Genomic DNA, 144,179 nt, shown 5'->3' on the forward strand with positions numbered 1-144,179 from the left:
CGAGATTATATTTTAAGGTTTGTTGTCAAAATACATGATGCTAGTTTGGCTAACTAGCTTCATTTTACGGGCAGATCCTGCGTGCTACACTTATTGCAGGTAAGCGGTTATATGTGTCTTCTGTTTTTGTCTTATATGGTCAGCAGTAAGAGACCATAAAGAGTTTGAGTCAGCCACAGAGCAAGTGTGATTTATGCTTCCTGTGGCTGGAGAAGTTACATTATAATTTGTTATTTTTAACTGTTAGCTACGATTATCCCGATTAGGGGATACTCGCAACAGAAATGTTGTTTGTATACTGTCACAAATCCTGCGTGCTGAGACGAAATAAAAATTTAATGATTGTGGTCGCTACACTTATTGCAGCTGTTACACAACGCAGAGAACTGAGAACACAGCAGGGATCCCTGACGTCGAACATCCGTCACATATATATATATATATATATATATATATATATATATATATATGGGCTCTCAAGTCTCACGCATTGAGCGTGTGACACACGCATTTGACCGTCTTCACACGCCACACTTCCGATTTCACACGGCGAGAAAAAAAAATCTAGTTTATTTACCTCTGATCCATATCTACGTCGCCCTCCACTGGCGATCGATCGCGATATACAAACCCCCCCAACCCCACCCCGCTCAACAACTTACGTTCGCCACCCCCCCCCCCCCCCCCCCCTCCGCTCAACAATTAACGTTCGCCACCCCCCGTCAACAACTCTCACACTCTGACATGAATCCAAAACTTGAGTGCCCTGTATATATATATATAGGACAGGGGTGGCCAACCCGTCATAGACCAAGAGCCACTTTTCTTACTGTGTTACGGCAAAGAGCCACATCGTACATGGGCGAGTGTAATCTGTTGAGCGGGGGGGGGGGGGGGGGGGGTGGCGAGTGTAAATTATTAGCTGTGAAGACAGTCAAATGCGTGTTTTCCACTACGCCGGTTTTAAAAGTATTAGCGGATCGCTAGGCTTGTAAACTAACCGCGCACCACGAAAATGGAAAATGTAGCAGTGTGTCGCCCCGTTTGTGCAGGTGAGCCCGTGGACCGGCTGGGGAGCCGCATGAAACCAGGCAAAGAGCCGCATGCGGCTCGCGAGCCGCGGGTTGGCCACCCCTGATATAGGATATAGATACATCTCTCTGTCCACTCCACCGCTGTCCGTCCTTGCAACATATTCTCTTACACATATCAAGATCTCATACAAAAGCATTGTATTCTTAGTTCCCATAAAAGTTTTATAATGGATTTGGACATTACTCCATACACACATAAAAAAAACATAAGGAAAATATTAGGGGTGTATTCAACTAAGGATTTTCATAGTAAAATCTGATTCGTCAACTTTTCCCTTTAGTCGACTAATAGTCGAATCGGGTTTATTTATTTTTTATTTAGAGCATCTTAAACGGGATCCCGTTCTCATTCAGGGATTCCGTTCTCATTCTCATTTTTTCCTCTTCAAAGTAAAAACCTAAAACACTCAGATAAATGAATAAATACGGTAGGTTCGCTTTATTCAGCTTTTATTTATTTACTTACTTATTTTTTATGAAACGTTAGAGAACATTAACCGTCAGTGCGCATTGCGCATATCGAACTGTCAGACAGGCACTGTGCAAAATGTCAAAAATATTTTAAATAAAATATGCCTGCCTGAAAATATTTAAAAAATTGACACACAACAGCAAAAAAATATAAGGAAAGGTTCAAGTAACGGGGTTTAAAAGCAAACAACAAAAAATGTTTATAGGCTGTTGAGGGCTTTAAACTTCTACCTACCACCTTAGCCCAGCGTGTTCGCTTGATGGGAAGGAGATAGCAGGAACCACCATACCAAAATTATAGCAATAACAAAAAGGCCTTTATTGAAACAGAGATATATCTCGGGAGAATCTCAGAGACACCAACACTACCTGTGCATCAGAGAATTCTCAAAGAGTATGATTAGACGCAGTGGTTATATACTGTTTTCTCCACCCCTCTGTTCACTCTTCTATACCTTACATGGTAATGTCATCCACACGTACCACACTTCTTCTTTCTGCACCCCCAACACTTTTCCCTAATAGACTTATGGTCCCTGCCGATGGACTGATAGGCCGGAAAGAGGCCACCATCCATGAAGATGCTGTAAATTCATATTTCCTCAACGTCGGCACAATCAGGCCTACGCCTTCTGCTTTTTAGGTCTCACTCTACAGTGTGGTTTGCTCAACATCCTCTCCCTAGGGTTCACAGCTCGGACACATCTTAGACAGTGGATACATTTCACTTCTATATTAAACAGTGGTTACATTTTACTTCTGTATTATGTTAAAAGAATACTGTATTATATTATAAGAATACTGTATTATGTTAAAAGAATAAACAAAGCATGTGTTAATTGCTAAGCAAAAAACCCAAAATCACAACAAGGCTTACTTGCCGAGACGCACCGCGACGATATGAGATGACACGACCGAAACGACAAACGGCTGAACTGGTTTTTTTTTCGCCTTACGCGTTTTAAATGGTATGCCATGTTGGTTGTTGTCGTGCAAAATGAAAGACGTTGATGACATAACTTGCACTTTACTCATCTTTACCTTTTTCAAAATACTTTTGAAGTTTTTTAGTTGCCATTATAATCTCGGTAGATGCTGCGTATTCTGCATGTTCAGCTCCGCTCGGTTGGATTGTGCAACTGCAGGGTGTGATTTATTAATGTGTAGTAAGGAAGATGCCTATTGTTAATGCGCAAAAACACCATTTTTAAATATTTATTAACAGAAATTAGGATGATTTTATTTGACAAAAGGCTATATATAACGAAAACAAAGACATTTCATGTAACAACTAATGCTTAGCTGCATCCTTGGGCACCTCCATGCAGTTAGAATGGTACATTCGACTATGACGTTCATAGTCGACTAGAGGGTATAGTCGACTATAGTCGAATCAGCGACTATTGCGAGAAGGGTAAATGTTGGAAAAAAGAAAATTAAAGGCTAATAACTTGATGTGTCAATTTAGTGTTTTTCAGGAAGACTGTGGGAAAGCAGGAGTAAGGAGGCCTCAGTGGCCTTGAGGAGAACAGAAGGGGCCTATTCAGTGCAGGATGTGTAGCAAGCAGTTTTTAGATAACCAGACACACAGGCTGGGAGAAGAGGAGCAGGTGAATTTCCATGGAGAGCAGCCAGGATTGGGGAGTTATCGAAACTTAACAAATCGAAACTTATGGACAGAGAGTATGAAAGAAAGGACATCGCCCAGCACGAGAGGCTTTTCGTTTGGACACTGCTGAGATCCACTTGGGTTAGGTACAGTAGGTTCCTAGGCAACTAGCACCAGTGCACTGAAGAGTTTGTACCACGTATACTTCTATTATATTGCATTCATTAATATTCTATATAAATCATTTTAAAAGAACTTTTGTTGTCAAGACTTTGCTTGGACCACTCAGTCAAAAACCAGTCGGTTCATCGGGGCGGTGTTGGGGCCCGTCTGGGTCGGAGAAGAAAATTCCCAACATAATGCTGCAGGCCGGAGCCCCAGTGGGCGTGGTTAAAGTGCGGAGCATGTGTCAATCATTTTCAACTGCAGCCAATCAGATACTAGACTTTCGTTGTCAATCAATTTTTATTAAGCCAATTATCAGCCAGAGTTAGCTGTCAATAATTTTTTACTGCAGCCAATCATCTTAATAGATCTGCCAAAAGAAGGCGGAAACTGCACGGAGAAGCTCTTTAAACAGAAGTATATGCCATTCTTACACAAAAGTAGCAGAATAAAAACATTAGAAGAGCCATGACTTTAGACATTTTTTAATCAAAGTTTAAAATACTTCTCACTTGTTATTCTGGAACGGCACTTTAATGTTTTTTTTTTCCTTTATTGCACGTATTGCATCATTTACATCATATATATATATATATATATATATATATATATATATATATATATATATATATATATATATATATATATATATACATACATGTGGCGAGTGTAAATTGTTTGCGAAGGGGAGGTGTGAATGGACACAAATTAAGTATTATATCGCGATCGATTGCCAAGTATAAACACCTCCACCAAGCAGAGCGTTGAGGAGCGATTTCGATTGGAGGATCGTGCTCTGTTTTTTATTATTAATTTTTCTGCTGATGCTGCTCCAGCGTGTCGTGTGCCAGTGATTATGCCTCGGCGTGCCAACGGTGGCCCGCGTGCCATAGGTTGCCGACCCCTGCTGTAGAGCCTTTGAATATTAAATCTATTACCGCGGTCAAGCTATCCGCGCTTTTGCGATTCATCCATGCTTTAAATTTGATTGCGCCTATATGCTTGATTTTACGGTATTTTGCTGCTCACCGCATACTAAGGCTGTCTAAGCGCCGAGAAACTCTTTGCTATTATTTAAAGAGCTTTCTCTACATTCATAAATACTTTACTTGATTTAACTAATTTACTTGCAACATTAAACACAATTAGAAATGTATTTCAATTGCTTAATAAACACTGAACAAAATAGTTTTAATGTTTATATTTAGTCTATTGTAGGGCTCGACTACCAGCAATAATGGAGTATTGCAATGCTGCAAATGTTCAGGGCAGGGGGTTACTCCATGACTATACATGTTTTTAATAAATCTAGTCCTTATTATTGTAATGATGTTTAAATGTTTGTTTAATTCTGAGACTGTGGTTTCCTATTTGTCTGAATTTTCCCATAATGCCAAAAAATCCTACTACCACCCAAGAGTGGGTAGCAAATATAGACAGATTCTGCTGTACCATTTTTCAAAAATCCACATTGAAGTCTTAAATGTTGTTAGGGCTTGGAGATAAACTTAAATGACATGATTTAAAGCACTCATGTCAAATAGGCTCAATTTCTCAGAAATATCCCATAAGATCTGCATAAGAGTATACACCCTTATCTATCATCACAGTAAGTATGAACAGGTTTCACTGTACCATTTCTTCATAAATCCATTTTAGGTTCATAATGCATTTAGGCGAATTAAAGCACTCATGTAAAATATAGCTGAATTAGGACATCAATTTCTCAGAAATCTGCCATAATGCCAAAACAATTCCACTGCTGCATGAGAGTATACACCCTTATCTATCATCACAGTAAGTATGAACAAGTTTCACTGTACCATTTCTTTATAAATCCATTTTATATTCATACCACATTTAGGCGAATTTAAGCACTCATGTCAAATAGGTGGAATTAGGACATCGATTTCCCATAATGCCAAAACAATTCCACTGCTGCATGAGAGTATGAACCCTTTACTATGACCACAGTAAGTATGAACAGGTTTCACTGTACCATTTCTTCATAAATCCATTTTATCTTCATACCACATTTAGGCGAATTTAAGCACTCATGTCAAATAGGCTGAATTAGGACATCAATTTCTCAGAAATCTCCCATAATGCCAAAACAATTCTAGTACTGTCACGGTCACAGCTCCGGACCCTTCCCTGTGGGCGTGCCGTTACGTTGTCTGCGTGTCGTTATGTCCATGTTTGTACTTCCGTGGGCGTGGGTTGTTTGTGAGCGTGTTCGTTTGTTACACCTGTGCCTTGTCTCGAGGTCACGTGGGTCTGTGTTATTCACCTATTTAATGTGCGTTAGTGCGGTGTCTTGTGCTCGTCTTTGTCTACAGTTCATGCCATTGTAAGCAGCAGCGTCAAGCGTGCTTGCACCATCTGTGCTGGACTTTGTATTTACGTTAATAAACGTTGTGTGTTGCACCTTGAGACGCTCGTCGTGCCTCCTTTCTGCGAGCGTCACAAGTACTGCATGAGAGTATGCATCCTTAACTATCACCACAATAAGTTTGAACAGGTTTCACTGTACCATATCCTCATAAATCCACTGCATTTAGGCTAATTAAAGCACTCATGTCAAATAGGCTGATCAATTTCTCAGACTTTTCCCATAATGCCAAAACAATTCCACTGCTGCATGAGAGTATGAATCCTTAACTATCATCACAGTAAGTATGAACAGATTTCACTGTACCATTTCTTCATAAATCCATTTTAGGTTCATAATGCATTTAGGCGAATTAAAGCACTCGTGTCAAATAGGCTGAATTGGGGCATGAATTTCTCAGACATTTCCCATAATGCCAAAAGAATTCCACTGCTCCATAAGAGTATACACCCTTACCTATCATCACAGTATGAAGTATGAACAGGTTTCACTGTACCATTTCCTCATAAATTCATTTTTTGTTCATAATGCATTTAGGCTAATTAAAGCATTTGTGTCAAATAGGCTGAATTAGGACATCAATTTCTCAGAAATCTGCCATAATGCCAAAACAATTCCACTGCTGTATGAGAGTATGAACCCTTACCTGTCATCACAGTAAGTATGAATGGGTTTCACTGTACCATTTCTTGATAAATCCATTTTATCTTCATACCACATTTAGGCGAATTAAAGCACTCATGTCAAATAGGCTGAATTAGGACATCAATTTCTCAGAAATCTTCCATAATGCCAACACAATTCCACTGCTGCATGATAGTATGAATCTTTACCTATCATCACAGTAAGTATGGACAGATTTCACTGTACCATTACCTCATAAATCCATTTTAGGTTCATTTTGCATTTAGGCGAATTAAAGCACTCATGTCAGATAGGCTGAATTAGGAAATCAGTTTCTCAAAAATCTCCCATAATGCCAAAACAATTCCACTGGGGTGGAATGGTCAGGGGTAATTTCTTGACTTCTTGTAATTTTAACTTTTTCTTCTTCTTCTTCGTCTTTCGGCCATTCCTGTTTAGGGGTCGCCACAGCGGGTCAAACTCCTCCATCTGGCCCTGTCCTGAGTGTCCTCCACTGACACACCAGCCACTCTCATATCCTTTACCACTGCATCCATAAACCTCCTCTTAGTTCTACCTCTCCTCCTCTTGCCTGGAAGTTCCATCCTCACAGTGTTAATTTCGTTGACGAATAATTTTCGTCATAGTTTTCGTCAACGAACCTTTTTTCATGACGAAAACGAGACGATAACTAAATAAAAAAAACTGCGAAGGGATAAAAACTATGACGAAATTAATGGACATTTTCGTCAACGAGTAAAAACGAGACGAAAATATTGGCCAGCGACGACATCTAATCAGACCTGATTTAGTTTAGTGAAAGGTAGGGATAAGTTAAGAAGAGATCCAACCGTAACTACTTTAGCGTACACGGATAGGCGGGACAAACCGGGTAACCGTCCAATCAGAACTAACGTCTTCACGTCGCACAGAACCTGGTAAGAACACACCAGCCTGTGAACTGTGGCCACTCATGAAATTCAACTCGATGTTAACTCGACAATGTCAGCAGGGAGAAAGATGAGCGGCGATATATGGACACATTTCTCCTTTGACTTTGAGAAAAAAAATACGGTGTGTAAACCATGTGGGACGATGATGTCGGGAAAATACGACAAATGAAACGACATCAGCGGTCTATGGCATTGTTGTTTTTACGGCACCCAGTTTTATATACAATGTAATATGCATTGTTCATAAACTACATATGCTTCTACATATGCTTTTCAGGTAGATCGGACCTACTGGTCATCAATGGTTTATTATTGTTATGCTCAATAACTATAAGTTCAGGTCAAAAAAGTTGTTTGGAAATTTGTTTTTGTATATATTGCAAATACAAACAATAATATTCTGTAACTGGTTAATAAATGTTTCATTTTGTGCAAGAGTATATAATGACTATTACACCATATATATTTTAGTCAACTAAATTCTTTGAATAATTAGTCAACTAAATTCTAATGATAATTAGTCGACTAAAACTAGACTAAGACTAAAACAAATCCAAAGACTAAATTATGACTAAAACTAAATGACATTTTAGTCAAAAGACTAAGACTAAAACTAAATCAAAAATTGCTGTCAAAATTAACACTGCATCCTCAAGACCCTCCTACCAATATACCTCTCCTCCCTCCTCTGTACATGTCCAAACCATCTCAATCTCGCTTCTCTAACTTTATCTTCAAAACATGCTACATGTGCTGATCCTCTAATAAAATCATATCTGATCCTATCCTTCCTCGTCACTCCAAATGAGAATCTCAACATCTTCATCTCAGACACCTTCATCTCCCTCACCTGTCTCTTTGTCAGTGCCACTGTCTCCAGTCCATACAACATAGGAGGTCTCACTACTGTCCTATAGATCTTTCCTTTCATTCTAGCCGACACCCTTCTATCACAGATCACCCCAGACACTCTACACTACCCTGCCTGCACTCTCTTCTTTACCTCTCTTTCACTTCCTCCATTACTCTGTACCCTCGACCCTAAATAGGTAAACTCGTCAACCTTCACCAAATCAACTCCTTGTAACTGGACCTGTCCACCGTCTGCCCTCTCATTCACACACATGTACTCTGTTTACTCCTGCTCACTTTCATTCCCCTGCTCTCCAAAGCATATCTCCATCTTTCCAAGCTCACCTCCACCTGCTCCCTACTCTCACTACAGATCACAATGTCATCAGCAAACATCATAGTCAAAGGGGACTCCTGCCTAACCTCGTCCGTCAGTCTGTCCATGACAATTGCGAACAGAAAGGGACTCAGGGCTGATCTCTGATGTAGTCCTACCCCCACTTTAAACCCGTCTGTCATTCCTACCGCACATCTCACTGCTGTCACACTGTTCTCATACATATCCTGCACTACCCTCACATACTTTTCTTCTACTCCTGACTTCCTCATACAATACCACAGTTCCTGTCTCGGTACTCTATCATAAGCTTTCTCTAAGTCAACAAACACACAATGTAACTCCTTCTGTCCTTCCCTATACTTCTCCATTAACACTCTCAAAACAAACATAGCATCTGTGGTGCACTTAGCTGACATGAAACCATACTGCTGCTCACAGATCTCTACCTCTCCTCTAAGCCTAGCTTCCAATACTCTTTCCCACTGTTGACTGATCAACTTTATTCCCCTGCAATTACTAGAGCTCTGAACGTCGCCCTTATTCTTGAAAATCTGCACCATTATGCTTCGTCTCCACTCCTCAGGCATCTTCTGAACTTCCAAGATTCTGTTAAATAACCCAGTCAAAAACTCCACTGCTGTCTCTCCCAAACATTTCCATACCTCCACTGGAATATCATCCGGTCCAACTGCCTTACCACACTTCATTCTCCGAATTGCAGCCCTTACTTCCTCCTTGCTCACCTGTGGCACTTCCTAATTCACAACCTCTACCTCTTCTAACCTTCTTTCCCTTTCATTCTTTTGATTCATCAGTTCCTCAAAATACTCCTTCCACCTTCTCAAGACACTCTCCTCACCACACAACACATTTCCACCTTTATCCTTTATCATCATAACCTGCTGCACATCCTGCCCATCACGGTTTCTCTGTCTGGCCAATCTGTACAGACCCTTTGCCCCTTCCTTAGTGTCCAACTTCTCATACAGCTTGCTATATGCCTTCTCTTTAGCTTCTGCCACTGCTCTCTTTGCCTTACGACACATCACCTTGTACCTCTGTGTACTTTCTTCATCTCGCTGAAAATCCCAATTCTTTTTAGCCAACCGCTTTCCTCTCAAACTTTCCTGAACTTCCTCATTCCACCACCACGACTCCTTGTCTATCTTCCTCTGTCCTGAGGTCACACCAAGTACCTTCCTAGCCACATCCCTCACTGCATTTGAAGTCTCATCCCAGGTATCCAGAACACCACCACCATTACCCAGTACCTGCCTCACCTCATCCCTGAATTTTACACCACAGTCCTCATCCTTTAATTTCCACCACCTGATCTTAGGTTCCGCTCTCACTCTCTTCCTCTTCTTCACCTCCAAAACCATCCTACATATCACCATCCTATGCTGTTTAGCTACACTCTCCCCTGGTAACACCTTGCAATCACTAATCTCTTTCAGGTTTCGTCTCCTACAGAGTATATAGTCGACCTGTGTGCATCTTCCCCCACACTTATACATTACAATGTGCTCTTCCTTTTTCTTAAAGTAAGTGTTAACTACAGCCATCTTTATCCTTTTAGCTAAATCTACCACCATTTGTCCTTCTGTATTCCTTTCATTAACACCATATCTACCCAACACCTCCTCATCACCACTGTTCCCTCCACCAATATGTCCATTTAAAACTGCTCCAATAACCACTCTCTCTTCTTTAGGAACCTGCAAAACAACTTCATCTAACTCTCTCCAGAATTCCTCTTTCTCCTCCAAATCACAACCTACCTGAGGAGCATAAGCACTAATGACATTCATCATCACCCCATCAATCTCTAACTTTACACAGATCACCCTGTCACTTACTCTCTTTACCTCCACTACACTCTTACTAAACTCATCCTTCAGGATTACCCCTACTCCATTTCTCTTCCTGTCTACACCATGATAGAAGAGTTTGAAGCCACCACCAATGCTCCTGGCCTTGCTCCCCTTCCACTTGGTCTCCTGTACACACAGTATATCTATCTTCCTCCTCTTCATCGCATCAGCTAGCTCTCTCCCTTTACCTGTCATAGAGCCCACATTCAACGTACCAATTCTAACCTCCACCTTCCTGCTCTGCCTCCTCTCCTTCATCTTCAGAACCCTCTTTCCCCCTCTCCTCCTCCTCCTTGTCCCAACAGTAGTCCAATTTCCACTAATGCCCTGTTGGACAACAGCACCAGTGACAGTCGTTGTTACAGTTTTTCTCAGTCGGTTTGGTTCATTTCTCACATCATGGTTTACATTGGCATTACAACTAGTGCATTTCTCAAAACATTTAGTGCAAACAGTAAAACTCAATGAAATACCTGCAAAAGCAGATACTTCACTCAAAATTCTTTGTTTTTGCCCCAAAAGCAAATATTTAGGTCAGTCAATTTGTCAGTGTCATCAGAGTATCTAGTCTGTGTGCCATTGCCTATGAACAAGGCAGTCAAAATACTTAGTCATGTTGTCAGTGCAACTATAAGTCACAGTCAGTGCAGACTGTATATTCTGATGGAAACTAGCTAAGCTTTTGATTTCAAGAACACTGCACATACTATCAAATACATGTTACACACATACAAACTTACATGGAACAAAGTTACACATCACTGTATGTGGGAGACTGATAGCAAGAAATTGGACTGGAATCAATTTTGTACAGCAATATTGTTTGACTGTATTGTTCGCACTGCAATTTGTTGACAAAAACAAATCTGACTGAAATTCAGAAAAGACAGACAGCTGACTGGAATAACTGTAAAATTAGAAACTTACTCTACACACTCAAAACAACCTGAGCACATACAGCCTCCTCTTGCTGTGTGAAAATGGAACCTCTGCCCCCCTATGAGCTAGTCTTGATATCCTATCCTATAAGAGTGCAAAAATCCAAAAAAAAAAAAAAAAATTGAATAACATGTCAGAATGTATGTCAATGTGCAGCATTACAAAGAGCACAGGCGGTAAGGATGGGCAGCATCACATCCTCCTCTTTGACCCTCAACATCGGAGCCCCCCAGGGTTGTGTGCTCAGCCCACTGCTGAACTCTCTGTACACCCATGACTGCATTGGTTGACACAGCTCCAACGTCATCAACGTTGCTGACGACACAACGGTTGTGGGTCTGATCTCCAATAATGATGAATCGGCCTACAGGGAGGAGGTAAAAATCCTGGAAGTCTGGTGTCAGGAGAATAACCTCTCTCTAAATGTCAGCAAGACAAAGGAGCTCATCGTGGAGGTGGCAGAGAGTACACCCAGAGATCCACATCAATGGGACTGCAGTAGAGAGGGTCAGCAGTTTTAAGTTTCTGGGTGTTAACATCAGTGAGGACCTGACATGGGCAGTGCACACCACACAGGTACTGAAGAAGGCCCACCAGCGCCTCTAGTCCTCAGAAGGCTGAGGAGGTTTGGTCTGAACCCCAGCATCCTCAAGACCTTCTACACCTGCACTGTGGAAAGCATCCTGACTGGCAGCATTACCACCTGGTACGGGAACTGCACTGATCTTGAGAGGAGATCTCTGCAGAGAGTAGTGCATACAGCACAGTCCATCACCGGGGTTCAGCTCCCTAACCTGCTGGACTTATACACCAGCCGCTGCCTGAGGAAGACCAGAAGGATCGTGAAGGACCCCTCCCATCCTAGCCACTGTCTGTTCTCTCAGGTGCCGAGTGGTAGGAGACTCAGAAGCTTCAAAACCAGAACCAGTCGGCTCAGAGACAGCTTCTTCCCCCATGCGACCAGGCTACTGAACAGCCAGTAATCTCTGCTCTGACCAACCCACACCCCCATTACATGCATGAACACCACAGTACATCTGCACTTTATTGCACTTTATTTCACACTGCACCCCTGCACTGCTGGACCATGGGACTTAAAAATACCAACCAGAGACAATACTATACCCCTGCGCTATTATATACTTACTCCATACCTGCTCTGTCATTACTACAGTACCCTGACACAACCCTCCCTATTTATCCGGGCTTTGGACCGGCACTAAAATACACTGGTGTGTGCACCCTAGTGGCTAGGTTGGTGTGTCTAATGTCATGTGGAAGACTATTCCAGAGTTTTGGTGCAGCAACAGAAAAAGTATGATCCCCTCTCTGCTTGTGGCGAGCTCGTGGTACCATAAAAAGTGACTGTGATACAGACCGTAACGATCTCGAGGGTGTATACATACAAAGCATGTTCTTGATATAGACAGGGGCATATCCATTCAAAGCTTTAAAAACCATCAGCGCTACTTTATACTGGACTCTGTAATGCACTGGGAGCCAGTGCAAGGATGCCAAGATAGGAGTAATGTGATCCCTTTTCTTTGCTCCAGTTAATAATCTGGCTGCACCATTTTGAACTAACTGTAAGTATTTAAGGGATGCTTCATGCATCCCAATATACAGTGCATTACAATAGTCCAGTCTAGAAGTAATATAAGCATGGATGACTTTTTCCATATGTAAAACATTAAGAAATTACTTCAATTTGGCAATTGGTCTAAGCTGGAAGAAACTGGCCTTGACCGTTGCATTTATCTGTTTATCAAATTTTAATTGAGTCAAAAATTACTCCAAGATTTTTAACTTATGTTTTTAAAAAAGGGACTAAAGAACCCAGATTTGTTTTAAAATTTTTGGTTAACGTAGAGCAGTGGTTCTAAAACTTTTTCTATCATTCCCCACCTCAGAGGAAGCGGAAATTCCACGCCCCACAAATGGATGGCGAACGTGATTTGTTGGGGGGGGTTAACGTAATTTGTGGAAGGGGGGGGGGGTGGAGAATGTGATTTGTTGACAGGGGGTGGCAGCGGCGGCGAACGTTTTAAACATCCAGGGCTTATGAAAACAGAACAGGCATTAACACGACAGGCTTAAGCCTGGTTTATACTTGACGCGTCGCGAGCGAAAATTATGTAATCGCTGTGGCTCTGCCCGTGCGCGAGGGCCTCGCGCGCTGTCGATTCGCGAGGTCGTGCACCTCTCGAATTTTGTAACCTCGCACGCGCCGCGCCTCAGCGCAATGAACTAAGTCATGTTTGCAGGCTTCATATCCCTTTACAAGGTGGAATTAAAGCACTTGTACGTCATTTTCAAGGTCCATTTCAATATTTCCCAGCACGTTAAATTTAAATTAGTTAAATATTTATACATATTCTCGAAATGATTCAAAATAATTCGCTTTTTTATCACATTATTTAATGGTTGTTTATTTTCAAAACTTCCAATCTTAATGTCTTCACGTTCTCTCATGTTTCCTCCTGGAATTACAAGAGGCTCGTTGTAACACAGCTCGCGCTGCGGAGCGAGGGGACGGACGCAAATGCTGAGAAGAGCGAGATTTATTACAGGGCATACCATCATCGTCGTCAGAGAAACAGTCCGGGGCCATAACGGGAGGGCAGTCAGAGTAACACAGGTACACGGGCATACTAAACACGACGGGGGAAACACAGAGCAAACTTACGAGCAAGATGAACAGTGAACAGCCAAGCAAAACCAACAGCATGAACAAAGAGAACAAAATAACCGATCCAAACATGGGAGACACAGGGACTAATATACATAAACTAAACTAGGAACAGGTGACGGCAATGACACGGGGCGTGGTAACAAACGAGGAATCACGGAGACAAACGAGCAGGGCGGGATAAACAGGCAAGGAACACAGACACGAGGGAACCTGGAGTGACAGCTAGGAGAGGGGGCGTAGCCCCACGTGACAGAACCCTCCCTCAAAGCGTGCCACCCCGGGGCACGCAAGGGCAGACAGGACAGGGAACCACGGAACATGGCGAGGGACAGGGACAGCGGACACTGGACAGACTGGAGGAACAGACCAGGGGAAAGCAGGGCACGGAGACTGGGGCATACCAGGGACAGAGAAACCAGAGACTGGCCAGGAGCTGGGCTGGGAAGGGGCATCACAGGCAGGGACAGGGCCAGGCATGGGAGCAGGACTGGACATGACAGGACTGGGAGTAGACACAGGAGTGGGGCCAGGGAACAGGGCAGAGGCAAAGACGGCTTGGACGATCGAGACCGGGACAGGAACAAAATGAGTCACGACTTGGGGCACTGAGACAGGAACAGGGACGGAGACACCACCACAGGACACAGACACAGGAACTGGAACACGGACCCGAACGGACACAACCACAGGGACAGCCTGGAAGAACACACAGACACAGAAGCCTCTCGGTTGCTCTCTCTGCGACGGCTCCGCCTCCCTCGAGGCGTCGGGAGCTCGCAGTGGTCATGGAGAGCAAACCGAGGGTTAAGCCAAAGCTCGTCTGTGCGCTCATTCCGTTGGCCCGCGACTTGCACTACAGGTTGCTCCTGCCTGTAGTGTTCGCCAAGCCGGGCAGACACAGAACGCTCGATAGGAGTCTCGTCGCGAAAGCCAGCCGATACTGAAAGCGGCTGCGCTTTCTTAGGTCTGCGACGAGACCTCCTTGTTCCCACAGCGCCAGGGTTATTCCTGTCTCTGGTTCGTTCGTACTGTTATACAGGAGAGTCGAACCAAATTTAACCAGCCAACATCTCATTACAGCGATCGAACTTACCAGAGTCCCGCTCTCTCGCTGTGTCCTTGGTAGATCGGTTATTATGTAACCCCACGTGACACTCGTATTTGTTAACATAATACAAGAGAACTGTTCAGTCAGACAGGTATTTGTTGTGAAACAAAGTATTTTCAAGTACTTTAGCCTAAATTTCAGCACTTTCAAACCTGAAACACAAAGCAACATTAAAATTCATCAGGTAAATGTTCATTCCCCTGTTTTTGAGGGATGTTTCTTTATACTACCACATATCGTTTCGGAGAACACTGCACGCGGAAAGTAAACGCTTCCACCGTTCGCACAGGGTTGCGCAAGGTGAGCGGAGTCACGCGCTACGGTCACTCGCGAAAGTATAAACCAGGCTTTAGAAAGGTTTATTTTGCTCATTTTTTTTTCTGGGTGTTTTTCTGGGTTTTTTTTTTTTTTTTTTGGTCATTGGAAAAATATCCACCATTTTCTTTTGAGTTGGTATATTAAAAGTTAAACGATAGGCTGCAGCTCCCACTCACATGTCCATCTCTGCCAATCAACAATGCGGGAATCCGATCACCAGCAAGACTCGCAAAACAGTGGAGCCAAGCTGAAACTTTTGCACAAGCGATAGCTTGTTGAAAATAAAGCGAAAAATATGATTTTTTCACAGTCTACATCTCTGTCAGAGCATAAGAGGACACACTCCTTTATAACTGTACATAAGAGGGTTTTCCATCCACTGAGTTTTTGCGCATTTTGAAAATGCGCATGAAAAAAGCTGAATGGAAAAAGTCCAAAATTCGAGTCCCAAATATTGCAAAAAGATTTTTACACTAGGAGGAGGTGGAAAAGTTAGACTATCGCATTGCCAAAATTTGGAAAAACTGGATGGAAAAGGGTTTTTCGCATAAACGATGACGTATCATGCCTCAAGTCATGTGGTTCTGTACCATGTGATCAGATCTAAAACATGGCGGGACAGGATTGTCCGTCGCGTTATGTGTGGACGGACGAGGAGATTACAGCTTTCCTTGATTTAATTGACGAAAGCCCAGGTATATGGCGGATGTCACTGTGGTCACACTGAGATTTCCGCCCTTAATAAATGTTCTTGCGCTCGTCCTGCCCGGCATCGAAGAGCAAACATGATCGCGATGTAAAGATGGCAAATGCATACAAAAACAGTTCTGAAGAGAGCAAAAATTGAATTTAACTTCTCCATGTATAGAAAAAATGCGTAACTGCCAGATGGATGTAAAAACCATTATTGTTTGGCGCCCTCTCACGTGATCTAAAGTTTATTCGCATAACTGTAATGAATGGAAACAAGGCTTAATTCGCATTTTTTTCTGCCGAAACTTGGAAATTGCGCATTATTTTTTTGAAAGGTTTGGATGGAACCCCGGCTATAGTTTTAAGTTAATTTTAATTGGATCAAAAGTCCCTCATATGCATACTAGGAAACTTGGTAAAGTTCGTTTCACGTTTGCATATTCGGAATTCTTTATTCAATAACTTTAATTTAAAAGTGCCAAAACATACAAATTCTCATTTCTGGCAACCAAGACAAACATCTACAACTTTGTTTACATCAGGAATAAATGTATTTTAATGGTGACTCCTGTCACCACTGCAACGTCTAAGGCAACGTCTACAAATGACCTTAACACGGACGCAAGTAAACACCCCAGAGCACTGCGCAATCATTTCAATAGCTTATAAACGGTCCATCTAATACCACCAAAGAAGTTGTATTGCCGTATTTTCCGGACCATAAGGCGCACCGTATTATAAGGCGCAGCCTGAATTATGGACTCTATTTCTGTACGGTACTTATTCTGTACGGCACCATATTATAAGGCACATGCTAAAACATACGGTCTACAAGAAAAGGACGCGAAACAGTGATTTTTAATTGAAGTTTACTCAACTACTTGACAAAACACATTATTTTTAATCACTCTTCTCCCACAAATCCATCAAAGTCCTCATCTTCTGTGTCTGAATTAAAAAGCTGCGCAATTTCACTATCGAGCACTCCGCGAAAGCTCGGACAACAGTTACAGCAGAAATCTTAGCCCAGGCATCCACAATCCATTCACTGACGGTGGCGTAACTTGCCCACCGCTACCTCCCAGTTTTAGTAAATGTGTGTTCGCTGTCTATCATCCATCGCTCCCAAGTCACTCGCAAATTTAAACGCCCTGTTTATGCCAATGTCCGGCGGTTGGAGTTCTTTATTTAATCCTCCCGGAATGATGGCAAGCTCCAAATTAATTTTGTCTGTGAGATGAGAGTGCATGGAGTCACAGATCAGCAGGGACGGTGATGTGTGGAAAAAACCACCCGGTCTCTTTACATTGGTTTATGTGCTGTACGTATTATGTAATGTTCTCTGATTGGTTTGCGTGCTGTACGTTCTGTACGTATTACGTTCCTGCGTCAGCCGGAAATGACCGACAGTCAGTGAAGCGAAGCGCTTACCAAAGTCGCACAACAATACTTTTATAGATTTCGGAACTCAGTACACATATAAGGTGCACAGGATTATAAGGCGCACGTCCGATTTCAGGGAAAATTTTAGGCTTTTAGGTGCGCCTTATAGTCTGGAAAATACGGTACATTAAATGCATCCTAAATAACAACCTACAACTAAAAGATGGGTTTTTATACCTTGCACCAATTTGTGATGGTCAGTTTTTTTCAGATTTTTCAATAACTTTTCAAAGGTCCATCATAAGTCCACAAAACACGGTTGTTGATTAGAATGCACTTAATGTTCTATAACTTGTTTTATGCTCTTATGATGGACATTTTTAAAAGCTATTTGAATATTTGACAAAATATGCACTTAATATGTATACAACTTGTTTTTATGTTATGAAGGATCATTTAAAATCGATTTAAATTTTTGCAGAAAAACTGTGTGCAGTGCTCTGGGGCCTTTACGACCACCACTTTCGTCCATATAGGTAATTTATAGACGGTGACAGTAGTACATTTAAAATAACATGTTGAATTCCGAATATGCGAACATGAAACCAACTTAACCAGTTACAAGGAAGAGAAAGACATCATGTTGGACGGCAGAGATCTTAAATAACAGCTGATCTGATGTGAGTGTTGCAATGCTTATTAGTTTGTATATTATTATGGTGCCTAGAAAAAGTGATTGGTGCCTGATTTTTTCCTTTTAGGACCTACTAGCTCCTTGAGTATGTTTTTACTTGGAGCCCAACCATCTTTTTGCCATGGTAACCACCAATTGTTTACCCTTTGAATTTGTTTTAACATTTGTATTGTATAAAATTGGGTCGTGACTTCATAACAATGAGAAAATGTGGGTTTTCCCGGGCTGAGACCAGTTAAGAACCCCTGGTATAGACTAAGTCTACTGCCATCTGGTGAAATATAAAATAGCTTTGAGTCTACTGACATCTTCTGGTGAAATATAAAATGCTGTGATCAAAAAATGCTGTGGGGTGGTGAAAATTTGAATGCGGGCCGCATTTGGCAAGAGAGTCATAGGGACTCAGAGCCAGTGAAAATCTAGGCTGCACTTTAAACACAATGTTATGTTTCCACCTAGTGGTTAAACTAGTACATTTCAAACATGCACGGTTCATGTCAAACAAACTTGTAGGCCTGGGTAATTTGTTTTCAAAAGTATTTTCAAAAGAAGGGACTAATATTTTGAAACTTCAGGCAGGTAGATTTGCTGTTTGCAGACTGAATACATTTATCTGCTTATCTTAAGATTTTGTATATTAGCTTTTTGTAACCTCAATGTCATTCAATCATGCATTTATGAGAAACATTGCAGATAGAGTTGTCACAAACAAAAAGAGCAAATTACAGCTCATTATTATATAAAATGTTTATTTGCCCTAATAGTAAAAACTGAAATGCATCAAGTTTTACATGCATTATGGACACTGTCATTTGGTGAAATATAAAAAAGCAATCCTCCAGGAACTGGTGCACACTGTCCAGTGCTCAATTTCAAATAACAAATATACATCTCGTAACCCTTCAGAATCTGATATAAATTAAAAAATATTTTTTTAAATATTGTTGACACAAACATCTATGTATTTATTGCTATGTAACAGCATGGTTTAACAGTGCTAATATTGAACACAAAAAGCTTCTAATTTGGCTGACCTAAATACAAAGGGGAAAATTCTGTATATAAGTTAATATTGCAACTTTAAAGTATTATTTAATGTTTAGTGACATGAACATGTTTCAGTTAATCACTGAAGACACATGGTTCTGGTCTGATTGGAGTGGTTCTGACATTTTCCTCGACAACACAAAGCTGGAACATTAAATCCTTCTTTGGAAATGACTATTTGCATATGCAAAACATTCAGACAAGTGATTCCTTCCCAGAGAATCTCTGAAGTTCTTGCTGATGTTCTTCAATGTAAATCTAGGTTTAATTAGCCTGTGGAATTAAGGCTTAGAGCATTAAAACCATGCATAATGATTTCACAATAGTCCACTGAATTTTGTATTGTATTTTAGAATTTGTTAATAGGGTCAAGAACAGTTCAAACCCATGTAGTCCCATTATTTGGTTTAATTTTGTGCTCCAAGTTCAACTGATTCACATTTGCAAACATTCAAGATGGATGTCATCATTCAAATAACCTGTTGGTCATGATTACCAATACACACACATGTATACACATATAGGATTCATTTGGGCAAATTAGGTTAATCTAAGAAGGCAACACACAAAATCAAGAGCAATCACACAGACTACTCCAAGGCACACATTGCAGGTCCTGTATATTATGAAACAGGGAATTTCTAGTGTTGCGCTATTATCAGTAATAACTAATTTTTCAAAATTCAAGTTAAATACTTAGTCCTAGTAATATCTATAGCTATTTACCAATGAAAAAATCAAACAAAAACAGAAATGGACACTTGACTGTGGGGCTGGAAGTAATAGACCAGTCTAAGTAAGCAAAGGGAAATATGTTTGTTATTTGTTACATATGTGTACGTTATACAAACATTCTTGTGTATGTGTTTCAGTAAGAGCAATACTCTTAAAGAAATAATATTAACAACAATAAAAATATGTTTAAGAATCTACATTATCAAAAGGCAAATAGTAAACATATTGCAACACTGTCCACAACACCTCTATATGCTGCTCCTGTATTCACTTTACACCTTATCTGTGTCCCTAACAGTCTGATTGGCAAATTAATAGCTTGGTCAGTGGCAGGCTACAATGGCTTTTTAGAAAGTATAAAATAAGTATCCCTAGAACATGAAGAGCTCTTAACAGAGAGAACAAAGCATTGTACAAAGGGGACAATTACCATTGCATTATGTAGAATTTTTGTATCTTTCAGAATTTTCAGTATTACATTGGAAAAGAACAGGACAGTTCAGTCTTTTGCTTCCAGTATCAGTTATTATAATAGCTCAACCTAAGGACTCATTCTGCAGTAGTCACTATCACACATATATAACCAGGGCCGGAGTGGGCCACTTTTTCAGCCCAGGAGTTTCATGCCCAAATTCGGCCCAAAATTATTTTTCCATCCCAATCGGCCCAAACTAGAGATTGACATGATCCGGCCCATCGGGAATCCTCCCGAATCTCCCGATTAGCCACTCCGGCTCTGTATATAACACACAAGATATAATTCTTTCTCAAACAAGTCAGAGGTGGAACACTGATTTAATACCTAATCGGGTTTAACTAAGACATGGCAAGTAATGTCATCCAGACTAAACTATAATTTTGTTAAAATATGAGTGACTTCTGAAGCTCAAATCACAATTTTATATATATATATATATTTGAGCTTCAGAAGTCACTCATATTTTAACAAAATTATAGTTTAGTCTGGATGACATTACTTGCCATGTCTTAGTTAAACCCGATTAGGTATTAAATCAGTGTTCCACCTCTGACTATCTTTTTTTGTATAGGTAAATACAATTGAAAGGGCAGATCACTGGGCTTTGATCAGACATAAAAGCCCATATTTCTCCCCATATCAGTCCCCTCCTGTAATTCCAGTGTTTTTACAAAAGTCCTTCTACAATTCACACCTGAGGAATCAGGTGCATAACTGTTTATTATTAATGGAGTTTAATTCATCCATGCTTTAAAAGATTAATAACATTTTAGATTTTTTGATTTGTTCCATGAAGTGCAAGTGTTTGGTAAGTCTTGCTCTTTTAGGTCTCTATAAAAGAAGACTGGAGATAAGTGCTAAAGGGTTTACACAGGGAGTTACACACATGCACACAAATACCTTTCAAGCTTTCGCTCATACTATTTTCAAGCCTTGGCTTGTAATTTAAAAATAGTGCAATTTTTAGACATTTATATAAATAACTGTTTGTTGTTCATATACATGTGTTGTATATTTTCAGTACACACATGCATGCACATACACGCACATGCACAGAAAACATCTACACATCTAGTACTGTATATGCATAGCACAATATTAAATACACTGTATTGGCAACCCAGGTGATTATGCTCTTAACTATTAAACTTTAGGTGGTAAACCATTTTTCTTAGTTGTCACTTCTGTTAGAAAAATACCTTCACTCTTCCATTGCATTGCAAAATGTGCTCCCTTATAACAAAAAAACAAAAAGCTCGTCTAAGATCGATAAGTTATGGAGCAAATATTTCACACTTTCATCTTTTTGGAAATCATTTCCATGATTTTTGGTTACCTCTCAGTTGTCAAAATATGAATTTGTAATGATTGACCATGTAATATAAAGGCTTGCAGGAGTGGTAAGACAAACTTGAAACTTGTCAATTGATAAAAGAAGTTACATAAACAAAGAACCAAATAAAAATTAAATTCTCCCTCATCTTACACAATTTTTTTAAAAGGAGAAAAGAAGGCAATTGCAGCGAATGCTTAATACATTAATGCTTAAGCTACTCCATACTGGTAAATGGTAAAACCTGATTGGCTGTCTGCTTTTCCTTGCTGGGAGTGATTTGGCTCTCTGTGCTGCTGATATGGGGTAACATTGTTTGCAGATTACCCTGTATCAAAGGAAAAGGTGAGGCCACACCTGCTCCAGCTGGAGTCTCTGATTGGTGGAGCAGTGACGCATGGCTATAGTAGTGTCCGATGATCTTGCTGTATGCTGGTGGATCACACTCTAGACTGGCAGCACTAATCCCAGCATTGACACTTGGTGGGCAGAGTGACACATCAATAAAGGGACTATCAAAGACAGTGCGGTTTGGAGGTGCTCGGACTGACTCCCTGTTTAGCTCCAGCTGCTGCTCTGGGTCTCGGAGCTGAATGGTGCATAAACCCTGGTAAGGTGGTGGCTCCTCCCCATCTGATAGGGAGATATTGGGGGGAAGGTCAATGACCGCATGTGGAAAATAAGGGTAGGTGGATTGGAACCGACACAGATGCTCCCGCTGCAGATAAGGAGGGACTTGGGCTGGTGGACGAGGAACATATACCTGCTGAAAATAGATGTGGTTAGCCTAGATGCAGGATTTACATGCATGACAACTATAAGGTCATTCTGATATGTTTATTAATCCATCTTACCTCACTCATTCCACTAGATGACCCTGAAACCTCTGATGACCACAAACCCCCATCCTACAATGCAAGTGGGAGAGAGACAGAAAATGAGAGCGAGCAAAAAAAAGAGAACTAGATGTTTTTTATATTCACACATTTTTTAAAATCATTTTTGAGAGTCTCTTCCATCAGATTGTTCTTTAGATAAATCTATATTACTAAGTTAAGTAAGTAATCTTTTCAGCAGTTACATGAGACTGTCACAACAGAGCTTGAATGTTTCATTGTTAGATGTGTGTCCGTGTGCATGTGTTTAATACTCACAGAGGTGAGTGAAATGTGGCGCTGGCGAGCCTGCCCATGTCGTGAAATGAAAGATTGTGCTGAAAGTCTGTAGTGGTTCAACAGGCAAGTGATCACCACCACCATCATCATCATTACCACCACAATCACCAGTATCTGTACAAATTCCAGCTGGGCTACAGAGAAAAGAGGGGGGGGGGTTGTTACCTCTGGAGTATGACTTGAGATTAGTGTCTCTGCTGAAAACATCTGGTGTTTTTAACATCTGGTGTTTAGTCTTTAATTTCCACCTAACCCTAGTATATAACTATAATTCACACAAGCAGTAATGTATTATTTGAAATCTATGAAGTAGGCAATCATTAACTGAAATAGACACTGTATCCTTAAAAACTGTGATAGCAATTGTGGTCCTATAGATTTTTCTATCCAAGAAATATCTAAATATATCAAATATATTCTGTTGTTCTAAAATTTAAAACACTTTTAGGACAATGGTGGTGCAGATTTCAAGCTACAAATGACTTGATTTAACTCGTTGATGAACAGTTTACATTTCAAATTGGCAGATAATTTTTTCCAAGAGAAAATTTTGTTTTATCCTCACAAACAAACAAAATCTTTGAAAATGTTTGAATTTTATTGCTGCATTTTCCAGACTTAAAAAAAAGTTATTCAATTTATTGAATTCAAGGGTGACTAGTGGTCACCCTTGACACTGAAGCTTCGAAGCATGTAAAAAAAAACGATGAACCACTGAGTTGGAGCTTGATTAGTTCTGAAGCAATCACGTGACTATGGTGTCTGAAGCTTCATTTCAGCTCACACTCACGTGACTGTTTCAGAGGCTGGTTGAAAAGGAGCAAATCTTCACTCACTTCAGCTTCACTTCACACAACTTGATGGTTGTGTGAGGAGGATTAAGAGAGTCAAAGCAAGATGCTCAGGAACTCTTAAGATTTTTGTGATTTTTAAGTTTCCATTCTAATGAGAGGTAAAAGTTAATATGCTTTACAAAACCCCTTAACCTGTTCTTTGACCATCGTGTGTGTATTTTTCAGGTGAGGGTCTATGGGATTTACTGTTGAGGTTCAAAGATACCTGACTGACCCAATTGTTCCATGGTCAAAGGATCCATTAAGGTCCTGGTCATTACATAACACTGTTTATCCCCACCTCTATCAGCTTGCAGAATCAGTATTCTTATGTACACCAGCCTCCTCAGTGCCATGTGAGCGTGTGTTTTCAAAGTCTGGAGAAATTGTGAATAAAAAAAAAAAGAAATCAACTAAGCCCCAGCACAGTGGAACAAATCCTCTTTTTGAATAAAAAATTAAAACAAAGATGCTAATGTTCACAATCACTAATATCACTAATAAATGAAACTTGTTTTTCCACAAGCATTTTTGTTATTTTTACATCCATACACATTCACGATATACGTATACATATACGTATGGATATTCATACAGAAAGCCGATATGAGATTTGCCAATGACAAACAGGCAATGGACTACGACTGTCACACCTGGCTCCGCCCTCTCCATGTCTGTCCAGCCCGTCTCCTCCTCCCCAGGTCTTCTGTTTAGTTCCGCCTCTCGTTTTGTCTCATTGGTTTAAGCTGTCGCTTGTTTGTGTTCGTTTGGGTTTCTATATATTCTTTGTTTTCCAGGTTTTCAGTGTGGGTCAATGTTTCATTTCATATGTTGATGTCGAAAGTCTTTGCTTCTGTTCATGTTGAAAGCTAGGTTGTTCTTGTTCTACAGTTTGGTTATCTTTCTCTAGGTTAGTTGTCTGTAAGGTTTGTTTCTAGTTTGTCATGTTCCCTTGGTTGTGTTCAGTTTACCTGGTGTTGTATATGGTTAGTTTTGGTTGAGTCACATTTCCTTATATTGTATTCTAGCTGTGTGTTGTCCTGAGAGTTTGTGTTTAGTTTAGTAACCTATGTGTTCAGTGTTTCCTAGTTCGGAGTGCATTGTATGTATTGTGTGTATTATGGTCTTCGTCTGTTTGTTCTGGTTTTGTTTCATGTTTGGTTTCACGGTGTCTTGTATTGCCTTTCATCTAGTGTTTTGGTTTGTTGAGTACGTTCATGGTTGGTATGTGCTTCCTGTAAATAGAGTTGTTGGAGTTTACTTGGTTGTGTCTTATTCTTGTTTGATCTGTGAGTAGTCTGTGTGTTGGTGCTAGTGTTAGCATGCCACGTAAGAGCAAAGCGCTCCGTGTAAGTACAACACAGTTAGCCAGTATGGCTTACTCCAGAAGCCTTGAGCCACGCTCTCCAGCGCCAGTGCGTCCGCCCCCTGGTTACACCACCACCCCAGCGTTACAACGACTCTGAAAAATGTCAAATTCTCATCAACGTAATTTTGGGAAGATAATGCATAATTTATAAAAAATGTGATGAATAAAAAAAAGTGTAAAAATAAGAACCTACCTATCTAGCTAGATATATAAGAAAAAACAAATCACAACAAACCAAACAGATTTCATTTATTTATTTACTTATTGACAAAACATGAAACACTTTAATAAAATGTATTAGAGTTAAATGCTAAAAATTAATTAATTAAAGACGCTACTTTCTCTGTCCACCAGATGGCGCTAGGGTTAATGTCCACTGGTTCATGAGGCTTCATGAAGCGAACCTTTTTTCGGTACAATTGGATGGAAAGCTTAAGTGCTTCAGAAAGCTTCGAATATCCATCACTCATTTCGTTTCTTCCCTATTCTGATACTCTGTTTGAACTTCAGCAAATTGTCTTGCCCATGTTTACATGCCTAAATGCATTGATTTGCTGCCATGTGTTTGGCTGATTCGACATTTACGTTAATGAGCAGTTGGACAGGTGTACCTAATAAAGTGGCCGGTGAGTTTATATTAAGTCTACAAGTGAAAAAATTTACTTTTATCTGCACTACAGCCAAGTTTACCTCTTACAGACTGCAATTTTGCAACTGTGTTTTGATAGCGAAGGTCACTGGTGAGTACTTACAAATATACCTTCACAGGTTGTATTGCATAACTGAATGACTGTTCTAAATTATTTCTCATAAAAAGTCACCAAGACGTTTTTAACCATCAGTGAGAAAGAAGGCAAAAAATTGAGAAAAAAACCAAATCGACCAGACATCACTACCCTTCTAGAAAAACTAAAACACTAGTCCACTGTGCTTGATGCTCCTGATTTAAAAAGTCTGCACTTGTCAACAAATTCACAACTTCAAAGTGGTTTGAAAAATATAATAAGTTTTTAACTTCAACTGCTTAACTGCTTCAACTTAAATTTGAACTTCAAAACAATGTCAACTTTTTTTACCCCAAACGTCACTAATATAAAGGAGGACAAGATATGAATAGATTTAACAGCTAATAGTCAAACTACAGAAACTAAAATAAAAAATGCATCATGCCTAAGAGCAACAGTCTAGAGAATTAAAATGTCAGCAGACACCAACATCAGTATTTCCTTTCAAGTACAAACTCCAAAATAACATGGCTTACCATTATATGGTTGTATGCCGTCATGATGCCTTTTTTGCATGCGGCTGCATAGTGTTATCTTACAGAAATCAACCCAACGTGTATAAAAAAGCCCAAAGCATGAGAATGCTCAGAAATGCTCACAGAGTATGACAATCAAAACACTTGACAGAAACCATGTTTTCACTTCACGCATACACTCAAACATATATACTGACTACCCGTACTATCCCTCCCGTCTACCATATCTGCTCACAACAGGGCCCACAGCCTGTAAGAACATGTGGTGGACAGAAAGAGAAAGAACAGATTGTTTCATTATGAATTACTGTGGCTGCAAAAAAAAACAAAACAAAACAGAAGACAGATGGGGTGGGGGGAGAGACAGAGAGAAAAACAGACATGGGAGTAGGAGGGTGGGAGAAAGAGAGAGAGAGAGAGGGAGAGAGATATCACTTCCACATGGGGCCCCAAGTAATGGTCTAGACAGAATTGTCTTAACTGAATCAGTTTGCATAAAAGAACAACAACAAAAAAAACACATCTGAGACAGCTGAAGTTATGGAGATGAGGTCCTCCAACATTAGAATGTCAGACTACATCTGCATGTCTGATGGCCCTGGCATTCATTTGAAACACTGGAGGAAAAAGATACCAATGAAAAAAGTCACCATATTTCAAGAGAGCAATGAGTCATGATCACTGTTCTAATGTAAGAAAATAAAAGTATTCATAAGCAAACTTCATCAACTGAAAGAAAGACAAAATATGTCATGTTTGTGTCATTTTTCACCATTTTCATCCTGAATGTTTTAGTGTAGAATAGCAAAACATGTTAAACTTTAACTGAGAATTGCAGTCACTCTCAGTCACAGCTAAACCAGAAGTCAGCTGGCACCATACACACTCTAATCATGTGTCTATATTTTCTGCATTTAACTCATTCATTTCTGAAGGTTTCTCTCTTCTTGACTTAACCTCATTCATTGCAGTTCTGTTTGTTTTCTCCTCAGCAGGTCAGCTCGCCAGGCAAAAAAAACATTGTGGAAGCATGAAATTAGACTGGAAATTCTGGGGTTATTTAGAATGCTGTTTTAGTATCAATTAGACATTTAGGGGCTCCATTGGAAGGCCAGTTCATTAAAAGCACTTCTACTCCTTTATGCACCACTGTAAACAAGGGATTGCTCCTCTGCTGTATTAATGTAGTTATGTAACATCAGAATCTGGATTAAGCTTCATATAACTGATCCAGTGTTTACAGTGGTTTATATTATAACACATAAACTACAACTGGCACAAAATTACATTCTTGTGTATAGTATAGCTTGGTAGTGCTCTACCTTATTTGGTTTAGTATGCAGTGATGGCTAAGTTACCTTGAGAAAGTAATCCGATTACTGATTACTGATTACTCCTTTTAAAAGTAACTTAGTTACGTTACATATTACTTGATTTTAAAAGTAACTACGTTAGATTACACGTTACTTTAGTAGTTACATTCAGCAGCAAAATAAATTTTTCCAATACTCACTTTATTGGAAGTGCATTTTTAACAGTAACAATGTATTGAAGCAGGTTCGGTAACCGAGGCAGAAACTGCTTAATCCAAAAATCCCGAGGAGGGAAACTTTATTGATAACGCAACCCTGGCGCGCGCAGGCTCCGCCCCCCAGTGTCACTTAAAGGGCAAGACTCGCCGTGAGGAGTAGGAGTCGCTACAGTATCTCCTGACATTACGTTTGTGTAGCTGCGCGGTATTATTTGTAAATTTATTTGTAAACGTAATACAAGCGAACTGGGGTGGGTTTCCCGAAACGTTCGTAGCGCCAAGTACTTCGTAACCTCGTATGAAACGTACGAGGTTAAGAAGTACTTAGCGCTACGAACGTTTCGGGAAACCCACCCCAGTTCAGTCAGACAGCTTGTGAAACGAAATACCATTACAATTTCAAGCATTTTAAAGTAGGCGACGTTAGTCAAAATTCCAGCACTTTTCAAACGTGGAACACAGTGCAACATTAAAATTCTTCAGGTAAATGTTCCTTCCCCTGTTTTTGAGGGGTGTTTCTTTACACTACCACATATCGTTACGGAAGGACACTGCACAGAATGACTTGTAAAACGTGCTCGCGCTCTCACATGGTCGCGCGCAGCGTGCGGAGTCGAGCGCTACGGTCAGACGCAAAAGTAGAACTGAGCCAAGAAGAAAGCAAAAATATATATTTTACTAGGGAAAATATAAATAGTAACGCACAGTTATTTGGATAAGTAACTTTAATCTGATTACTGGACTGGAAATAGTAGCGCGTTATATTACTCGTTACCGAAAAAAGTGGTAAAATTAGAGTAACGCGTTACTAAGTAACGCGTTACTGACATCACTGTTAGTATGTGTGTGTGCATGATTTTGTGTGAAACTGATCATGAAACCAGGGTTACGACGAGTCAAAGGCCGTCACGGTTTGCATGTCAATTTCCATGAGAATGATGTGAGAGCCAGAATGATGCATCTTCTCAGACTTTTGTGTGGTTTGAGAAAGCAGGAATGGGAACATTTAGGGTGTCAGCTGGCATTAGATGGTGGGAAAAAAGGTTTTACAGTCTGTAAATTACAAAGTGAATGGTGTATCACTCCTGTAATCCTGGACCCTGCTGTTGTAAGCAGTAGATACGCCTGACTGTATGTTGCAGTCACTTATATTTCTCAGGTTGCTAAGACAACATTACATGCCACGGCTGTGGAGACGAGAATAATGATCACAGGTTTGGACACGTTTGCTGGAGTTCATGCCTTTAAAAAAATAATTCTAAATTCTCAAACAGCAAAGTTCCAGCACTATTCATTTACTATCTCCATTTTATTTCTTTATTAAAACAAATTTGTAGCATATAGCATCATCTCTCCAGTTGCACTGTTATCTGATAATCAGATTGTATTCAGTTGTTTTAGAGGCTAGTACAATATTGTTTGTAATTCCTTGCAACAATATAAAATTTTTGCAAAGTAAAAAACTAATTTTTTAACTAATTCTAATTAGTTAGAATTTAACTAACTAATTTTTTTTTAACTAATTCAAGCAGAGTGATGCCCTGATGCAAAGTAGCATTCTGAAATTTATATTAGCAACACTGCAAAGTTGTGGGTGAGAGTGAGAGTAAGCAGGATTTGCACAATGGCCCTGAGATTTAGAACTCTGAGGATTCATCTAAATAATCAAAATCTTGCTCAGACCTTATCAAGTGGGTCAAGAGTTATGCACAATGTATGTCAATCATAATACAACCGTCAGTGCAGATGGACGATAGCCTGTCATTCATCCACTACTTTTTAATGTCATGCGATCTACCCACACTTCCTTTGCGGTCGACGTAATGGGCACCCCTGCTCTAAATTGTACTATAGCAATCTCAATTTTACCATGCAGGCACATAGAATGGAAAGAAATATGTTTTGAGTAATACAGTATATGCTCATAATAAATGTTCATAAAAAGTCCTCAGTTAATTTAGGATACAAATACATAATTAGCTGTGTTATTGCCTACTTTTCCCTCTATGATCCTGTGACACTCGCAAAAGCTCACATTGTTCTCTTTGAAAACCATTGCTATTGTGAACTACACATATTTCAGAAAAGCATTAATAATAAAAAGCTGGTATTTTTCTCATAAATAGTTTACTATTTTCTTTGAAGTCCATGCAGTTATAACTAATATAATATAATATGTGTGTTATAACTAGTCCAAAGACATGGAGGTTAGGTAAATTGGCAGTCCCTGATTCCCTGACAAATTATCCCTGAGTGTGTCTGTGTGTCTTCATGTTCAAAAAAAGCAGTTGTCTGAGTGTGTGTGCTTGTATGCCCAGTGGTGGATGGTGCTCTGTCACTAGGGTCTTTCCTCTCTCCCCTTCCTGCACCCCATTCAGTCCCCCAGGGGGCTGTGGATCCCGGTAGAGAGTACGCTGTGCGCAAAAATTGGCTTCCGCTTCTCGCCGGAGTGTGATTGGTTGTGTAAGAGTTGTACCTGTATTAAAATTGTAAAGCAACCTTGGGTATCTAAAAAGGCACTATATAAGTTGAACATTCATTCATTCATTCATTCATTCATTCATAACTACATAAACGATAGTCCAAGTCAAATAAAAGAAGTTGGTAACTTTGTTAGGTGTTTTATTTGCTGTCTCAGTCTTTCCGCTGCATTAATACTGAGACAGTTAATGCAGAGAAAAGACTGGGTTTATGTGTGTTTACTGGGTTTACGTGTGTTTACAGGGTTTGATTGTGTGGATGTGATTGTGTCTGCAGAAATGCCAGACAAGCACATAACTTGTGAATGTTACATAATGTGTAAATTGATTTTGCCACATTTACCTAAATATTAATGATTGCGTATGTCCTTAAAACCAGCAGACATGGAGCTGGCAACAAAGCACAAGACTTGAAGTTATTCTGTAAAATTACAGTTACAAGTCAGTGCATGATAATCTAGTTTAAAAGTATTACCGTTTCATGTCAAAACATTTTACCAAAAAAAGTTTCTTTGTACATTCTTTTTAAGATGGGTACTGATGGGCCAAACAGTATTTCAACAAAGTAACCAACCTCTTTAATTTGACTTGGACTATCATTTATGTTGTTGTAACATTTTACTGCATGGACTGTAAAATGCAAGTAAGATAGTCAGTAATGAGACTACTTATGAGACAAATTCCACTGCATTAACTGTCTCAGTCTTTTCTCAATCTTTCAGGTTGCAGTTGCTCTATGTCTCTTTCTGAGAAGTGGTTATACCTGTTATAGTTAGCAGCAGACACAACAATGTTCAACCCATCCCTGCCTCTCTCCTTCTTTTTGTTTCTACAGACACAACACTGTCTGTGGGTCACATGGCCACTGCCCAACCGGCTCAGCAGCAAAAAGTCTGGCCCATATTGGTTGTTGGACGTCAGACAAAACAAGCCAACAACAAATGAAAACAACCCACATCAAATAATTTCTTGTAGAATATTATGTGACTTGTTTTTTCACAGCAGCAAGCAGTCCTGAGGACATGAAATGGAGCAAAGGCACATGAATAAAAGGTGTCAAATCAATACCTGAAATGTAGACTGCTGATTAAAACAACTGAGAGGTATTTCTTAGAGTAAATAAGAGACACCAAGGTTTCATTTACAGTCATGAATGCGAACTCTGCACTTGATAGTACCCTGGTGGTGTAGCAGCTCTTTCATTTTGATAAAAAACTTGGTATTATTTTATGATCTTGCTTTTCGTTAGCTCTTTGCACTGCAGTATGAAGGAGTGAGTTTTTCCTTGTCACTGTCGCCCTTGGCTTGCTCACTGGGGGCTAGGACTCAGACACTTGTAAAGCTGCTTTGTGACAACAACTGTTGTAAAAAGCGCTATATAAATAAATTTTGATTGATGGCAATACACCATGCAACAAGGATTTCTGTTTGTTTGAGAATGTTAAGGATAGTACTACCTCATTTTACACAAAACAGATAAATTCCATCTGGATTTCATGTCTAGTACCAGAGAGAATGTTTAATGTCAAGTCACTTATTACTAAAGCTCTAGATTTGATCTACCACAGGGAACATGACTGAAATCAGGGCAACACAGTGATCCTACATCAGTGCTAAAAGCTCCCCTTCATGAAGAATTTTCAGCTACGTAAACATGAATTAGTCATTACAAGTGTTCATGATATGCTTATCATCAAAAAAAAAACATACAAGAATGCAATTATCAAATTAGTCTATGATATTACCAATCACACTGGTTAACTAATAATACATTTACACAACAGCATGCATAAACAAGTAAATCAGTATGGAGCCTTGCTTCTTATAAAGAGTAAAATACAAGAATAAAATTCTTGACAACCTTTGCACACAAACTCGACAAACATGAATTTCATGGCAGGGCACATCCAAGAGAACCAAATGACAATAGAAATGTTTGTTTAATATAAACAGATAAAGTAATTCTGAGCACTCAAAGTGAATCCCTAAAGACACTGAGAGAAATAGACAGACTAAAAGACATTACAGCAATGCATTTAGCCAGCCAAAATCAATAGTTCACCTCATCATTTTCAGTTTCAATGTCTGACACTAAACAGTCAAAACAAAAATATAGTGAAAGCAAGAAGAACTGGCAAGGAGGAAGTCCTTAGTGACATCTTTAATGTAGGCAATTATTTTCTAAAGTCATTTAAAACTGTGAATGAATATAATAAGATAATATCAGCTGAACATTTTAAGTTAGAGAGAATGTTGAAAAATACTACCCCTGTAGAGCAAACCCTCAAGAAATTATTTACCCGTGTTGTTTTTGGGATGACAATTGCAACCCTCACACTATTAAATGTGCACAACATGTGCCTCTACTACGACTGACAATGAACCTTTCAGCTGGAGAGGCAACTCCACCCTGGCCATGCACTGCTGACCTCTGTACTCTGACCTTGGTGACACAGACATGGTAACTGTGGAGAGACAATCATATTCAACTCTCACACAGACAATTTTTCAAATGCAAAATGTGAATTTACATAAACCTGAATTAAGTTGCACTATTACACTTCAAATGTAGATTGATAAGTGCTAGATGGTGTATGTAATTAGCCTGGATTGCAATATCACTTTATAGCTTGTATAAAACAATTTAAAAAGGAAAACTAATTAATAAACAAAGAAACATTTTTAAACCAAATAAATGTTATTTTATATATCTGGACCATATATAATGTTTTAATACAAATACATTGGATGTGCTACAAATTTTGGCACACATGCACAGACATACACAGACACTGTGTGTCCTATGTGTCTGTCACCTGTCTTGTGCATTTAGTTGTGTATTTTCCTTTACATCAATAGGGTAAAAATGCTAGCGCATGACCAAGAACGTGTTCACATATGGGAATGGCATGTTGTTTACAAGAGCTAAAAGTCTAAAAAGGCACATCTGAGCATAAGACTTGGTGTGATTGTGAACAAAAAGTTGGAAGAAGTAGAGAGACCATATCTACCCCTCCCCATCCCTGTCCAACACGTGACATGTCCATTGCCTAATGAAATGTCTAACTGTGTGTGTGTGTGTGTGTGTGTGTGTGTGTGTGTGTGTGTGTGTGTGTGTGTGTGTGTGTGTGTGTGTGTGTGTGTGTGTGTGTGTGTGTGACTGAGGGAATGTGTAAAGGGTGGGTAGAAGGTGGGGGTAGTTGGGGTCAGGACTCCCGGGAGTACTCCCATAAACCACTGCCCCTCCCCCTCTGAACGGCACCATGTCAGAAAACCATAGGAAAGTCAAAGTGAAAACAAAAGACTGACTGACTGGAATTACAAAGTCAGTCAGTGCCTTCTGCTCATATCTCACCATCTTAACATGAACAGTTTCTACAGAACTGATTTAAACCCACTGGCAACTTAGCCATAACTTAACTAACTTAACTTAGATAACAGACTGTAAGGTGCAAAGAACTTTGCAAAGAACCTGCAAGTACTTCTTGGCATTGTTAATGTTATAGTGTATATTATAAGAAACTGCACACATTTGAACTACATGGAAGGTGCCAAAAAGAAGAAAAAAACAACAGCAAGGTTAAATGTTTGCTAATTAACATCAAGACAAGTGTTATGACATTCAGAATAAAGAGCTATGGACGGATGATTCAAAGTTGTTTGGCCACAGTACCAGAAGTCATGTTTGATTACAACCAAAGGTAGCATTTGATCAGAAGGACTTCAAGTCAATTATAAAACAATGTTATGGTGTTGGGCAGCTTTGCTGTCTAAAAATCTGGCCAACTTGCACTCATAAAATTGACTATGAACTACATCTAATGATGCAAAACTTACAAGAAAATCCACTATAGAATAGATCAAAAGGTAGAAATGAAGTATTATAGAATTGCCTAGTCAAAGCCCTGACCTGAATCTTAGGGAAATAGTGGTTGAACCAGGTTTGAACACCCCTCGAACATTGCACAGTGTAAAGAATTCTGCTTAGAGGAATGGGCAAAACCTTCTCCCAATAGATGTCAAGGGATTAGTAGACACTAATATCAAATGGGTCAAGGGTAATATATAAAAATATAGTTGAATAGCCCTGCTATAGACCAACACACAGGTAGAGAAAAAAAGAGCATACATGTATACAATTATTCAGTTTAACTGAAATCAGTGGAAAAATAAAGGATCATTCTAATTTTATTATTGTATATTAGTTATATGAACAATCTCTTTGACTCCTATTTCTTACATTTTTATCTGCACCTTTTTCCTGTTCAAAAATGCCCTGTTTACCTAAAGATAGCAAGACTCAGATTGTGGAACAATACAATAATCATAATTATTATAATAATTATGTATTAACTATTGTATTATAATAATTATAGTAATAATTATATTATAATAACATTTTACTAATTATTATATTATTATAAGAATATCCTTAGTAGACTGGAGTTCACTTTCCAGTCTGGCTACATGCTTATCTGAAATCAAGATTAAGCTACCATACAGGTCAAGACAGGAATGAGGATGTCTTTTCAATACTAGTCGAGACAGTTTAAAGTTGACACATATCCTGACCCTATAACCCCCTGAGAAGGAATGTGAGACCATTTTGAATGAAATATGAGTGTAAGACAAGTGAACTGAAAAGTACTGGCTTAGGGTTTAATGAAATAGTCAGTAGCTTGTTGGTGCATGATTTATGTAGACATTGCCCAGTGCTGTGATGTATCACCACAAATGTCTGCTTCACCTGATTACAAACAGGAAGTTCTGTCCCAGTGACCCCAAGATGGAAATGGGAAATAGAAAGATGAGAATAAGTATTTGTAACCACTGTTACAAAGTTACTTATATGTGTGGTGCCCCACATTTCTTACTTTTTATTCAAAAAGAAAAGAAAGAAGAACAGTGTGAGCTCTCCAAAACCCTGGCAGGGAGACAAAGCTTGAAAAGTCATGGCAGACACACTTGGGGTTCATCTTCTGCATCTAGCATTATCTCAGTTTGAAATTTCTGTGCAGTGTTTTTAAACATCTGGGGCTATATCACCCTTTGCTATTATTCCTTCCTATTGGAAGGAATGCAAAACTGAATGTCTGGAAAACCACTAGTTGTAATTAAGTGACACAGTCAGCAGGCATGTAGTTTGTGAGGTGTGTGTGTGTGTGTGCGTGTGTGTGTGTGTGTGTGTGTGTGTGTGTGTGTGTGTGTGTGTGTGTGTGTGTGTGTGTGTGTGTGTAAGAGAGTGTGTGTGTGTGTGTGTGTAAGAGAGTGCGTGTGTGTGTGTGTGTGTGTGTGTAAGAGAGTGCGTGTGTGTGTGTGTGTGTGTGTGTGTGTGTAAGAGAGTGTGTGTGTGTGTGTGTGTGTGTATATACATATGCCTAATAATAATAAAATACTTTTTGGATATTTTTTACCCTTTCATTTAACACTGCCCCCCTTCCTCTCTTAACTGTTATTGTTTCTCTCTTCCATAAAGCATACAATCAAGCAAAACTCACTGTTTATGTGAATGAAAATGAACCATGGAATGAAAAATGTAAAAATTACTGAGTGAGCATGTTGAATACAATGATACAGTATTCAGATATTTGTACAATAATGTTCTCAATACACACAACAGAATAAGTGAGTTAGCAACTATATAATCTAACAAAAGAAGAAAATACTGAGAAGCCAAATTATAAACAGTCACAGCTAGTGTGTGCAGCTCAAACCACTGATACCAAGTTCAATCACTCCAATCTACAATAAAACATCATTTTTTGTGTAATTCAATGAGATTGGGAGATGTCAGGAAGCTACTGTCTGAGCAAGAAATTAGTCACAGCAAATTAGGTAAAACATAATGCTCAGTCAAATCCCAGCCAAGGATTTTAGAGCAGTGAACACATCACACACAGTCAGCTGATATTGAACTTCTGACTGTCACATCCGGACAGTTAAAAAAATTAGAAAATGTCTACATTCTTCTCACAAACAAATGATTAAGTAAAACAGCATAATTATTTCATTTTCTAAAATGGTGCAAAAAATCCTAAACATATTTTTCAATTCAGAAAGATAAGCAGTACGCTACACCAAACAGAAAATCAGCTGCAGTGTTGTTTAAAACTTCAATAACAGTTTGTACAAATAAGAGAATGCACTGGTTACAGACGTGCTCGTTAGGTACCTAAAAAGAAACGAAACTTGTATTCAACTTGTATGCAAAGACTTATTCGTTTGTACTTGATGTAGACCGTACACTGATTTGCTTGCTAATTATTCAATGTATTTATAAACAGTATAACTATAACAAGTGGCCTAATTTGAGCCGAACACTGTTGAATGACTAACATAAGTCAACTTTTTTGTGACATCAAGGAAAAAAAAACAAAATGCACACAAAATGGTTTAGTCAAACATTACCAAGATCTTCTGACAAATAAAAGTAATTTTGTCGTGATCAAAATAAACTAATCTTAAATACATAACAGTGTTTGCGCATCTATCGTAGCTGAGCGATTAACCCCAAATAGGAAGCCTACCAGTCAACTTGAACCGAGACAATTGACAAATTACGAACTACTTAAATAAGACAGCTGTGATATTAAATGGCCAGATATGAAATGGGAAGATAAACGTATTAAGAAACTTTTTCAGTAGCTTAGCGTTACTGTAAACATAATATTAAAAATTAGATTGACATACTTACTGATCGCCATACTTTGGTACGAAGTAGAGCGTTTGCAATTACATGTACAGGATACATTGGTCTGGATGTCCTCTGTATCGTTTATTAGATCCATAAATATCAACATTTAAAATATGGAGACGTGTTTGGTATGTAGAATGCCGCTTTTATTCGTCCCAGTAGCTTTCTTTTCAACTCTTGTTGAGAGCTCGCTATCGTCAAAACTCATAATGTAATGAAGTGTTACTCGTCTTACTAAAAAAAGCGAATACCTTTCCTGTGAAAAATAGGGGTCTGTTGCAGCTTGTGTCTATGTCTTCCTCACCCATCCCCGGGATGCGATCGAGACTTTGTATTCCAATAATTTCTAATATTATATTCTAATATTATTATATATTACTAGACAGTTTGTGCTACTTTCTACTCGTCTCGCTGGGGGACTTCTGCGCTCACCTTATTCAAGTCCAAGTAGGCTGAGCTTTGAGATGGGAGGGATCTTCAGGCAGAAAGGATTACGTCAATACCAGACTTTCAGGGCTGTGGTTTCGTGGCTGCGTCAGGGCGTTATGGCCTATGGAGCTAAATATGTACGTGCATTTTTAAACCAATACATGCCCATTAAACCAAGATGGCGCCGTTGTACGTGGCTTGCCGTCTCTCTCGTTTGTTGTTAGTTTTGTTACTTAGTGTAATACTTTTTAAGTCAGTTTTACCACTACATGTGTATGATCGTCAAGCCCTTTTAAACATTTTACACGATGTAAACGGAAACTTGAATTTCCAGATACCTTTTCAGTTTTCCATCCCTCCTTACCTGTGGCGCTCTTCCACTGTTTTGCTTCCTGCTGTTCGCCGCCGTAGAAGACGGGGTAAGAGAAGCGGACGGCTGGTGAAGCTTCGAGCCCATCTGGCACTGTTTGCGGGCGACTCTTCGGCTTCTTTTTTTCCTAGGAGTCCTCGACCATTTGGTTATTATGATGTGCGTCGGCCTATGAAGTACTGTTATCGTTGGCTTCAACCGGTGAACTTCGACCTTGGCCAAACGTATCCCTGCCGTCGACATGTGAAGATCTGCAGACGGAGCCGTATTAATGATAATCTTCGCCCTCTTGGCCGTGCAGATCGGGAAACGGACCAGGGCTCCATTCGTATGGCCGTGTTGAACACCAGATCCTTGGCCAACAAAACGTTCATTTTAAACGACTTTTTTCGCTCCCATTCTTTGGACTTTCTTTTGCTGACAGAGACGTGGACGCAGCCAGGTGATAATAGCGCCTTCTCTGAGCTCCTCCCCCCTGGATGTTCTTTTTTTAGTTCACCACGACTGTTAGGTCGTGGCGGAGGTATTGCTACAATCTATAGAGAGAAATTCAAATGTAGACTATTACCTCCTATGACTTACTCTTCTTTTGAGTTGCAGCTGTTTGTTGCTGAATTTGCTCACCCAGTACTATGTGCCGTTGTCTATCGTCCTCCTAAATATAATAAGGACTTTTTACAACAGTTCTCTGAGTTTTTGGCAGACATTACTCTTAATTATGATTATTTTTTAATCTGTGGGGATTTTAATATCCATATCTGTTGTTCCTCTGACCATCTTGCATCTGAATTTTTAAGTGTTTTGGCATCTTTTAATTTGACTCAGATGGTCAATGGTCCCACACATCACCTTGGACATACCCTGGATCTTGTTATTTCTTGTGGATTGTCCATTTCTAGCTGTGAAATATTTGAGACCGCTATCTCAGATCATTTCCCTATTTTTATTGTCTTTGATGTTCCTTCTTTTAAAAGTAGACCACTGATGGCAGGATGTTATCGTCGTTTTTTACCACCCTCAGCAGCTGAGCAGTTTGCCACTGCATTTACTGATTCTCATGTAAATACATTAAGTACCTCAACCTGTCCTGACAGCTTGCTTGATTCTTTTCATGAAGTGTGTAACACAATTTTAGACTCTGTTGCCCCTATTAAATTTAAACCGGCTAGTTACAAAGCTGAGCCTTGGTTAAATGATACCACCCGTGCATTTAGGAGACAGTGCCGTAAAGCCGAACGAAAATGGAGGAAAGATAAATTATTAGTATCATTGGCAAATCTTAGAGACAACCTCATGCAGTACCAGAGGTCAGTTAAGGAAGCAAAGTGTCAATTCCTGTCTAATCTTATTTCAACTAGTAATCACTCATCCAGGGTGCTATTTCACGCAATTGACTCTGTTCTAAATCCTCCAACTTCTGTTTTGCTTGAGACATCAGTTTTAACGTGCAATAACTTCCTTTCACATTTTATTGACAAGGTGGCATCTGTGAGACATTCTACTGTTATGTCTGAAATTCTTAATTTCCAAGTTGGTCCTATCTCAGCCGCATTTGAGCAATTTGAACTGGTGTCTTGTTCTTCTTTAAAGAACTTAGTTAGTCAGATGAGACCCACAAACTGTCCTCTTGATTGTCTTCCTTTTAAGTTAATGAAGGAAGTGTTTGATACTGTTGGTCCTGTTCTTGTAACTGTTATGAACTCCTGTCTTAGTTTAGGGATTATGCCCAGTATCTTTAAACATGCTATTGTTAAACCTTCTCTTAAAAAACCGCACTTAGATCCCTCAGTTTTATCCAATTTTAGACCAATTTCTCATTTATCTTATCTTTCAAAACTCTTAGAGAAAATAGTTCATATACAGGTGCAGGCCTTTTTACAATCAAATGACATTTTTGAAAAATTCCAATCAGGTTTTAAATCAAGGCATAGTACTGAGACTGCTCTGCTGAAAATCCACAATGATATCGCTATGTCTGTAGACAGTAGATGTCCTGTGATCTTGGTTTTGCTGGATCTAACAGCTGCGTTTGATACGGTGGACCATTCTATTCTTTTATCTCGCTTGGAGCACGTCGTCGGTATTCGTGGCACTGCTTTGAAGTGGTTCACATCTTACTTGAACGATAGAACGTTCTCAGTTATGATAAATGACGCCTCTTCTTCGTGTGCACCTCTTTCATGTGGAGTCCCCCAAGGTTCTATCCTTGGTCCCCTCCTGTTTTCCCTATATATGTTGCCACTTGGGGAGGTTATATCTGCACATAATGTTTCTTTTCATTGTTACGCAGATGACTTACAGATCTACCTGGCTCTAAAACCACACGTGATAAATCCGATGCTATCTTTTATCAATTGTGTAATTGATGTTAAACAGTGGCTAAATCATAATTTTCTGTTCCTGAACCAACAGAAAACTGAATGTATTTTATTCGGTGATGCTACTGCCATGGACCTCAGTGGTTTACCTTTTAAGCTAAATACTACTGTCAGAAATCTTGGGGTATTATTCGATCAGGAACTCAACTTCGATAAACAAATTAATTCTGTAGTTAAATCCAGTTTTTATCATTTGCGTCTGCTGGCCAAAGTCAAATCTTTTGTAGATCATACTGATTTAGAGAAGGCAATCCATGCTTTCATTAGCTCCAGACTTGACTATTGTAACGGCCTATATACTGGTGTTCGTCAATCTTCTCTGAGACAACTTCAGCTCGTCCAGAACGCAGCTGCTCGTCTCTTAACTAACACCTCCAGACGCGAACATATTACACCTGTTTTGTTTAATTTGCACTGGCTTCCTGTTCAATATAGAATTAATTTTAAAATCTTGATGTTTGTTTTTAAAGCATTGAACGGATTGGCACCATTGTACTTAACTGATCTCTTAAGTTTTCCCGCACACGAGAGATCCTTGAGGTCATCGAATCGTCTTTTATTAGACGTTCCGAGAACTAGATCTAAGCGTTGGGGTGATCGGGCTTTCTCTGTAGCTGCACCCCGACTTTGGAATAATCTTCCCTTAGATCTTCGGTTAATTTCTGATCTGAAACCTTTTAAATCTAAGCTTAAGACTTTTCTGTTTGAACAGGCTTTTAATACCATGTAGTGGACTGATTTTGAGAAGTATTCTGACAATACTTCCGATGTATGCATTCCTGATGTTTTTACTGTATATTAATGTAATTTCATTTTATTGTAAAGTGCTTTGGTCACCTTAGTTGGTTGTTGTAAAGCGCTATATAAATAAATAAATCAATCAATCAATCAATCAATCATTTTTTATTTGAGAACTTGTAAACTAAAAGTTGCATTTCTATTTTTGATGCGAGAACTTGTAGAATAAAAATCTGAGTGTGAATGTTAAAAAAATCACTGTCAGGAAATGTGCACGAATTCAGCACAACTACAGATCTGCCCACCTCGACTTTTGCAACGCATATGTAGTGGGCGGAGAATTGGGGGATGGGACAAAAATCGTAACTCAACTTACTTTTCATAGCAAAAAAAAAGGAATTGGAGGCAAAACAATTGCGGATGGCACTTTGACTACCCGATCTGTTGTACACCCTGCCCGATCCGTAGGCTACCGAGCATGCGCGAGAAAATGTGCGCATGCACGTTGCGATTGGCCCAGGCACATATCGGGCAGACATTTTGCGCATGCGTTAACACTTTACGACACCTTTGTAAACAGTTAAAAATAATAATAGTAGTAATAATAACAATTAAATAATAATAGTAATAGAAATAATAATAAATTATATTTATTATAATTGTAACTGCGGATATATACATACACATACATTATAATATATATATGAGAGATAGATTTATACATTGGTTACATTAGGGAGAACATTGGTTTGGGGTGCAAGAAGTGTTGTTATAAAATAATGAAGGATTTCAGATTTTATGGCGAGTTAAAGGAATATATCTCCCACGGTTTATTCAAACTGTGTATCTGAAAACTTTATAGTTAAAGGTAAGTTAAATTCAAACCATGTTCCTAAGAACAGTTGATCCTGTCGTGGAATATAAAGTTAATAACTATGGTGGAACGTTTTCTTTTTATGTTTAGATATGTTTAGTATGTTTTCTTTATAGGTCTAGATATGTTTAGACCGGCAATAACCCTGTCTCTAGTGCCTCGTACACCATGATGGTAACACCACTGCCAGGGTTATTATGACACTCGATCAGAGCAGACCTATTTTCCTCTTCAGTCAACATAACCAAACGCATATAATTTTTGTTTGGTCCGATGTAAAACATTCGGTAATCTAAAAATAAAAAGAAAACGTTCCACCATTGTTATTTATAAACATATTTATAAGAACTTTATATTCCACGACAGGGCCGACTGTTAACTTAGGAACATGGTTTGAATTTAACTTACCTTCAACTATAAAGTTTTCAGATACACAACGAATTTCACGTCGCATATTTTTGTCACAAGTCGATTTGAATAAACCGTGGGAGATATACTCCTTTAACTCGCCATAAAATCTGAAATCCTTGGCTGTGTTCGAAATAGTCCTACGAAATAGTACTACATACTACTGGCATACTGATCGAGCACCAAATCAGTATGTCGTATGCAGTATGTGACCAAAATGAAAATTTCCAGTAGGCAAAACATACCCGGATGACCTACTACTTCCGCAAAATATTCCAGTACGCGAACAGAGCTATCTTCGTGGTGTACTGCATCCCATCATGCAACGCCACGTTCACGTGACTCCGTAGTGTGCTTTGCTTTTGTCGCATACTGGAAACTGTACTGCATACTACTATGAGGACCAGTATGCAGTATATACTGAGTCCGGTATGCAGTATCCAGTATGTAGTAGTCTATTTCAAACACAGCCCTTCATTTTTTATTACAACGCTTCTCGTACGATCACATACTCCGTTCACTACTTCGCATCTAGTAGTGTCGTAAAGTGTTAACGCATGCGCAAAATATCTGCCCGATACGTGCCTGGGCCAATCGCAACGCGCATGCGCACATTTTCTCGCGCATGCTCGGTACGGATCGGGCAGGGTGTACAGATCAGGTAGTCACAGGCACAAAGCAGGGGCGGATCTACAGGTGGGCCTGGGTGGGCAGCTGGGCCCGCCTAATCACAAGCTCAGAATACAGTTTTCCATATGAAAATAAACTATAATTGATTTTTATGTATATATTTAAACATTTGTTCAGTTTCACAACAATCGCTAAACGATTGTTTAGTCCCCTCGCCCGCTCAACAATCGCGGTGCCGATTTAAATGGACATGTTGGTGGAGGGAACAGTGGTGTTGAGGAGGTGTTGGGTAGATATGGTGTTAATGAAAGGAATACGGAAGGACAAATGGTGGTAGATTTTGCTAAAAGGATAAAGATGGCTGTAGTTAACACTAAGAAAAAGGAAGAGGACAGGGTAACATATAATAGTGGGGGAAGATGCACACAGGTCAACTATATCCTCTGTAGATTGCAAGGTGTTACCAGGGGAGAGTATAGCTAAACAGCATAGGATGGTGATATGTAGGATGGATTTGGAGGTGAAGAAGAGGAAGAGAGTGAGAGTGGAACCTAAGATCAGGTGGTGGAAGTTAAAGGATGAAGACTGTGTGTAAAATTCAGGGATGAGGTGAGGCAGGTACTGGGTAATGGTGGTGGTGTTCTGGATACCTGAGATGAGACTTCAAATGCAGTGAGGGATGTGGCTAGGAAGGTACTTGGTGTGACCTCAGGACAGAGGAAGATAGACAAGGAGTCGTGGTGGTGGAATGAGGAAGTTCAGGAAAGTTTGAGAGGAAAGCGGTTGGCTAAAAAGAATTTGGATTTTTAGCGAGATGAAGAAAGTAGACAGAGGTACAAGGAGATGTGTCACAAGGCAAAGAGAGCAGTGGCAGAAGCTAAAGAGAAGGCATATAGTTGGACACTAAGGAAGGGGAAAAGGATCTGTAGGCTACATATTGGCCAGACAGAGAAACCATGATGGGCAGGATGTGCAGCAGGTTATGATGATAAAGGATAAAGATGGAAATGTGTTGTCTGATGAGGAGAGTGTCTTGGGAAGGTGGAAGGAGTATTTTGAGGAACTGATGAATCAAGAGAATGAAAGGTAAAGAAGGTTAGAAGAGGTAGAGGTTGTGAATCAGGAAGTACAAGTCAAGACTAAGAATCGACCGCGATATAATACTTAATTTGTCTCCATTCGACACCCCCCCCCCGTCAACAATTTACAATCGGTAAATTACACTGTCATGCTTGCCATGGTGGCCCTTCAAGCAGCTTTACCTTTATTTGTGGCCCGGCTCCTCCTTACAGTTGTGCATCCCTGCTTTAAACAGCTTCAAAAACATGTATTATGCAAATTAGGTGATTGCGTAATTTGGCGACTTTTAGGACAACCAATAGCGACTCTCCTTACTGAGGCGTCGGCAACGCTGCATTCTTCACTCGCGGGGACGAGGCTGCTCGACGCCGGTGTAGAAGTGTTCGGTACAGGCGACCAACGCTGCTCAAAGTGTGGAACAGGAACACTTGCCGGTCAAGTCTTCATTTATAAGTAAACCATGAAGATTTGGACGTCTGAGCACGTTTTTAAGTGAGTGTTTCTTGATCTGCGGTGTGACGCGGTAATGCCACAGATAAGAGCGGCTAGTCAGAGCTAGCTTACAGCTAGTTAACAGATGTAGCTGTTCCGCTATAGACAACTGTTTGCTTTAAGACTTCATCTTATTCTAATTTCATTCTCCCACAAAAACAACTACAGAAATAAGTAGGGAGTAATTTAGCTAGCTATCAAGCAATAATTGACTGGAACCTAAAAACAACTTTTCGACCTTGGCTGCGGTTAGCTGGAGTTAGCTAGGCGGAGCTGCTGGGGAGGACACTGGTGAAGTCATAACTGGTGTGTTGAGGTTGTTGGTCGGTAACGGAGAGCAGGTGGTCGGTACACCGTGGTTAGCAGCCACAACCTCGCAGTATTTAGGCGGTTTAATATATTAACTAGAATTATTGTAACATGCGGGTCGAGCTCCCTAACTCCGGCCATGTAGTCGCTGGTGTATCGGTAGTTGGCTCGCTAGTTGCACATGTTAAATTAAAACTCAACGACAATGCAAGGATTTGTGTTTTTTGCCGTAAAGGGGTAGCTAGCTAACATTTGATGGCTTATATGTTGAAAGTGATTATATTTTTTGGAATTGTCTAATTCAGTAAAACTGCCTTTTTTCCAAGGGTGAATGTCAAATGTTAGCTCAACTACCATTTCCGCAACCCATTTGAACGTATATAGGTAGCATAGCTCAGTAGCCAACATTAGCTAGCTAAGTTAACCAGGTAAACTAACTTGTGGCTTCTATCGACAGTTGTTACGTATGATTGTAGTTGAACGTTAGACTCGACGCGCGTGCACACCGTCACGAGACCGGCGTCCAGTAGTTTGCGTATTGCTCAACTGTCTCGTGAGTATGTAACTTTTCCCCGCCTGCGTGAAGCACGTGCTCTTGAATTCCGCATCCTTTCAAATGAATGAAATGTCAAAGTGCCTTTTGTGCAGCGCACATTTTGTGCTAATTTCTTCTTGTGTACCTGAATTTAGTGGTTTTATTGTGCTCAAACTAAGCTGTATCAATGTTGTTCAAATTACGATTTGAATGAGTACTGTTATAGAAGAGCACAATATACAGGGTGGGCCATTTATATGGAGACCTAAAATAAAACGGGAATTGTTTGTGATATTAACTTCCTGTTTGTGGCACATTAGTATACGGGAGGGGGAAATCTCGAAGATGGGTGGTGACCATGGAGGCCATTTTGAAGTCGACAGTTTTGGAACCAACGTTAGTTTTTTCAACGGGAAGAGGGTCATGTGACACATCAAACTTATTGAGAATTGGGTTTTAACTCTTCACAGACTGTTAGCAACACCACAGAAGAAATGCTTGCACAGGCTTTCAGTATCTGTAGTTTCAGGTGCTGCACACCCCACATCTTCACAGCATAGACAATTGCCTTCAGATGACCCCAAAGATAAAGGTCTAAGGGGGTCAGATCGGGAGACCATGGGGGGCCATTGAACTGGCCCCGGACAAGCAATCCACTTTCCAGTAAACTGGTCGCCCATTATGGGTGTCTGGTCAGTGTGTGATGAGTGGGAGAAGAGGGTTGCATTGACAATCTAACACAATGGGCAACACTTTGAACACAGTCAGAAGTCAGAAACGTGTAAATAACTCATGAAAGAATAGTTACGTTAAAGCCAAGCACACCATTGTTTTTCTTGTGAAATTCTCAATAGGTTTGATGTCGCAAGACCCTTTTCCCATTGAAAAAACTAAAGTTGGATCCAATATGTTCGACTTCAAAATGGCCAACATGGTCACCAAACATTCCCTTTTTATTTAGTTGTATCCATATAAAAGGTCCACACTAGATGAGGCTGTTTTACTTTACCCGACCTACAAAGTTGTTAGACAATTATCTTTTTAAGTTGTTGACAATTAACAATCTAAAAAATCTTCACAGTAATTGTTTCTATTCAGTTCAAACTTATTTTCTTGACATTTGTTGACATTAAACTCCTCATTTTGTATTCCAAACTCATGGCAAAGGTGAGTTGTAAAATGGATCAAATATCCTTACAAGGCATTTAGAATCAGTAGATATGTCCTAAAACATGTGGCTGGACATGGCTGAGCCTTGTGTGTGTTTGAAATTTTCACTGCCGTAGTTCATGAAAGCTGTAAATACAAAAATGTTGGCTTTGTGATTTCATGTATTTCACCTTGCCAAACACAAACAGGCATTTGCTTTTCTTCATAGTCACCCATGGGAAACGGTGACTAAAGCAGCGATGCAGAAGTACCCAAACCCCATGAACCCTAGTGTTTTTGGTGTTGATGTGCTAAACCGTACTGTGGATCAGCAAGGTCGGCTTCACAGCAAACGTCTGCTTAGCACAGAATGGGGCCTCCCTTCTATTGTCAGATCGGTAAGAGCCTCTTGTTTTTTTGTCTTTTCTCTTTGTTGCTAAGTTATACCTGTAGTTTACATATAGAAAGCATGACTAAATGTCAAGATTTAATCTTGTGTATTAATGGCTAAATTAGAGACCATGTTAGCCTTATCTTTCATTAGACCACATATGTCAAAGTCAAGGCCCGCGGGCCGGATTATCTATTGATTTGATTATCTATGGCCCCCTGGATGATATTTAATTACTATTAGAACTGGCCCGCAGGCCACAGCCGCCCGCTGGTGTTTTTTGCACGCACAAACACTACATTCCCCACAATGCAACGGTAGCCCACAGTCACTGCAGCGCACCGCGTCGCGTGGCGAAAATGACGTAATCGCAGTGGCTCCGCCCGTGCACGAGTGTCGATTCGCGAGGTCATGCACCTCTCGAATTTTGTAATTTAAGCACTTGTACGTCACTTTAAAGGTCCATTTCAATATTACCCAGCACGTTAAACTTAATTAAGTTAAATATTTATACATGTACTCGAAATAATTCGCCTTTTATCATATTATTTAATGGTTGTTTATTTACAAAATGCCCAATCTTAACGTCTTCGCGTTCTCTCATGTTTCGTCCAGGGAATACAAGAGGCTCGTATTTGTTAACGTAATACAAGAGAACTGTTCAGTCAGATAGCTATTTGTTGTGAAACGAAGTCGTTACAATTTCAAGCATTTTCAAGTACTTTAGTCTAAATTCCAGCACTTTTCAAACCTGCAATACAAAGCAACATTAAAATTCGGAGTCACTTGCGAAAGTATAAACCTAAATCAGCAGTCAGAGCAGATATCAACGTTCAGCTATCCCCCTCCTCAAAAACTAAACGTAAGGTGGACACTGAGAACAGGGGGTTTCAAACCAGGTGGGAGGCAGAGTACATGTTCACGGAGGTAAAAGGTAAACCTGTGTGTCTTCTGTGTGGAGAAAGTTTGGCAGTAATGAAAGAATATAATCTAAGAAGGCACTATCAAACGTCTCAGAAACACACAAAGACAAGAAGTTACTGACAGAGCCATAACAAAATATTGCTTTATTCATTTAATGTACAGGACATGTGATTTTTCTTTGAAGGAAGTTTGCTTTTATCTGTTTGCCTGTTGAAAAATGTTTGATGACAAAAATTACAGATCCATAAGAAAATATTCCTTTATTCATTTAAGCATTAAATAATATACACTGTGTTAGGTCTTGGTTCAATAGGCTATGTGCAATCATTTCAATATGTTTTAATAAACATTGAACCAGTCCGGCCCTCGGCTTGTAGCAAATTTGGTTTTTTGGCCCTCTGTGTATTTGACTTTGACATCCCTGCATTAGACATTTATATTACTACTTTGTAACCCATTGTTACGCATTTTATGAACAAAAATAAAATTTGAGAGTCTGAGATAAATGCACTTTTACTTTTTTAAGTTACTAAAGTTGATTTGGTTCAATTAAAGATATTTTGGCTAGGTGACGCACCCAGTCCCATGTGTGTTAATAAATTGTACAAATAGGGTGACCTGCAATAGTCGCTGATTCCACTATAGTCAACTATACCCCTAGTCGACTATGAACGTCATAGTCGAATGTACCATTCTGTTACATGAAATGACTTTGATTTCGTTATATATAGCCTTTTGTCAAATAATCATCCTAATTTCTGTTAGTAAATATTTTTAAATGATGTGTGCGCATTAACAATAGGCATCTTCCTTACCACACATTAATAAATCACACCCTGCAGTTGTACAATCCAAATGAGCAGAGCTGAACACGCTACAAGATAGTCAGCATCAGCCGAGATTATAATGGCTACTAAAAACGTCAAAAGTGTGGGAGTATTTTGAAAAAGATGAGTCAAACAAAGTAAAGTGCAAGTTATGTCATCAACGTCTTTCATTTCACACGACAACCAACATGGCATACCATTTAAAACGCCTAAGGCGAAAAAAAAAAACAGTTTAGCCGTTTGTCGTTTCAGTCGGGTCGTCTCGTCGCGGTGCGTCTCGGCAAGTAGGCCTATAAACATTTTGTTTGCATTTAAACCCTGTTACTTGAACCTTTACTTATAAATTTTTGCTGTTGTGTAGCAATTTTTTAAAATATATTTTCAGGCAGGCACATTTTATTTAAAATATTTTTGACATTTTGCACAGTGCCTGTCTGACAGTTCGATATGCGCACTGACGGTGACTTTTTTTTGTTAATGTTCTCTAACGTTTCATAAAATAAAAGCTGAATAAAGCCATTTATTTAAGCCGTTTATTAATTTATCTGAGTGTTTTAGGTGGAAAAAAGTCCTGAATGAGAATGGGATTCCGTTTAAGGTGCTCTAGATAAATAAATTAAAAAACCAGATTCGACTATTAGTCGACTAAAGGGAAAATCTGACTAATCAGATTCGACTATGAAAATCCTTAGTTGAAGACAACTCTATTCTCAAACTTTATACGTTTTTTATTTTTAGTAGTACCAAGTAGTGCTGGGTGATGTTTTATGATAATTTTTTCCTTGATGACCATGATGATGCCCATGATAGAATTCAATAAACATGTGTTTCCATTTCCCGCCTTAAGTAGCACCGCCAATGGAAAGCAATCGGATGACATAGCATGCTATCAGGCTGCAGGCTGAATTGCTACAGTTGGTACAATAGCAAAACGCGCTGAAAATACTCAAAGCAAATTCATCAAAATGACATGTGCACTACATTTTAAGAAACATGCTGCAAATTCAGAAACACTGCAAAATCTGTCACAACGGAAGTATTTCTGGACAAATTATTTTACGTAGGGACACTGTTTTTAGCCATAAACAGTTATATAGTTGCTCATTACATTGATTGGAACTTAAGTAATAAAAGCTGCTACAATTAGAGATTTACTACTTACGTCACCTAGCTAGCTATTTTGATAGAAACTATGTTGTGTTAAATGGGCTTTTTATCAGCGTTTTTAAGCCTTAGTTTCTGTCTATATAACTAGCTAGCTACATTTAATAGAACATTTAGCTTACCTGTAGTAAAAAGTGAAGAGCGAGCTAAATGATACAATATGTCTCAAAACGATTCCACAAAATAGACTAAATATAACCTGGTAAGACGAAGGGAATAACACGAGGTTTTAAACTAGAAACGAGTTGTTCTACAGTATCTCATTACGCAGAACAGGACTGAATTAGTAAAGCTCTTTAAATGTAGATAGCTAGGTAATTGTCTGAACACAATATCAAAAACTTTGCACTGTATCACTACTCTGCAGGTTTTTATTTAGCCAGAAACCAGAGTTTAGCCAGAGTTGTTATAGTTGTGTTCACTTCTCACTTAAAGTATAAAGAAAATAGTGATGTGATTTATATCGATATAGACTGATATGGAAAAATATCAAGATTTTTGCCCATATCGCCCAGCCCTTGTACCAAACAATAAAAACGTGCTGTTCCACTCATTTGGCATCTAGCTGGCATTTGGTTTCAAATATTGACTGACTGCCATCATGTTCTCTGCTGTGTTGTAAATGATGCCAGAGGGTTTCGTAAAAGGCCTGATTCATCATGCTCATATGTTTAACGCTTGGTCTATGGTTTGTACATGCCAACCTACCACTTAGTCATGCCTCAATGAAATGATAATATACCTGTTTTGATATTCTGCTCAACGTCAATGGCAAGATATGTGACTTAAGATGATTTCAGTATGTGTTTTTATTCCACAGATAATTGGTAATGCAAGAACATGTACATATGTTCAAGAACACTCTGTTGTGGATCCCAAAGAGAAAACCTTAGAACTCCAGTCTACAAATGTAAGAACCACATTTGTTGTACCTACCAGAGAAAATAAACTATTTCATCAATTGTATCATCTATTGTTGCTACAAATATGTATAAAATAAACTTGGTTTAAAACAAATCACAACAAACGTACACCTTTGGCCCAAAAAAAAGCCAATGCTGCTTCTCAATATTGCTAATTTTGTATGTTTGGCCACTGACAAAAAAATTAACAATCTATAATTTTAATTGTAGGTTTATTTTAACAGAAAATATTGAAAAAAAAGTCCTGAAAATCACACTAGAAAATACATACATTGATTTGCATTTCATTAAGTGAAAAAGTATTTGAAGTCTTGTTTTGACCTAGCAAAGCAAGATTTGGTACTCTGTGGCAAAACCCTTTTTGGCAAGCATAGAGGTCAAGACGTTTGTTGTAGTTTACCAGGTTTGTTCACATCAGGAGGAATTTTGGTCCTCTTTGCAGAACATCTCTAAATCCTTAAGGTTTCGAGTATGTAGCTTGCCAACTCAAAGCTTCAGCTCCCTCCACAAGTTTTCTATGGGATTAAGATCTGGAGATCAATGTGCTTCTTCTTGAGCCACTCTTTTGTTGCCATGGCTGTATGTTTTGGGTCATTCTCATGCTGGAAGACGCATCCACGGCCCATTATCATTGTCCTTGAAGAGGGAAGGTGGTGTTAACTCAGGATTTTATGGTACATGTTTTGTCCATCCTCCTGTTGATGAGATGAAGGTGTCCTGTGTCCTTAGTAGAGAAACACACCCAAAGCAAGATTCCACTTCCATATTTGAAGGTGAAGATTATGTTCTTGGTCTTTGTCAGCATTTCCCTTCTTCAAAACAGTTGGTTCAGTTGGTGACAAAGCTAGATATTGGTCTAATCAGACCACTTGAATCATTCAGGTGTTCATTGGCAAATTTCAGACAGTCCTGCCATACATTAACAACCTTCTGTCATGTAGTTGTAGGTTGATTTTTCATCTTTGTCATGATCATTGATACCCCACAAGGTGAGGATCTTGCGTGGAGCCCCAAAATGAGGTCAGCTGATGGTCATTTTGTGTTTCTTCCATTTTCAACCAATTGCACCAACACTTGTCTCCTTCTCACCTGGCTTATTGTTTATGGTTTTGTAGACCATTCCAGCCTTGTCCAGGTCTACAATCTTGTCCTTGACATTAGACTGTTCTTTTGGTCTTGCCCATGGTGAAGAGGCTTGAGTTTGATCAATTCTGTGGCCAGGTGTCTTTAATGCAGGTGACGAGTTGAAATTATGAGAACCTAACCAGTCTGTGGCAGTCAGAACTCTAATTGGTTGGTAGGGGATCCATTTCATTATTTCACTCAATGAAATGCAAACCAATTTATGTATTTTCTGTACTTTCTTTTTGACATATCTCTCATTGTTAAAATAAACCATCGATAAATGTTGTAGAATGTTAATTTCTTTGTCGGGGGACAAACTTACAAAAAAAACGTACTTGGTCAAACTAAATTTCTTCCACTGTTTTTATTTTATGTAGATAAAAGTAGATGTGTGTGGGTGTTTCAAATTCACTGGTAGTGTACAAGTGGTTAATTTCAACAATTTTTATTAAAATAGAACTAATTGCCAAAAAAAACTGCAAAAGCTGTGAGCTGCAAAAGGCAGATTCCTTTTAAGAAGAACTAAAACAGTACAGTGTGGCTGTAGTTCACTTACTGACAGTATGTGATGTGGACATGATGGGTATATCATGCAATTATCAGTTGTTTTATACCAGATATTTCAAATCATGACACACACAACTTTAGTAGTTGTGGTGTTTAACAGTTCAGTGCTGTGTTAAAAGTTGTTAGGTAAAATTATAGTAAATAAAAGTAAATAAGTAAAATTGGATATTCACACTACTATTGTTTATTTAAAGTGTGAATGTAGAGTATTACGTTAAAACCGAGCCATAACGTCCTGTTTTGTATTATATATCATTTTGGGTATACCCATATGAAAAAACTTTACTCATATCGTGCTAAATATGTTTTATGTGCCATGTTCACAGATAACATTTACCAACATGGTGTCTGTGGATGAAAGACTTATCTACAGACCACATCCTGAAGACCCAGAAAGGTAAGCCCTGTATCGTATGTAGCCCTGTATCTATTGGCGCATTTCCACACGGGCCTGCTTGGCGCGGTACGTTTCGATTCGCGACGGTTTGTGAGTGTTTCCATTAGTACCAGATACAAGTTTGCCGATACCTTCAGGTACTTTTTTCGTACCTACTCGCTCGAGGTTCTAACTGTTCCAAAGCAGAAAACTTCTGTGACGTGGAAGAACCGCATGACACTGATTGGCCAGGGAGTGTCGTCACAAGAGAGCGACTCCTCCGCTATGTGGCTTTTAGTCCGGTGTGGCTTGTACAACATTTTCTGTAAAAAAGAAGACCTCCACTCCAGTCCCCAGGAGAATCCGTGTGGACACTGAACTCACGAGGTATTTGCAGGAGGAAGCCCTCGAGTCGCATTCGGATCCACTTACCTGGTGGCGTGAAAATCAAAATCGATTCCCTCTTCTGTCAAACATTGCCAGAAAATATATGACCGTTTGCGCATCGAAGCGTGTATTCAGCACGGCAGGCAACATTGCCACTTCGTTTAGATCGTCCTTTAAACCGGACAAAGTGAACATGTTGGTTTGTCTTGCAAGGAACATAAAGATGGAAAAATAAGATGATATTGATGGCATATCGACACTGCAGTGTTTCCATATCGATGCAAAATAATGATCCCGAAATTATTCCAAGAAAAAAAAATCAATACAGATGTAAGGGTGTTTCAAGAAAGATGGGAAAGCGAATACATATTTGTGCTTCAAGGAGTAAAACTGGTATGTCTTTTGTTATGAAGCGGTGGAGGTTGTCAAAAAGTACAATCTACGTCGTCCTTTTGAGACCACACACAAAGCTAAGTATGCCAAAATTAGGTATTAAGAAAAACGACTAATTGCCAAAGAATTAAAAGGCAAACTGCGATCGCAACAGATTGTAATCACGACCACAAACAATGCGGCAGTAAAAGCAGCTTTGTTGTGGCTGAATAAATCGCTGAATAAGTATTTTTCAGAGGGAGCGTTTTTGAAGCACAATTTCAACTTTCAGTTATTTGATATTTAAAGTTTTGAACAAAGTAAATGTCATGCATGAAAATCTGTTACCTTTCGGCGAAATTCGCCGTTTTGAAGTTGAAAAGGGTGACCTACACGAATCGTGTAGATCCCAGGACTTTTTATGTTGGGGGGGAGGGGTATTATATAATATCATATAGACTTAATAAGCAAACAGAGCACTTCCGAAATCGGCAATTTCAATGACACAGTGGCCAGCAATGTCCGCCCAGATCCAATCATAGAGGCCAAATTGCGTTTCAATCATACGAACGTTCTTCATTCATGTTGTGAAGCAGGACCGAGTGCTATCTACACCGGGGACAAGGCAGAAGAGCGTACATTTACCACTACATTTACCAGATCGTACATTTAAATATATATGTAATATTTGTAACCTGAATAAGCAATAAATTCAGAGTTATTTAACATTAAGAAGTAGTTACATTCGTGGGCAACAATTATGCTGACGTGGCCCATGGTGAAAGTTTGACACCCCTGTTGTATACAAATCTCCAAAAATTCTAGACCACATATGTCAAAGTCAAGGCCCACCAGCCAGACCCGGCCTGCGAATTGATTATCTATGGCCCCCTGGATGATGTTTAATTACTATTAGAACCGGCCCGCAGGCCACAACCGCCCGCTAGTGTTTTTTGCACACACAAACACTACATTCCCCACAATGCAACGGTAGCCCACAGTCACTGCAGCGCGACGCGTCGTGAGGGTCCGTGCGGCGAAAATGACGTAATCGCAGTGGCTCCGCCCGTGCACGAGGGTCGATTTGCGAGGTCGTGCACCTCTTGAATTTTGTAACTTCGCGCGCGCCGCGCCTCATGTTTGCAAGGTTCATTCAAGCACTTGTACGTCACTTTAAAGGTCCTTTTCAATATTTCCCAGCACATTAAACTTAATTAAGTTAAATATTTATACATGTACTCGAAATAATTCGCTTTTTATCACATTATTTAATGGGTGTTTATTTACAAAACGCCCAAACTTAATGTCTTCGTGTTCTCTCATGTTTCGTCCTGGAATTACAAGAGGCTCGTATTTGTTAACGTAATAAAAGAGAACTGTTCAGTCAGATAGCTATTTGTTGTGAAACGAAGTAGTTACAATTTCAAGCATTTTCAAATACTTTAGCCTAAATTCCAGCACTTTTCAAACCTGCAACACAAAGCAACATTAAAATTCGGAGTCGCGCACCATGGTCACTCGCGAAAGTATAAACCTAAATCAGCAGTCAGAGCAGATATCAACGTTCAGCTATCCCCCTCCTCAAAAATGGCCAAACGTAAGGTGGACACTGAGAACAGGGGGTTTCAAGCCAGGTGGGAGGCAGAGTACATGTTCATGGAGGTAAAAGGTAAACCTATGTCTTAGGTCTTAGGTCTTGGTTCAATAGGCGATGTGCAATCATTTCAATATGTTTTAATAAACATTGAACCAGTCCAGCCCTTGGCTTGTAGCAAATTTGGTTTTTTGGCCCTCTGTGTATTTGATTTTGACATCCCTGTTCTAGACTAACTGCAGGTGGTTGAAGTCTAAAATGGTCACAAGCTTTAGAGTATCTTGTAATAAGTTCACCAATGGACTGTAACAAATATATCTTCTCAGATCAGCAAAAACTCTAGGGACTTGAAGGGTAAGTGAGGCACTTGAAATAGTTTTGATACTTTCCATGATTTACTGAAAGCATCAATGTGATGTAGAGTTGAATCTGACCAGTAACCAAGTTATAAATAAATAGGGCTAAGATGACAACCCACTTTTTCATAAAGTGTACAAGAATGCTGCAGCAGTAGAATATCTGGGTTATCTACAGATTACTCCCGATTTATCGAGTCATCAGATAAGAAATACTTTTGAGAGGAATAGTAAGAACATAAGAGAACAAAAAAAATGAGGGGTTTCTTAAAATGAACTAATTGGAAATATTTTTATAAAAATGTATTTATTGTTTGTTGCATACAATATATAAGACTAAACTGATTTTATGGCATTCATGTGCCTTATTGTTTTCTGGGTAAAAAAAATAATTCTGGAATGTACAAACATGGAAATAGAAAGGTGTTTGTGTGTGTAGCATGGATCTTTATTATATATCCATTCATTATATATAACAGTATTACTGTTATATAAAAGTACTAAACAATCTGATTTAACGATGCTAAATGCTTGTCGAACATAAAAGTAGGTGTTATATGAATGAAAAACACACAATTGTTTGGTTTACACAAATGAAAAATATAATTCAGGAAAAACGAAGTAATCTGCCACTTGATACTTTTCCTGATCTGTACTCACTCAGTGGGCCTCAACATTTTGTGTGAAAGCAGAACGCTTTTGAAGATGGAGATATCTCAGAACATAGAACTTGGAGCAATGTATTACTTTAGTCATTAATTTATTCAGTGTATCTTTAAAATAGAACTGTATGTAACTTATTCCAGCCCATTTATCCCAATGCCTACTGCTTAAATCCACATTTGTTTGGTGTATCCGTCAGTAAACATGATCAGAAATCGCTCACACAATTAAACTCCTTAGTTGTGCTTTGTATGTATGTACGTATATGTAGTACTTGGGCTGCTTTTGTTTTGCATTGTAATTCCATTTGGGTTTCATGTTGTGCTTTAAACATTACTGATTGTGTTTTGGTTGATGTCACAGGACTGTGCTGACCCAGGAGGCAATCATCTCTGTGAAGGGAGTCAGTTTGAGTAGCTACTTAGAAGGATTAATGGCAAGCAGTATCTCGACCAATGCAGGAAAGGTGGGACACTTGAAATGCAAGCTCTAGTCTTAGTTAAGTTGTATGCTAATGTGTATTAAAAATTTTCTTTACCCAAGACAAGTTATAGAAATTAGAGATGAACTTAATTTGAAATAGATGTGCATTGTTTTTCTCACCTGAAATGACCCAACTGAAATCTAAATAATTGGTCAAAAGTTAAATGTGTGAGTTTGTTTGCAAATGAGTATCACTTATTAATGATTAAAGATCAGCAGAAAAGACAGGAACATATATGCATGACCATTAAATGTCTTATTCATACACAAGTGTCAGTCATTCCACAATTCCCCAGTTTTTAGTAGTTATTTAAGCTTGGTTGCCATCATTTCTAATACAAACTGCTTATTGTTTGTCTACATGACTATAGGGCCGTGAAGCAATGGAGTGGGTTATTAGGCGCCTGAATGCTGAGATTGAAGAACTGGCGATTTCAGCAAGGGGCACTATACGGACACCAATGGCTGCAGCAGTTACAGAAAAATAACTTCCATGTATCTGCATTCCTTGTTGTTTCATTGGGGATTTCTTTAATGTATTTATTTCTTGCTTTGTCTCTCTCTTGCCATGCCTTTCAGCACCAGCATACAGTCTCCTTCTCTGTGACTGTGTTTTTCCATCTTTGAGGAAAAAGTATTCTCCCCCCCCCCCCCCCCTCATGTTGTAGCATCTATATTAGAAGCTCAGAGGGAACCTAAATCAAAGCAAGGGAGACTCTGGAGGCACTTGCTCTCAAACTTTCTACTTGTTTTAAAGCACTATCAGAGCATCAGACTTACTGTTTCTTACTCAACTTTACTGTATTACTTCTGAGGTATTGGGTGTGAAATCTCATCAAAGAGCTGAGAATTTTCATTCTTTTTATGAGCAGGAAAAAATATAACTTGGATTAAAACTTCATTTGAAAGCCACGAGCAACAAAGATTTACAATTATACAAGTTATTAATTGAATTTTTATACTTGCGCAGTACAGTGACTTGCATCAGTGAGTTGGATCCGTTTTCATATAATGCACTCCCTGGGTTGCAGGTCAGACATGTACTGTTAACATGGGTTGTGCTGTTTAGTGTAGCCTCACCAGCATAGTCACACTTGAATAATGTACTAGGGTTATCATAATATAGAACTGCGACATTATATAAATTCAGTGAAGAACAAACTAATTTTGTTTTACAATGCTATAATGTCTCATGCAAAGTTTTTTGAGGAATGCATTTGTACACTTGCAGTATTCAAGCCCTTATTATGTACAATACAATTTCATTTCATGATTGTTTGAAGGTGGGAGGCTGCATAATGCCATATTTTAGTAAAATGTACTATATACAATTTTTTAAAAAAGGAGGATGTGTTTATATCTATGAACATGGAGTTGGAAATATTTTGTTAATCTTTGAGATTCTGTTGTATAATTCTTGTTGGCATGGGAGAACGCACGATTTCTTCAGAACAAGAAAAGTGGCTTCTAACCATAGTCGTTTATTTCTCTATAAGGCCAAACAGATAGAGGTGACAGGAGGTATTAAGGAACATTGAATGGATGCTTGCTCATTGGTTAATCCAAAATGCCATCTATTTATTTATTTATTTATGGAGCGATAGCATTTGCTGTTTAGAACAATCATTTATTCAGGTTAGGTTGTTACACTAGGAGTGTGGGTGGTTTCTTAAAATGTAAAATCAAGTTTACAGTTTGTTCGAATCTGAATTTACCTCTTGGGTGAGAGACATTGCACTTGATGCTGACCTAATATATCGTATTTACTAATCACCAAGTATTTATGGTAATTAGCCATTTTATATGGAAAAATGGGTTGTCTTGGGGTTTTCATTGTAACAGTTTGAAGTCAATGTTGAGCTGTAATACTACCCAATGTATAATGAAGGTCTTGGATTTATGCAGTAAGTCTAGCTTGTGATGCATGTAGACCAGTCTATGTTGCCTCAAAGGACATTTTCACAACACAAGGATAATCATAGAATGGAAGAGTGAGCATAACACCGAACTTGTGCTCTTATAAAGAGCACTTTCTCATATAAAGTGATCTTAACGCTGCCATACTTTTGGGAAACAGGGACTTGGTCCTTTTGTTTCAGCTCTGGAAAACATGTATTTGTTGCTGTTTGTAGACATCCGTGAAATAAAATGTCAATATTGGAACTATACTGACATTTGTATCTTCTCTCAATAAATTGGTACATCACTAGTACAATTAGTGTTCAAACTATTGTCTTACTAGGAAGCATGCTCAAATTTAATCCCTTGATGCTGCTACACTGTGTCCTGTGCATCATACCCTAAAGACTTTTCACTAATTTATCACAGTCTGAGGACAAACATGGCATACAGATATACAATATGACACAAGTGCAATCAATAATTACAGTATGTAAATACCTAGAATAACCATCTACTCCACCAAGTATGATTTTATGATTTAAGATTTAACCATTTAAATGATTTAAGATGTCCACTTAAGATGATTCTCGCAAAGAAACAGCTTTTATGGCAAAAACAAAAGTAAAAAAAATTACTAACTACTTTATTTATCTCACATTAAAGTGTAACATACAGGTAAAACCAACCTAATAAGTTTATAGTTATTGTTCACATGGATTAATGGGTCACTGGCTAAGACTCCAACAATCCAGTCTGAGTATTTGTACATACAAGCATAGAATCAAATCACACACAAATCCAGGAGTCTTCACATCGGAACAAGGAGAAAGAGGAGCTTGTGTTTTCACCAGATTTTTTTACTTGTTTTTTTGAAATACCACTCCCTGTCAGCTGGGTATCCAATTTTCTTGGCATCAGTCAGAGCAGTAGTGATGGGATTTTCGGCTCTATTTTGAGATGCGGCTCTAACGGCTCTTCTTACTGTGGAGAGCCGGCTCTTTCGGCTCCCAAATGGCTCCCCATATATATTTTTTACATTATTAATTAATTAATAGCTTAAACCTAATTTTATAACATTTTGTTTCATTATTGACATTGTTAAGCACTTGTGATGAGTAAAAATGCTGCATAACAATGCTTTTTAAATAAAATTTTTATTATAACCAATTATTAAATTATCACAAAATAGCACCAAAAAGGAACGCAATACAGCTTGGCCAATTGTCTGCCTGTTTCCACAAAAAAAGTGGAGATAACATGTTTTTTTCAGTGTTTTCCCACCACGTTATTAACTGAAAGCTGCGTGTGATTGGTCAGATGTGTGGAGCACACGCTTGACATGCGGGCAGTGGAGACATTCTTTGCAGTGTTGTCCGAAATGATATGTGGTAGTATAAAGAAACACCCCTCAAAAACGGGAAGGAATTTACCTGACGAAAATTAATGTTGCATTGTGTTCCAGGTTTGAAAAGTGCTAAAGTAGTACTTGTACTTGAAAATGTAACTGTATTTTGTTTCACAACAAATAGCTGTCTGACTGAATCGATGTGATAAAAAAGCGAATAATTTCGAATAATTTCGAGTATATGTATAAATATTTAACTTAAGTTTAAGGTGCTGGGAAATATTGAAAATGGACCTTGAAAGTGACGTACAAGTGCTTGAATTCCACCTTGTAAAGGTGTATGAACCCGGCATACATAACTTTGTTCATTGCGCTGAAGAGGTGCACGACCTCGCTTCTCACGGGGGTCCTCACGCAGGGGCGGAGCCACCACGATTGCGTCATTTTCGGCGCCAAGGACTGACTGAAGAAATAAACTCTCCGCTCTCTACCACTGGCAGAAACAGAGTAATACGCGCAAGGAGAGGGAGAGATAGCGAGGCACCGAAGGACAAATAAACACGATGTTGGAAAAAACTGTGGCACTGTGGCACTTACAGAGCACAAGCGCAATACTGAAGGAAAAAGCGGCTCCCAAATAGGATCCTAAAACGGCTCCCATTGTGGAGCCGGTTCCAATCGTTCACTTCAAAGAGCCGGCTCTTAGACCCGGATCGTTCGCGAACGACCCATCACTACAGAGCAGTCTTTAGGAGAATGAAAGAAAATGGCATTTCAGTCAGGACACTGTAAGTATACTGTATATGTCAAGTCAAATTTATTTATATAGCGCTTTTCACAACACAGGTTGTCACAAAGCAGCTTTACAATTGTATGGGTCCAGATCCCTAATGAGCAAGACAAAAGTGACAGTGGCAAGGAAAAACTCCCTATGATGGTGGGGATTAGGAAGAAACCTCGGGAGGACCAAGACTCAAAAGGGAACCCATCCTCCAATGGGCGGCCCGCTGATAAGACACGGGAGAACATGGAAGTTGCACCTGGTTGGCAACATGAGCCCAATCCTGTAAAGGAATCATGCTAACTACCCTAGCAGTGTAGGCTACTGTTAGTGTGTTTAGATTGTTGGATTGTTGTGATAACGGTTCTGTGTAGAATGTGTGACTGCATTTGGACTATATGTGATAGATAAAAATTTAAGAATGTTTGGAAAAATGTCCTGTGTGGATGAAATGGAGCCATGTGATTCAGAAATTAATTGTCACAGTACAGCTCCTGACCCCTCCCTCTGGGCGTGTCTACATGTGTTACAGTACAGCTCCTGACCCCTCCCTCTGGGCGTGTCTACATGTGTTACAGTACAGCTCCTGACCTCCCTCTGGGCGTGTCTACATGTGTTAAAGTACAGCTCCTGACCCCTCCCTCTGGGCGTGTCTACATGTGTTACAGTACAGCTCCTGACCCCTCCCTCTGGGCATGTCTACATGTGTTACAGTACAGCTCCTGACCCCTCCCTCTGGGCGTGTCTACATGTGTTACAGTACAGCTCCTGACCCCTCCCTCTGGGCGTGTTACGTGCATCTATATTTGGTCCATGTCTGTGTCTTGTGGTGTGTTTATCTGTGTCACTCATGTTGTTTTCGCACCTGTCTCTTGTATCGTTATCATTATATGCAGCACTTATGTCTTGTTGTTAGTGTATTGTGCATTTTGTCGCCATTCTTTGTCAGTTTGTGTTGATTGTTTAACGATGCTTTCTACTCTGTATCCTTCTTCCTCACGCAAGTTACATAAATAAAGTATAAAGATCACTTTACAGGATATATCTGTTTTTTACCTTGAACTGTTTTATCCACAAAGTTGTCAAAATAGAAGTAGTGTGAAAAAAATAGTCCGTGTAGACAAACAGAAAGATAGACAGAGATATGGAAAGTAATGTTTTAACTAAGCTACCTCCATACTAATCACATAAGATAGGTAAGATTATTTATTATAATTATTATTTATTAATATTATTATTATAGTAGTCTTAGTAGTAGTAATAGTAGTATTAGTGGTAGTAAGAAGAAGTAAAAGAAGAAGGAGGGTAATGATGTAGATAATAAAGTAAAAAATGGCTTTATCACTCCACAATGTATCACTCTAAAATGTTGCTAAATCTATTTAGGTTCTTCATAAATTTGTGACAAACAAAATCCAGTCTGCAATCAAAGTTAAGTAAAATTTTAATCTTCCTGACTAGACTTGAAGGTTAAAAAAAAATGGGGTGGGGGGGACCTGAGGGATATTTCAAGAAGCGGGTTACCCAGACAGCACAGATACGTCGGCAAGACGTTTATGCGACGTTCACAGTTACGTCGTTAAAGCATCTGCGGTCGGTCGTTTGCTCACTGGCACGACGTCGCATAGACGTCGTTACCTGACGTTCAAACGACGTCCATCTGATCTCCGAACGACGTTCATCATCTGATGCTTTTAAGCTGTATTTACGATGTTTATGCGACGCTTACAGCTTCATCGTTAAAGCGTCTATACATCGTCTTACCAACGTCGTTTTTGGATCAAGCCATGCGAGTCCGTTATTCCGTCGAGCGTTTTCATGTTTTGTTCTTTTAAAGATCTTCACGCGAGCAGCAGTAGCCTATTTATTCTTGTTCTGCATATAATCCCAGGTAGACAACTAGCTAGATAACGAAATAGTTGTTTGTGGAGTTTAATTCCTATTTCCTGTTATTCAGATTTTGCCTTTAAAAGATGTAAAGAGACAGCCAGTTTAAAATATGTAAAGAGACAGCCAGTTTACAATTTTGAAAAGTTGTATTAACTAATTCACATGCACAAACAAAAACTTAACAAATTCTAAAGTGTACATAAAATATTATTTTGAAAAGTTGTATTTTAGAACCAATTCACATGCATAAACAATTACTAAAAAATGATAAAATGTAAATCACATTATTATTATTCAAAATAATCATCTTTCGGCAATTGCGTGTCAGTCTGTCCATGACAATTGCAAACAGTCCTCATCCTTTAACTTCCACCACCTGATCTTAGGTGGCGCTCTCACTCTCCTCTTCTTCACCTCTAAAACCATCCTACATATCACCATCCTATGCTGTTTAGCTACACTCTCCCCTGGTAACACCTTGCAATCACTAACCTCTCTCAGGTTTTGTCTCCTAGAGGATATAGTCGACCTGTGTGCATCTTCCCCCACTCTTATATGTTACCCTGTGCTCTTCCTTTTTCTTAAAGTAAGTGTTAACTACAGCCATCTTTATCTTTATCCTCTTAGCAAAATCTACCACCATTTGTCCTTCCGTATTCCTTTCTTTAACAGCATATAATAAAAGTGTTGTCATTGTTTAACTATGATATTGTAAATCATTTTCTCAGTGCTGTAACAAAAACGGAACTGTCCATGTATGAACACGAAGGGCTTAAATCGACTTGATCACGTTGATTCAGCGTGGTCTTCCGCGATGAAGTCTGTCAGGCGCCAGACGAAGCCAGTCTTTCATCGACTTTTCTGCATCAGCTTCACATGGGTGGGACAGCTGAGGATTTCTCATCGCAGATGCTGTAAGTACAACATTGCTTAATTAGAAAATTACTTGTATGTTTTAGTTTCTAAGATAATTTTGGGCCTAAGGATGAGCCTGTTGCTAATAAGCCATTTAGGCACTATTGCTAAGAAGTGCTAATGAAAAGCTGTGTACATGAAGTTTAGTGGCTGTTCAGATACAGAAACTCTATGGCTTGTGGGTGTGGAAAAATGAATGGGATGGAAAGAGGGATGAAAACACAACAGATGAGTGCAGGTACTAATTAGTATGCCTGTGGTTTAGAGCAATACGGCACTATGGATATTATACTTTGAATAGATTTTTCCAATGACTGCTTTTCAATTTGGCACTAATTTCTCTTCATATTAGAAGGCAAGCATTTCTAATTAAATGTATGTGCGTCTTAAGATTTAAGAGTGACACTGAATTGTTTCATGTAATATGCATTGCAAATCATTTCTGAGATATGCCATCTTAAAATTTCTTAAAAAGTCAGTTATTTTACTCAGTGGTGTCCAGTTCTATCCAGAAAGGGGCACTTTGGCTGCAGAAGCACGCATGATAATTTTTTAAAAACTGATACCAACGTGAAGCCTTTGTGGATAAGATTATTCACCCCTGTTGTGACTATACACATCAAAACTAAGGATCACCAACCAAGACGGTAAATGTCAATTATAAAACAAAGCTATTGGTGATTTGTTTTTATGGTACTATATTTGTCATGTTTGGTATACTATATGGTCTTATTTTGATACTTACATACTACAAGTTCCTTGATGCGAGTGTGCCCAATTCCTTTTATTCTCCTCTGCCACACCAGTTCCCTAACCACCAGGCCCTGACTGCCCCCATCTAATGACAGCTTTGACATCTGTAGACAGACAGACAGATAAATAAAAACCAGGGACCGAATTCATAAAAGGTTTTTAAAATTTACAAAGGTATGAGTACAAACATTAAGGAGTTCATAATAATGTTCCTTAAATCAACCCTCAGGATGGATGGATATATCGTTCTTAATTTTGTACTCGAAAGAAAAGATAATTACTTTGTTCCTAAATAAATGTTTATCTTTTACAAGATGTTTACAAAATGTGTACTCTGTGCGAGTTTGTTAAAATGGTATATTTCAGTACTGACCTTTTTTTTTTGTGTCACTATTGGTCAAATCATGTTCTAGACGCACGAAATCCTCTGCACACTGGAGGGGGAGTATGTTTTCTTCCAGATCTTCTTCCAGTGGTGTTGGAAGATTTCTGCTCCTCTCTCCTGCCATTGCCTGAACAACTGCAGTTAAATGCTGCAGTTGCAGCTGCACCTTACCAGTAGCCTCAAGGATGCATCAATCAGTGGCTGTGACATATATAACATACACAACAATAACATTTAAATGAATATTCAAAAAGGTTTGCATTCACATTATTATATACATGGATATATTTAATTTGAGCAAGGATGTTTAGTGAAATTGAGTTTGTTTGGAATTAAATTTTTGAAAACATACGAGTGCACTGGGAGGGTATTAAACGTCCTGAGGCGCGAGCTCTTGATGCTAAAAAAGTAGTAAAAACATGCAGTAATTAGAGTCAATGCAATGGACAAAAATAAGGATAAAATAAGGACATTGTCTTAAACTGCTGTGCCCAACAACAAATATTTAATATGAAGACCCAGTGTATGTGTAATATTGCACTGCTTAGAGTAAACATTTTAAACTTTCAGTATGTGTCCTACCATGAGGTGGAGATGTGAGACCAATCGGAGGACTCCTATTGTGGCTGTGGCGCTGTGGAAAGAATATGTCTTTGGTAAGTACATGTGTGTTCATATGTGTTTGTAATTTCTTTATAAAGGTACACTGCAGATACTGTCTGCATTTTAGGGAACAAGCTAAGTTTACATGGAGTATCTGTTTTACTGTACCCTATAACCTTACTTTGATAGGAGGACATTGTTCTAAAATCCACATTCTGACTGTGTAGTGGCGGGTTTGATGCTGGGGGGGAAACATTGACACAATAGGTTTAATCAGACTTAATTGATCAGATTTTAATGACAGTTTAGATCAGCAGTGCTTTCTTACTTTGAAAAGTATCCATTAGAATATGACCACTGAGTGGTGTCAGCAGAGCAAAGTGTAATGTTCACAATAAGTGTGTTTTTAGCATCATGAATACTATTATAACAATGCTGCAATACGTGACTCCCTCTGGGATTAATAAAGTAATCTATTTATGTTTCTAAATGGGTTGAAATGTGGTGTTGTATTAATTTAGTAGGTATAATGTGGAAGTATGCAGGTTTTCTTTGTTTTACACTTTTCCCCCTCATTTTCAGAAGTGTCGACTGGATTCCTGGCCCCTATTCTGTGTGCGAGTAGTTCTGCTAGGAGATTTATTGAATGTTAACATTGCTGATATATTTCTTTTAGCGTTGTTTAGTGAAATCCCTGAAGTTAACCTCCATCCAATGCTGCCTTACTCTGGGTAGACTTAGGGCTGTGAATACATAAATGGCATATGAATATAAATACATTTAAGTCATTCTTTTTTGTATTTCAATGCAGGTATGATCAGGTACCTACAAGTGTTTGGAGGGTTTACTGGTTTCCCCTTGGCTGTAAGCTGTGGTTTTGATATTGGAGCTAAGAAGAGGTAAGGACATTAGTCCTATACTATCGTCATTACATTAGCTGCCTGTTAGATTCCGTATTAACTATAAAATACTTTTATTAACATATAAAACACTGCATGGCTTAGCTCCAGAGTATCTTAGTGAACTTATTGATCATTACAACACAGCACGTTCACTTCGTTCACAGGACGCAGGGTTATTAACTGTTCCTAGGATCAAAAAGATCACAGCAGGTGGAAGAGCCTTTTCTTTTAAAGCTCCACAACTGTGGAATAATCTTCCTGCCTTTATGCGGGACTCAGACACAGTCTCAATGTTTAAAACTCGACTAAAGACTTATCTGTTTAGTTTGGCCTTTGAATAATCTGTTACATATTTACCACATCATTTATCTTTCTTCTCCGAGGTTCACCTGGGGAGTAACACTGCAGTCGGAGACTACAATACCATTATCATCACTCCGACACGGAATGAAAACCTGGCGTTCATCACAAGACATTTACATTGACAATATCAACACCCAGAACTTTTATTCTAGTTACCTTATACTTAGCCTGATTATGTGATTTGTTTGTGACTTGTGTATTCGTCTGTATAATTTGTTTTTGTGTAATTTGTGTGTTAACGGGCCGCCCAATGGAGGATGGGTTCCCTTTTGAGTCTTGGTCTTCCCAAGGTTTCTTCCTATTCCCCACCATCTAGGGAGTTTTTCCTTGCCACTGTCGCCTTTGGCTTGCTCATTAGGGATTTGGACCCATAGTATTGTTAACCTTGTAAATCCTGTAAAGCGCTTTGTGACAACTTGTGTTGTGAAAAGTGCTATACAAATATATTTGATTTGATTTAGTAAGGGACAGTGCATTTTAATTATGTATGTATATATTATTTGGAGTTTAATATATTTGTAGAGAACATTCTGTACATCAGGGTTTCTCAATCCTGCTCCTACACAATATTTGGGTGTTTTTGTGCTTACTGTGTACTTGTGGTGGTGGTGGCCGAGGTAATTTGCTCTTGGGCCTCTTTGCTTTGGTTGAGACTCTTCATCTGACCACCAACATGGTCTCTTTTTTGATCTGCAAGTAAGTTATAGTTGAAGTCATCTAAATCACAATATATACTTATGTCTAGATTACCTCAGTGGAAGATGAATGTACCTTGATTTAGGTCCGTTTTCTCCATCGGAAATAAGGTCGGATGTGTCACATGATGTCTTCCATTTCCTGTTGACATTGTCTAGTGCAGGGGTACTCAACTAAATTTGTCCGCGGTCCAATTTTGGCAGATAGCTGTCACCTGAGGTCCGGGGGGTGGCGAACGCAAGTTGTTGAGCTGGGGTGGTGAACGTAACACTCGTGACGGAGTGTTTTTTTCAATAGCCCTGAAATAAATACTCCGGTTTAAAATTAATTCTCCCGTCAAAATGAATAAATATGGTTTTTTTGGGTCCGTATCCAGTTAATCAGGAATGAGATTGGGTCCGGACAGGACTGCGTTCGGGTCCGGATACGGACCGCGGTCCGCCAGTAGTGTAGTGTATCTAAAAAGTAAGGAAATAAGTTAGCCAACACTAGCGATTACACTCCCTTTCCCTTTTTTGTCATACTGATTTGTCTTTTAGTTACAAAGAAGCTAAGCTAAGGCGAACTAGCTAGCTAACCTAGGCTACAGCTAACGGACAAGCTGGTTTGAACTCGCGGTGTTGTCTCGCGCGATTGCCGTCAGGGCCGTTGTAGTAAAATGATGGTTAGCTTAGATGCTAACACTTTAACCGTAGGCCGTTGTAGTAAAATGGTTAGCTAAGATTTAACTTTCAGAGATAGTTAGATTCTTGGAAACAACCAGTTATTAAACATTACTTCATTATTTATTTTACCTCAGTAGAGTTATAACTACATAACCTACCTGTGTTTCCCTGAAGAAGTCCGTCTGTTGCTCACCCACAGGTACAGGACTGCTGGACGCTCATTGGTCCTTTCCATTATACGTCAACATTCTAGAACGTCATGGCGAGTGTATTGATCCCCAGTAATTTGCCAGGACAAATGTATTAGAGAAGGATGATTATACATTGCTTAACTGTATTGTCCTATATTAATGAAACTCAATCAACATGAAATGGTCTCAGCTGTGTAATTCTAAAGTGAATTTGACCTACCATCAACAGAGACTGAGTTACAAGGGGGTGCATTTTACGGCAGGTGCTTGGAAGCAACAAGGTAAATATACAGTGGTATTATAAATCACAATAAATCATACACATACTAGAAATCATCCCAAATGCATTTTTGAGAATAAGAGTGTGTATTGTCATAATTACACTAAAGGGCGTTCCTGCGAAAGACAGGCTGTAACGTGCAGCACTCTCCGTCATGCACGTCAGCAGGATCGTGGTGGTGTCTTGGCTTTGAACGTGAGTGTACAGTAGACTACAGCAGTTGTTGTAACATTATAATTTTAATTTAAAAGTTCACAAGAACTTTATCCGTTTTTACACTTGAACCCAAATTATGATGATGAAGGTCAAGTGGCATTTGTCAAGATCTTTTAGTTACTTGTATTAAAGATTTTGTTGTCCAACAGTCAACCTTATTATTTAGCAATGCAGGCTTATCATTTTGATCGATCTAAACTGTCCTTAGTTTGCGGAGTGCATATTAAAGGAAATGGCTGTCAACACCCAAACCACTCAAGAGGCAGTCAATGAGCTGAGGCTGGGCATTGCCATGACTCTCCTCCAGGAATCTGGCGTGTTGTCTTTGTGGTTGGTCACTGTAAATGGCATAAAATTTATGTCCTCTGAAATGCATGTTCTTTATTAAAATAATATACGTTTTATGCTAGTTAATTAGTACCACATCCTGTATGGACATATGTTTGACATGTAAAAATGAGGAAATGTATTAATACTTTCATCTCAGACAATCTGAGCAACCTGTGCCATTACTGTGGAATGGAGGATCATGATCAAACAAACTGGGTAAGCGCAGCAACACATCTAAATACATTGATCTGCATGTACTATTGTTGAGATATTAGTACTACAAATATGAGATATTAGGCTATTAGTCGTACATAATGTCATAATATAGCATTTTCTCAGGGATCCTTTAAATCCTACAAACTACGAATTATACTCATTTATAATTATGCTCAGTTATACTGTGAATTAGACCCATTTTCTCAAATTTCTGTCAGAGACCTTGGAACAGGCTGTCTTTTCTCAGTTTTATTAGTATCTTGAGAGGAACAAATTTCTTTAAGTCAACCATCTGTGGTACAGACCAGGGTATTCACCAGATATTGCTGTATTGTCAATAACAAAACCTCCCCACAAAGCCAGGAAAAGGTTGTCTTCTGTTCACATCCTACTAGATTGGTCTACTGTTTTTGATACTGTGAACTACTACATGTGAATTTCATCACTTTCTTGTGATGCTTGGTTCTCATCCTATCTTCAGGGTTTATCTGGTCATGTAGCCTGGGATGGCTCACACACAACCTCACCTTCAGGTGTCATTGCTGGAGCTCCTCATGAGTTTGATCTTTTCTCTTGAAATGCTAAATCAATACGAGCAACATCAGTAAGCTCTAGTCATCTTTACACTTGACTACTGTAACTCACATTTTGCTGGCTTCTAGAAAGCATTCAAAATACTGCAGCTCATATTGTTTGTCAACATGTGATTCTTGTTGAAAACACCATGCTGGCTTCCTGTTCAAGTAAGGAAGGTCTAATTCTCACATTTTCATTTTCAAAAGGCTCATCCTTTCACTGCTTTGCATCCAGGTTTCTACCTCTGGGCCCTTGTAATACACACTCTTATTCCTGATTGCCCTCCCGTTATGACCCGTGCCCGTGACTACGACTCTGTTTATGGAATCCCCTTGAATAAATCTCGCTCTTCTCAGCGTTTGTGTCCGCCTCCCTGCTCTGCGTCAAGCAGAATGTTACACTCACCTTTTAGGCAGTTTAATATGCTAACTCTGACATGCAAATGAGTGCAGTAAATTCTCAATCATTTATTTTGTAACATCTTTGCACTTAACTTATCAATAGAGCACTGCATCAAATCTTTGGACTAAAAATGTAAAGCATGATAGTAATTTCTACATTTTAGATGGGCACCATTCAGTTAGACCTGCTTTTCATTTGTTCCAGATATGCTGTGACAACTGTGAGAGATGGTACCACCATGACTGCGTCCAGAAGCCTCCAGTTGATAAAGATTATACATGTCCAGCTTGCAAATAAAATGCATTAATGGCTGGTTATTATTATGTATTATTATTGGTGATGTTTATTGTTTGTGATTTTAAATTATTGTTTTTGTTAAATTACTGTTGTTGCTGTTATTATTGTTGTAAATACTTGGCCTAACCTTGCACTGTTGGTGTTTTTTTTTTCTTTTGTAAACTTCTTGCTTTAGGTTCTGCTGTTATTTATTTAACTGTAAAATAAAAAATATTACCAATTATTTCTATTATTTCTATAAATGTGCAGTAGCTCTCACTTTTTGTTTGAATGTTGTTGATTCTAGCTCAAAATCATTGTAGCCATATAGACACAACCAACCATCTTTACAGATGCAACACCATAACTTTAAATTAAAATGTGCATGTCAGTTAGAATATACAGAAAAAATGTTATAATTATATATCAGTATTAAATATAACAGGATGCACTGCTGTCAGGCCTCATCAGTACATGATTTTTCTAACAGACTGAAACAAACACAGCACTCACATACAACACAGTATGTGTCGAACACAGGACATAACTATCCATGCCTTCATTGCAGCTGTTGTTGATGCTATCAATCAATCAAAACATTACTTAGCAAACTCTTTAATATGCCAACGTTTTGTAAAATCAAGGGCAAATAGTAACTGCCCACCCGTGGTAGATAGATCAGCACAGTAATTCCAATGACGCGCCCACCGAACTGCGACGAAACAGCAGGGCATGTTAGTTCTCAGCGCACCGCACTCACCGATAATCAGACGCCAAAAGAAGCGCCATACCCCGACGGTATTAAGCTGGTCCACCAAAGGAAGCCAGGCCCAACCACGATAACTTGCCACCGTTAGAGGTGCTGGGAAAACCGGATGACAGAAAGAAATCTGCCCCCATACCCCCGCTATTTATAATACCAGGATAAACCTACCCCGCGACTCACACGGCTCCACCGCAATTTACAATAGGGAGGGAGTGGGGTTGCCCCAAAAATCTCACTCTGCCACATCAGGATGGGAAACGTTGTTTTGACGTCGCAGCGATGCAACGGCGATGAATATGACGCTCCCGTTTTAAATCGTACATTAGATGTGCATACGATGTATATGCGACGTTCGAAAATGGAACGCGATGTTTTTACGATATACTGATGTAAATACGACGTCTCTGCGACGTACTTGTGCTGTCTGGGTTAAGTGAGAAAACCGGGTAAGTTAACTCAGAACTCATGGAAACTCGAGGTTTTCCGTTCCAGAAACCAAGCTTAAAGAGAACCTGAGTCAGTTGCTATAGCAACTTATGCCCTGAAGCTAACCTGCTCACTGGCAGGTTAACTTGGACCTGAACCAGAGTTACAAACACGTCATCATGACGTGTCCTTTCCTCGAGGATCATGTGGATACAGGGCCGGAGTGGGACACTTTTTCAGCCCGGGAGTTTTATGACCAAATCCGGCCCAAAATTATTTTTCCCTCCCAATCGGCCCAAACTAGAGATTAACATGAACCGGCCCATCGGGAATCCTCCCGAATCTCCCGATTAGCCACTCCGGCTTTGTGTGGATATTGAAGCTCAGTTTATTCGCCGAGCTCTTCGTCGGGAACGCCTTATAAAACCCCGAATAGACATAGGACTATCATTTTTTTCGGATTGTTTTTTAATGAACGTTATCGTTTTTCAGCACAATCCATTGCTTACATCAATAACATTATTAAGCGTCACATTTCAAATATTACACATCGCGGATCAGCCCTAAATTCTCTCCAGATTGTTATACATCGCTCTTCGTTTTTTGCTAGTGGAAGTGTAGCTCTCTTCACAACAACACGAACACAGGTCGATTCTCTGAAACAGGCGTTTATTTTTTGGACACGTCTAGTCGCTGTGATACATGCCTCCGGTCACGCCGTCAGAACTACATGCCCAAAAAACACAGTACAAAATCCATCAATAAACCGTACAATCCAGTTTGCAAACGAATACAACATTAACGCTTAGTCTTAGCCTAATACAAACATGTATAGAATTAACATGAAATGGCAAATACCTCGTTGGCCGCTTGTCATGAAAAGAGGTTCTTAACCTTGAAAATAATTCTCAAATGATTCTCGCATTTCTTAACAGTCTGTCTTGCCTTTCTGCCATCAAAGTAAGGCCTTGTAATGAGCTGACGGAGCCCTTTGATAGACCGTCGCTAGGCTGCAGTTCATGAGAACAAAAAATTATGAATTCTGAGTTCCGGTGAGCGCAGCAGCGTACTCTCGCGAGATATAAGAAAATGTAACTTTCTGTATTTTAACCGTAACATATTTTAAACTTGCATTACAAATTATTAATTTTATCACAAAAATCATGAATAAGAACAAGAAGCATTTGCATGACACTTACACTCCCACCAAATCACTCATAACTCTGAATGTGGGATTTATTTTAAACAAAAATCATTAAGGAAGTCAACAACATTAACGTGATATTATGTGTATGACTTAGCTGGCCTCAAGCAGAGTTACTACCTTGTGAACAGGCCTTTCAAGACTAAATACTCTTGTGAGTACCTTTCCCTTATCAAGTTTAGTGTCGCTAACTAGTAGTTTCAGTTTTCGCACCAGGCCATCAGCACTAGGATGAACTTCTACAACCCTGGCAAGTTTCCATTCGTTTCTTGGAACATTGTCATCCTGAAGAATCACAATGTCACCTACTTGAGAGTTTCGTGATGGTTTTTGCCACTTCTGTCTTTGCTGGAGGTTTAGCAAGTACTCTCGTCTCCATCTTTTCCAGAACTCGTTGGCTAAGAACTGCACCCTTCTCCATCTTTTACGCAGATAGAGATCTTCCTTGCAGAACTGTCCAGGAGGGGGTAGAATAATTGAGGATTTCATGGTTAGTATATGATTGGGGGTGAGTGGTTCTGGACCATTGGGATCATGAAGATGCTCAACACTGAGTGGTCTGCTGTTTATTATAGCCATTGTCTCGTAAAGAAATGTTCTTAAAGTTGTCGTGTCGAGCCTGCTTGCGGACTTGTCAAGCATAGCAGTCAGGATGTTTCGAATCGTTCGAATTTGGCGCTCCCAGACTCCACCCATATGGCTTGCGGAAGGGACATTCATTATAAATTCGCAGCCGATTGCTTGTTGGCGCTCTTGACCCATTCCCTTGAGCAACTCAGAAAGCTCTCTCCTAGCACCCATGAAATTTGTTCCCTGATCACACCTTAATTGGCGCACAGGTCCTCTGATAGCTATGAATGTTCGAAGTGCATTCATGAAAGCATCGGTTGTCAAGTCCTCTATTGTTTCTATATGTACTGCTCTGGAGCACAAGCAGGTGAACAGCAATCCATATAGTTTTAAGTCCTTTCTTCTTTCTTTCACTATGAATGGGCCAAAACAATCAAGACCGCAATAAGCAAAGGGAGGTGATGCTTCAGTTCTCTCTTCTGGTAGATCTGCCATTTGTTGGATCTGAGTAGTTCTTCTGTATCTCCTACATTTTATGCATTTATAAATGTGTGAAGAGACCACACTTCCACAACCTAAGATCCAAATTCCATTTGCACGTAGCTCATTTAGGGTCATGCCTCTCCCTTGATGGTGTATGCGTTCGTGATGATGTTTGACAAGCAGGGCAGACGCATGAGATTTCTTTGGGAGAATTGCAGGATGTTTTATGTCATGGTGCAGGGCTGACTTGGACAGCCGTCCTCCCACCCTAAGGACACCGTTCTTATCCAAGATGGGACTTAATTTGTATAACTTGTTATGCCTTCCCAAGCTGTCCTTTTTCTGGAGCTTGATTTTCTGTATGTCCTCAGCAAAGGCCTCTTCTTGCACCAGCCTGATTATAACCATTTCTGCTTCTCTTCTTTCTTCGAGGCTACTTGTTTCATTTGTTCTTGGCTGAAGTCTCTTTAGTTCTTTAATAAACCTCTTGAGCCTGGCGACAGCTCTAACTGCTCTGGACCAGTCAGAAAATCTAGCGAAGCGGTCCACCATTGATTGAAATTCTCTCATCTTGACTGTGTGAACGTGGGCCTTGCGAAGTTCAGGATCAGTTGATTCTACTTCTCCCACCGTTTCCTCTTCACATGGAAGATTCTGCTGCCACAGAAAGTCAGGGCCAGTCAGCCAGTTAGACTCTTTCAGCTGAACTGCATTCAGTCCTCTTGAGGCATAGTCGGCTGGGTTGTTTTCTGAGCTGACATGTCGCCACTGCTGAGGGTTTGTGCTTGATCTTATGCGTTCGATCCGATTGGCCACAAATGTGTGAAACCTCTTGGCATCATTATTTACATAGCCTAGGACTACCTTTGAGTCTGTCCAGTAATACTCTTGAAGAATATCAATGTCGAGCTCCCTTTTTACAACATCACCGTTGCGGACTGAAGTCACTGCTGACGACAATTCAAGTCTTGGGATCGTCATTAATTTGGTAGGAACTACTCTTGCTTTCCCCATGACGAGTGAGCAACTAATTTGTCCTGTTTTGTTTACAGCTCTGAGATATGAACATGCACCATATCCTCTGAGACTTGCATCTGAGAAGTTATGGAGCTCATATAATGCAACCTCACCAAAGCTTGATGGTAGATAGCTTCTTGGAATCTTCAGGGCAGCCAAGTGAGGTAGATCTTTAAGCCATGACTCCCATTGTGGCAAAATGTGCTCAGGAAGATCTTCATCCCAGTTTAGTTTGTCTCTGCATAGTGCCTGAAGGATCTGTTTGCCGACTAGTACAAAGGGGGCTACAAACCCTAGCGGATCGTAAATTGATGCAACGGTGGATAGAACTCCCCTCCTTGTCAGTGGGTTTTCCTTGACTGTGACCCTGAATTGGAATTCATCTGCTTCAACGCACCACTGAACTCCGAGTGCTCGCTCGATATGGAGTTCTCCCAAGGCCATGTTCAGATCTCTGGTTTGGGCACATTCTTCAGGTGGTATTGAAGCAATAACTACTTTGTCATTGGATACGAACTTGTGCAGTCTAAGCCTCCCTGTTCTGCACAAGGCTCTTGACTCTTCCACCAGATGTATGGCTTCAGCAGATGATTTCACACTCGTTAAGCCATCATCGACGTAGAAACCATTCTGGATGAACTTGATAGACTCTTCACTGAATCTTCCATGGCCCTGCGATGCCAGATGTTTGAGTCCGAAGTTGGAGCAGCCAGGGGATGAAGCTGCTCCAAACAGGTGCACCTTCATCCTGTACACAGCGGGTTTGGAATCCAGATCGCCTTTGTCCCACCAAAGAAATCTTAGATAATCTTGGTGTTCCTTTGCAACGTGAAATTGGTGGAACATCCTTTCGACGTCACACATTATGGCTATGGGGCCCTTTCTAAATCGGCATAACACCCCAACTAATGTGTTAGTCAGGTCTGGACCAGTCAAGAGATGATCGTTCAGAGAAGTTTCTTGGAAGCGTGCGGAACAATCAAAGACCACACGGATTTTCCTGGGCTTGTGGGGATGGTATACTCCATGATGTGGAATGTACCACGCTGGTTGGTTATCAAGCTCTGGCTGTGGAACCCTTTCAGCATCTCCTCGGGTTATAATGTCGTTCATGAACTGGACATAATCCTTGTAATACTGCTCGTTTTTTCTCAGTCGTCGTTCTAATGAGGTAAGCCTATGAATTGCACATTGTTTATTGTCTGGGAGATTAGGTTCATCCTTCTTAAAGGGAAGTGGGAGTTCATAGTGGCCATCTTCTTTCTGCCTTATGCCTTCCCTTACTTTACACAAGAAAAGAAGGTCTTCTTGAGAGACTGGATTGTTATCTGTGGTGTGATCGGTAAAGTCAGATTCGAGAGCCTTGATTATGTCTGTTGGAATGATCTCTTTGATATGAGTTTTGCACACAAAGTGTACTTCTCTCCTTAGCTCGACTGATGGTTGTACAGCAGGTGTTACTTGTCTCACTATGGTTCTATGACTGGTTCCCATTACATCACTGTAGTCACTTGCTGGATGCGAGCAGCCGACGATGCTCCAACCAAGATCAGTCTTCTGTGCATATGGCTGATTTTCTTTGCCGGACAGAATTTCTCTTGGAAGAAGTGCTTGATGGCAGTTATAACCAATTAGAAGGCCTACTTCGCAATCCAGTGGTGGTGGAATCTCAATTGCCAATTGTTCTAAGTGCGGCCATTTTCGAGCTGTTTCTGAAGTTGGAATGTGTGACCTGTTTGCTGGAATGAATTCTCGTGTGAAAACTGGCGGCAATGGAATCCTTTTTTCTGAATTGTATCCTCTCACTTGTAGGTTCTTAAGTTTATGACAGGGAATGACTGTTGATTTTGCAGACATTGTGGATAACTGCAAACTGACACTCTCTTTCTTTGTGTTGAGGTCTTGGGCCACTTCATCTAAAATAAATGTGGTATCACTTTGTGTGTCTAAAAGTGCATAAACTAGGACTTCCTTTTCTGGCTGTTTTATGGATGAGACCCATACGGGTATGACTGAGGATGTTTGTGTGCTCAGGCCATCTTGCGAGACCGTGTTGGAAGTTGCCATTGCAACTATCTCTGTTGATTCTGATTTGTTCTCTGAAATTTCATCTCTCTTAGGAGGTGTAGATCTTTGATGTTCCTTGAACTTGTCATCATGCAGACATGTTGGGTGTCTTTTCTGACACTTTTCACATGTGCTCTTGTTATCACACCTTCTTGAATGATGACCTATCTTCAAACATCCAAAGCAAAGCTTCTCTGCACGCACAAACCTGACACGATCTTGAACTGTCCTTTCGCTAAACTTTCTGCACTTAGCAAGGACATGTCCTGTTCCCTTGCAGAAAATGCATAATGGGGTGTTGCTTTGTGTTGTGTTTGTGGACAGTGTCTTTGCTTGAATGGTTTGGTTTCTTGAGTGCTTTGGTCTTTCATTTTCCATGTTCTTAAGTGCTTGTATTGAGGATACTGGATCACAAGCAAGATCTGCTTCCTTTGAGAGAAAGTCTACAAACTCCTTGAAAGGTGGATATCCAGTGTTTGCTTGTCTGGTTTCCATCACCTTCCGGTTCCATCTGGATACTAACCAATCTGGCAATTTCAGCAGAATTTTTTGACTCTCGTTGCAGTCATTGAGAACTTCTAATGTCTTAAGATGGGGCATTGCAGCCTCACAGCTCTTGAGAAAATCTGCAAAGTCCCTCAGTTCATAGCCATATTTAGAACTTATCTTTGGCCACCCGTGTAACTTATCTCTGAAGGACTTCCCAATTATGAATGGGTCTCCAAATCGTTTTTCCAACAGCTGCCAGGCTGAGTCGTATGCTGCTTCGCTGCCTAGTAGGAAAAATCCTTCAACAGCTTTCTTTGCAACGCCACCCAAGTACTTTCTTAAGTAATACAGTTTTTCATTTTTTGGGATGTTTTTCCTATCTATTAATGTTTCAAATGATAATTGCCAGTCTTTGAATTTCAAGGGATCTCCTGTGAACAATGCAGGCTCTGGCATTGGGAGACGATTGGAGCTTATAGCTTCTGATAGTACATTGATTAAATCAGAGTTGTTCTGTGCACAAGGCATGGGTATTGAGGTTGGTGGAGTATGAGGTCCCAGCTGCGAACTTCGTGGAGCAGTAGCTTGACTTGCAACTGGTAGGGACTGAGGGATGAATACAGGACTTGAAGCATGCAGGATTTGGGTTGTGACTGGTAGGGATTGGGAAATTAATGGAAGATTTGAAACATGGGCAGCTTGGCATTCTGTTGCCATTTCAATATGATGTGGCAGGGAAATTTCTTCAAGATTTTCATCGACTTGGTCGTAGATCTTAACTCGAGCTCTTGCAGCATTAAGTTTCTTTAGTTCTTCTAAGCGTTCGAGCTTTCTACACTTCTCTTGTATTGCTTGTTGCCTAGCTAGATTCTCAGATTCAAATTGTGCTAACCGTTGTGTACTTTCTGTCTCTAACCTGTGAAGTTCTGCAACTTCTTTCTCTTGTTCAGCCAGCACTGTCAAAACTTCTTGAGATGCGGCAGCTTCAGCTGCAGCTTCCTTTCTTTTGACTGAGTCAATGCTAGAATGAGTGGAACTACATTTTGATTTATAAGACATTGGTCTTGATAAAGAACATGTTGAGTCTAGGACAGAGCCAACATCGGGCCAGGGTTCTTTTTCTTCTTCATCTGATGTATGGCCCTTAAGTTGGCCCTTTGCTCTTTGAATAATAAATTCTGAGAGTGCTATGCACGTGTCAACTCTGCGCCGCAGATCAGATTCTGGGGTTTGCACTTGACGTAACTCTTCAAAAATGTCCTTTACATTAGAAGAGGCGTCTTCCATGTTTTTAATCAACTCATTTAATTCGTCTTCAGAGGCTCTGTCCCTCAATATTTCCTTGCCTATTCTTGCCTGACATCTCCATTTCTCATAAATTATTCTGTACCGACGTTGTATGCCTTTTAGCCTTTCTTCTTGAAGTTCTCTTCCCTTTTCTGTCAAGGTTCGAGTTCTTTCACTTCGTCGTAGCCCTTCTACCCTTTCTGCAAGCTCTGAATCCATAATTTTAGATTCTTTAACATTTTTATGGAAGGTCTCGTTGCCTGGGTCGGACATCTTAGGATAAACTAAATGACTATGAACTATATGTAATGTATGTATGTTTAAAATTAATTTCTATTGGGATTAGTGTAACTGTAAGCAGTTAAGAAAGTCGTTCAAAATTGTATCTATGCTTAAGCTTTATCTAGACTTATCAAACCTTCAAACCTTCTGTTGACTTCCAACTCAAACAAGGCAAAGTAACTGGAAAACATAAACCTTACTGCAGGAAGAATATACCTATACAGGCAGAAAATCACTTAGGTCTGTTTTAAGAAAGTTTTTAAATCAGTATAATTACCCTTTAAACTTTACTTAAATTGCCTTTTAATATTATGACCGCAGCACCAGCACGTTACATTCTTCCATAGTTGTATGCTAAGCACGGTATGCAAGGCTAAACTCGAGTTTTCAGTTGCAATTTTCCAAGTTAAACCGCTTCTCACACCACCTTAACTTGACGGTTGTGGTAGAGCCTCTCGTGAATAGCTTGAAAGCTTGCGTCTTCAAAACAGTCCGTTCGCCGTTGATTGCAATCACTATGCCGACCATAAGCTATGTTCTTACTTCGTCGTCGTGCTGGATCTTCGTCGCGGTATCGTCGTCTCTCCTACCCGTGTCGAGCAGTCGAGTTCTCACTGTAGCTCTCTTCACAACAACACGAACACAGGTCGATTCTCTGAAACAGGCGTTTATTTTTTGGACACGTCTAGTCGCTGTGATACATGCCTCCGGTCACGCCGTCAGAACTACATGCCCAAAAAACACAGTACAAAATCCATCAATAAACCGTACAATCCAGTTTGCAAACGAATACAACATTAACGCTTAGTCTTAGCCTAATACAAACATGTATAGAATTAACATGAAATGGCAAATACCTCGTTGGCCGCTTGTCATGAAAAGAGGTTCTTAACCTTGAAAATAATTCTCAAATGATTCTCGCATTTCTTAACAGTCTGTCTTGCCTTTCTGCCATCAAAGTAAGGCCTTGTAATGAGCTGACGGAGCCCTTTGATAGACCGTCGCTAGGCTGCAGTTCATGAGAACAAAAAATTATGAATTCTGAGTTCCGGTGAGCGCAGCAGCGTACTCTCGCGAGATATAAGAAAATGTAACTTTCTGTATTTTAACCGTAACATATTTTAAACTTGCATTACAAATTATTAATTTTATCACAAAAATCATGAATAAGAACAAGAAGCATTTGCATGACACTTACAGGAAGTTTTTTTTTATAGTGTAGGAGATGCGGGATCTGTCAGCAAAGCTACTGTATGTCGGTCTGTCCAAAAACTATGTCCGGCATTAAAATGACTAGTGCCCAGTTTTGTGGTGTTTCCTGGGCATAAGCCAGTTATGGACATCAAAGAGGAATTCCACAGCATCGTTGGTTTGTCTTTAATTCACTCGGACAATAAAGAAATTAAGCAAAGGAGAAGCAATATATAACGAACTTCATTCCATTTACATTTTAAGGATTTCCTAGAGTGATTGGCTGCATTGATGGAACCCACATGAAGGTGATTACATAAACAGAAAATCCATCCATAGCATTATTGTACAGGTACTAACCTATATAATACTTAATGAATAATGTACTTATCTTTAATGGTAACAAAAAAACGTAGCTATTGTCACCAGCCACTTTCCCTCAAACTGAACATATATACAGTAGCTATGACTATATCTCAGATTTGCCACCAGTCCAGAGACCAGTCCACCAGCCCTTTGGCACCATGCACCATATACCTGTCCCATTTACCTACCTCACACCCACTCACACACACTGTACATACTGTACTTATATTTTTATATTTCATACCTTATACTGTTATCTATTTTACATTTTTTTTACCTTGCTTATTTAATGTCTATTGCCTGGCTTGCACCATGACCATCTTGCACTATGTTGTCCTGCACTATGTTGTATGTAATTGCTGCTGTGATATTTTGTAGTGTGTAATTGCACTGAGGCCTAGCCTAAAAGTAAGTAAGTAAGTAAGTGTTTATTTATATAGCACTTTTCCAAGTAGGCCTACAAAGTGCTTTACAACAAATACAAGCATAAAAAATAGAATAAAAAGACTACATAAAACACAACATAAAAACAAATAAAATAAGACATCACAACCACATGCATAAAAAAATGCTAGCCATGACCAACCTCAAATGCTACGCCGTACAGGTATGCCTTTAATCTCTTTTTAAACAACTCCTTAGACCCAGCAAGTTTAATGTCTAATGGCAGAACATTCCAAAGTTTCGGGGCACATGCAGTAAAAGCACAATCCCCCTTGCGTTTTCTCTTAGTCCTTGGAACTACTAAAAGCCCTTGGTTAGAGGACCTCAGTGACCTAGCATTAGAATAAGGGACTAATAGATCAGAAATATATAATGGTCCATCCCCATGCAAGGCTTGGTATGTTAAAACCAGAATCTTAAAATCAATCTTTTGGGCAACAGGCAGCCAATGCAGTGAAGCCAAAACAGGTGTGATATGCTCTCTTCTTTTGGCACCAGTAAGCACTCGAGCTGCTGCATTCTGGACCAGCTGCAACCGTGTCATAGCTCCTTGACTAAGACACGTAAATAAGGCATTACAGTAATCAAGGCGTGATGATACGAAAGCATGAATAATTCTTTCTGTATCTTGGAATGAAAGCATTTTCCTAATTTTTGCTATATTTCTCAATTGAAAGTAGCAGCTCTGAACCAGTTTCCTTATATGCACTGAAAACTTTAACTCAGAGTCAAAAATTACTCCCAAATTCCTTGGATAAGAATTTATCCGTAAAGCCAGTGGCCCAATTTCCTTCTTTACGTCCCCAATCACTGTTGGAGAGCCAAAAATCAAGACTTCTGTTTTTCCTTCATTTAACTTGAGGAAATTACAGGCCATCCAATCCTTAATACTCTGAATGCAATCAGTTAGACTCCTCAATCTACTGAAATCATCTCTTTTAAAAGATAAATAGAGCTGTATATCATCAGCATAAAAATGATAAGAAACATTAAAACGGCTTATCAAATTTCCCAAAGGAAGCATATATAATAAAAATAAAATAGGACCAAGCACTGATCCCTGTGGAACTCCATAGGAAATAGCAGCACAAGAGGACAGACTGTCACCAACAGACACCATAAATTTTCTGTTTGATAAATATGATACAAACCATTCCAACGCAGTCCCTGATATTCCCACCCATTTTTGCAGCCTATCTATTAAAACACTATGTTCTACAGTGTTGAAGGCTGCACTAATATCCAATAACACTAAAACAGACACATCTCCAGCATCAGCATTCATCAGGATATCATTTACAATCCTCACCAGGGCTGTCTCTGTACTATGTTTAGATCTAAAACCTGACTGGAACTTCTCAAAAATACCCTTCTCTTCTAGAGTAGCCAAAAGCTGTTTAGCAACCACTTTCTCCAGTATTTTTGAGACAAAAGGTAACTTTGAGATTGGTCTATAATTTACACAGTCTGTAGTATCAAGACCCGGTTTTTTAAGAATAGGCTGCACTATCGCTAGCTTAAAACAGTCTGGGACACAGCCTGTTCCAAGAGACAAATTGATAATTGACTGAATGTGAATGCCCACCGAGTCAAAGACCTTTTTTAAGAATTTTGCAGGGAGAATATCACCAGAAGAAGTAGACGGGTGCAGGCCATGCATAACCTTTTTTAGTTCCTCAAGAGAAATAGGAGAAAACTGCTCTAAAACTACAGGTACAGCCACCTGAGGAACCACTGTAATAGGTATAGAGGGAAGCGGAATATTACCTCTAATATCCCTAACTTTATCTACAAAAAAACTTAAAAACGTTTTCACATCAATCCTAGAGCTCATCGCATTCAGGCCAACCCCATTTACCAACAAATCAATAGTAGAAAACAAAAATCTAGGGTTATGCACATTTGCAGTTATTAATTCGTTAAAATATTTAGCTCTTTTGACCCTAACCCTATTATTAAAAATTAACCACATATCTTTTAAATATAAATAATGAACCTGAAGCCGTGACTTCTTCCATTCACGCTCAATTCTCCTACATATTCTCTTTAAATGCTGAATATCCTCATTTATCCATGGAGTTGAATTTACAACAGATTTTAGCCTTGTTTTCACTTGTGCAACCTCATCTAAAACAGTTAAACATGATTTGTTAAACGAGCAAGCCAAATCATTTACATCAGTACACATAGACAACTGATCACTAAACCCAATAAACATATCTGAAAAAGCAGCCACTGAACTGTCATTTAAAAAGCGAGACCGTACATAGTGTTTAGAGCATGCAGCAGTCATAATCAGGGGAACCTTAAAAATAATACACTTGTGGTCTGATACAAACAAGTCCTTCATAGAAAAGGAATGAGGAAACAACCCCAGCGTGAACACCAAATCCAATGTGTGACCCCGATTATGAGTCGGGCCTCCAACATGCTGAACAAAGTTAAAATGGTCCATGGTGTTCAGGAAATCGCATATCTATCAGAAGCATCGTCTATATGAATATTAAAATCACCAAGAACCAATATTTTATCATAGTCCAAAACTATTGAAGAAAGAAAGGCTGAAAATTCTGACATAAAACAGCCTTGAGACTTAGGAGGGTGATAAACCACAGCACATAACAGTGGGTTTTCTCCATGTACTGTAAATAACAGAACTTCAAAACTTGAAAAGGCTCCCACAGAAACAGTGAAGCATTTATAAAGGTCCTTAAAAATAACAGCCAAGCCACCACCCCGACGTAAGCTCCTTGGAGAGTTTAAATAAGAATAATTGGGGGGACAAAGTTCATTTAAGTGATAGTCTTCACCAGGCTTTAACCAAGTCTCTACTAAAAACAGAAAGTCCACGTCATTAGATGAAACAAAGTCACGCATGACAAATGCCTTGTTCAACAAAGATCTAACATTAAAAAGTGCCAAATTAGAAAAAGTGTTTCGTTGTGCTATACAACCCTGTTTCAGCATAATGACAATAAAGTTGAATTGATTTGAACTGACCGTTCTCCCCATCAAGATCATGTGTGATGCTTCCCACCTCATCACAAATGTTGAAGCCAGATGGCCAGGATCCGTGTATGATTCCACACTGTACAACAAATCTGAACAGAGTAGGCCTGAGGTAGTTATGCTAGTTGTTCACATAGGACACTATGACGGCCTCCTTCATGGAGACAGAGGGTATCCCTGCCTGTCCTATAGGCCTACCTTATGACTCCTTATTCAGATCCTGCACCTGGACCACAGTCCCGCTACAATCAGGCCCACAGCAAAACCAGGGCAAGAATTTAAATGACCCTAGGAATCCTCAAGGCCAGGTTCCAGTGCCTGAAGGGGCTCAGAGTAATCCCTGATAGGGCGTGCCACATAATAATGGCATATGTGGTATTACACAACATTGCCTACCATCTCTGACATACCCACAGATGAGGAACCTTACATGCATGTGGGTGACAATAGAGATGGTGGAGTTGTCAGAGACTCCATCTGCAGTCACTGCTTTCCACATTAAATCATGCACCACCACCCACCCCACCATCCACCCTGTAACCTTTTAATATACATTACAGTCAAATTCACTGTTATGTTTCATTATTTCATTTTTCCTGTAAATAAATATATTTTAGAATATATTTTAGGAATAAGATATAGTTATGTACAGCCATACCACTTTGTACAATATTCTTATACTTCATTTTTATCTGATGCCATGTGTGTTTCACACCACTCAGATTAGACCTGGAATTAGTAAGTGTTCAATTAAAAATATTTAAAAACTTTTTTTTTTAAGTATTATAAAGGTGGAGAAAATAATAATATAATCGCACCCTTCTGCTAAATATAAAAATATCATTTTCACTCACGCATTAACTCTGTTGGCAATTTTTTGACATGCTGACTGCCTTTCTCTAGCAGCTACCGCAGTATTACATTTACGTTTAATAATATCTAAATATTCTGCATACGCAGTCATTAATACTTCACGCTACAGTGGTGTGAAATACGATGCTCGGCTGATTTTCGCGTTTAAGTCCATGATAAATCCTATTTATCTGCGTTTCTGTCTGGGTCAACCTACTCAGAGTTGAGCGACCCTGATTACTTTAACTCCGATCAACCGTTTTGGAACCGAAAACTCTGAGTATGTCAGCTCGGGGTAAGACAACTCAGAGTTCAGAGTTAAGTTTAAAGTTTGTTTCTGGAATACCCCCCAGATTACCATTAAACAAATGTACACTGTTATAGAAATTAACTGGTTTTATTTTTAAATATTTTAGTACATCCGCATTTACAAAGGTCTGCCTGTGTTTTAGTTCTAGTTTTTGGCCAGTAGATGTCGCTTTAAATCTTGCTGCTGTATATATGGTGTCCTTGATTGCAATTCTAAAATGGCAATTTAAAAATCTTTTGTTGCACGGCACCTTTTTCAGTTCTTTAAATTGATTGGTAGCGTAAATATGAACCATTTAATATTGTGTATTTCATACTAGCAAGGATGCCTCTCCACTAGTTTTAACAATAAATTAATTTCTATGTTCTGTAAAGGATTAAATGATATATACTGTAAATGTATTATCAATACAAACTGGACATATTTCTTGCAGTACGATTGCAAATATATGTAGAAATATATGTGTAGAAATAAATAGCTGCTGTAACCGACAGGATCCGACAGGGAGCATCACCTTGTGTGATTCCTTGATTTGTTAATACATTAAAGCCAAACTGTTTACGTTTGTAGTTGCTGTCAGTGTCGTCAGGGCTGGACCGGGACAAAAAATCGGCCCTGGCATTTTTGGTTTAGACCCTAATAGTTACGGAACACAACCGTCTTGTAATTTATGTATGTGAGGTATGACGTGGATTTTATTTTTATTACTGGTTAAAGTCATTGGATTCAATCTTAGCATTAATATATTTACGGCATTTGGCAGACGCCCTTACCCTTATACAGAGCGAGTTACATTTTTATACAAGTGAGCAATTGAGGGTTAAGGTCCTTGCTCAGGGGAACCTCTGTCAGGTCTGGGACTCGAACCCGGGACCTTCCGGTCACAAGACCAGTTCCCTAACCACCAGGCCATCAATCACTTGACTTTATTGAAATCATCTCTAATATGTATTTTCTGAATTTCTCTGATATAACAGCTCATTTCTAATTCTTCAGGTTAAATGTGCTCCCTCCTTTAAACAGCTATAACATGCATTTGTATCTGGCTACAAACAAAGCTGCTAAGTTTTAAAATCTGTAATTTTACTTGTTTGAGTGCTTTTAAAAACATGTTGAACCACAGCATAGAGGCTACGAATTCAAACTACTGTGCAGCCTTTCAACACACCTTTAACCTACATATCTAAAATGCTATGATAGCCTAAAATGGACACTTGCTGCTCATCCAACACTTCTCAGTCTTGACCATTTTATGCTATTTTATCAGAATAAGGGCGCGTGGCTGCCAGATTTCATGAAGTTTCCAAAGACCAATTAATATTGATACTAATCTATCACCATTGCTCATCATTCTCATGTAATAAAGTCCCTGTGTTATCCCAACGTTACTACCTGCTTACGTACTACACTTTCCCTCTCAGTCTGTCCCTCGGTTTCTCTTTCACAAGCCTGCATCTCTGGCTGCTGCTCTCCCTGTCTGCTGCTGCTGTCTTCACCTACAGAGGACGCGGAGGCTACAGCAGCGAACATGTCTGTGATTTTACACATTTTGTAACATCTACATTGAGACTCTTCAATTTCTTCACGCGTAACTTCTCCGCTCCTCCTTTCTGCCGCTTCTGTTGCTCCATTCTGCCTCTCCTTTAACAACGCGATCAACACTGAACGTAGCGGGAGTTACAGCGGACCACGCAGAGAAAGGGTGGGGCCACTTTCGTCCAGTATCCTGATTGGTTCAGTCCACTGTCCATATTGAAGATGGGCCAATGGGCCGCCCCCTCTAAATTATGGACCGTCTCTTAGAAAAAGGGAAGAAAAAATCCATCGGCCCCTGAGGACTGTCGGCCCACCGGGCAAATGCCCAGTACGCCAGATTACCAGTCCAGCCCTGAGTGTCACCAATACATTTTTTCTTCAAGTAAACGTTTAGTGACTGCTATTAGGATGTAAAGATAATAGTATATAGTGTTTTAGTCGCTTACCTTACTCAGCTTCACGTTGGGAAATGGAGATGGAGAAATGTGACCCATATCCCGCTTTTGTTCTGTCGCGCGTGTAAATCAGAACAATCGATCCTGCTATAATCTTAAGTATTGAAAGTTTGAGCTTGGTACCATAGTGCAGACAAATAACCAACTGGCCAAATCACCGTTAAAATTGAAACGTTCTGCTATACTAAATAAGAGTAAGCCTTCGTGTAAGTGGGAAGACTTAGACCACATGCAGTAGGTGACAACGTAAACGATTTTGAAAATCTAGAAAAATTTTACTTAATCGATAACGAATAAGGAAGGCTGTGAAACAACTTCTAATGCTGTCGGGTTTACTTTATAAACGAACAATTTTTCACATTGACTGTAAAACTAAAACAAAAGCAAAGAGAGAAAGCAACCAGACAAAATCTTATAAGGCAGACTAATGTTGTGGCCAATTTATATTCATTACGAGTGTTCCGTTGGTTATATAGCGAATTACATAAATGTAGACTATGTAAGGAAATTATACGCTTTAGGTTAAACCAATTTATATATTTTCGAGTATTCATCTACTGTTTTGTGTAATTTATTTCAGCTCCTACGTGAGTTATTTGGTTGGTAGGTAACAGTTAACGAGATAATATTTTCGGGTGGAAAAACCATGCGAGGTGGGGGATATACGATTTTTAATTTGTTAAAATGTGAAATACATGTCAAGGTCTGCGCAATTAACATGTTTCTAAAATATGCAGTCCACAAAGGCCTGTGATACTAGACAGGCATATAATGCTTGGGTAGACTTGTATGTCCAATGGGAAAAATTAAGTATGATTTAGTGCTAGAAGAAAAATACTTATTGTTTTTAATTGCAAAAAGTTCACCACAATTGTACAATATAATTTCACGTGTTTCTTTATTTTTCAATATAGCTATTAATTTTCACGATATAACGACTTTGAAATATACATTCAATCTTTTGAACCACAATAACAGTACACATACAGTTTTATAACATTTCCACAGCACCCGTTAGATTGCACAAAATGAAAAATGTCTTATGCAAGTCTCTTCTTTAGAATACAGATTCGTACACCTTAATTTATTTCCATTAACATTTAAAAGGTTCTTTGAAAAGCACATGAAAAGTATTTTTCCAACTGACAAGGACGTCATGAACCAGTTATTTTTATAAGCTAAACAGTTTTCCAACTGCTTTCCCCATTTGTTTTTGCACGTTGTATATCATAGGTCTATGTTACATATAAGTGTGTACGTGTAGGCTACGGTGCCGAAAGAAATTGCTGACGTCGGCAACTAATGTTCGTACAAACCATTTCTTTTGATTTCTCAAAATATATTAAATTCCTGCATGAACATCATACATTCAGAATGCATAGCTAAAGTACTTATATATTTACTGTTCAATGGGCTAGGCTATCTTGAAAATCGAATTTCATATTGTCCTGCATTTATATTTTGGTGTAATTTGAAGTAACCTTTCTTTTTTTTTTAGATCATTGGGGTCCGCAAATAATAATTCTTCGTGTTTATTGTCCCCTCTTGTGCAACAAAAAAAGTATAAATGAATATATAAGAATATATATTAATTATTCTTATTTTTTGTATTTCGTTCACAACGTCATGCATTGTGTAAATATTAAATCGAATTGTTTTCTTACCTGCCATTTACTGTGCATGTTAAGATCTAATTTTAGATCTATTTTTGGCTTAGGTGAATATGTTTAAACGTTTTAACACCAAGTGTATGCGCCAAAGTGATGCGCATGATTTGTTGTTACAACATGATTTCTTGAATTTTATAAAAACTAAAGATGGTGAGTTTGGGGGAAATTTGCTTGTTTACATTTTGGGTGCATTATAACATATCACCTTACCACCACTAGCATTTCTCAGAATTAATCGTGTATGTTATATTTGAATGCTTCAATGAGGCCTTCCATGGAATGAATGAATCCAGAAACACTACATATACCTCCAATTACAAATATAGCGACATCAAAAAAAACTTGGTGCCAAAGTAGCTTCCTCCAGAGCAGCTTGAGGTGAAAGAGGCTGGGAAGGAGAAAGCATAAACCTGCACCTGTCAGACTGCCTGTTAAGCCCATGAGTAGCGCAAAGTGTGGAACATAGATGGCCATTAACATGGTGAACACAACAAGACCACATCGGAGTGAGAGACCCCATGACTTGAGACGGCCATCACCCCCATAACAATCCGGGAAAAACGCACGCCCTCCATCCTGAAAAAACGTCTTCTCCAGGACTTCAACAGCAGCAAAAAATGGCAGTGGATATGACAGCAGGGCCTTGGACACTAAGAAAAGGTTGACAACGGCCCTGATTCCAGATGGCAAGTTATCGGTGATCACTTCCTTGGTTTCATCTGCCCAGGTTAGATATGCCACCAGAGCAAAGAGCCCTTTGAGGATGCAAGCAGCAATGTGAGTCCAGTTCATCATGCTGTGGAACTCACTGGGTTTCTGCATGTTCCCCTCCAATGATGGCAAGAAAATCTGGGAAGTGTAGCTGAACACGATGATACCAATAGAGATAGGGAACTTCTTCACATCAATGTAAAACTTAACCTTGTCCCAGGCCCAGTCTCTTGCCCTAGAGAGGCAGTATGCTATCACAAGGATGTTGATGATGAAATGAGCAAGAGTGCAGAGCAAGCTGAACTTGGACACGGCTTTTAAGTTTTTGAGGAAAGCGCAAGGCAGCAGTGCAGCGGTGGCGATGATGGCCCAGGACCTCTGGGACACAGGGAGGGTTGGGAAGCTGTTGTACATCAGGTTACCACTCACAACCACATATAAAATACAGGTCATCACAAGCTCAATGATCTGGGCTACATTCACGATGTGGCCTCCTAGTGCGGGAAACCTGGGAGCACAGCAAGCGTTGGCAATGTCAACATACGAGTCCCTGACACGCACCAGCTGTCCGTCTTCATTCTCTTCATAGAGGCAAGCGATGAGGATTTTCCCTGTGTAACAGCACACAACTGCAGCAAAAATGATGAGAAAAAGTCCGAGATATCCACCGTGGAGAATAGCATATGGTAAGCCAAGTACAAACATTCCCTGTGAACACATAAGCAATTCAATATCATTAAACCTATATTTATAGAAAGATGCAAATTAATGCTGCATAGTTGGTTGTTATGAGACATGATATATGATTACATGGCTTGGTTTACTTAGGCTTTTGCATTTCTGTATTGATAATAATGTTGATTTTCTGAGTATCTTGTATTGGTGTGTGTGTAGGAATGATCTTCCTATACATGGGAAAAACATGGGTAACAGTTAACGAGATAACATTTTCGGGTGGAAAAACCATCCGTGGTGGGGGATATACGATTTTTAATTTGTTAAAATGTGAAATACATGTCAAGGTCTGCGCAATTAACATGTTTCTAAAATATGCAGTCCACAAAGGCCTGTGATACTAGACAGGCATATAATGCTTGGGTAGACTTGTATGTCTGTGAATTCAGTGTTCTTGATTATCACTATTACATCATTCTCTCATCAACTGGGGAGACCAAAGAGAGAGTGTTATAATGATCTGCAGCTTTGAGCTAATCAAACACACACAATTAAATGTGTGCTTGTGTGTGTTTGTGTTTGTGTGTGTGTGTGTGTTATTTCAGGGTATCCAATAATGTATTCATTATGCCTATAAATTTCTCCTTGTGTATTTTTATAGTCTTTTAATTGCCCCTAATTATTTCATATTCAAATTATTTCATACATAATGTCAAATATTTCAGAATTTACTAAATTCACCTTTGAATCACACATTTTAGGAAAAAATGCGAATGCATCCTTACCTGGATAGCATTAGTAACGTTCCAACCTGCCTCCCAAGCAGTAATTTTTGGCTTATCTTGAGAGGCAAGTTCGTTACACATACCACCGTCTTTCGACGCGGAGGATGAGGGACCAGTGCCGTCTCTCTGGTAGTGACTGTCCCCTTCCATACTACCATCTTCCACAGTCATCCCGGCCCCCTCCATCTCCTCGTTTTTGAGTATGTCCATCTGCAGTCCTTGCCTGTGGTCATAATCCAGATCATCGCAGGCAGCGAAGCCCAAGGCTTCCTCATCCGTTGCAGCTTGGAAGCCCATTCTTGCGAACATGCCACTCACCTTCGCCTGTGATTTATTGGTAACTGTAGAAGCTGCGTTGGACAGCTTGTTGGAGATCTTGCTGCGAATTAATGTCGCCATGTTTCTTTTGTAACAGTTTTCCAGACACCTTTATGTGTATAATCTGTATGTAATAGTTTTAGTCAAGACCAAATATAACTTGACTGCACATAAAAAGAAATAGAGAAAACAACGCGATAATGGTTAATTTCTAAGGTTTAGTTGTTATCTTCCGTTTTCGTTGAAAGTGTACGCAGTAATCTTGATAATCCCGTGGATCATGTCACCTTCAAAGGTCAGTACCTGCTGCCTGCATCGTACCCACGCGCTTCTTCTTTTGGTTTGGTTCCGTGGTGCGTTTACTAGCTGAAACTAGGTCTTCTCCAAACGTGCGTAAAATCATATATCGAAGGGATTTTCGGTTGATGGTCGCTGCGCCACTGTTGCCAAAGTTGTTTTTTTTTTGAAGCCGTTAATAGTGCCAATGCAGTACGCGCGAGCCTAAAGATGGTGGGGAGGAGGCGCGTGTCATCATCAGCTTGCCAATACGAAGCTCTGCCGCGTAAAACGTCTCCGGACTCCTGCACGCGCCGCCACCCTGCAACAGAGAAGGGAAAAAAGATTTGGTGCATTTCTGAGGGAGGCGCTTGCGGTACCTCAACCTCCACCCCTTCTCACCATATACAGTGCACCTTAATCCAATGTCCAATGACAGCCTGGCTCTCCAACTCTTGTATAACCGTACACACACACACACACACACACACACACACACACACACACACACATATATATATATATATACCTGATATATATAACAGAATCAGATATTGTGCGCCTGAAGTCCATGCACATTCACTTCGGACCAGCTTTTACAATGAGACTGGATGATTTAACCTTTTTTTTGTCTTTTACAAATGTGCCCTACTGTTAATTTCTTTAACAATTTATATGGCAAAGGATGAACTCTATATACTTTATTCCAGATCAACAAAGGAACGATCGGCTTCACGTAAAGACGATGGAACATTTAAGCAATTTTGGAGTCGGACTGAGATAATCTCCCCTCCCACTCGGATGACTAAAATAGGTCGATACCTCACATGGTGGTTAAGAACCTATCCTACTTGCAATGACGAAATCGCGGGGTTTGGATTTCTAGTTGGATATAAAATTAAAAATATCTGCAAATTCTGATGTATTTTCTACATTGTCTAAAAAGGAAAAAATATTAGGATTTAATCTATTGAATATATTATTTTAGTCTTTTCCATTGATGTTTTCTCTCTGAAATGTTTTATGGCAAATATATGCAAATATTTACAATATTTCCCACGTCAAATTCGAACTGGCCTATACGGTTAATATTTCGTTCAAATATTCAGAAAGGTAACGGGAATAATTAAAACTTTTAAAGTACGTTTTAATTTATGTATTGGCAATAGACACGCACAATGCTGGCACGTTCTGAGAATAAACGTACAAAAAGCAAAATAAAATTCGACTTAAAGCTCAGAATGTGTGTGTGTGTGTGTGTGTGTGTGTGTGTGTGTGTGTGTGTGTGTGTGTGTGGTTTCTCGTTAGCCAATGTTGAGGGAAATTTTTTAATAAACACACAGCTAATATGGAAAGATGGTTATGGATTTTGCGGGAATAACATTAACAGGACTTTTTGAAGACTACCGTCGATCGCAGGCTTCAAATATCAGAATTAGAATATCATTAGAATTGTCAAGCATTCATGATTGGGTACTATTTTCAGCAGTTTAAAACACGGCATGTTTATTTATATACACATAGTTTATTATCTCGTTTTACTTAATAAAACTCGTTTTTATTCGTTTTACTCGTTTTTCTTTCAAAGTATTTAATTGTTTCTTCAATGAGTATTTCTTGCTGAACTGAAAGCGGCCCTACGGCTTCTGTTTCCCCTCCTGGGAGCGGGGCATTTGGTGGGCTAATCGTAGTCGTGTTATCAGTCTAGTGCAGACCATCTCTGATATGTACTGGCGTGACTCTGATTTAATACTATCCCGAAAAACAATCCTGAAAAGAACAGGCTCTCGGGAAGGGTGAAGATCAGTTAGTATTAAACGACGGCAATTACACGGGCAACAAGAAATACGAGAACCATTATTATTATTATTATTATTATTATTATTATTATTATTATTATTATTATTATTATTGTTGCTGTTGTTGCTGCTGTTGTTCTTGTTGTTGTTGGATTTACATAGTATTGTGTATTTATTATAAGACGACCGCTTGTAATTTAAATTAACGCTGTATTGTGTCTGTTACGTTTGAAGCGTCGTAACAGAATTTGCATAATTATATATAGTGAAAATGCGTATAGCACAGAGATGTTTACGATGGATTTCGGGAAACCGCCAGAACTGTTTCTCTTTTAACTTTATAATCTTTATGCAGACTCTGTGGAGAAGGACTAGAAACACACACACACACACACACACACACACACACACACACACACACACACACACACACACACACACACACCAATGCTACAATGTCTGTATCACTGCAGCCCCTATAACACTTTTGAGAATATATTGTTTCTCTTGTATAGCCATAAAATTACAAATGCAAATAGGAAAAAAAACAAAGCTTTCCTCTTCTTTTAACTTATCGTAATTTTGTGCGTTATTGCTAATAATTTCTTTTATTGCAGAGTATGATGTTGCGATATCTGAGATAGATCAGAAAGAAACAGAAAGGTCTAAGGGGGGAGCATGTGTGTGCATCAAGCGTGACAATGAGCTGACAACGCAGAAGTGATGTGCTCTGGGGCAGTTTATTATCCATCAGAGAGATTATGGAGGACAATGAGGGGTCAAGGTGTTCCTCCCATGAGCCCTTTCCACACATCATATCTCTCTTCCAGAACACTGACTTCAGCCTCTTGTACAACACAAAACAATATTTACAATCACATACGTTTTCCCCAGAGAATGATCACAAATCAGTTGCACAGTGTGACTGCTACTGCTGCTCTGTTGGGTTATCTGAATGGGATCTACCATTATTTACAACTGCCACCAGATTTCAGATCAATGACCAGTTCCATAACTGTTTTGCCTTGTCTGCCTAAGAATGCATACAGTCCAAAAATAAAAAATTCTGTCTAGTGAGCTTTCTGGGTTCCATCCCACCCCCACTTCACCCAAACAAACAACCAACACACACACACACACACACACACACACACACACACACACACACACACACACATACACACATACACACATACACACACACACACACACACACACACACACACACACACACACACACACACACACACACACACACACACACACACTCATTATTCCTGGAGCCAATACAGTCTGCTTTTTCTATTACACACTTGACTGAGCTGGCTTATAGTCAATGTGAACTAAGCTATTGTAGTGTAGCACCCTCCATTCTATATTAAAGATTCATTAACTACCTTGAACTGTGACATTGCACACAGAATAAAATGTGAAGTTTAGAAGAAGGTTAGAACCATGCACATTTATTTTGTGAGATAATTGTAGCACAACATATTTTGTATAAATAGTTACAAATGCTTAAACTTACAGCTAGCGTGTCGTTTTTCTCTTATATTCAGTTCTACCGAATCCAAAGCTGCAAAGCATTCATGGCAGGACATGAAATACACAAATTATGATCCATTTATAAGGACTATTGCAAAATGGGAACATTCTTACAGGACATGGCTTGCTATCTGTTTATTTGACTATGTTCTTATTCTTTTTTTCTATCTCCCATTTCCTTTCTTTTTTAAATACCGTAGTGTCAATGCTCTAAGCTAGAGAATGTAATGGTGATGTCTGTGTCCTCCTTATTGATAGGGCAGCAAAGCAGAAAATAACACATAACATTTTTCATTTAGTGAGCGAATCTCACTAGAATAATGTCTCTGGGGTTTAAGGTACTAGTGAATTAGCCAATCACCATAAATTGGCTGCACTCTGAACCCATTACAATTTGCATTACAATCACATCTACATTATAGAGCTGATTTCTAAGTAGAAAAAATGTTATGTTGAGTATCACAAGTGTGCCTACAAATGTGCTTTTAAAATGTAATCTCTTGTGTTTAGTTCTGCCTTTTCTGATAGATAATTAAAACATTAATACATACATCAGTTACACATTAGGCATAGTACTTTTACGCATGTGTCTCACATGGTGTTTCATTTCAAGGTTGTAAGTAAAAAGATAACCAACAAATGTATGTTTTGGCCTTTACTTAACAGACTGCCAACTTGAGATATCCTGAAGTGTTAATTTCTAAACCAGTTCCTATCCTTGCTGATGAGGCCAAAATAAAACCTTCACTTCCACTACCCGTTCAGTTATAACTGCTCCCTCAAGCTGAATTGCACTTTGAGTCACACAAATACACACTCAAATATTCAAAACCCAGGAGAGTGAAATCCAGGTGGTCTTGTGGTAACCACTTAAAAGCCTTTTCATTTATCCTAATGTGCCTGTTTAATGGCCTATTATGAGCTCCCAGGAGAACTGCAGCTTAATATTAGCCCAGCTTATACTGGTCATGTCGTGCTTTGAGGACTGCGCATGTAGTCCTCGTAATGCTTGCACTATTGAGGTGTATAAATACTGCAGTGCTGTAGCTAATAGTGCTAACACAAACACTAATAAAACCACTAACAACAGCTCCAAAAAGAGATTATTTCCTTCTTATGTACCCTTTTTAACATAACAAGAATTTCATGCTGCTCTATTGTGCTACTTGGTTCTTGTAAATTAACCAAAATCACACACAAAATCACACACAAAATCACACACACACACACACACACACACACACACACACACACACACACACACACACACACACACACACACACACACACACACACACACACACACACATCAATATTTTTTGTCCCCCCTTTCTCTCGCATTATTTTATTGTAACACTAGTCTTTATTCCAGTGTGACCGTACTTGTGCCTTGCCATATTCAGATTTTAGAAGCCATTTTCTTTTTCTCTGGGAACAATTTTTTCCAGACATCATATTTTAGAAGACCTGACTGACTCCATTCACTCTATCAATGTGTGCACCCCCCACATCACCTGACTGCTGTCTACCCCCCGCCTGGACACATTAACATTGTAATTGCCTTTTAGCCCTTTCCTTTGAACACACAACAAACTGGTCATGTCCTCAGGGATATAGAGCCTGAGGCCTACACAATCAACACAGCAATCTGTTTCCATTACACACAGCTTACTATAGATACTTACTACAGAACTAAAAATTTTGAGCTTAATAAACTGAAAGTTTTTCCTGATGTTGTCTTTGTAGTATTTGTACCTAGAGTGTGCCTTTGAGTGCAGCTGTGTACAGACACTCCCGGTGTTACAATTTCAGTGCAATAAAATTCTAAGTGTCTTGACTGAAGGATTGTCTTGTAATTTTTATAACATAATACCTTTAAAAATCAATGCTACTGTTTTTTCTGTAGCTTGAGCTAAAAAACAGCTTAAAAAAGAAGAGTCATCTATTGTTCACAGATAATAAAAGAATAATTATGGCAATTATGACAATTGTCAGTTGTTTAGAGCCATCTGATGTGTCTGAAAAACTAGCTGATCCTAGAATATATATGTCCAGACATTTACTGAAAAAATGTTCTTTTGCCCAGTGTAGTAATTATGGTAATTACAGCAATGTTGCGCTACAGCTTTTGGATCATGAAACTATGGCCTATGTGTCTTATCCATATTATATATACACATCCTAAAAAAATAGAATTTGTAGTTTTCTTTCAGTTACAGCGTAGCCAGTCAAGACATATATTAAAATACATATATTAAATTCTAAAGTAACAAGGTACTGTACTAGCAACTCAATCCAGGAATTAGCATCATTACCGACCCTGTTTAGAATAGGCCTGCTTTGCATTTGCATACATTGTCTGATTGGAGTGTTCCCTGAATGACTCATTAAAATTCAAAGCTCTCGTGTTCTATGCAGAATGCAGACTGAAAGCCTCTGTTACGATGTTCAGTGGGTGCTGATTTGATTGAATCCAAGCAAAGGATAGAAAGTGCTTTTATATGAGCATGGGTGAAATAAGATGAATCTTGAACATCAATAACCGTTATTTTCTGAACCACCATCACACTCAGTAAACTCCTGCCACCTGCCATACAATTCACAGCTACACCATGAGAGCATTATTGATTTTGTTGTGATGTGTGAGACGTTGCCCAGGAACTTAAGTAGTAGTGTGAAATGTTTCTGTCATATAAAGTCTACTAAAATACTATCCAAGGATATTATAGTGATATGGAAGTCCTTGTTAATAAACACACACTATAACAAAAAATTTCCATCTAATCAAAAAGTAAATGAATGTATTTAGTATGTAATGTAGTAATGTATTTAAACTGTAATTTAGTTTAAACATGATGAGGACCTGTTTTACAAAATATTTTTATTCTATATCCCTGAACATTTTTGAAAATATTTAGTTTTAGTTTTAGCCAGGTGCTCATCATAAACCTCCCTACCACATAATAGCCATATTAATAATAATAATAATAATAATAATAATAATAATAATAATAATAATCTTTTTTTGTATAGCACCTTTCATACATACATGTAACTCAAAGTGCTTTATAGTATAAATAAAAAGAAACATTAAAAGGAGATAAGACAAAAAATATATATATATTAAAAGAAATTAAAGATAAAAACATTAAAATAACATAAAAAGTAAAAAAGTAAAGTAAATAAGATAATAAAAAGTAAAGTAAATAAGATAAAACTATTAAGATAGAGTTTCTTAACTAAAAGCGGATCTAAACAGGAATGTTTGATATTAAGCTGACTTACACATGTGTTCAGTGGCACAGATTGTTGTCAGACTATGTTATAGGATAATTAAATGCATTTAGATCAGATTGTACACTTTTTACATGTTATACTGTATTTGTTAATTGTATTTAACAGGAAATTATCTTAATTCAACCCCATGATGGCATGCCCAGTAATACTGTCTAGCCACAGATAACTGTACCAATGCTGGCTTTTGAAGTTGGGTATAAACAGTATTGTAGCTGGTTGAACCAGAAACATAAGATATATATTTTCCCAAAGGCATGTAATGTAAAATTCCTACAAGTACTATAAATCTAAATGATGCTGTCTTAACACATCAACATCTATTGGTCTCATGGGCTCTCACTTTTATTCTTGACCCCAGAATCTCCATCTCAGGCTCTGAGGCGAGGAAGCTGGGGCAGCTGTAAATAGTCCCAACTGAAGCCCATTAATACATGGCACATGTTGGGCTGCACTGAGGCTATATCCACCACAAATAGCAAAGTAGATTAATCGATTTGGATTGATATTTGTCTGCTTGATAAAATTCAAAGGAAATATCCCAATATGTTCTGTAATGACCTCCATACAGAATTTGGTGCCAGGTGTAAATTTATGTGACAGTTCATGCACTGATTGATTGAAGCAAAGGGTTTCTCTCACCAGAAAAGACCCAAGTGTGCAGTGGAGCATCTGAGGCGATACAGCCCCCAGTAGCAGGACATGATGCTGGCAGTGAAAGTACACACCTAGAGACAGCAACGTGGAAGGAATCAAAGGAACATGTGCAAGGCCACCAAATGAGTGTCCCAATTGGAAAGAAATGCAGAGAAAAAATAACCACAGATCAAAAATATATCGGTTATGTCCACCGGATGTAGTAAAGTGGCAGAAGCAACATCCTATTGTGACCTTTAGACCCGACAGGTAAACAAGGAATGTTGACCAAACAGATATTCTGATGCTGTCACGGTTGTCAATGTTTAATTTCTAGACTCATCCCTTTGGCATCCTCAGTTACCTCCCAGAATTATCGTTTTGACGACAACCCAGCACTAGCCTGACTTTGACAACAGATATGCTCATACAAAGCGTAGCAGTGACAAAACATTTGTCCTGTTAATAACTTTCCTGCCACACAGAATAAATAAGCCCTCTGCCATTTGGACAGAAACCCACTCTAGTGTTTACTTTCATATACAGATATGTAGCAGTCCCAAATGATGGAAATATCCAAAGGAAGGAATATGAGAAGTAGGAATGTAGAAGATTAACACCAAGGATGTGCCAGTGGTGATAGGGACTCTCGGATATGTGGCCCCATAAATGGAAGAGTATCTTTAACAGATACCAGGATCCCTTCATCATAGCTGGTTAGGCAGGAGGTGGCTGGCCCAGGATGGATAGCAGGAAATGCTTGTCTCTGCATCTCAGTATTTCTCAGGTAGGAGGGCAGCCATTTGGAAAAGAAAGAGGGTGATGTTTGATTTGTCTTTGTTAGTATACTATGTGTAACCTTGTTAGTTTTGTTAGTCTTGTTAATAAACTTTTTCTTAGTCTGCATTTGTGTCCAGCCTCCAATACCCGAACGTTACAAGAGGTTACACTGGAAACTCCTTAGTAAATACTAGCAATACAAATTAATGACGTTTGTTTATCTGTATATATGACCAGCCAAAAGAGACAACAGCAGCAACATGTGAGGACATTCACTTCCTGCTAACCATGTACCATGTCTAATCGTTGTATTAGACTGAAGGTGGGAGACATAAAGGTGTGAAAATCGTAAATTAAATCTGGGATATGAACGACATCTGGGACAAGAAGCCATAGGTCAGTAAAAGGTTCCAAGTTGTTGATGGTGTTTTCAGGCATTGACACATTTACCATTAATGATTAAAGTGCCATTTTCAGTCTCCCTGTGGGCTTTGTAAGCAAACTAATAGAACTAATCGATTTTCTCTCGATGAGGTGGTATGTTTACTGACAACTCTTTCCATGCACATAGCTGGTACTGGAGTTGGCTACCTGGCAAAAGTCAGTTAAAAGTTTGAGTCCTGTGCTTCTTAGGTCCCTTCTGTGCAAATAGTGATCAATGGTTGAGCATTCTCCAGCACCAGATAGGAAGCAACAAAGTGGATAGATATTTTTCAGTATCACCCATACTGAAAGGTGTGATATAGTTTCTTTTTTTTCCAAGACAAAACGAGTGTATTTTAATATTTCCATATTTATTATTTGGAAAGGGGACTCGCGCAAAAGGGGTCATCAGCGCTCCTTCTGTTTCATCTCCATGCCTTGTGTAGTAAGAGGGTAGTCACCATCCACTGGGACTGTGCAGTGTTGGCATCTCCTACATGCCCTAGACTTGGGGTGATGCAGAGCTCTTCATGCCCCTGGGTGCATGCTGCATCCCATCCCTTACTTTACTTTCCCTTCCCTTACTTTACTTTCCCTTACTTTCCCTTACTTTGCCACTGCTGTTTGATGGGGGAGTACTGTGAAGGTGGCCCCCTTGCTAGTAACCTCCATTTCACAGTGGTGACATAGCATGTGGCTTTTCTTAATGTTTTCATCTTTTTCATCATATGTTGTCTCATTCACCACACCACCTGGTGTTGTATTATGTTGTGCCTTTTATAAGTCATTTTTGTTTACATGGCTGTTGTTATACCTGTTAAATTATTACATTAGGTTTTCAACATGGCAAGTTACCTAACAAGTCTGATTAACATCTGTATTTAATGGTCCTGTTTAATGGGTAACACTTTATTAAAATAAAAAATGTGAACAAAATTAATTCTCCCCTGTCCATTATGGAACCTAAGCCAATTCAGCTTTTAGCAGTTTAGACCCGCCCTCTTACATTGCAATTTTCATGCATAATTTGGCTTTCAGTCCTTTTTTAATGAGACACAACAGAGGGAAGCCTATCAGTTTTTTATTGTTTTGTTTTATTTTGGTCGTTGTTTGGAGCTGGAAAAAATGTTCTGTGTGGAACATCTTGGTCAGTGGAAACTGCTATTTTACTATTATTTATAAAACCTTGGCACTCTGGTGAGATAACCTGCATTATATGCCATGAATGCCAATGTATGTGTTCCCGGGAGTTTCATACCCAAATCCGGCCCAAAATTATTTTTCCCTCCCAATCGGCCCAAACTAGAGATTGACATAAGCCGGCCCATCGGGACTCCTCCCGAATCTCCCGATTAGCCACTCCGGCTCTGATATAAGTTGTATAAAGTAAACAGTGCTTTTATAGAAACTTAAACTTTTGATAACATCCTTTGGTGCCTGCTTTGTGCAGGCGTGGACAGACAATATATAGAAAGGAATCAGGACATCCACATATTTATTTAATAAACTATTTGTCCATTACCTATGTTGTACTTTAAGTCAGTGCAGCTGTTTGTTTTGACATTTTTTTTTGTTTTGACCAGCCCAGGGCACATTTAAGTTCTTGTTCCATTTGTACATAGCATAATACTTTTATCAGGTTTAATTTTAGTTCTTGCCTGTATTAACTGATAATAGATCTAACAGTCTTTTTGAGTCCTACTGAAACATATCAGAAGTGTACTCTGGGCCTAATCACTACAATGCTTCAGAGGCTAGTTTACATGAAATTCACTGTTTAACAGTATAAATTCATGATAACTAGAAAATCTCAACAAAGAAGTACACAACTGGATAAACTGCTATTGTTGCTATTGCTTTTGAATGCTGGAAATATTCCTTAAATGTATCCTTAAAATTCTCCAATAGGGAAACTGTAGATATAAGGGTCTTCAGAAGGTCTGGATGGAAATTTGTTGAAAGCTTTACATGTTATTTTGGTTGGTGATCGTTTATGAGGTTTTCTGATATGTGATTTGATGTATGCTTTGTAACAAGTTAAGAAATATTTGATTAAAGTAATAACGCACATCATTTTAGAAAACACTCACACTCCCACACACACTCCTCTTTACACTCCCACACACACACTCCTCTTTACACACACTCCTTTTTACAGTCCCACATACACACTCCTCTTTACACACTCCTCTTTACAGTCCCACATACACACTCCTCTTCACACACTCCTCTTTAAACTCCCTCGCTCACTACCCCTCTCCTATTAACACACCCTATTCACCTCATGCACATTTGCACCATAATTGTATTCAGCATATAAGCTTGTGGTTCTATCATCCAGTGCTGCACATCGATCCTTACAGTGTGAAGCACTGACCACATTGACTCTTGCTGTGACAATGCTACTCATGTACCATTGGGATTCTGAACGCTTTACCAGTCCAGCTTCACTTGGTCTGGAGAGCCTTCTTTATTGACTGCTTCAAATTAAGAGACTGCTTTTCGTTTTGTGTCACTTGTTGTGTATAACTTCACTGATGGAAAGTAAACATGTCCCACTGCCACCTGACTCTACCGCTTATTCTCTTCACACGTTTACTTGTCACAGATCTCTGTTTCTGTTTTTTCTGTATATTACACCTTTTTCTCCATTCCTCGGTTTCCCTCTTTAAGGGGGATGGAGAGATAATTGGGGGTAATTTAGAGGATTCTGTGTGGCTTTTCACTGGTTTCATAATGACTAGTATTTTTCAGCCTTTTGTATTCATTGATGTGAGTGCATCAGAAACACACACACACACACACACACACACGCACATGCACACACACACACTTCAGAACTGCAATCATTTCGCAGTGTGCTTTCAGTTGGGGGCTGGGTTTTTCAAAATCCCTTCATCACCACATACACAGCATACAAGCCAATGGCGTTCTTACCCTTCTTTTCGCCTTCCTCAGCTGTTATCATACCTACACCCCATGCACCTGATAACAGATAATCACTCTCTAACGTTTCCATTCTTATCAGCAGCTACAGCTGCAATTCAATAAAGCAGTAAAAGGAAACACCATTAATAGCCCAGGCCTGCCTCCATTTTCTCTCTCCATCTCTGTCTTTCTCTCCTCTTTTTTTCTCTGCTGATCCTCCTGCAGTTACATGCGTAAACTCTAATTATCTATATTCTACTAAGTCGTATTCTTATGTTCATCTTATTTTAGGGTCACTTTTGTTCATTCCAGCCTTTAGTAGGACTTTCCATATTAATTTATTAGTGACCTTTTCCTTTCTTATATAAATAAGACTGCACCGAGGGACGTGTGAGTGTTCTCTAGAGTAAATATGTATTCAAAAGCTGAACTGATTTGGTTTGAATTATGTAAATGACAAGCAATTTCAGAGGTTTTGGAAAATAATTTCAAAATGGTTTTTCATTAAAGATGATAAGCAGAGAAATAGAGGAACTACTGTCTGTGTCTGTGAGGGGTGCAGACCCTCTTCATCGCTTCTTCTTCAGCGCATCAAAGTCTAAAACACTTTTACATACCATATAAATACACATACACACCCACACAACATATATATATATGTGTGTGTGTGTGTGTGTGTGTGTGTGTGTGTGTGTGTGTGTGTGTGTGTGTGTAGTACAGCCTTTGTAAGATTCCAGGAAGGAAATCTTCAAAGGAAGTAGAAAACCTTGTGCCATGAAAAGGTAAACTGTGAATCTCTTTGCTAGCATGATTTCAGTAGTCACCATTACATATCATTAGCAAGAGTGCTTCAAATTGGTTGCTATGGTTATCTATTTGGCTTGAGCATTGGGCTTCAATGGATGATGACTTCTGTGAAAGCGAGGCTAGAAAGGGGTGGATGCATGGAGGTAGAGAGAGAGAGAGAGAGAGAGTGTGTGTGTGTGTGTGTGTGTGTGTGAGAGTGAGAGAGAGAGAGAGAGAGAGAGAGAGATTGAGAGATTTTAGGGAAGTAATACATAAGCTGTCTGTGGGCTGTATTCCAAGATAGTTGCCATGGTCACAGTAATTGGCCAGTGAAATAAGGGCAGATGAAAACTAGAGTGAAGGAGGGTGAGGTTTGTAAATGTGACAGAATGAAAGAGAGCCAGAACTAAAACTAATTTTAACTCAAAGATTTTAAATCTATGGTGATGAAATAACAATTTATCAAATATTTATAAACTAAAAAATAGAATGGAAATAGAAAAGATAACAGATTATTCCAATTTAAATGATCTAAATTTGAATGCATATGAATTGTAGTTGGTTTTGAATTTATTTATTGTGCATATAATTACTTAATTTGAATACATTTATTTTTACATTAAATTACATTAATACTAATACTATATTAATTCAATACTATATATATATATATATTACTAATAATATTAATAAACAAAGGAGTCAAGAATAATTATATATATATATTCTTGACTCCTTTGTTTATTATATATATATATATATATATATATATATATATATATATATATATATATATATATTATAATATTATAATTATAATATATATATATTATAAAATTCAACATTTAGAAGATTATCAGTATTTCATATATATTCATACTGTCATACCAGTAACGTTTGCATACAAATTTTTTTTTTTTTTGTGATGTGCTTGTGTTTTTATCAATAAATCTTTAATTTGGTTTCACTGGGTTCATTTGATTAACACTTTTTTATGGAACTGTTTTGGCAAATCTGTATTAATGCTATTTTGCATATGGAGAGGCTGTGCAAACCAAACCCCTTTTAATCAAAATAATTTCCGTGAGAATAGATGAAACAGTGATTTGAATATCTTTGAAGCTTTTTAACAGGATGTTTTTTTCTGTACTGATTCCACTCTGCCATGCTGAAGATAGCATTGTGCTAATTTATACACAGTCCTGATTACTAATTGATTATCTATGATCCCTTTTAGCGGTGTGCATGGCACGTGTGTGTGTGTGTGTGTGTGTGTGTCTGTGTGTTGCCGTCAAAGACTAAAAGTGTAACTTTCTGCCTGTATACGTACCTGCATGGAAATGCACATTTTTGTAGACAAATAAGGAGCATTGCATGGTTAATGGAAACAAACACTATCCTTGACATCCACACAATAAAGAAACCTCTCACGTACACATACCCACAAAAGAGAAATGAAAAAAAAAACTAGAGAATAGGACATGAAATGATCCGTGGCATGTTGCTAGGTAACACCAGGCCTGGATGCAATAGATAAACGAAAGAATTTCACAGGCACTGGAAGACACAGGGAGACATGATAGAAAGTGATGGTGGGGGCTGGGCTGGAAAAATGATGGTTGCCATTTCCATTCATTTTGGTTTCTATCTGTCTGTCTCACACTTGTTTCTCAGACTCCTACCATGACTCACAGCTGACCATCCTACATTACACTACCACATGAATACTGCATTTTTCATATGTGTGTCTTCCTCTCAGTAATGCTTAATTTCTTTCTCCATTCCCATATTTATTTCAGTTTCTCTCTTGCTTTCACTCTGTATGACAGTCTTTCCCTCTTCTCTGTACACATAGGTGTGTGTTCTACTTTCTTCATATCTTCCCATGACATACATGATTCATGTTCCACATCACTTGGCAGACACAAAGGAAGGTTATTTCAGCACATTTGAGTGCTGTAAAATTATAGCAAAGTGGAAAAGTGGCCCTTCGACTGCCGGTCATGTGACCAGGGCAAGCCCGAATGCTGAAACGTGATTTGTGGAAAGCACACTGTCAGCACAAAGACACCGATTGCTAACTATCTACAAATTGCACTTACTCAAAAAAACAGAAATAATCAAAGGGTGAAAATAACCTCTATCATCTTTTCATCCACTACATCCATTGAAAACCTCAAATCCTCTATGTAGCCCTTGCCCTCTCCTAATTATTCTATTTGATTGTATAGTGTAATAAACATATTTTTATGTGGTGTTTTGAGGTATATGTGTGTCCGCACATGTATGTAGATGTGGGAAGTTGTCCATGTGCTAGCACAGTCTTCAGTATTCCCTGTGGGGTCTGTGAACCGAAAAGGTGACCTACATTCACTTATTAGAATGCCAGAAGGGTTCCATATCAAGTCTTTGTGCTTGACCAATGAACTGTAATCAAGCAAGAATACAGTAAATGTATATACAGAGGTTGGACAATGAAACTGAAAAACCTGTCATTTTAGTGTGGGAGGTTTCATGGCTAAATTGGACCAGCCTGGTGGCCAATCTTCATTAATTGCACATTGCACCAGTAAGAGCAGAGTGTGAAGATTCAATTAGCAAGATATAAAATATTGCAATGCACACCACATTATGGATGACATACATGGATGGAGTTCAAAAGAGGACAAATTGTTGGTGCACGTCTTGCTGGCGCATATGTGACTAATCTACTTCCTGCGCCGTACTAGCGGCAGCAAATTGCAGCAGCTCCGTCTAGGAAGACGTTATTTCTAACCTATATTAGGTTTTTACTTACTTTTTTTTTTACTTATATTTGCTTATTATAAGCCTTTTGCTTCTTAGTTTTTACTTTTTCGCTACTTCTCAAGTTTTTTTTTGCATTACTATTTCTGCCGTTTTTAAGTATTTCGAAACCCAGCATGGAGAACAATAGAGTGGGTGCAACTTCCTTTGTCTACTCACGCGAGCAGCTACTGGAGCTCCGTAAACCTGCCCCACACTCCGTCAGCTTTTTCCTTCGCAAAGAACTGCGGAGACCATTCAGGGGAGGCAGAGCTGGGGCTAAAACAAATGGCGAAGAGAAGACGCTGCAAGCCGTTTATCCCATACATCGTAATGGGGAACGTGAGGTCTCTCGGAAATAAAGCGGACGAGTTGAATGCATTGATCGCGACACAGAGGGAGTTTCGAGAGTGCAGTGTACTGTGTTTTACTGAGACTTGGCTCTGCGGGAATGTTCCGGACTCCGGCGTTTCCATACCGGGCTTCCAGATCGTGAGGGCGGACAGAGACCCGAAACGGAGCGGCAAAAAGAAAGGTGGAGGGGTAACACTGTACGTGAATAACAGATGGTGTAACCCGGGACATATTACTGTGAAAGAGTCACTGCTGCCCGAACATTGACCTGCTAGCTGTCGGTTTACGTCCATACTATTTGCCCAGGGAATTCACGGTCGCCATTATGCTTGTTGTTTACATTCCGCCGGCTGCGTGTGCGGAAGTAGCGTGTGACGTCATACTCGCGGCTGTCGCGAGACAACAAACAAAACATCCAGACTCTTTCATGGCCATCTCAGGAGACTTTAACCATGTTTCACTCTCCACAATCCTACCAAAATTCCACCAATCTGTCAGATGTGCAACAAGGGAGAACAAAGTGCTAGATCTTCTGTATGTAAATGTGAAGGACGCCTACACCTCATCTGCTCTTCCTCCACTCGGAAGATCGGATCACAACCTGGTACTACTGACTCCCATATACCGGCCCGTGGTGTTAAGGCAACCGGTGATAAAAAAGACAATCAGGAGGTGGTCACCAGAGGCGGAAGAGGCATTACAGGTCTGCTTTGAAACCACAGACTGGGGGGTTTCGTGTGACCCAGTTGGTGAGGACATTAACGGGATGACAGACTGCGTCACAGATTACATAAACTTCTGCACAGACGCAGCCGTTCCTGTCAGGCGGGTACGTTGTTTTCCCAACAACAAACCCTGGATCACCAAAGACCTGAGGGAACTGTTAAAAAAGAAATAGCAGGCTTTTAGACAGAAGGACAGAGATGCAGAAGAAAGTTCAGAAGGAGCTAAAGGTGAAGTTGAGGGAGAACAAGGAGACCTACAGAAAGAAACTGGAGGGAAGACTTCAGCAGAACAATGCTAAGGATGTTTGGACTGGTATGAAAAAGATCACGGGATTCAAGTCAAGGACACAGGCTGCTGGGGGCAGTCTAGACACAGCCAATGAGATGAACCACTTTTTCAACAGGTTCAGCACAACAACACCCTCTTCGGTTAGCAGCGGCACCTCCTCCACTTCCTCCACACCTACACCCACATCCCTATTGTGTCCTAGTTCACACTCCTTATTGAACCCCATCACCCAACAGACAGCTGCAAGCAACAGTAGCACCTCCCCCACCCTCTCCACACACACACAAACATTCTGTACACACCACACCACCCCACAGCCAGCATCTGATGACCCCCACCCACATCTGGAGGTGACAACGACCCAGGTGAAGAGACAGCTGATGAAGCTAAAAATGAACAAAGCTGCTGGGCCAGACAAAATCAGCCCGAGAGTATTAAAGGTCTGTGCTAAGCAGTTATGTGGAATTCTTCAACAACTCTTTAATCTGAGTCTCAAACTAGAGCGGGTGCCTGTGTTGTGGAAAACATCATGTCTGGTTCCTGTCCCAAAGAAGCCATCTGCCTCCTCTCTCAATGACTATAGACCAGTGGCCCTAACCTCACACATAATGAAGGTGCTGGAAAGGCTGGTCCTCTCACACCTGAGACCCCAGGTTAGCCCTTTCTTGGACCCCCTGCAGTTTGCATACCACCCAAAGATGAGTGTGGATGACGCAATAATCCAGCTACTGCAGAGGGTGCACTCTCACCTGGACCTAAACAACACCTCAGTGAGAATCACCTTTTTTGACTTTTCATGTGCATTCAATACTATCCAGCTCCTCTTTCTCGGGAGAAGATGGATAAAATGCACGTGGACAAGCCCATGATTACGTGGGTATTGGACTACCTGTCTGAAAGATCCCAGCATGTGAGGTTAGGAACCTACCAGTCCGATAGCCTGGTCTGTAGCACTGGAGCACTGCAAGGAACTGTGCTCTCCCCCTTTCTATTTACACTATACACCACAGACTTCCAGTACAGGCAGAGGGCAGTCATGGCCTGGCGGTTAGGGAACTGGTCTTGTGACCGGAGGGTCGTGGGTTCGATTCCCAGACAGGCCATGACTGAGGTGCCCTTGAGCAAGGCACCTAACCCCAACTGCTCCCCGGGCGCCGGGCTAGGGCTGCCCACCGCTCTGGGTACGTTTGATCCACAGCCCCCTAGTAATCACTAGTGTGTGTGTGTGTTCTGACTGCACAGATGGGTTAAAAGCGGAGGACAAATTTCGATTGGGGTGTAAAAATCACAATTGACAAAATATGGCACATTTCATTTCATTTCATTTACAGGTCAGACCTCTGCCACTTACAGAAGTACTCGGACGACACTGCAGTAGTCGGGTGCATCATGGACGGACAGGACGGAGAGTACAGGGATGTTGTTAACAACTTTGTAGAGTGGACTGCAAAGAACCATCTACTCCTCAATGTAGATAAGACCAAGGAGATGGTGGTGGATTTCAGCAAAAGGGGGTCACAAATCAGGCCCATTAACATCATGGGTCGGAATGTCAAGTGGGTGGATACTTACTAATACCTGGGTGTCCTGCTCGACAATAAACTGGACTGGAAGGCTAACACAGAGGCCGTGTATAAGAAAGGGATGAGCAGGCTATATTTTCTCAGAAGGCTCAGATCATTCAATGTGTGTAACAAGATGCTGGAAATCTTTTATCAGTCTGTTGTTGCGAGTGCACTTTTCTATGCGGCAGTCTGTTGGGGAGGCAGCATCAGGAAAGCGGAGGAGAAAAGACTAAACAGGCTGATCAAGAAGGCGGGTTCCGTGCTTGGCTACCAATTGGATGGTTTCGAGGTGGTGGTTAACAACCGGTCACAGAGCAAGCTCACAGATATACTGGACAATAATACACACCCCCTCCATGGGCTGTTGGTCGGACAACAGAGCACCTTCAGCAACAGACTCCGACAGCTCAGGTGTAGAAAGGAGAGGTACAGGAGATCGTTTGTACCAACAGCGATCACACTGCATAACACATACAGTGCCAGGACACCAACAGACACCAATAATTCTCTGAATAACTGAGCACAAGCTGGACACTTTAAACACTCTAAAAACGTGTTAGGTGTCTAAGTTTAATCACGGTACTTTAAACACTTTAAACTTGGACACTTAACACCGTTTTTAATCTCTGTATTTTTGTGCTCTGCCACTTTGTCCATTTGCAATAATAACACTTGTGCATTACAGACTAATTTTATCTATCATAAAGAGATCACTGTGAACTGCTTATTACTGTCATGCTACAGCTGTGTGTTTTTTTTATTTATGATAGTTATTATTATCATCATTCTCTTTAATCTTAAGTTTGTATAGTGTATTTTGATTGTACTGGAGTTGCTGCAATATGTGAATTTCCCACCGGGATTAAACATCCATCCATCCATCCATCCATCCATCCATGTGACCAAGATAGCAAGTCTTTGTGATGTATCAAGAGCCACGATATCCAGGGTAATGTCAGCATACCACCAAGAAGAACAAGCTACACACAGCAGGACTAACTGTGGACACAAGAGGAAGCTGTCTGAAAGGGATGTTCGGGTGCTAACCCAGATTGTATCCAAAAATAAAAAAACCACGGCTGCCTAAATCACAGCAGAATTAAATGTGCAACTGTTTCCACCAAAACTGCCTGTCAGGGACTCCACAGGGTCAATATACATGACCGGGCTGCTATAGCTAAACCTTTGGTCACTCGTGCCAATGCCAAACATTGGTTTCAATGGTGCAAGGAATGCAAATCTTGGGCTGTGGACAACATGTATTGTTCTCTGATGAGTCCACCTTTACTGTTTTAAGGGCATTTAAGGGTCGTAGAGGCATTGGTCAAGTCCAAAAGGGATTCCGAACAAGAAGCAAAACCAAAACGTAAAGACATGAAAACTGAAAACAAAACAAACTGAAACAAGACACAGAATTGAACATGCTGTATGAAAAAAACCCTAATCAGCAATATGAACAAGCAAACAAAGAGTATTATATATATATATATATATATATATATATATATATATATAAACACTAAACAAGCTACACAAGAAACCAATTACGAGGGGGTTAGGGTACAATGGACTATGACAGACAGAACTGCATGGCTAAATAAACAAAAGATACAAATGACAGCTGGGGAAGTAATAAATCGTCACAGTAATACACACACACACAAACACACACACACAAAAAACAAAAAAAGCACACCAAACACAAAACCAGAAAAAGCAAAACGGGTACAAAAACCATATACTAGGCACAGCACAACCAGAAAGTCAACTAAACACACAAAGGAAGATCAGACAAAGACAAAGCAGGCAAAGACACAGAAGACACAGAGGACACCGGAAGAGCAGAAGCAGAAGAAAACAAAGGAAGCAAACGGGACACAGAAACAGCAGGGACAGACACGGGAGCAGACACAGGAAAAAACATGTGGATGATGAACAGGCCAAAAAGAGGAGCGTTAAAAAGGGCCACAATGTGTGGGAGGCACAACAGGAGGAAGAAAACAACAATCCAGCAAAGCCCAGACAACAGCAAAGGCACAAATACAGGACCAGAGGTGGAATAAATTTAATTGAGTAAAAGTATCTTTACTTTGCCTAAATTCTACTCAGAGTAAAAGTAAAATTACCCATCTCAAAATTTACTTGAGTAAAAGTACAAAATTACTTCATTTAAAATGTAATTTGAGTAAAAGTTACTTAGTTACTTTCAGTTATTTAATGCAAAAAAGGATGAGTCATGAATCAAATTCAACACAAGTTGTATTAATCGATTTTAAAGCGTATTTAAGTACACATCCACACTTGCAAAAGATCAGCTGGGCTCAGGAACATACTTCCCCACAGCACAAGGACAATCACAACCTGTACCATAAAGTGGAAACAATTTCAGTCCTTTTATCAACTATGATAAGAATAAAGAATTTAAATTACAAATTATAAAAAAAAAAACAAAATGCACACAAAATTAAATGCCCACAGGATCCCACAACTCAAAATAAAATATAAAATGACCACAGGATCCCACATCTCAAAATAAAACAAAATGCGCACAGGATTCCACTATTTAAAATGCTCACAGGATCCAACTATTCAAAATACAGTGCCCACAGGATTCCACTTTTCACAATAAAATGTCCACAGGATCCCACAGATCCTGATAAAAGATAGATAGAACAATCTCATCCTTTTGGAAAAAAGTGCACCGGATTACGACCTGATAATGAGAAAATGGAAAGGGCGCGCGCAAGGCAAGGCCACGCATGTAATGTCAGGTGTACCAACAAGTACACACCGCATCAAAACCAAGAGAGTAGTAGACCCAAGTGCCAACAAAATGCAAAGAGCAAAATGTGTGCGTGCGTCCACACACACACACACACACACACAAGCAGCAAAACCGATCACACAAGACGCGGAATAAACTCAACGCGTAGAAAATAAACTTGACCGCAAAACACACTAGAGAATAATGCAACAGAAAAGACACAGAGAAAACTCAGAACTCCAGGGGAAGTAACTGGCAGCAGGCAGAACTCCGTGATGAAACAAAAACCCTTCCCAAAATAAACGAAGAATGGATAGGAAGAGATGAAGCAGGGGGAAAACTTGAGGTAGGCTAGTAAGCACCGCAGGTTACAAGTTACAAGAATAAGTAGCAGAGTTGTATAGTAACGAAGTAGAACTACTTCACTATGTTACCGCCCGGTCTAGGTCAGACGGTAACAGCGAATGAATGATGGAGTGATTGAGGAGTGAAATAATAAAGGGGAATCGACAACACTTTAACTGATCCAATAATATGTATTTAGACAACATGAAAATGCAAGATGTAACAAGCATTAGCTTAGCACCACTGACTTCAGGTAGGCCACGCTGAAAACGGGAAAAGAAAACTAAACAACAAAACAAACAGCGGCCTACCCTACCTGGTGCTAAGCGACGTCTTTTAAATGTTAACAACAACAACCAAGAAAATAAAGGAGAACACTACATAAACACAACTACGCAAAAACAGAGACACAGTCCACCACACACACACAAGAACAAGGGCAGTCTAACAAGGGGCAGTCTAACAAGTCTCGAGTACGGTTAGCAGATGTGTATATATATATGTCCAAAATCAACCCCAAAACAGGGAGCTCAAACGAGGAGAGCCTGCCACTCTCTCCTGCCGTCTTCACTTCCAGGAAGCCTTTTATAGGAAGCTGTGGATTGACTTGTCAGGCACCACCCAGAGCCATGTGACCCCATCATCCCGGGTGCACCTGAAAGAAATTACAACACAACACACATTCCACAGCACACCACGCTCCCTCGGGAGAGCAGCACAATCATACAGTAATATCTCATCACGCTCCCGCAAGAGATTAGTACAATGTGTACAGTAACAACTCATCTCGCTCCCGCAAGAGAATAGTACATACCAGGACCTAACAACTACTGTACTTAAGTACTAAGATGCTGTATCTGTACTTTACTGGAGTACTTACTTACTTCCACTTTTACTTCACTACATATTTTCCATCAGTTTATTACTTTTACTCCGATACATTTTTTACGTGCTGTATAGTTACTCGTTACAATTATAAACATGTAAGCTGGCGCTGTCACCGGGTCAAGCGATCAGGCTGTCTTATGAGAAAACTGCGCATGCTCCGGTCGCGTCTCGTTTATTCTGTTGCTGCCTTCGCTGAACACTTGATCTTCGTAATCTAGGTTCACTTGACACGTCGTGACTGCCGAAAGGGTCCGCGCAGCAAAATGACGCAATCACGGTGGCTCCGCCCATGCGCGTTGGCCACACGTGTGGTCGCGTCGCGAGGTTGCGCACCTCTCGATTTTTTGAAGGTCAATTTTCAATATTTTCTAGCACCTTCAGCTTAATTTACATATTTATACAAATACACATATACTCAAAATTATTTCAAATAATTAGCTTTTTATCTCATTAAAAGAAATGGTACCGTGTTTGGTAACAGCAGAAGAGCAGCATAAGTGCTGCATAATAAGCTTGTTGGTGTCTTAATGTACATATATTGGCACCTTCAACATCGAGTGATCGTGAGGGCGAGGAAGGAGAACACCCTGGCCCTACCTAGAGACAGTGTTTGCTGGATTGAAAGTAAATTCCTATAGGATGAAGTGCCATCTCTGCCTCCCTAAAGAGGGTGAAATATTGGCCTTCAAAAATTCACCTTCGAACCTAAAGAAACACATCAATGTAAGTTATAAATATAATGCACAGAATATGTCTTCGCTAACTAACCTAATTATGTTCATGACGTGCTGCAGTATTCACTTAACATTAGTTGGCAGTCATAAAGGCGATGTGTTTTTAGCAACAGTAAGCAGTGTCTCTTTTCATGCTGACTAATCATGTGCCCATTTTTATAGTGTAGTGTTTTTACAGGGTACGGGCATTTATTGAGGGTAAACACAGGGCAGTAGGCTCACCCTTAGAATCCGACGGATGGATTTTACGTCCAAAATACACCTCGTTTTCTCAGCTAAATTAAGTCGAACTTGTACTTCTGCATCAAACCTATGACATAGCGGGACATAGGTTATCTGTTTTTTGTGTAAGAAGTGTTAAGCGTTTGCTTGGTGCACTCTACTGGAGGATAATGTATAGATTACTTACGAACTAGGTTCATACATAATATAAGGAGTTTTCTATGGTAAGTGAATCATTGTAAGCGAACCATCGTAAGTAAACCATTGTTGTCACAGTAGGCCCGAAAGATGTGGAAAGTGTCCAGGCCGCACAACATGCAGCCTTGGGACAACAGTGTGAGCTTATGGAGCTCCGCACTTTAATCTCCAACCCGGCTAGTTGCATTCAATCTATGTCAGCGGGGACGAGATGGACCACAGTCCCCATGCCTGGAGAGTCACATCGCTAAGCCCGACCCCTATGTGAGGGGTTTGTGGTTCAGTGCAAACTCTTTTTCACTTACCAGCAGCAGATGTCTGCCGCCACCCGTGTTGCCTTTATCATCTTCCTGTTAACAGGGAAGGCAAGGCTGTGGGGTACGGCGTTGTCCTCTGCCTCATCTCCGCTCCTGCAGGACTACGTAGGATTCAAAAAATAATTCAAGGAGGTCTTTAATCATCCCCGTCAAGGGAGAGTCTGCAGCCAGGCACCATGTGTGCGATAGAGTTCAGGACTCTCACCGCTGAGACAGGGTGGAATAATTCGGCACTTGTGGATGCATTCATTCGTGAACTTAAAGCTGAACTGCAAGCCAAAATCACCTGCAAGCAGGAGGAAGCCTCACTTAATGAGGTAGTATGGCTTGCTATAATGTACGAGCGTCTGCTCCACAAGCATGAGAGTATACCTCGCAGACTCCGCCTGCGACTTACAGAAGCACCCATACCTGCTCCCATTGCTCCTGCGACGGGGGTGCAAATAGGCGGTACGCAGCCCCCTACTCCTCCGGCTCCCCCGCAGAGACCAAGTCATCACCCCGCTAATCAGCTCTTCACAATTCTTGTTACCACCTCCTTTGAGGGCTGTTCCATGTCTGTCTCTGCCCTAGTGGACTTGGGGGCCGCTGGCAACATGATGTGTTAGTGCACGGCAAAGGAACTCGGACTGCCACTGATCCCTCTCTCTCCTCTGTGACGTGTCTTGGCACTGGATGGCAGGCCTATTGGAGAAGGCTTAATCAAATCCCGCACCCCCGTACAATGTCAAAGGTGAGGTGGTCAGAGTATTGTAATCATAAGTGTGTATGGGGGTGTGGTATGTGATTAAGCCTTCTCCGATAGGCCCGCCATCCATTGCCAAGACACCTCCCTCCTCCGCAGTACTTTTGAGCATGCGATCGATTTGGTCAAAGATGCTGTTATCGGTTGAGGCATCAGACGGTGGCTCATTGATGTTATTTAAAATATCGGTTAGATCCTTTAGATCAGGGCTATTCAACTATATTTATCTGCGGGCCAGATTTGACAGAGCGCTCTGACCTGTGGGCCAGAAATTTGTTGGGCCGCCAGTTGAATAGCCCTGCTCTAGACAGTTGAGGGAGCCTGTCTCAAAATAATCAGGGTTTATAGTTATAAAGTCGGATAAGCATGTATTTAGAGTTAGACATAGTGTCGTCAGATATGAAACAATGAATAAAAAAACACAAAAAAACCCCCTCCGCAAAACTCACAAATGTTGCGACCAGCAGTTATTGAGGCCTACGCGCTCCTACCGTGTATATATATAATCAATTACTCGCCACGTTTTGGTAGCACTCCGTAATGCTGTAAACATATAGTGATGCAGTTCATAGAGCAACGCGTCGGAAGGTTCGTTCGATAACCCATAACGCATAACCCACTTCCTCCTTCAATTGCATAGGTAGCTCGAAAGTTTCTGTAGGAAATCTCTCAGGACCACAGAAAAGTATTACGTAGGGGGCTTCACATTCTTCTTGGTCTACTTGGTCCTCCTCATCAGATTCCGGTACTGAATACAATGCAAAAGATAATATGAGTTTCACATTATTTCCCATAAAAAACAAGTTTCACTCTATTAGTTTTTTTATAACTTACCTGCGGGTATGAAAGTGTAACCCTGGTGAATTGTTGTGTCTCACTCATACACTGATTTTATTTATTTATTTATTTTTCCTTTTCTCATTCGTTATTTACAGGCGATTTTGCCTTAATATTACATTAAGGATAGAATATTGGCAGACGCTCCCTTGGGCCCCTCCCCCCATATGAGGAGTGATCCGTTGTTTTTTTCCAAACGGTTTTTTTTCCACCGTGGTCACACCCTGGGGCATCCGATTAAACTCAAAGAAGCCTAACGGACACACGAATGCCGTCTTGTGCTTGTCCTCGTCCGCCATCTCAACTTGGTAATATCCAGACTTGAGGTCCAGCACTGAAAACCACTTAGCGCCACAAAGGGCAGTGAAGGCTTCTTCAATGTTCGGGAGAGCATACGCATCTTTAATAGTACGGGTGTTTAACTTCCGGTAGTCAACACATAGGCGGATTGACACACACGGAGATAGGGGAAACATCTGTACGTCGAGTTAGTTAGGTTAAACGTTTAATATTGTTAACGAAGGGAATGGAGAATTCTACACTAATACGGACAGAGTTGATTTTGAAGAAGTTATGATTTCGTTTTTTTTCTTCTCAAACACTGAAGAATTGTTATTTGAAGATATCCTGGTAAGTTGTGAGCTAAATGGCTAATCGTTCATGTACGGAAGAATTAGTTACCTTGTTCAGTGTTTGAGAAATGAGAAAGAAACCAGTCAGGATACATTTCTGTTGTGAGTGAATTCTGAAAGTTATTCATACTTTGAAGGTGTTATTTCGATGTAATGCGTATGAAGGTAAAATGCAATTTAGCTATGTTAGTTACTTAGCTAAGTCATTGCTAGAAGAGTTGGCTATTGTAACATGCAATAGTGGGGGGAAGGGAGAGCAGAAACGTATTCAATGTATAAAGTTGTTGTAATTTCATGTTATATGTTATTGAAGTATGTACAAGATTCTTGATTTGTGATGATTGATAAATGTTGAGGGATTGGAAACTGGCTTATCGCTCTGCACGTGTGTGCAGGCTGGTTTTTTTTATGCTCCATTCTAGCGCCGTTCATCAGGTCGTCTTGAGGATCCCACCGTCGTACCGTCACATTGTCCTCCGCCTTCAGTGGACTGCTGTTGGTCACAGAGTGGTAGGACTGGGCAATTGTGCGCTGTTTAAACATCGGATCGCAGACCTATTTTTTTCCCCAAACACACACACATACATATTTTTTCCTTTTTGACTCAATTTTTCATACATAATTTTCTCATCTCAGAATCTCAGGAGAAGGACTGTTTTTTTTTTGTTTTTTTCCTTTCTACTGCTGAATCCAACATAGGACTGAGATGCAATGACTGTTCTAATTCTGTGAACTTATGTTTGTAGTGTTAATGTTGACATTTTATGTATTTGTGCAGATGGTTGTTGGTCCTCATGCTATAGTGTATTATAGTCACTTCACCTTGTGTAATACAATACATCCATCCTGCAAGTTTATTGGTGCAATTGTGTTATTGTGGGTATAAAGGGCATAAGATACTGATTTGTATTCGCTACCGCAGTCCTCCTATACGAACCCTACGATACCGAAAACGACTAGTCCCGACAGAGATTGCCTTGGTAGGCAGGGTTACATAAATAAGTGGCGAGCCAAGCCAGGAGGTCTGCTATAGGTAGCTTACCCTATCTACCCACAATACACCCCGAAATTTTATTATCTATCGTTTCCGAAAATTTCTGAAGCAATGGACCTGTGCGACCGCTATAGAGTAAATGGGCAAAACACCCTCCTCGTTGCGGGTGTCGAAGACATTTACACTGATGAGGAAATAGACCAGGTGTTCTCTGTAAATGGGAGCGTCTCTCAGATTGTTAGGATTCCAGATGTAGGACATGAGCCGAAGGGTAGAGTCCTTATTGAGTACTCATCACACAAGTCCATCACCAAGGCTGACCCTATTGTCTTAGGGGAAATAGCATGTCCAAGCGACCCCGGCGTGACATGGCACGTCAGGACGATAAGGAGCATGTATGAGGAGGAAGTAGGGAAACGATTAGCCCGACAATACTTGGACGAACTCAAGGCTGTTGTGGGAAGTAACACGACAGGCTTTGTGAAAGCCCTCCAAGATGGGCTACGAGTCATTAACGACACTGATTGCAGTTCACCTGCCGCGCCCCATGACCCAAATGCGACAGCCCAGGCCACGCCAAGTCCGCACTCTCACAGCACATTCTCCCCTTGCACTCCAAATACAGTTGTGATCAAATTTATTCAACCCCCAATGCTGCGAAGGGTTTTATGGAATTCAGTGCACATTTGTAATTGTGTTCATAATGAAATCTTACAAGGACTTGTTAAAGAACTAAATGCAACTAAGATAGCATCAATTTTTTTTGTCATAAAGTATTAAATGGCCTTTTTGTGATTTCTTCATTGACACAATTATTCAACCCCTTTACGACTACCACTCCTAAGAACAGAGGTTCATTCCAGTGTTTTCCATCAGGTATTGAAAACATCTGTGGATGTCAACGAGCAGCAATCAAGCATGATAAGCACCAATTAGGCAGATTTAAAAGGACTGTGATACTCAGCTCCTTCTAGACATCTACTGGTGTGTTTCCAAGCATGGTGAAGGAAAGAGAATGGTCCCAGAAGACAAGAGAAGAGGTTATTGCTCTTCACAAGAATGGCAATGGATATAAAAAGATTGCGAAGTTGTTAAATATTCCAAGAGACACTATCGGAAGTATCATTCGCAAGTTCAAGTTAAAGGGCACAGTGGAAACGTTACCTGGTCGTGGCAGAAAGAAGATCCTGACCGCGACTGCTGTGCGCTACCTGAAGCGTAATGTGGAGAAAAATCCCCGCGTGACTGCTAAGGAACTGAAAAAAGACCTGTCAGATGTGGGCACTGAAGTTTCAGCTCAGACAATAAGGCGCGCACTGCATAACCAAGACCTCCATGCCAGAACGCCCAGACGCACCCCCTTGCTGACTCCAAAGAACAAGAAAAGTTGACTGCAGTATGCCAAAAGTCATGTGGACAAGCCACAAAGGTTTTGGGACAGTGTACTGTGGTCAGATGAAACTAAATTAGAACTGTTTGGGACAATGGACCAGCGCTATGTTTGGAGAAGGAAGAACCAGGCTTATGAACAAAAGAACACCTTGCCTACTGTGAAGCATGGCGGGGGGTCAATTATGCTTTGGGGCTGTTTTGCATCTAATGGTACAGGAAAGCTTCAACGTGTGCAGGGTACCATGAATTCCCTTCAGTACCAGGAGATCTTGGAGGAAAATGTGATGGAGTCAGTCACAAACCTGCAAGACACTTGTGTCAAGCTATGCTTCACGCTTGAAAGCTGTCATAACTGGAAAAGGATGTTGTACTAAGTACTAAAAAATAATGTCACTAGGGGGTTGAATAAAACTGATAATGATGTGAGCACAGTAAAGACAATTGTGGTTATTCCATCATAAATATTATGTTATGTTTGTCTAATTTATAAGTGCCTCTTTGATATAATTGTAAATAAGATGACTGAAATGATCAAAATCAATGTCAAACTGGCCAAAACACTTTATTTCAGTGGGGGTTGAATAAATTTGATCACAACTGTAGTTCCGGCCACATAAATGGAGATGTTGTGAACCCCCCACACATCCAGAAGATGGTCGTTGAACATGTCATTCGCAGTGAGCCTATCCTATCACACTCTCTCCCTCACCCCAGGCTTCGAACCTTTTCGGGGCGTACACCACGGCCCAATGGGGAATGAAGCCTGGCGCATCCAAGTTGACCTCTTGATCAGTGATTCTTCCCTGACTGACGGTCAGAAGGTGAGGAAGATCCTTGAGAGTCTGTCGGCTCCTGCTACTGACATAGTGAAGCCACTTGGCATAGATTCACTACCAAGTAAGTACGTGACTCAACTTGACTCCGCTTTTGGCGTTGTCGAAGATGGGGAGGAGTTGTATGCCACCTTTTTAAGCTGCAGTCAGAACAATGGGGAGAAGCCCTCTGTTTATCTCAACAGGCTGCACACCCTACTCACCAAGGCCATATCTAGAGGGGGAGCCTCTCCTAGAGAGGCAGACAAACAATTGCTTCGTCAGTTCTGTAGGGGCTGTTGGGACCAGAACCTCATTATGAGCCTGCAGCTGGAGCTCAGGAAAGAAGAGCCACCAGCTTTATCTGATCTGCTCCTCATGCTGAGGACTGAGGAAGACCGTAGGTCTGCCAAGTATGATCGCATGAAGAAACACTTAGGGACCACTAGAGCTGCTATACATGCCCACTCCATATTTGGCATGCCTGCTTATGATACTGACCCTGTTCAGATGCCTCAGCACCAACAAGGTGAGAGTGCAAAGCAGGGAAAGAAAGCAGTTACGATCAACCAACAAGTGGAGGGCAGAGACGACACAAATGGGTTGGAGAAGAAAATTGAAGCATTAACAAAACAAGTGGAGAGACTGTCACAACATGCAAGAGACCCCAGAGAAGTTGGTAACTTTGAACGCAGTAGATGTCTTGTAGCTAGCACCACACACCAGAGGACTACAGTGCCCACTGGGATGCCAAGGGCATGGTTTTGCTTTAGGTGTGGTGAAGATGGGCACATCGCTGCTAAGTGTTCGCATGAAGCGAACCCAGATCTACTTCAGAAAAAAAGAACCGAACTGAGGGAGAGGCAATACCATTTCAGATCTCAGCAGAACCCCCCTTACTCCCCTTTAAACTGTTGACAGCTCCTGTTTGGGGGTCGGCCAGGGGCTGGTAGCTCGAGTACAGTGAGTCCCATCACAGTAGACTGTGAAGTCAATGCACAGAAAGATGCTGGAGCAAGCTATCACATCATGTCATCCGTACCCCCAGGGCTTATAGGCCCTCGATGTGCAGCATCAGTCCTCATTGAAGGGGTGCCATGTGAATCCATACTGGACACCGGTTCCCAGGTTACAACCATTTCTGAGTCTTTTCACAGGAACTTTCTGCCCTTTCTTGCTGTTCAACCCATCCATGCTCTTCTTGAAGTCGAGGGCGCGGGCGGACAGAATATTCCCTATCTTGGCTATATTGAAGTAAGCATTTCTTTTCCTCAACCTATAACCGGGAAGAAAGACGATTTAATGGCTCTAGTGCTGGTGGTCCCAGAGCACCATTTGAATAGCAAAATTCCCCTATTGATTGGCACCAATGTTCTTGACCGCCTTTACCAACATGGCATTGGGCGAAATGGCCTCAAATCACTTTTCCGTGTGTACTCCAATGACAGTTATGCACAACTTTTCCAGCATATTGCTCAAGTTCGTGACACCACGAACCGCACACACACTGTTAAATTGAAAGGGCCTAAGACTCTTACCATACCGGCCCGGCAGAGGCTGTGCACCTCTGGCACGGTTAGGATAGGGAAGACTGCTCACTACACTGACTTTGTGCTTGAGCCGCATGAAAACAGTCCATTGCCAGGTGGAGTCCTTCTTGAGTCCGCTTTAGTGAATGTCCCATGTGAGGCCAGCTGTAAAGTCCCAATTGTCCTGCACAATGTGAGTGATCGTGATGTCACACTTCACCAACAGACTGTTCTAGCACAGATATCCGTAGCTCAGTGTATCACCCCACTCAGTCCTGACAGACGTGCGCCTATGCCTGAGTCATCATCTGGTAAGCTCAGATTTGATCTTGAGAATTCGCCTATCACTGAGCAGTGGAAAAGACATATCACAGAGAAACTGTGCAGCATTTCTGAGGTATTTGCTATAGATGATCTGACTTATGGACATACCACGGCAGTCAAACATCGCATCAGACTGCAGGATGATGCTCCATTTAAAGAAAGACCAAGACCCATCCACCCATGTGACAGAGAGGCTGTAAAGCAACATCTCAGAGAATTACTTGATGCGGGGATCATCAGAGAATCAGAGAGCCCTTTTGCATCCCCAATTGTTATTGTGCGGAAAAAGAATGGGACAATCCGCCTATGTGTTGACTACCGGAAGTTAAACACCCGTACTATTAAAGATGCGTATGCTCTCCCAAACATTGAAGAAGCCTTCACTGCCCTTAGTGGCGCTAAGTGGTTTTCAGTGCTGGACCTCAAGTCTGGATATTACCAAGTTGAGATGGCGGACGAGGACAAGCACAAGACGGCATTCGTGTGTCCGTTAGGCTTCTTTGAGTTTAATCGGATGCCCCAGGGTGTGACCAACGCGCCAAGTACATTTCAACGCCTTATGGAGAAGTGCGTTGGTGATTTGCATTTGAATGAAGTACTCGTTTTCCTGGACGATTTGATAGTCTTCTCAGAGACATTGGAGGAGCATGAGGCTCGACTAATGAAAGTACTCACACGCCTGAGGGACTACGGGTTGAAGTTATCTCCCGAGAAATGCCAGTTCTTCAGAACGTCTGTAAAATACTTAGGTCATGTAGTAGACGCTCAGGGGGTTCACACTGATCCTGAGAAGGTTTCAGCTCTCAAGACTTGGCCACGTCCTTCTAACAGGAAGGAATTGAAATCTTTTTTAGGTTTCGCAGGATACTACCGGTGTTTTGTACAGGGATACTCAAAGATAGCCAAACCACTAAACCAGCTGACAGCGGGCTATCACCCAGCAAAGAAGAGAGGGAAAGTGTATAAGCGGCCTCGCATGGAGGGTCATCCTGACCTACAAGTCCCGTTTGGAGATGAATGGACTTCGGAGTGTGATGTCGCCTTCCAGACACTAATTGATAGGTTAACGTCGGCACCCGCCCTGGCCTTTGCCAATCCGCAGCTACCCTACATTCTTCACACTGATGCTTGCAGGCAGGGTTTGGGTGCTGCACTCTATCAAGAACAAGAGGGGAAAGTCAGAGTTGTGGCTTATGCCAGTAGGGGGCTCTCGAAGAGCGAGCAGAACTACCCCACGCATAAGCTAGAATTCTTAGCCCTCAAGTGGGCTGTCTGTGAGAAGTTCCACGACTACCTTTACGGAGGTGAGTTCACGGTTCTGACGGATAATAACCCCCTCACCTACGTTTGGATGCTGCTGGCCATAGGTGGTTGGCCGCCCTTTCCACTTACCGTTTAACATCAGGTACAGAGCTGGCCACGCGAATGGAGACGCCGACGGGCTATCTCGGCGGCCTCAGGACCCACCACAAGAAGACTGCGCCTTTATCGACGAGGAAGAGCGAATTGAGAGCCTTAAGAGATGGATTGCTGATGTGGCCGGTACTTCAATTTCCTGTGAAGTATTCTCAGCCATATGTCAGCTCCATATTGCAGTCAGCGTGGGTGGGTGCTACTCGAGCGCAATCATAGCAGAGTCACTTGCTGCTGATGCATCCTCAATACCCGATTCCTTTGGCCTGGATGTCTTGCCATCAATGACACCTGCCGACTGGCGCAGAGCCCAAACTGAGGACCCACACATTGGCCGCGTTGTCGGGTTTCTGGCGAAGGCAGCTAAGCCCAGTAGCGCAGAGGTCAGATCCGAACCCGAGGAAGTGAAACTCCTGGTAAGGCAGTGGCGTAGACTGGAGTTTAGAGATGGGGTGCTGTATCGCAGGTGGCTAAGCCATGGCAGACCTGCATATCAGCTGGTACTGCCGAAGGAGTTCCGTCAAAGAGCTCTACAAGGCGTACATGATGAAGTCGGACACCTAGGTGCTGAGCGTGCCCTACACCTTGCCCGGGGTCGATTCTTTTGGCCTGGCATGGCCAAGGATGTCGAGTCGAAGTGCTTGAAGTGCGAGCGTTGCTTTAGGAGGAAAGCCCTCCCGCAGAGAGCAGCGCCGATGGAGAGTATCACGACAACATACCCTCTAGAACTCATCTGCATGGATTATTTGTCCTTGGAACCAGACAGTCGCGATACACTAAATATACTAGTCATCACAGATCATTTCACGAAATTTGCAGTAGCGATACCCACAAGGGATCAAAAGGCAAGGACGATAGCTAAGGCCCTGTGGGAGAACTTTATTGTGCATTATGGGTTCCCTAGTCGTCTGCTGAGCGACCAGGGTCGGGACTTTGAGTCCAAGACCATTAAAGAGCTTTGCTCAGTCATGGGGATGACTAAGGTCCGAACAACCCCTTACCACCCCCGGGGGAACCCAGTGGAGCGGTTTAACCGGACTCTACTGGGGATGTTGGTGACCTTGGAGGATAAGGAGAAGCATCATTGGCGGGACTTTGTTAAACCGTTGGTTCATGCATACAACTGCACGAGGAACGATACGACTGGTTACTCGCCATACGAGCTAATGTTTGGGAGACAGGCAAGGCTTCCCGTGGACTTCATTCTGGGGGTCGGCCCTGACACCGGGGATCCTCAGACACATTCAGAATACGTCAAGAGCCTTCAACAGCGCCTTCAGGAGATCTACTCCCTAGCCACTGAGAGTGCCCAAAAGATGAGGATGAAAAATAAGGTCCAGTTTGACAAGAAGGTCAGGGCGGCAAGGCTCCTGGTGGGGGACCAGGTCCTTGTCCGGAACGTGAACATTAGGGGAAAGCACAAATTGGCAGACAGGTGGGAACGTAAGATCCATATAGTGATTAGAAAAATTGGTGAGGGTCCCGTGTATGTAGTTAAGCCTGAAACGGGGGGCAGGGCCCATAGGACTCTACATAGAGACCTTCTTCTGCCATGCGGTTTCTTACCTGTGCCGGACACAGAGGAGACGAGTTCTCAGGCAAAGGTCACGAGGAGGCTGAGGTCTAGAGCCCAACCTGTTAAAGACCAGCCAGGATGTTCCGATGATGTAAGGAGTGAGTCATCAGATAGTATGGATGAGCTGTATCCAGTTAACCAAGTGCCAAACTTTTGTGTTGGAGGATGGCCCTGTGCCAGAGCCAACTGCCAGACCATATCTTGGAGTACCCACGGCGGCTCCGCTGACACCTGAACCGGTCCCTGAGCTATCAGGTAGTGAAGTCCAACTTGAGGCATTGGGCGGTGAAGTTCAGCCTGAGCCCCAAGCAAGCCCTACCGAGGTAGATGTTTTTAGCTCATCAAAGAGAGCTTCGAGGCCAGACTATGTTGTGATAGACATCCATGAGCCAGAACTTGCATGTTCCCTAAATCCAGAGCCTGTAAACTCTGAATGTGAAATCATGCAGGGGTTGCCTGAGGTCAGACGCTCAAGCAGGCCAAAGCGCCAGCCTCATAAAAATTTGGAGACTGCGCTTCTTGATTCACTGCAAGTCCCTGTTAACCCATACTTGCATGAAGGGACTCATGCAGTCTAGAGTGGGAGAGTGTAACCCTGGTGAATTGTTGTGTCTCACTCATACACTGATTTTATTTATTTATTTATTTTTCCTTTTCTCATTCGTTATTTACAGGCGATTTTGCCTTAATATTACATTAAGGATAGAATATTGGCAGATGCTCCCTTGGGCCCCTCCCCCCATATGAGGAGTGATCCGTTGTTTTTTTCCAAACGGTTTTTTTTCCACCGTAACACACACGGAGATAGGGGAAACATCTGTACGTCGAGTTAGTTAGGTTAAACGTTTAATATTGTTAACGAAGGGAATGGAGAATTCTACACTAATACGGACAGAGTTGATTTTGAAGAAGTTATGATTTCGTTTTTTTTCTTCTCAAACACTGAAGAATTGTTATTTGAAGATATCCTGGTAAGTTGTGAGCTAAATGGCTAATCGTTCATGTACGGAAGAATTAGTTACCTTGTTCAGTGTTTGAGAAATGAGAAAGAAACCAGTCAGGATACATTTCTGTTGTGAGTGAATTCTGAAAGTTATTCATACTTTGAAGGTGTTATTTCGATGTAATGCGTATGAAGGTAAAATGCAATTTAGCTATGTTAGTTACTTAGCTAAGTCATTGCTAGAAGAGTTGGCTATTGTAACATGCAATAGTGGGGGAAAGGGAGAGCAGAAACGTATTCAATGTATAAAGTTCTTGTAATTTCATGTTATGTGTTATTGAAGTATGTACAAGATTCTTGATTTGTGATGATTGATAAATGTTGAGGGATTGGAAACTGGCTTATCGCTCTGCACGTGTGTGCAGGCTGGTTTTTTTTAATGCTCCATTCTAGCGCCGTTCATTGGGTCGTCTTGAGGATCCCACCGTCGTACCGTCACATTGTCCTCCGCCTTCAGTGGACTGCTGTTGGTCACAGAGTGGTAGGACTGGGCAATTGTGCGCTGTTTAAACATCGGATCACAGACCTATTTTTTTCCCCAAACACACACACATACATATTTTTTTCCTTTTTGACTCAATTTTTCATACATAATTTTCTCATCTCAGAATCTCAGGAGAAGGACTGAATCCAACATAGGACTGAGATGCAATGACTGTTCTAATTCTGTGAACTTTGAACTAAATGTTTGTAGTGTTAATGTTGGCATTTTATGTATTTGTGCAGATGGTTGTTGGTCCTCATGCTATAGTGTATTATAGTCACTTCACCTTGTGTAATACAATACATCCATCCTGCAAGTTTATTGGTGCAATTGTGTTATTGTGGGTATAAAGGGCGTAGGATACTGATTTGTATTCGCTACCGCAGTCCTCCTATATGAACCCTACGATACCGAAAACGACTAGTCCCGGCAGAGATTGCCTTGGTAGGCAGGGTTACAAAAGCAGCTTCCTTGTGATCTGTAATATCCCCGTCTTCATCCACAGGCATATCTAATGAGGAAAATCATAGAAATTATAAATATATGCTCATCAGCGTTAACCGCGCATTCCTAAATCATAGATACTTAATTGTATATTTTCTTGCTACTTGCAGCGTCAACCTGATTCTGGGTGTCACGGCAGCCCGTGGTCTCTCAGCGCTAGTTTCACCAAGCCCTAAAGCTGTAAAATAAAAATATATCAGTCTCACAACATCAAAAAACAAAACACTAGTCTCTTTTACAATGTTTCACAATAAGGAAAATAACTTATGGTGCCTCGAAGCTAATCCGCAGTAGCAACAGCAACGAGCTGTTTTTGGAGGGATGTAAGAACATGGGCATGTGTAGGCATCATCTTAAAATAAACTAACACCCGCCCCAATGACTCCTGTTTCTCCTCCCACCACAATGCATTCCGGTTCCTCGTACATACCACACCCCCTCTCGTCACAAACATTATGTTGTAAAAAATAACTTTTAAAATCTTTTTTTTTTCTTTTTTTGAAGTAAATGATAAAAAAAATTAATACATTTACTCACTTTCACCCTGGGTATCCTGAGCATCGCCTGAAGCGGTGGTGCGGGCAGCGATATATGTAACATATTAGTATAATCTAATATAGTCTAATATATGTAACATATTAGAATACGTCATCAGTATTAGTATGCAGGTCATCAGTAGGAAGAGATTGTAGTTTACCTGTAGTTAAATGTAGTTAAATGTAGTTTACCTTTTAACAAAGATAAATCAAACAACTATAATGAAATTAAAACTGTTTGTCTCGTCTAGAATTTAGTTAACATAAGGAAATCTTATCGTTAGTGTAGTTGGAGGCCATAGTTTCATACATAATATATGAACTTCTTTTCTTCATCCTTGGCACTGTAGAAAAAAGAAACCTTTCTCTCCTGATGTATCACGTCTTTGTAACCATGAAACATGTATACACTGATGTCCCTGTGGTCACCGCAAGATTTGGCACCCCCCAACATCGTTTCTGAGATGCCACTGCCCCAAAATTCATCTCATATCTGATTGAAGCATATGTGTAACACAAAATATCGGTTTAATTTACTACACTTTCATGAGATTTGCTCTGTGCTTATCCAATAGTTAAATCATTAATTTTTTCTTCATTACACAACTCTATTTTGCCTGTTTGCGCTATAACCTTTATATCAAAAGGTAGTCACCCCAAAATGAGTGGAACTCAATAGACATACAGGTGCAAGTCACATCAAAGAACCGCTCCTCAGCTAGTTTAAATTTACACCATAACTATGGCCCTATTGGACTAGACTCGGGGGTGTGAAAAAAAAGCCAAATCTGTAAATAACCGGTACGGACCAACTGAATGTTCTTGGAACCACGAGGCAGTCATATCATTGTGTTTTCCCATGAGCCTTTAGGTACCTTCCCAGGATGTATAAGGTGTAAAAGTTTGTGTTACATCAATGTTTCCCACGAGACTCTAAAAGTCAGGGCAGCTGGGACCCCCTAAGACCCCCCCACCCCTTAGACAGAATGCGTTCCGGGGACGTGTAAGGCGTGAAAGTTTGTGTTTGGGTGGGTGTCACACACACACATAGCTTATACATCAAAGACAATGGATGCGCAATTGGATCAGGAGCTCCTGATAATCATTTAAACTAATTTAAATTAAGGCTGCACTCTCAGAATGTACATGGGGCAATAAAATGGCGGATGAGAGGGGTGAGGCAATAATGTTTTATTGGGGGCAATAAAACTGTCAAAAGCAGTTTGATGTGTTAACCCCATCTTATTTTATATATCACATTGGCACCAGTAATGTGGGTTTGAGGCAGTCAGAGATTACTAAAGATAACGTTAAAGAGGTGTGTGAGTTAGCTGGGATGATGTCAGACAATGTAATATGCTCTGGGCCCATTCCAATTCGGCATGGCACTGAAACATACAGCAGGTTATGGGGGCTACACTGCTGGATGTCTAAATGGTGCTCAGAAAACAAAGTGGTTTATATAGACAACTGGACACGTTTTGAGGGCAAGCCTGGCCTTTTGAAGTGGGACAGCATTCACCCCTCTTGGGAGGGTGCTGCTCTCATTTCTAGTAGCATATCCATTAGGTTTAATAGAGTGTAGCGGTTAATGGGAATTGACAAACCAGAGCCAAGGCCAGACAGCAGACAAACAGACTAAACCGACTGTCTGCGAGCTGCAGGGAGACATCACCTAGGTCACACTGGATTGAAACTGTATCTGTTCCTCGAGTACCAAAAAGCAATTCTCGCAAAATTTGTAGACAAAATTTAATCAATGTTAAATTCAATTACGCTGCCACTGAGAATCATTTAAATCTGAAATTAGGACTCCTAAATATTTGATCCCTGTCATCTAAAGCATTTCTTGTTAATGAAATGATTACCAACCATAATCTATGCTTGTTTTGCTTGACGGAAACGTGGACCCGGCCAGACGACTATATGGCCCTAAACCAGGGGTGGGCAATTAATTTTTACAAGGGGCCACATGAGAAACCTGAATTGTGTCAGAGGGCCACACAAACAATAATGACGTCATCACAGTGGCTCCGCCCACCTCACGCAAACTTCCGCGAACGGCGGAGGCGTTTATACTTGCCGCGTCACATTCTGTGCAGTGTTCTCCGAAACGATGTGTGTTGGTATAAAGAAACACCCCTCAAAAACAGGGGAAGGAACATTTACCTGACCAATTTTAATGTTGCTTTTAGTTTCAGATTTGAAAAGTGCTGGAATTTAGGCTAAATACTTGAAAATGTTTGAAATTGTAACTACTTCGTTTCACAACAAATATGAACAGTTTCTTGTATTACATTAACAAATATGAGCCTCTTGTAATTCCAGGACGAAACATGAGAAAACGTGAAGACGTTAAGATTGGGCGTTTTGAAAATAAATGTGATAAAAAAGCGAATTATTTCGGATCATTTCGAATATATGTATAAATATTTAACTTAATTAAGTTTAACGTGCTGGGAAATATTGAAATGGACATTGAAAGTGACGTATAAATGCTTTAATTCCACCTTTTAGGTGTTCATTGCGTTGAAGTGCGGCGCGCGCGCGAAGTTACAAAATTCGAGAGGTGCACGACCTTGCGAATCAACAGCACGTGAGGCCCTCGCCACCGCAATTACATAATTTTCGCCGCGCGGACCCTCGCGCCGTGTCAAGTATAAACCTGGCTTAAACCTAGCTTTAAAGCACTTCTACGGCACTTTCAAGGTCCATTTCAATATTTCCCAGTTGACTCAGGTTCTCTCTAAGCTCGGTTTCTGGAACGGAAAACCCTGAGCTTTCGTTAACTCTGAGTTTACTTACCCGCTTTCTGGAATACCCCCCTGTTCAGTCAGCTATTTGTTGTGAATCGAAATACAGTTACAATTTCAAGCATTTTCAAGTACTTTAGCCTAAATTACAGCACTTTTCAAACCTGGAACACAATGCAACAATAAAATTCGTCACGTAAATTTTCCGCCGTTTCCAGAGGTTCGCGCGAGGTGCAACATTCACTCCCGAAAGTATAAATTCAGCCTTAACTTGTCGCTGATCACAGAGACCGTATTTCTCACACAGCTCACACACACACGCACGTACATCCACACGGAATTAACACAAACGTAACACTTTCAAAATAAAAGCGTCACAGTTGTATTGCACGCACGACATAGATATTTGTTTCATTTATGATTGGCCTCTCGCGGGCCGGGCAGGGACGCACAACGGGCCGGATGTGGCCCGCAGGCCATAGTTTGCCCAGGTCTGCCTTAAACGATGCGTCTCCCTCTGGCTATAGATATGTTCATAACCCTGTCCAAATGGTCGTGGAGGTGGTGTCACCACACTATATGACTCCAGCTTCACGTTTAATTCCTTTGGACATCTCATCCTCACTATCAAATTTATCAACCAACAAAGTGACACAGCCATTTGTGTTAATTACTATTTACCGCACCCCTGGTTCCTACTCTGAGTTTTTGCATTTGGTATTAACATATCCAGTTTAGCGGTACTTCCTCAGAGTGAGGCCATTTCTGACCAATCTTATACATACGAGTTGCATTTGAACAAGGGTATTCATCGGCCACCCTGCTACCAAATTAAACAAACTATAACATCTAGTACCATTGCTGCACTCATTCATACTTTACCGGATCTGACAAACAATGATCCACCTGTAGCTCCAGAAAGGCTAGAGCGTTTTTTCCGAGCACATCGAGACTCTTTAGACAGCTTTAGACAGAGATAGCCACTGAGAGAAAAATAGCGCCATGGTACAACGAGCACACGCGTAGTCTCAAATGAGCCGCATGGATCCTGGAGCGTAAATGGCGAAATTCAAAGTTCAGGATATATACAGAGATTCTTAAGTTGAATTTAATACCTTTTTAATACCTACAAAATATTTTTTAATACCAGCATGACTACCATTACGCAAGGGCGTTAGGAGCGGGATTGACATGGGGGGGATGACACATTTGCTATCAAATCAAAGCCCACCCAATCCTCTAAAATATTTATATAAACTGATTCCACTAGGTAAGGTAGTTAATCACTGTATGTATAGTGACATAGAACATTTGTGGAATTACGGTAAATTGCAAATAATAAACAAAATACAACATGATACTGTTGTCCACAAACTTTAAATAAATTATGCATGCAATGTATGGATTATATTCAGATATAACCAGAAAACTTCTCTCTGCCTCAGAGGATGAAACTACTAAAAGCAACCTGACCAGAGCTTCCACTTGCCCAAATAATCCATGTACCTCTGAAGGCAACGCACAAATGATCTCTGCAGCTTCTGCACTGTTACTGTATCTTTGTACCAGTACTCTCCTAATAAGTGTGATGGGCAGGGTGAGTGAAAATAAATGGAAGCGATCACGCCAAGTCTCAGGGAAATAGGATGGTTTAATATGTAAAGTGCGCAAACCAAAACCCGTGAACTGATCCGAATTAAGGATATAATAACCAGCGGTCAACTGGTACAAAGACAAGACATATATAGACGAACAAACGACCCTCAGGTGAGACGGATTGCGGGCTCCGCCCACCTGAGGGACGAACACAACACCACACCCACAGGACAAGCTGCTGCTGTAGACGGGGGTGATCAGTAGGGGGCCGCCGTACCGTGACAGATCCCCCCTCCAAGCCGCACTCCCCTCCACCGGCTGTGCGGCCTACAGCGGCAGCACACAAAACAAAGGGGCAGGAAGGCAGGGACAAGGGACACATAGTCCCGGAGCTGAAACACAAACAAACACATGTTAGCTCACCTACCTGGGCGGGACCCTGGACCGACTGGGCCGTCAACAAGACAAAACCACGCCCCGGTCGGTCACAGGGCCCTCACGCCCTAACCGGCATTAAGCCGCTTAGCCTCACGACGGGCTACGGCTCCTTGTTCGTCCGGGGTGTATGTGTGCAGGTTACCTCTCTGGGGCGTGGCTATGTCACCTCCAGGACCCCGTGGAAGGGTCTCCGTCTTGTGCAGGAGCTCTTCAGACCGGAGCCCCATGGTCCCCAAACATCCGGGGGCCCCAACCCTCTAGGGAGGGGCTCTTTAAGACCGGGCTCCGGTCACTCCACAACATAAGGGGGCTCCTGCCTGGTGGAGACCTCCACAAGGCCCAGGAACGCCACGATCCACCACCAGGGAGAAACACCTGCACATAAAACACAAATGCACACACACACCCACACAAAACACAAACGCGCACTGCCCTGATCCCCCCTACAAAGGGGGGGAAGGGTCTCCCCCAAATCAAGAGAACCCCCCACTTATCTGGTCAGGGCCTCCCTCAGGAGCGACGCCCTACGTGCCACTGGACCACAGCCGGTCCTCCCCCCAAACACACACTTAAGGGGAGGAGCATGCGTGGAATTACATACAACATTTCACAGGCACGCGAGGACAACACACACACACAAAGACTAGACAAATAAAAAACAGTGTACGAACAATGAACGAACGGGACCCACACATGCGCGCTCGGTAATATTGTGACGTGCCGCTCAGGTTCGCAGTCGCTCCCCCACACAAAACACAAGACGACAGGGGAGCGAGGCGACGGTGACGAGCGGCACCCGCGTCACACACAAAACACTAAACATATAACACCACGAGCACGCACACTGATCCACACTCCCGTTCACTTGTACACTTTACCCACACAACATGAAGAGTATTCCAGGGAAGACGCCCTGGTCCTCGCCGTGCCACACACAACACTAACGCACGGCGAAACTCTTTAGACAAACAAACAACGGACATGAAGAGCTTTCCCAGGGCAGACTGCCCTGGTCCTCGCCGTGCTACACACACACACAAAACACATAAGCACAGCAGAGCTCTTCAAACAAAACACCATGCAGACAAACACTTACCACGAGACATGACCACGAACGAAGGAGAAAGCAAAGGAGACTGGCGGCTTCCGAAGGGTGGCTGGTTATTCTGTAGTGATGTTACCCTTGAACCTGAAGCTTCGAAGCTTGTGTTACAAAAGCGACACCCACTGCTTCGAACCACTGTATCGATGCTTGATTCGTTCCACAATGATCACGTGACCGCTGACGTCTGAAGCTTCGTTTCGGCACACAACCACGTGACTGCTTCAGGGACTGATTTAAAAGAGCAAATCTTCGCAGGCACTTCGAGGGTCGTTCGAGGATTGGGAGACAGCGATAGACAGAGACAGCACGAGAAAGAGAGAGAAAGAGAGAGAGGGAGAAAGAAAAAGAGAGAAAAAGAGAGAGAAATAGAGTGTGTGTGCGTGTGTGTGTGAGAGAGAGAGAGAGAGAGAGAAATTAGCGAGTAGAATGGAACCATTGCCAAAAAGAGGCCGTTCTGAAGTCTGGAAACACTTCGAACTTTTGCCATCAAATAAGGTTATTTAAAAAATTATAATAAAGACAATTACCTTATTAATAGCAATTAATGACACTTTGTAAGTCTGTTAGATAATAGGCTGTGCACCAATTATGAATTATATTTTAAATGTATAAAATCCATCATATTTTTGTGTGTAGTGTTTCATGTAATCAAATCACTAAAACATTTTTAATTGTTTTGGATACTAAGATGTGCATCATTATCAAATGTTCTCTTTCATACTTTTAAAATCACTGTGTGAATTTTAAGTTGTAAAATGTTCTGTTTCAGGTGAAGTGCCTGGTCTGCTCTCAGCAGTTGGCTTACAACAATAACACCTCATCAATGCTAAGACATTTTCGAGCAAAACATGAAAACATCACTTGCCAAAGCCAAGCACCCTTGTCAAGTAGCCAAGGTATTATCTGCATTGTTTTATCAGCTTACGTATTCTTTCCTCTTTCCTGTCAGTGCTGTGCAAAACCAGTACACTGTTTGAAAAAGTTAAAGCATATTACGTTGGTGGGTATGCACATATTAAGCCAAAATTTCCTGGATGTCTTATATAATTGGACTATGCATATGGAACAACAACTTTTTTGTTCCAGGACCCAGACAACAAATGATTGACAAGGCTTTGGTGAATATGATTGTTAAAGATTCACAGCCTTTCACTATTGTAGATGATGCTGGATTTAGGGAGTTTGTAGGTATTTTAGATTCTACTTACATCCTCCCATCTCGAAAAGCATTGAAAGGTATGGTGGAATCTAAGTATGAAGAGGCAAAAGAAAAGGCCAAAGATGAGGTGCAGAAAGCAGAAGCTGTGAGCCTTACTGCTGATATGTGGACATCTATACATATGGATGCATACTTAGCCATCACTGGTCACGTTATTAATGAGAATGATGAGCTGTCAACTGTTCTGTTGGGAGTGAGAAAATTCCCAAAGACTCATTCTGCTGAGAACTTGGCTGAAGTGAAGACAGCTGTGATGGCAGAGTGGGGCGTTCAGAAGAAGGTGAGATGTCTTGTAACGGATGCTGCACCTAACATGGTGGCATGTGCAGGTATATTAAAAATGCGGCACACAGTCTGCATTGCTCATGCCTTAAATTTGGTTGTAAAAAAAGCCATTGATCAAACACCTGGTTTTGAAGACATCAGATCAAAGGCCAGAAAGATAGCTGGATACTTCAGGTCCAGCACTACAGCCAAAGAGAGACTATTTCAAGTCCAAGAGCAGATGGGTAGGTCTACACTTAAACTCATTCAAGAAGTGGAGACCCGCTGGAACAGTACTTTTGCCATGCTGCAGTGATTATATCAAGAAAGGGAGCCAGTAGGTGCTGCTTTAGTCACTTTGAAGACCTGACACATTTAACCTCTGAGGAATACCACACCATAAACGAGTGTCTGAGGAATACCACACCATAAACGAGTGTCTGAGGAATACCACACCATAAACGAGTGTCTGGGAGTGCTATCTACTTTCCATGAGGCAACAACCGATTTATCAGAGGAAAGGAGAGTATCTGGATCAAAAGTTATTCCCCTCGTTCGTATGCTGAGACATGCCATTAACATAAAGCAGTCACAAATGCACCATGAAAAGGCTTTGCAATTGTGCAGCAACCTTTTAAGACTGTTAACTGAAAGGCTGTCTTCATATGAGACAATGAGCATCATGACACTGGCCACACTTTTAGATCCACAATATAAAACCGTGGGTTTCTGTAGACAAACAAATATACAAACTGCTGTAAAACGTCTCACAGCAGAATGTACAATACGAATCAAGATTAAAGAAGCACAAATCACCCCTTCAATGTCAACTGCTATGAATCAGCCACAGTCAGAAACAGCAGGAACCTCATCCCATAATGCATCTTCCTCAGGTACTCATTTTTATGTGACTTTTGTTTCCATTGACAACTTAACTTTGATGTGGAAAGGGATATATAAATAGCAAATTGCTGTACTCTGTTATTTGACCATTATGTTTGTTAATTCTTTCTGTTGAAGTTCTGTGGGATTTATTGGACAGCCATATGGTAGAAACCAGAAGAGTAAGAAATGCCACAGCAGATGCCACTGTCGAGGTTCAGAGGTACCTCGCTGACCCAATAATCCCACGGTCTGAGGATCCGTTGAAATTCTGGTCTTCACAGAAGACTGTTTATCCCCACCTTTACCAGCTTGCCCTTGAGTTTTTATGCACTCCAGCCTCCTCAGTCCCATGTGAGCGGGTATTTTCAAAGGCTGGAGAAATATTAAATTGTTAATAAAAAAAGAAACCAACTTAGCCCCAGCACAGTAGAAAAACTTTTGTTCCTGAATAAAAACTGAGTTATGCACAATCATGACCCATGTTCACAATCATGACCGCCCACCATAAAATAAAATGTTCAATGCCCCACTGAAAAAGCACTCTGACTACTTCCACATCCATCATAAAATTGTTAATTACCTCATACAGCAAACCCACATGAGCCTGGCCTATGGAAAAAGGCAATGCTGTGATAAATATAAAGTTATCAAAAGACCTGCTCAAATGTTTTTCTAAGATTTTTTGAAGTTTACAGTGATACATTGTGATGGAATGCATTTTATTATTCAGCCATCACTCCTTTTTCTCAGCATTCTGCTCAACCCAGCAGTTAGATTTGGAAAACATGCACAACAAACAATGTAGTTTTATCAGTTGCCTTTATTGAAACAACAAATCTAAAAATTTTAATGCATTTAAACAGTTTATGCTGTAAAAAAAAAACAGTTCCCTTGTCTTCAAACCACAAGATACATGAAGCACTTCATGGTTTTGGCCACCAGATGGCGGTACTGTGCACTGTGTCATGAAGCTTCGAGTAATGAACCTTTTTTCAACTCATTTCGGAGGAAAGCTTCAGTGCTTCACAAAGCTTCGGTTTGCCATCACTATTATTCTGTGACGGGCAGGGTGAGCGAAAATAAATGGAAGCGATCACGCCAAGTCTCAGGGAAATAGGATGGTTTAATATGTAAAGTGCGCAAACCAAAACCCGTGAACTGATCCGAATTAAGGATATAATAACCAGTGGTCAACTGGTACAAAGACAAGACATATATAGACGAACAAACGACCCTCAGGTGAGACGGATCGCGGGATCCGCACAACTGAGGGACGAACACAACACCACACCCACAGGACAAGCTGCTGCTGTAGACGGGAGCGACCAGTAGGGGGCCGCCATACCGTGACAATAAGGTGATACATAATATTTAAAATAATAAAACAACAGGTTTGATGATTATTATTATTATTTATTTCCACTCTTTTTTAAAAAACTCAGGAGTGTTGTGTCCTGTGGTTTTATTTTTTTCTTTGGTGGCATGCTGAAATGAAATGACAAAAAATGTATGTTAAGGTTTCCTGACTAGACAAGACTAACATTAATGTTGGACAGTAAGGCTGTGTCCCAAACAGCACACTCTGGAATATTACATACTAGGGGTGTATTCAACTAAGGATTTTCATAGTCGAATCTGATTCGTCAGATTTTCCCTTTAGTCGACTAATAGTCGAATCAGGGGTTTTTTAAAGAGCACCTTAAACGGGATCCCGTAAAAACCTAAAACACTCAGATAAATGAATAAACATAGTAGGTTGTCTTTATTCAGCTTTTATTTATTACTTATTTATTTTTTTATGAAACGTTAGAGAACATTAACTGTCAGTGCGCATATCGAACTGTCAGACAAGCACTGTGCAAAATGTCAAAAATATTTTAAATAAAATATGCCTGCCTGAAAATATATATAAAACATTTCCACATTACACATTAAGTGTAGTAGCAGTCTGCAGTTTGGGACGTGGCCAGAGAGTAATGTAACTTTACGTTTCAGAGAGTTTTCTGACAAGCGTTAATATAAACGTTAGCTAACCCAAACCCTCCTAGTCTGTTAAAAGCACATTACAATAAAGCTGTTTTATTGTCATATATATGGTCATAAGGTTAGTTATTCATTGCTCTTATCACTGACCTCGCCTTTAACGCGGGCGCAAACTACCGACGCTCCAGCGAGGCGAGAGCTCGGGTCAGTAAAGCTATGAGTGTGGGATATTTCTGAACATCTCAACACAAGCCTTAAGAAAGCGAAAGACCCAGAGAGCGCCTGACAAGTTGCTACCAACAAACACAGCGCTGCCAAACCCGCTTTTAGAAAAAAAAATGTTTTTAAACAGTTTCCGCTTTTTCTGTGGTTTAATTTTTGGGTGGGACAAATCTACTTGTTTCTGATATTGGGTGGCCAACTATGCCATTGAAACAGCCAATTTCGGAAGTGCTCTGTTTGCTTATTAAGTCAGGCTATATAGATGTAAATCTCCCGAACCCCCGCACCACAAAAAAACTCCTCGGATCTACACGATTCGCGTAGGTCACCCTTTTCAACTTCAAAATGGCAAATTTTGCCGAAAGGTGACAGATTATCATGCCTGTTTAAATCCCATAGAGTTTCGCTAACAGGTTTGGCGGCAAACCAGCCGGTATTTAGGTGACTGGCGCGTGCGCGGACAAACATCAGGTCACGTCACGTGATATCACTGCTAGCGACATGTAAATAAATATAATTTAATGAATTTTAGGAGAAAGGCCTGCACTTAACACAAATTCAAAAACGTCTAGGCAGTTGGATGAGCATTCGAAAATTTTATACCTCGTCAGATGAAGCTTAATACTTTTTAATGGCCTTAATTTCGGTCAACTGAATTTACTACCTTTTAATACTATTTACAACCCCGCAGACACCCTGAAGTTAGAAGTATAGACCAGCGTTTCTCAACCAGGGTGTCATATATGTGTTTAAGTGTGCTACCACTTTAAGATGTTCGCGCACGCGCAGAAGAACAGACAGTAGTGTTCGCGCTCACATTGTCGTGCTATGGTTATTACAGAGTTGTACAGTTAATAAAGTTATCGTTGTTAAACATCTACCGCTCGATCATTTTACATGGTGTCAGAAGTTAAACTGAACCAGTTACAGTTTAAGGATTCAGAGCGATGGCGAAGTTTAATCCTCCCTCGAACTTTCCTTTCAAAAAGCCAGCCGAGTGGCCGGAGTGGAAGCAGCGTTTTCAGCGCTACAGGATCGCTACGAAACTCAATAAAGAGGACGGTGAAGTTCAGGTGAGCTGCCTTATTTACGCCATGGGCATTGAAGCAGAGAACATTTATAAATCGTTCACGTTCGTGGAAGATGATGACCGCAACGACTTCGATGTAGTGATGGCGAAGTTTGATGACTACTTTTTCCCGCGGAGGAACGTCATTCACGAAAGAGCATGTTTTCACCAGCGTGTACAGGGTCCAGGGGAGAGAGTAGAAAGCTTCATCCGAGCTCTGTATGAGTTATCAGAACACTGCGAGTTCGGAACTTCCAAAGAGGAACACATTCGTGACCGAATCGTAGTTGGTATAATCGATAAAGAACTCTCACGCAGACTACAGTTAATGTCTGACCTCACTCTGGCACTTACAATTCAGACCGTGAGGCAATCAGAGGAGGTGGCTGTCCAAGTTAACCTGCAGGGAGACCCAACAGCATCCGTGGAGGAGGTGAGAGCAAAGCAGAAAAGCACAAACTGGAAACCTCAACAGAGACGACAAGGCAAGCCCATGACTGACAGAAAATGGGAAAGAGTAGAAAAGAAATGGGGTAAATGTGGCAAAGCACATCACAAGGATGATGAAAAGTGCCCAGCTTCAAAATCTACATGCCATGTCTGTAAGAAAAGGGGACATTGGGCCAATGTGTGTCGCAACCGTAGGTCCGTGAACGAAGTCACAGAGACCAATAACTGTGAACAGACCTCATACTTTTTAGGGTCAGTGAGCCAAGTAAATGGTAAAAGTGAAGGATGGACTGTAATACTCAAGGTAGATTCTGTCCCAGTGGAATTTAAAATTGACACAGGAGCTGATGTCAACATCATAAATGAAGACACATACCATAAAATCACTCCTGAAAGATCACTACAGCCAACAGAACTTCCATTAAATAGCCCAGGTGGAGAACTGTTATGTCTAGGATGTTTTAATGTCATCGTACGTCATAAGGATAAAGACTACAAATCCAAAATGTACGTAATTCGTGGACACAAAGTCAACAACCTACTCAGTTGCTCCTTGTCAGTAGAAATGAATCTAGTAAAGCGAGTTGATGAAGTCACAGCAAATTTAAGCGGACACCAGCAGCCTTATGGAGAACATGGCCCACTAAAAACAGAACCAGTCAAAATACAGCTGAGAGAAGATGCAGTACCTTATGCAGTACATGCTGCACGTCGCGTGCCCTTCCCTATGCTAAAAGGGGTAAAGGACGAACTGATGAGGATGGAGAAAAACAGCGTCATTGAAGGAGTGAGTCAACCGACGGAATGGTGTGCACCCATGGTTCTTGTTTTAAAAAGAAACTCGGGCAGAACAAGAATCTGTGTTGATCTCACAAAGCTAAACAAATCAGTCAAAAGAGAGCGCTATATTCTGCCTACGCCAGACGAGATAACCTCCAAACTAAGCGGGGCAACAGTGTTCTCTTCCCTTGATGCTGCAAGCGGATTCTGGCAGATTCCTCTCCACCCTGACAGCTGCCTACTGACAACTTTAATTACGCCGTTTGGCAGGTACTGTTTTAAAAGGTTGCCTTTTGGCATAACCAGCGCGCCTGAAATCTTTCAACGAAAGATGCTGGAGACCCTGGAAGGTATATACGGGGTAGAAGTCTTCATGGATGACATCCTGGTATATGGGGCCACCATGGAAGAACATGATGACCGACTGGACAAAGTACTAAGCCGGATTGAGTCTGCAGGTCTTAAGCTCAACAAAGAGAAGTGCTCTTTGAGGCAGAACCAACTACGGTTCTTGGGTCACATCATTGATCACACTGGGGTGAGGCCAGACCCTGAAAAGGTGGAGGCTATTCACAAGTTCCCCTCACCACAAAATGTGCAAGAGCTCAAAAGACTGCTAGGCATGGTCAATTATCTGGGCAAATACATCCCAGATCTCGCAACCATTAGCCAACCCTTGTATGAACTGCTCAAAATGAAAAATGTATGGACCTGGGGCCAATCCCAACAGACAGCCTTCGAGATCGTTAAAAGGAAGCTAACGACAGCACCAGTCTTAGCCTTTTATGACCTTGCAAAGGAAACTAAAGTGTCAGCCGATGCCAGCAGCTACGGTCTGGGAGCGGTGTTACTCCAACTTCATGGATCTGAATGGAAACCTGTCGCCTACTGCTCAAGACGTCTCACTGAGGCAGAAACAAGGTATGCCCAGATCGAGAAGGAGTGTTTGGCGAGTGTATGGGCTTGCGAGAGATTCGATAAGTACCTATGTGGCTTAAATCAGTTCCAACTTGAGACTGACCACAGACCACTAGTACCACTCATCAACAGCTAAAGCCTAGACAAGGTTCCACTGAGGTGTCAACGTCTCTTAATGCGGCTCATGAGATACAAACCAGAAGCCATCTATGTACCTGGTAAAACTCTCGTAGTTGCCGATGCCTTATCACGTCGTCCACAGACATGTATTGAGGATGAGACAGACACACATGACGACGTAGAGAGTTACATAGCTTCGGTAGCGCATGGCATTCCAGCATCTCCAAGCCGAATGGACTGTATCAAAACAGCCACCGCCACAGACTGTGAACTGCAAACAGTCATAAAGTACATAAGAAACGGATGGCCGGAACATATAGATAAAGTTTCACAAGATGCCAGAGCATATGTGAAAGTTAAAAACAAACTGTCTGAGACAGATGGCTTGGTCATACGAGGATGCAGGATCATCATTCCAAGATCATTAAGAGCAGAAATCCTTAAGAGGATACATGAGGGACACCAAGGACTAACAAAGTGCAGAGACCGGGCAAATTCCTCAGTTTGGTGGCCAGGACTTTTCGCTGAGCTCAAAGAGACTGTAATGCAATGCGGGTCCTGCCAAGAGCTAAGACGGACACAACAAATGGAGCCACTCATTTCAACACCTCTGCCTAGTCGACCCTGGGAACGCATTGCCCTAGATCAGGGGTAATCAATTAAATCTTTCCGCGGTCCATTTTTGGCAGATAGCTCAGACCTTAGGTCCGGGGGGGGGGGGGGGGCAACGTAACACTCAAATGGGTGGTGAACGTAACACTCGTCTCCGGTTTAAAATATAGTCTCCCGTTAATATTTTTTTGGCATTTGGGTCCGTATCCAGTTAATCAGGAATGTAATTGGGTCCGGACAGGACGGCGTTCGGGTCCGGATCCGGACCGCGGTCCGCCATTTGGTGATACCTGCCCTAGATCTCTGTGAACACAACAAAACGAACTATCTTGTGGTATCAGACTACTACTCTCGTTTCCTAGAGATTTTGCACTTGCCTTCCACAACCAGTACTCAAGTTATTCAGAGATTAAAATCAATCTTTGCTAGATTTGGAATCCCTGACGAGGTAGTGAGTGACAATGGTCCTCAGTTTGCTAGTGCTGAATTCAGAAACTTGTCACAAGAGATGGACTTTAAACATCTTACCTCAAAGCCCCATCATCCTCAAGGAAATGGTCACGCGGAGAGAGCAGTGCAGACTGCAAAGAGGATCCTTAAACAAGAAGATCCACTTTCAGCCCTAATGTGTTTTCGTTCAACGCCCTGTGCTACTACAGGTGTCAGTCCTGCGGAACTCCTCATGGGGAGAAAGATCAGAACAAGTCTCCCAGTTCTGGAAAAGAATCTTCAGCCTAAGTGGCCAAACAAAAGGACTGTTATGCGAAAGGATGCCACTGAAAAGGCCAAACAGGCTTTTTACTACAATAGGCGTCATGGAGCTAGACTGCTTCCTTCTCTACGACCAGGAGATTCAGTAGTTGCAAAGCTGGATCAAGAAAAGACTTGGACAATTCCTGCAGTAATTTCCAAATGCATTACTCCAAGATCTTATCTTGTTCACACACCACAGGGAGCAGTGTTGAGGAGAAATCGTCGCCATCTTTGTCAGGACTATCCCTCACAAACTGCTAATACTTCCCTTCATTCCCCAGTGGACAGTACTGCGGGTGGAACCGCAGGGACCCTATCTTCTGAGACAGTCACACCAAACTATAGTCAGTTTGTCACACACACACCCACTGACTCAGCAGTGCAGGTTCGTACCAGATCTGGACGTGTGTGCAAACCAGTTGTGAGACTGAACCTTTAGCTTTATGCTTATGTTGAATATGGTAAGATATTGTTCTTTATATGCTTGAAATGAAACAATGTGTTTTATCATATTTGATCTACCCACATATTTGAGTACCCGGAGATATCTGTACTGTGTTGCTAGTTATTGTACACATTTATTATTGGAAATCAGTTTTATGATTGAGGATAATATTGATGCTTCATTTGTTGGTAAAGAACTTTAATTACAGGCTAGTGGTGTATACGGTAGGGAATGTGTTGCACTGATTTTGTGCAGATGTTATGGATGTTTGAGTTTTTGTAAGAAATCCAAAAACTTTTATAAAAGGGGGAGATGTCATATATGTGTTTAAGTGTGCTACCACTTTAAGATGTTCGCGCACGCGCAGAAGATCAGACAGTAGTGTTCGCGCTCACGTTGTCGTGCTAAGTTATTACAGAGTTGTGCAGTTAATAAAGTTATCGTTGTTAAACATCTACCGCTCGATCATTTTACACAGGGTGCCGTCTGTCTTCATCGGGGGTGCCGTCAAAATATTCTGATGTGAAATAAAAAACTATAGTTTTAAAAATTGAAGTTATTATATACGGAGCCCCTGAAGGAACATGGTGTATTTTTTTTTTCAGGTAAAAAAGTGGTGAGCACCCGATACTATCAGGTGAGCACCGGATACTATCAGGTGAGCACCAGATACTATGTGGTGAGCACCAGATACTATCAGGTGAGCACCGGATACTATCAGGTGAGCACCAGATACTATGTGGTGAGCACCAGATACTATCAGGTGAGCACCAGATACTATGTGGTGAGCCCCAGATACAGAGCACCTTCACATACGTCTACTCTGTGCACAGGCTGTGTTCAGAATCTTCCA

At 40.5% G+C, this 144,179-nt stretch overlaps 4 protein-coding genes and 2 long non-coding RNA genes across 27 annotated transcripts; 2 read left to right on the forward strand and 4 right to left on the reverse strand.

The window, feature by feature from the left end:
- Positions 1–20,961: 20,961 nt before the first annotated feature.
- On the reverse strand, positions 20,962–44,244 carry pmepa1 (prostate transmembrane protein, androgen induced 1). 7 transcript variants are annotated; one of them, XM_077013705.1, is made up of 5 exons: positions 37,389–37,558; positions 24,038–24,179; positions 22,949–23,103; positions 22,649–22,702; positions 20,962–22,560 (listed from the first exon to the last, which is right to left on the reverse strand). In XM_077013705.1, the coding sequence occupies exons 1-5, from the start codon at positions 37,443–37,445 to the stop codon at positions 22,012–22,014; spliced, it is 957 nt and encodes a 318-aa protein (XP_076869820.1). In that variant the 5' UTR covers positions 37,446–37,558; the 3' UTR covers positions 20,962–22,011. The 7 variants fall into 7 exon arrangements, with proteins under 7 accessions (XP_076869820.1, XP_076869822.1, XP_076869826.1 ...); XM_077013707.1 differs by having other exon boundaries at positions 24,104–24,179; positions 37,138–37,548; XM_077013711.1 differs by lacking the exons at positions 24,038–24,179; positions 37,389–37,558 and adding an exon at positions 44,227–44,244.
- Positions 44,245–44,371: 127 nt separating this feature from the next.
- On the forward strand, positions 44,372–58,849 carry prelid3b (PRELI domain containing 3). The gene is made up of 6 exons (XM_077013713.1): positions 44,372–44,536; positions 46,759–46,927; positions 50,656–50,745; positions 52,777–52,847; positions 56,562–56,664; positions 57,053–58,849. Exons 1-6 carry the CDS (start codon positions 44,505–44,507, stop codon positions 57,167–57,169), a joined length of 582 nt encoding a protein of 193 aa, XP_076869828.1. The 5' UTR covers positions 44,372–44,504; the 3' UTR covers positions 57,170–58,849.
- A 4,199-nt stretch (positions 58,850–63,048) lies between these two features.
- LOC143521147 (uncharacterized) lies at positions 63,049–70,429 on the forward strand. Of its 11 annotated transcripts, none has more exons than XR_013132676.1 (12): positions 63,374–63,513; positions 64,145–64,161; positions 64,321–64,441; positions 64,681–64,906; positions 65,223–65,308; positions 66,067–66,154; positions 66,541–68,353; positions 68,462–68,547; positions 68,777–68,908; positions 69,056–69,114; positions 69,596–69,718; positions 70,297–70,428. It is a non-coding gene; the product is annotated as an uncharacterized LOC143521147 (long non-coding RNA). The 11 variants fall into 11 exon arrangements; XR_013132672.1 differs by having other exon boundaries at positions 68,777–68,898; XR_013132670.1 differs by adding an exon at positions 63,049–63,185 and having other exon boundaries at positions 63,328–63,513; positions 68,777–69,718.
- Positions 63,371–71,537, reverse strand: LOC143521145 (uncharacterized). 5 transcript variants are annotated; one of them, XR_013132666.1, is made up of 9 exons: positions 71,129–71,534; positions 68,040–68,130; positions 67,292–67,674; positions 65,437–67,210; positions 65,235–65,286; positions 65,005–65,052; positions 64,641–64,853; positions 64,260–64,371; positions 63,371–63,511 (listed from the first exon to the last, which is right to left on the reverse strand). It is a non-coding gene; the product is annotated as an uncharacterized LOC143521145 (long non-coding RNA). The 5 variants fall into 5 exon arrangements; XR_013132665.1 differs by having other exon boundaries at positions 67,292–68,130; positions 71,129–71,537; XR_013132664.1 differs by lacking the exon at positions 71,129–71,534 and adding an exon at positions 68,293–68,782 and having other exon boundaries at positions 67,292–68,130.
- Positions 71,538–72,023: 486 nt separating this feature from the next.
- On the reverse strand, positions 72,024–80,151 carry LOC143521148 (uncharacterized). Of its 2 annotated transcripts, none has more exons than XR_013132678.1 (2): positions 72,419–80,151; positions 72,024–72,286 (listed from the first exon to the last, which is right to left on the reverse strand). XR_013132678.1 is itself a non-coding variant. In XM_077013715.1 (2 exons), the coding sequence occupies exon 2, from the start codon at positions 78,948–78,950 to the stop codon at positions 72,858–72,860; it is 6,093 nt and encodes a 2,030-aa protein (XP_076869830.1). In that variant the 5' UTR covers positions 78,951–79,684; positions 79,817–80,151; the 3' UTR covers positions 72,024–72,857. The 2 variants fall into 2 exon arrangements, 1 of the variants encoding a protein (XP_076869830.1); XM_077013715.1 differs by having other exon boundaries at positions 72,024–79,684; positions 79,817–80,151.
- Positions 80,152–88,551: 8,400 nt separating this feature from the next.
- On the reverse strand, positions 88,552–91,906 carry slc32a1 (solute carrier family 32 member 1). Its single transcript, XM_077013716.1, has 2 exons — positions 90,964–91,906; positions 88,552–90,211 (listed from the first exon to the last, which is right to left on the reverse strand). The coding sequence occupies exons 1-2, from the start codon at positions 91,360–91,362 to the stop codon at positions 89,024–89,026; spliced, it is 1,587 nt and encodes a 528-aa protein (XP_076869831.1). The 5' UTR covers positions 91,363–91,906; the 3' UTR covers positions 88,552–89,023.
- Positions 91,907–144,179: the final 52,273 nt, after the last annotated feature.

The sequence above is a fragment of the Brachyhypopomus gauderio genome, chromosome 8, assembly GCF_052324685.1.
Source record: "Brachyhypopomus gauderio isolate BG-103 chromosome 8, BGAUD_0.2, whole genome shotgun sequence".
NCBI classification, from domain to species: Eukaryota; Metazoa; Chordata; class Actinopteri; order Gymnotiformes; family Hypopomidae; genus Brachyhypopomus; species Brachyhypopomus gauderio.

Bases quoted from the DNA above. Each gene is read 5' to 3' on its own strand.
- slc32a1 (XM_077013716.1), bottom strand. From the start codon at position 91,362: ATGGCGACATTAATTCGCAGCAAGATCTCCAACAAGCTGTCCAACGCA. The intron at 90,212-90,963 runs GTAAGGATGCAT...ATGTGTTCACAG, and splicing joins ACGTTACTAATGCTATCCAG to GGAATGTTTGTACTTGGCTT.
- prelid3b (XM_077013713.1), top strand. From the start codon at position 44,505: ATGAAGATTTGGACGTCTGAGCACGTTTTTAA. The intron at 46,928-50,655 runs GTAAGAGCCTCT...TTTATTCCACAG, and splicing joins TCCCTTCTATTGTCAGATCG to ATAATTGGTAATGCAAGAAC. The intron at 56,665-57,052 runs GTGGGACACTTG...ACATGACTATAG, and splicing joins TCTCGACCAATGCAGGAAAG to GGCCGTGAAGCAATGGAGTG.
- LOC143521148 (XM_077013715.1), bottom strand. From the start codon at position 78,950: ATGTCCGACCCAGGCAACGAGACCTTCCATAAAAATGTTAAAGAATCT.
- pmepa1 (XM_077013705.1), bottom strand. From the start codon at position 37,445: ATGGGTGAGGAAGACATAGACACAAGCTGCAACAGACCCCTATTTTTC. The intron at 23,104-24,037 runs GTCAGTCAGGTA...TTTTCTCTGTAG, and splicing joins TTTGACCATGGAACAATTGG to CCCAGCTGGAATTTGTACAG. The intron at 22,561-22,648 runs GTAAGATGGATT...ATCTATTTTCAG, and splicing joins CATCTAGTGGAATGAGTGAG to CAGGTATATGTTCCTCGTCC.